The sequence below is a fragment of the Emys orbicularis genome, chromosome 7 (genome assembly GCF_028017835.1).
Source record: "Emys orbicularis isolate rEmyOrb1 chromosome 7, rEmyOrb1.hap1, whole genome shotgun sequence".
Classification (NCBI taxonomy): domain Eukaryota; kingdom Metazoa; phylum Chordata; order Testudines; family Emydidae; genus Emys; species Emys orbicularis.
The window spans coordinates 52,402,985-52,547,163 of NC_088689.1; the positions used below are offsets into that span (position 1 = coordinate 52,402,985).

The 144,179-nt window shown below is 40.3% G+C and overlaps 1 protein-coding gene across 4 annotated transcripts; it reads left to right on the forward strand.

Moving 5' to 3' along the window:
* The first annotated feature begins 8,019 nt into the window (after positions 1-8,019).
* CCSER2 (coiled-coil serine rich protein 2) lies at positions 8,020-118,727 on the forward strand. 4 transcript variants are annotated; one of them, XM_065408289.1, is made up of 10 exons: positions 8,020-9,460; positions 13,730-13,935; positions 53,545-53,635; positions 63,569-63,728; positions 64,465-64,660; positions 80,106-80,189; positions 82,738-82,824; positions 86,654-86,752; positions 101,894-101,978; positions 117,900-117,994. In XM_065408289.1, exons 1-10 carry the CDS (start codon positions 8,020-8,022, stop codon positions 117,992-117,994), a joined length of 2,544 nt encoding a protein of 847 aa, XP_065264361.1. The 4 variants fall into 4 exon arrangements, with proteins under 4 accessions (XP_065264361.1, XP_065264362.1, XP_065264359.1 ...); XM_065408290.1 differs by having other exon boundaries at positions 13,736-13,935; XM_065408287.1 differs by lacking the exon at positions 101,894-101,978 and having other exon boundaries at positions 117,900-118,727.
* Positions 118,728-144,179: the final 25,452 nt, after the last annotated feature.

Consider the following 144,179-nt stretch of genomic DNA (forward strand, 5'->3'; position numbering starts at 1 on the left):
AAAATCCCTACTGCGTTATAGGTGAAATGCCGTTATATCGGGATAGGGGTGGCAGGGCTCCAGTGGTGATTTAAAGAGCCCCCAGGCCCTTTAAATCGCCGGCGAGCCCCGCTGTCGCAGCCCCGGGGTAGCAGCGGCAGGGCTCCAGCGGTGATTTAAAGAGCTCCGGGCTCCGGCCGCTGCGGGGAGCCCGGGCCCTTTAAATCACTGGCGAGCCCCGCTGTTGCAGCCCTGGAGTAGTGACGGCAGGGCTCTGGTGGTGATTTAAAGGGCCTGGGGCTCCCCGCAGGAGCCGGAGCCCTGGACCCTTTAAAGTGCCGCCGTAGCCCCGCTTCTACCGCGCTATATGCGAACCTGTGTTATATCTGGTCGCGTTATAGCGGAGTAGAGGTGTATTGGTTATTTCTTGTTCACACACAGTTTTCCCATTCCACACGTTTTTCTCTCTGCTATGGCAGGCTAGAAGGGAGGACCACACTTGTAAGTCAGGACAAATACTTGGTTTTACCCCCTTCTTCTGTGAGAACAGAGTTTAGTTCTGCCTCTGCTGGTCTGCAAATTTCCTGCTATCTCAGTGAGCACAGAAATACTTTAAACTTATGTTACTTTTGGCTCTCTCCCCTGTCTTAAGAAATTTTGTCCACTGGTCCAGTGGGAAGTTATACATTTTTATAATTTCCTATTGTGTACAACCAGTTAGGACTTGGAGAGGTCTCTGCTATCTGTGAGGAGTAAGTCAACATTGCGAGAGTCTCCCAAAATGGTGGACTTCTCCATTTTGTATAGAGACATGACAGATTGACTGGTCACAGCAATATTTGTATTCTCACAGTTCTTCTTTTAAAAATGCAAAATGGAGACTTATCTTGGCAGTCATACTTTGCCTAATATGTTTGTGACATGAAATTAATTCTGGAAGTGCAATCTTTGGCAGCAGTCCATTCATTTATGACCACCCTGATGATACTTCAGATTACATAAACCTATTTGTCTCTTGGGATGACTCTGGCTTAAGTCAGATCCGCTGGTGAGGACTTAATTCTTGGGGTGTGATTTTTGGTAACGTAAGGCTGGCTATGGTTGTACAAGATTTCCCTTTACTTGCATAAATATGGAACAAAGCTTACCTGTAAATAGCCAGCCCATGCAAGGCGTCTATTAACGAGTGTATGTATAGGTCTCGCATTATGAAGGAACTCCACAGATCCTCCCTTGGCTTACTTATGCATCATTCCTAGTGATCAATTTTGATCACAGAAGTTAATGCTCAGAAGAAATTCCCTGCACATGCAGGAAACTAACCCCATACCTGTTAATTTCAGGTTTGATATCCATTTTCAATGGACTGTCTTGCCAAAAGCTCTTGCTATCCTTATACCTGGCACATTCAGTGATTAAACTTGTTGGATTAGCATTCATTGGTTTATGTCTCATGACACATGGTTGTGGTCACACATCTGTATGCTACTTCACTAAGAATAATGTTCAGTTAGCTTATTGAATCTTAATGAAGCCCAACTATTGACTGATCCTAGAATCCTCATCTGGAACAGACTTCATCTGTAGGAACATCCTAACTTTGTCTATTTAGATATGGTTGATTCTCTTTCAGAATTCTTCCATAATAACAAGGTGTTATACTTACCTACCATAATCATTAGGTTGCTTACCTGCTCAAAATATAGTGACATAGGAGTAATCTGAAGTTTAATTAAAGCATTATTATGTGGATTCATGTATCCAATACCATCCTTAGATTTTTAGTTAATGTTCTCACTGAGACCAGACTCTCTCCTATTACAACTTGGTTAAAAAGCAGTTCTAGACTGAAAGGTGACTATGGATCTTAAAACACTTTGAGATCCATGATCAATCTCATTAGAGCCATATCAGTGTGCCCACTTTTCAATTAAAATGTTATTTCCAACTGTCCTCTTTGCATACATAACATGGATTTTGAAGCAAGCTGATCTTGTTTTGTGCATGTCCATCATTAATAAAGATTTTGCTGGCTGAACTTGGCTATCAGTGATCCCTGAGCAATCTTGTTGACTTCAGTGGGCTTGTAGAAGTATAACTGACTTTAATTTAGAAAACAATTTTGGTGATATAAAGTAGCGATGGCATTGCAGCATGAACACGAATACAGCAGTAAACTTGTAAGCTTGCTTAATCTCACAGGTGGCACTGAATACACATTAGAAGTAGAGCTATTGAGCTTTTATTATAGTTTAAGGATGGTGTGATACCTTCATAACAAGTAGGCCTTCCATGGACTAGCTTCTAGCAATATGAACACTGATTAAGTCCATTATTTTGTTGTTAGAAACCTGTGCTCAATAGTTATTTTATTGTGATCCTTGTAGAGCTTATTGTTAGGAATTTCCCCAGAATCTTGAAGAGTAGGAATGTATTAATAATAGATCTCGAGGAAAAGAAACAACATGATATTTCTCCTTATTCTTTTTTGAGGTATGAAATTTTAATATTCTCACTCATGCATTCACCTTTCTTGTAGAGTAGGATTCATGCTGACTCTTGTAAATGTTTTTCCTGCTCTCAAAAGTAGTGGCAGTGAAAGGGACTGTTATATTTGGTCTTGTGTTTGGAGGTGGAATGTATAAGAGGAACATCTTTGAAAACTTCATTGCTTTGGGAGCCCCCATTTGAGTCTTGTGCTTGTTAGGACAAGATCCAGACATGTGAGTCTAATACTTTTTTGTGCAAATTATTGCGGGTATTTTTTCTTAGTGATGGCCGGAATAGTCGGTAGGAAAGACTTAGGGTGGAGTATGGTATCTTTATTTAAACAAACAGAAACAAAAATCAACAAATGGAGATATTTAGGATTTGTTACAGAAGTCTTCCAACTTCTTGGAGATCTTATAAATATATTTCTGTTTAACATTTCCAGACTCTTGGTTGTGTTCCCTACTAATAAACATATTATTTCTCAACGTTAATATTTTAAAACCTGGGCTCCATTTGCTGATATCAAAATATGTTGCATTCTGCAAATCAACAGATAAAATAGGTGAACAGAAACACTATTCTGAATGTTTCCTTGATTTTTTTTTTAAACGAAAAAAAAATATTTGAAGCAAACATAACCAGTCTTCAATAAAAGTTTATCTTTAATGAGAATAGGCAATGTCATTCCTTTATCTGGCAGAGGAGAGTCAGAGATGAATGTACAAAGTTCATGTCGTTCAGTCTCAAATTACCATCTTCATGTTAGTGCTGCACAGTGAACTCCAAAACTGTTTTGTACAGGCTTTGTTTCTTTCTCTTAGCTGTGAAACATATTACTATATGCTGACTTCTGCTGAAAATTTCAATCCCATTCACTTCTTGAATGCATCATTTGTAATCCTGTGTTGGAAAGGAGGCTTGTTGGATGCAGCGTCATACCTAAATTCCCTAGTCTTATACAGTTCAATTTTTTATGCATATATAAAAAGCAATGTGGCTCTGAGAACATAATGCTGCTGTATCAGTCCTGAATAGAGAGGAGAATAGGAAGAGTCAAAAGAAAGATGTGCTATTCCCCTTTCCCCACACACACTTGTTCCAGCAATAACCTGAGATAATCTTTTCAGAACCTGTTTGTTTCGAAGACCAAAATCCATGATCAATTTTGACCTTAGTTTCTTGCATATTCCTGCCATTACCTCCAGATTCTCTCTCCCTCCCTCACCTCCCCCCCCCCCCCTGCATTTAGAAAAAAATCTATATATTCTGGCAGCATCTTTAGGCTGATTATTAAATTGCTGATTAAGCTTATGCACAGCTGCTGAGCCAGGGACCCTTTAGTTTATGAAGTATTAAAAATACTGTTTCACTTAAAATATCACTTACAAAAATGAACTCGGTAGCCTTTTCCCTGATTGTTAATGAATGCATAGTATGTATGGTAAGACACTTAAAGCTTGAGTACGTTAAAATTACAGAATTGATTTACTTTTAATGTGACGTACATTTTGTTATCTGGGACACGGTAACTGGAAACTACAGTAAATGACATGGCTGGAGATTAATTTGACTGTTTGTCCTTCATTTCCATGATGGAGGCGGCAGAAATAGTAACAGGACACCTACTCTGACCATCAGTATTCCATATCTATTATTTATTGTTCATAATGCTAATTTGGACAGTTAATGGCAATCCTGTCTACCTACCCCATCTATTCTTTAAATACAAGATGAAGATGACGTGTACCCCAGACTTTGACATGTCATTGTGAGGGTCTTAATTTGTTAATAAGTAACTTTAAATAAGCTTTTCATTGTTGTACTGTTCCTGTTCCCTACATTTACATCTTGTCACAATCTTTTAAACAAACGTAACTTCAGGTCTGTGATGGTTCTCAGGACTGTGAGTCACCCTGTTACCCCCTGCCTCCCATGAGAGGGAGTCTCTCTTGTGGTAGCTGGGTATCAGCTTATTGACAGCTGTCAGCCCTTCAGCCAGTCAGGCATTCTCCTCCAATCCCCAAATCTCTTTGATCATTCCCTTGGGATGTCCATCCCCTGACACTGGCTACTCACAGAATTTCCAGATCCTCTGCACCCAAAGGTGCTGTGTACCCTAATTTACCAGTTTTACTTTAAACCACTGCTCCTGTAAACCACGCTGCACTTGTGAGCCCTTAAATACACCTTCTTTTGTTTCATTATGTGAAAGAATAAAGATTTAACTAGAAACCAGAGAGTGGTGGAAACGTGGTTACAAAACAAAATCATAAAGCATGAATTTGTCTCTACATTTATCAATAGTTAACTTTATCTAATAAAGTAGATTTTTCCCCTCCAAATTCAGTCTGTTTAGAAGCTGGCTGGTTTATCAATAACTAGGATACAAATGTTCATGAAAGCATCCCCTTCCATCAGGGGTTTCCCTCAGTGAATGGATTTAGATTCTTTCTTTACACTGTTATACTGAAAAGTCTTTCGTGTCTATTCACAGGCGGGATGAAACTCTGCCTTGTTGTAGAGTTTCTTTTCTATATTTAAGAGGTTTTGATTGTTTGTTTGTTGTTGTTTCTCATGGTTTTTCATTGACTGACTGTTCTGGGCTGTGGAAAGGGTAGACAATAGAATCTTGCATTATTTCACCAGCTGACTAGGGAGGCATGACTTGAATGAGCCATCATTCAGACACATCTCCTGGTCACCAATTTCTACTCCAGACCCATAAAGCATATTTTTCAGTATAAATACATTATTCCTTAAATGTAACGCGCACATACATCTTGCAATGATTGATACTTGACAAGTTATGAGCTTTCTGAAGATACCTTTGCGTGATACTCATTATGGAAAAATAACCTGTAAGATGTGTTTGGTGTAGTGAGTTTGTCAGGTCTGAGATGAACGTTTGCAAGGACCAGAGGACCCTTTGCCAAGGGGTGTCTGTGGGTATGTCAACACAGCAAAAAAACCCCAAACCCATGGCTAGCCTGTGCCACCTGACTTGGGCTTGCGGGGTTCAGTCTGGAGACTGTTTTCATTGCTTTCAGGCTCAGGCTGGAGCCTGAACTCTGGAAGCCTCACACCCCACAGAATCATAGAGCCTGGGCTCTGGCACCCTCCCACCACCAGGGTCCTAGAGCCTGGGCTCCAGATGTGTAGGCACACCCTGAGTCACACGGTCATACAAACAAGCTGTTTTATAGGTAAAATGGGGTAAAAAGGATTGAAGAATTTTCTAGGTGTTTTTGACTGTTTAACACATTTTCCCTCTGTCCCATGTTGTTAAAATTGTCTGGGAGGGGGAAGGGAAGAATGTCTGGCACAGAGCGTATGAGAAACTGAAGCTGAAAAGAACTTGTTTTGGTTTTGGGCTGGGGATGGGTAAGGAGTTGAGTAAGAGGAGTCCAGTTACTCTGTAGAATGGAAAATAGTCCGTCTTACAGGTGATTTGCAAATGATTCTTAAAATAATAGGGTGGTTGTTTTAGCTTTGCTTCCTTATCGTGAATAAAGGAGGCCTGTAATTTCTTCTCTCCAAAAAATATAAAAAAATCTTAGCTTTTAACCTTAGAAGTATCAAGGATTTTAACTCTGGACTTTCCTGCTTTTGCTGAAGACATTTGTGGGTGAGGGATTTACCTTGGATCTGATGTATATTATGAATCCTGCTTAGTTTAGTGGGCAGAGGTTGTTGAATCTTTAACAAACAGAAGCTTCTACATTTTCATTGGACATTGGCATTAAATAAATTTAAATAGATATTAAAAATTTTGCACTAAATATTTTTCCTCTGTTTCTTAAATTTTGGCATCTTGTGATGTTTTGGCCATGCTCTAGAACAGAATTTCTAATGATGTCATGGAACTGAATTTCTAATATTAAAGGAGGGTATGGGGAACCTGTCTTCTGTTTGTTTAAAAAAATAATAAATAAAATCTTATGCACAATGAGAAAGCAAGAATGGGCACAAGTCTTAGTTTTTGACTTTGCAGTCAACTCATCCACAAGTATTAACATCACACTCCGCCAATCTTAATGTTAAACCCTGTGGAATGCTATTAAAAAAAGTTGCACATTTCCCGAATAAAAATTAAGTAATATCAGAGATCAATAGCCAAAGAATTTTCAGTGATCTCTCCAAAACTACTAACATGCCAAAAAATTCTATATAATAGGTGGCATTTGCAATGCATAGCATATGCCATCTGCTATCATTTACAAAGTCACAGTATACAAGCATTACTTATCAAAAGCAATCGAAAAGTCCCAAAAGATAGAGTACACTACAGAATTAAAATAACTTGTTGGTCGGGTTTGTGAGCGCAATACCTGTACTTCAGCATATTGTCCTTTCTCTTTGACTCTCTTGTCCTCAATTCTGGTGCAATTTTGTCATAAACATATTCACAATTTTAAACTTTGCCTTTCACTTAGTTTTATTCATTACCCTTTAGCCAAATGTGTACAGGGTTGCCATGATTTGTGATATTACAAGTGCTGCAATTTTGGGTGGCTGCTCAAAGCTCTGAAATACTGAATGAGGTGCTTGGAGTTCTTGTTACTGAACCATAGGGACCTTTGTTCAGCTTCTTGAGTGGACAACTACCTGTAGGTCCTATATACTCTCAGAGGTTGATAGGGAAGCCATGCATATGGAACAAGAACGGAGAACTCAGAAAGTGTCCCTCCTTCACCAAGCCAGGCAGCGATGGCTTTGTTTCCAGTACGGTACAAATGGCTTGTGTTTGTGTTAATTCAGATAGAAGTCCAGAGACTAGGTGGATCAGGAAGAGTCAGGGGTATTTAATTTCCAATTGGAGAGCACAATAGTTTTCCATGTAGTCTGGAGTCTATCAGAGAGCTAGAGCTGGGGCTGGTGGGTGAGGCAGAAGGAAGATTTTGAAAACTAATTCCTGTCAGAATCTATACTGCAGTTCTCACAAGTCAGTGTTGCCAGTTCATGTGACTTATTCATGAGTCTTGGGATATTTTAAATTTTTTTTCATAAAGCTCCAGATGCTGAAATCAAGTGATTGCATGAGAAATTCAGCTTTCATTTTAAAATAATAGTTTTTAGCCTGCCTTCATGGAGAGAAAAGCTTGAAATGTTAAAATAAGTGTATCTTAAAGGCTTAGAAACCAGAGGGCAAATTAAAAACATGCAACACTTATTTTTAAATCAATCATGTTTTTTTGTGTGGCCTGACACTGAGTTTTAACACTTGATGTTGGCAGTACTGCAAATGATCCCACCCTTTTAGTAAGATGGCTACCATTAGCAAACTGTTTCCAGTTGTAGTTGAAACATTTTGTTTGCTCTATGTTGCACAATTGACTAATGGTGGTTAGAACATCTCTAGAAACTCTTGAAATATGTATAGGTAAACAGTATTTTTCTGGTATAATTAGGCATCCATGTGTCACATGATCATTTATAATTTTTAGCTGTGTTGTGTTCTGAGTTGTTAATTCAAGTGTAATATTTTTTTTTTCTTTTGCATTTCCACAGATTCAAGAAACTTTCAAGGACCAATGAACCCAATAGCTCATGGAAGAAAAAAATCATATCCGAACATCCTTGGTTTCCAAGTTACCGAAGTATGGAACAAAATCTTTAGGGAGCACCCTACAGCCAATGTCAAATAGGACAACTGTTCCCTTGTCAGGGAATTCTCATAGCAGCAGTGGCAAAAATTGCAGCAAGCACAATGGCACTGTTCATATGTCTTCCTTTGCTTTTAGCTGGCAAAAATCAAATAAATATCAACTTGGTGATCAAAGTGGTGGTGAGTCTAACTCTGCCCAGAATTCCAATGAAAAACTAATTGATTCTGAGAAGTATTCTCCCTCTCAAGGAGGATTTGGTAAAGATGTGCTCAGGGTGGGCTTGAACAGCACTTCTTCAGTAGCATCAAAAACAGCAAAGCAAGTCAACATGTTTGTGTCCTCTACCGAAGAATTAAACCAAAAGTCTTTGCCTGGACTGTCTAGTTCAGCGAAATTCACCAAAGGTACGTTATTTGGCAGGACTTCATATTCTGGACTCAGTGCTCCAAAATCACATTTAAATGGATTTTATGGAAATAGGCCATCTGTAGACTTGCAGAGGTGTAGAATTAACTCCAATGCCACCAGGACCAGTTCAGGAGAGAGTTTGGCACAATCCACAGACAATGCTAAATCTTTGTCCTGTGAAAAAATGGTTAGATCACAAAGCTTTTCACATTCCATTCAGAATTCTTTCCTACCCGCTGCATCCTTAACCAGATCACATTCCTTTAATAAAGCTGTAGATCTTACAAGGCCTTATCAAAAACAACATCTGGCTATTCGAGCATCTCAGAGGTCGACTCTGTTGTCAAGAAATGCCCAACAGTTGGATGCACCCAGTGGAAATGAACCTTTAAGATATGGATTTACCAGGCCATACACTGCTATATCAACCTCTGGTTTAAGAAAGCCACCGCTCTCAAATGGATCCGGAGTATCACCCTCTTTGGGGTATGGAATGAGTCGTCCTTCTTTACTGAAACCTACCAGACAGCAGTTTACTGGAAAGATCATTGTGGATAACAGCAAAAGTACAAGTACTGACATGTGCATAGTGAAGGTCTCTGAGATTACGGTAAATGTCAATGGAGCCATTGAGAAAAAAGACCTAGAAAATGACAGTCAAAGAACAGAATGTGGTGAAGCCCTTCATGACAGTCTGGGGAAGCATGGCTCTAAAGTCATATGCATGAATGACGATGTGGATGAAATATCCATATCTTCCTTGTCCTCTTCTGAGAAGAATGACCTGAGTGAAGACTTTAGCGATGACTTTATAGATCTAGAAGATTCAAATAGAACAATACAAGTGAAGCAAGAAGTCCCTATTGAAGAGTTAGGGCATGGAGGTGCAACACCAGTAGATCCAGTCACTTCTCTCAAGGAAAGTGAAAGTCCTCATTGTAACACCGATGAATGGCTAGATATAGATGTTTCTGGTAAATATTTTGTTGTACTCTATTTTTTAACTTTCTCTTATTACTCCTGAGGGCATTCTGTGCCAAAATTAAAAAGCTCAAAAGAATTAAAAATTGTGCACACAACATTTTAAAATGATGCAAAATTCTGCAAGTTTTATTTGTCAATAAATAAATGCAGAGGCTCTAGCATGGCAGTAGGGAGCACAGGCCACTAGTTGTACGAAGGTGGGAGATCACCCTGCAGCCTCCCTGTTCCCCCTTCCCTGGGACATGGACTCAGCAGTGAGGCTGCACCTGACTCTGACATAGCACAAGGCCTGGGCCTGCCACAGAAACAGCCTGTCTGCGCCAGGGGCACCAGGTGTGGGGCAGGCAGACTCAACCAGGCAGGATCCAGGTGTGTGTGGGGGATCCAGGTGTGGAGTGAGAGGGTTCTGTGTGGGACAATCTGGGTGCAGGCAGCGTAATGGGGTGTCTAGGTGTGGGAGGATCTGGATGCATAGAGGCTCATTGGTGGGGTTCCTGGTGCAGGGGCAATGGGACTCTGCAGACGCTTCCAGGTGAAAGTTGTTGGGGCTCAGCAGTGTTGGCTTGATGGGGTGGGGGTCTGGGTGCAGCTAGTTGGGGGTCAGTGGCATGGGGTCCATGTGGGGGCTCAGGTGGTGCACAGGGGGTGGGGCTCATCAGGTTCAGGGTTTGAGAGCAGGGAGCTCAGTAGGGAATGGTCTGGGTTCAGGGGTGGGGGTTCGGAAGCAGGGGGTCTGGGTGCAGGGGTTGAGGTTCAGTGGGGTGGGATTTGGGTATGGAGGGTTAGGGGGGTTCTGGGTGTACGGAGTGGGGCTTTGGTGGTGGTGTTTGGGTATGGGAGGTCCAGATGCATGGGGGTTGGGCAGATAGGGGAGCAGCTCCCATACAGTGACCTGGCCCCCCGCAGCTGAGGAGCGATGGGGAGCAGGAAGTAGGGGAGGATGCTGAGCTTCCTGCAGCTGGGGGAGGTTTCTGGGGGTGGGTCTGACAAGTCCCGTCCTCTCCTACCTCCAGCCCAGCCGGGACTAGCTGCTGATCCCAGCTCAGGTAGGAGCCACTGGCTATGGTGTTCCCAGCCCTGTGGTGATTTACCTCTCGGTTGGCTGCTCTGGGTGTGTGAAACGATGTACTTACGCAGCTAGGGAGTGGTGCGTGACTGCTCTTGCAGCTTCCCTTTGCTTCCCTGTCAGAAAGTCATTTTTCTGCAAGGAAGCAAAGAAATCTGCGTGAGACATGAATTCTGCACACACGCAGTGGCGCAAAATTCCCTCAGGAGTATCTTATGTAGAGAAATAAGTTTCTGTTTGAAATACTAACTTGTTTGTAAGTATTCCTAATGTATTTAAATCATGGTAAAGTAAAACTAGTTTTTCTATATTCCCAAATTAGTTGTATTGAGTGCCATATTGATAAATGATCCTTGGCCTTGGATACTAGATTTTCCAGTCTTCTGTACAAACATTGAATACTACTAATATAAGATGTTAAACTGAGTTGTCCTCCAAAGGAAAACTGTTATTCTGTTTTAGATATTTTTAGAAAGGAAAAACTGATGACAATGGCAATTCATGTTTTAAATTTTTTTTAAATGTAATGAACTTACGTTTCAGTTGATGGTTCTCAAGAGTGAATTATGCTTATCTTTAACATTTATTTCAATGCAGTATTAGTAAATGTCAATTATCATATGATGCTGAAATACAAGATAGGAATCCAGTGAAATACTGACCCATTAGGTGTTGCTGAAACTTAATGAAAACTCCTTATGGTAAAAACTGACACTTCTCACTAAAAAGCTGCACTATTAGCCTTGCTCTTGTTGTTTTATCCATTATTTTTGCAGTGGTATTACTTCATTTATTTTGCTTTTTGCAGCTGTTGCAATATACTAGGAAATACCTTTCTTCAGAGCTAATATTGCATCACACTTTGGGTCTGTGTGCATGATGGGTGCCTCTTATACCCTGCATGAGACTGAGAATCATTTACTGCTTTGTCCTGATCTAAGAAAGAGGGCAGAACTGTGGGTTCTAAACGTGTCTAATATAATAGCCTAAACATCATCAGAGCACTTTTAACAGATAAATGTGCTATACACGGGGTGCTGGAACAATTTGTATAGTGGGGATGCTGAGAGCCATTGAACCAAACTGTAAATCGTGTATATGAGGGAAACCACTTCAAGACAGGGAATGCAGCAGCACCCCTAGTTCCAGGATCTATGGCTATACATGCTTATAAATTTATGGCAGAGCTATTTGCCATGGGAGCCATAACCTCAAATTCCTAAGGATAACTTTGTATTGTTATGTTTAGGAATTTGCACAAGTTAAGAATTTTATGTTATGGCTCCAGTGGCAAACAACTTCACCACATTGTACATGCTTTTATAAATCCCCAATCTTCAAAAGAGCTCCCCAGTCCCTCTTCACATAGCAGTAACTTAGATGTATATAGCACCTACAGAAGGGGAAGGTGTTCCACCTGCTGGCATCTGCCAGGGGAAATCAACATGCCATGGAGGTGGCATACCCCTTCCCCCAGGTAGATTTGCACAAGTGCTTTTATGCACACAAGCAAAAGAGATATACTATTCTAATGGCACAGACTATGATTTCTAAAACAAACTTGTTTAAATCAGAGGCACTGGTTCACACTGAGGAATAAATTCATGGCAATTTTAGTTTCTCAGAACTTTTGAGGTTGGGGCAGAGGCGGCTCTATGTATTTTGCTGCCCCAAGCACGGCAGTGAGGCAGCCTTCGGCGACGTGCCTGCGGGAGGTCCGCTGGTAATGCGGATTTGGCGGCGTGCCTGCGGGAGGTCCGCCAGTCCTGTGCCTTCGGCGTACCCGCTGTCGAATTGCCGCCGAAGCCGCAGCACCGGCGGATCTCCCGCAGGCACGCCACCGAAGGCAGCCTGACTGCCACCCTTACAGCAACCGGCAGGCCGCCCCCCGTGGCTTGCCACCCCAGGCACGCGCTTGGTGCGCTGGTGTCTGGAGCCGCCCCTGGGTTGGGGTGGGTGAATGCCCCACTTAGAGGGGCTGGGGATGGAGGGGGACACAAGCCCAGTTTCCTCTCCTATTCCTGGTGGGAGTTTAAAGGCTACTTGGAGGGGAGAACAAATGGTCCTTCAGGTTCTCCACAGATGGCCGTGGGAGGAACATCGAGCACAGCTCAGGGCTAGTATCACTAAAACAGGCTCTGAACTCTTTGTAGTGTTCTGTTGTACACATGCCTCTTTTCCCGTCCCCAACTTCCTGACCCCTCTCTCTCTTTTGGGATGAGAGGAAGTGATATTTCTCTCCTTTTTTACCAAACTCTTGGTGGGGTACATGTTACTCCTTTTTCTCTCTGCTCCCCCATGGGTCTCTTTGGGGTGCTGGTCTTCGAAAAATTACCAGCAAGCCGTTTTCTCTGCAGCAGAAGCTGCATAGTTGGCCCTGTACCTTGCTGATGTATGAAGCTGCCAGAATGCAGGGTTCCTGCAAACAGTAAGAAAAAAGGGAGAGATCATGTTAAAATAACTAGTTGCCAATTGTGATTTTTTTTAAAGAAATTATTTCTGAACCTTGCTATTTAAGGAAGGTTTAAAAAAAAAAATTAACTCAGCCACATTTAAATGCCTGTATACATGGGCTTATAATGTCAGTTCAATCATAGCATTGTTACTAAAAATGTATAGTAGATATGTAACTTAGCCTAATATAATCAATGTCAGTAAAGGTTTTGTTTTTTTTTTGTAGAGGAAGGTTGCTGTAGCTCTTGGAAAACAACTTTTGTTAAGTTCTTTTGCATAAAGAGAAATTGTTTGGCACAGTTATTGAGTTTTTAAATACCCTATATTCTTCCGCTAATTAATGGGCATTTCATTGCACAAGTTTTCCTTTTTCTTGAGAGGTATTACTATTCTGCCCTGTCTGTCTGGGCTCAGCGTACTTGAGTAATTCACAATTTTTTAAGTCACTTGTTCTTTTTAAGAAATACTCTCACTCTGTTAGAATTGTTACAGGGCTGGAAGAGGAAAAAAATTGGAGGTTGGTAGAAGGTACTTGTGGGTATATTGAGTTTATAACATCCTGAGACTGGGGGAGGAAAAGTTGTTGTTTTCCTAAGCTTAGCCTTGATGACTTTACAGAATGTTTTAATATCCATTGCCACCACTTCCATTCAGATCCTTTTACATGCTAATTACACAAAACATAAGTGCTAATTTTAATCTAAATTATTTGGATTGACTGTTTTTGTTTTTATTTAAGCAGTAGATGCCAAGAATGAAAGCACAAAGCATACTATTGGGAACAACTTGATTTCTCCGGACATGGACTACAGAGCTGGCTCCTCTTTTGAACTTTCTCCATCTGATAGTTCCGATGGAACATATATGTGGGACGAAGAAGGGTTGGAGCCCATTGGGAGTGTCCATCCATGTGGAAGCTATGAGTCTTCAGAAATGAACAGCATAGTATGTATATGTTCTTACAGCTCTTTGAGATTTTTTTTTTAGCTTAATATATTGCAGAAAGTGTTAATTTTCACAGAATTTTTACATTTCCTCATTACTCCTTAGTTTATCTTTGTAAAATATATCCTAATCTAGAAATTCTGAGCCCACCTAATGATGGACCTACAATAAGAATAACCTTTAACTCCAGTTATCTGAATTCCCTTTATCTGAAAATCCTAGCTATCCAAATCCACAGTGTATCCTTCATGTAGCACTATGTTAGTTAATAGCACTTCTGTTTATCTGAATACCTGGTTTTCCAAAAGTTTTGGATGCCCCCTGAATGTAGATAAATGGGAGTGTATTATAGCTAATGTGCATTTTAAAAAGTAATTAGTAGTGAAATATTTAACATTTTCTTACTGCTGATATTGTGGACTGAGCTCGGTTAGAGTACCACCTTCCTCCTCCAATGTGGTGCTAAAAGAACACAACAACGGGCTTATTTTCCTCAAATTGGCATGTTCAATATTTCCTCTCAGCCTAGGAGCGTAGAGGATGAGGAGTTGATCTCAGCCCCTTTAGCCTGAGGTAAAGCTTGTTCTTGGGAACAGGAATAACGGGTTCCTCCGGCCTGCCAATCTGTTAAATAAATCCCCTTTGAACCTATATTTCATCTCACTGTCAGCAAGCTTTCTAGATCATAGGACACCTGTTTTGGAGACTGCAACTCTAGCTCCTCACTAGGACAGGGCTTTAATGTCTAGAGTTTGTGTATGAGTTGAACACCTACAGTGATTGGCGGCTTAATATGTAGTAGGAAAGATCATCTGAGACTCCATTTCCAGAGCAGGTGCAGGTGGCATGCTTGGTAGTATGGCTCTTACCTGTGTCTGTCTAGAACTGAAATGTTGTTCAGAATCAGTGGGAAAGTTGAGCACCACTACTGACTTTCCACCTACGTTCAGGCACCAGCCTCAGATTTCCTAGTGGGCTAAAGAGGCACTTCAAAAGTGTTACATTGATTTAAAGAAATGTTTGTGTTCACGGCACACACAGTGTCTTGCTCATCCTTTGCTTCACGGTTTCATATCTGTGGAACAAGAGTGACATGTCACTCGACTGAGAAGACCTGACTTACTGATCCCTTCCAGAAGAAGAGTCACATTTGTCTATAGGGCCGTAAGTAGGAATAGGTAACGTGCACTAATTTTCCTCCATGTTGGAGAGTATGTGGACAAATGTGGTTAGTATCCACTGGCAAATAAAAATGAAAAACAAAATCTAGTGTATTTTTGTTGTGATATCACCAATATGATTACACTTTTTAATATGTTAAGACAAATACAGAAACTGCAACCAGATCATCATCTTTGACTGACTTAGTCATACTTCAAAAAATAAGCAGGATCAGTCTTGATCAGTGCTGGGATGAGAGTCATCCAGGGAAGACTTGTGTGTTGAAGTGGTGTCGGTGATAACCAACTAGTGATTCTGCATAGTCAGTGCTCTATTCTGGTTCTGTGGACCACAGTGCAAGTGGAAGATAACATCTTATGAGACGTGACACTGTGGTCCTAGTCAAATTCCGCTGAAAAGTTTCAGCTACCTATGATGGTATTCACTATGTGTCTTTAACCTATTGTGTAATGTTTCTGGGCTCTCTTAAACAGCTGCCAATTTCCTGTGGTGAATTGCACAATCACTATATCTATATCTATATATTTTGAAAGCACTTTCAAATTCTGTGGATGAAAGAGGCTGTGTAACCGTTAATATTAAAAATTTATCAAAAAAATAAGACAGTCCAAAAGATGTCCTGAGTGAAGTAGTGTCCCTTCAAAAATCTTAGTTGTGTGTGAGTAAGTGGTAGGAAGTAAATGGTATCCTGATGATACATCCTGTGCTCTGTACATCTTGATGTAGTAAATATTGAATATACTTATTTATTATATACATTTTATGAGAAACTTAACATAGTCTAGTAGATATTTTCTGAAGTTAAGAATTCTGCTTCCCTAGGTTTTTGATCTGTTTGGCTAATCTCTTGATGTATACGTGTAACTTGGATCACTGCCAGTGGGAGTTGTACACAGTTTTGAACAGAAAATATACCCTGAAGTATTCGTTCAATAGAAGCATGTTTACACACACTTTCAATGGAAACAATGAAAGAGAAGTAGTGAATGGCATTAGTAAGATGGTTTACTAATTTATAAAAATTCCTTGTGATGAGCGTCTTGAGTGCTGTGGCATTAATGTAATGAGATTTTTTTTTTTGTCTCTTCTTTCCTGTATCTACTGTAAGTGGATTGCTGCTGCTTAGGGCTTGATGGCTATTACAAGGCTTTTCCCCCTGCACAGGGTTCATCACTGAATTTAGATATTCATGTCATTTTTCATATTCTTTATTTCTGAGTTTGACCTCTTTTTAAAATGAGTTCTTTATCACAATTTTAGTGCTTAATGTACTTTGAAGTTTCAGCCTTAAAGGGGGAAATAGCAATAATGCTGCTTTTATTCTTGCAGTGCATAGACATTTTCAGCCATGTTCTTAGAATTTGTGGGGGAAGTTGTAACTCTCAATGCCTTTTGAATTTCCTTTTAGTGGTCATTGTTTGCCAGCTGTGGTTGCAGTTACTGTATACAGCACTAAATTTTATCTCTATTACTTCAGGATAAACCACTAATTTATTTTTAGCTTGAAAATGCAGAAGTAACCATGATAATTTGAAGAAAAATCTTGTTTTCTGTTCTGCAGAACTGTGCTCTTGAGTGAGAATGTATGTGAGCCATCCAGAAAGCAGTGATTCTAGGGGCTGTCTGTGTGTATGCCCTCTTCTGGATCAGGATGTTAGGTGCAAGGCTGTGTAAGTTTGACACAACCACTTTTGGTTTCCTTGTTTATATGCAGCAGGTGTTAAGATAGTTGCAGTATTGGTCTTCCATCTTCTCTGTGTTCCCTTAGTTAATGTTGCATTAGTTCTTTTTTAAAAAAAGGAATAAGTGCATTTAGTGCTCCTAGATATGCACCTATGTGGTTCCAAGCTGGTGGTTGTCGATGCCATTGCAGGACTTTGAAACACTTCTCAGTTCTGCTGATCTTTGTCATGACAGAGGCAGATGAAAAATCCAAGTTTAAACAGCATGCACCATGTGGGAATAAAATGTCTGACTGACCAGAACATCACGTGTTCTTGATTCTTGGGAGAACATTCAGTTTAGTGGCATTAGTTCTCTAGAATGTGACAGATGTGCTGCTTGTAGTTAGTATAGGCTCTCCATTTTATGTGAGATGGGAGAAATGTTGTAATACTTTAATATTACAAGAAGCAGTGTGAGGTTTTCTAAAATTGTCCTGCAGACTAATATGAATGTTCATAAAGTCTTTGATCTCCTTGGATACTTTGCTAACTAAACGCAAAGTATCTGAAGATAAATTACATTTTTATGAGCTAAATTCCTCTTGTTTCCACACTATAGTTCATGATACTGAAATGCTAACGCTAACATATGATTTACACAAATTAAATCCTTTGTATCACACAATTCCCTCACTGTCTGGACAATCACCAGGCTGTGTGCTTTTTAAGCCTCCTGAGTGTGAACAGAGTCCAGACACAGCCTCTGGCTGGGGTCTCTCACTCTCGGCATGAAGATCCTATACCTAGCATTCTGTGCTCAGACCCGGCCGTCCAGTTGCCTAATTCCTGGGACCAATGTTAACTCCTCAGCCTTTCTATAGTTTAAGCACATCCTTTCCCATAATTCCTGCTGTGTGGGTACTCTGGGCTTACAGTTTAGCATTCAGAGGCATGCAATAATGAAGGCAGATAGAATGACTTACTTCATGCAGGATTCTAAACATCATTACTCTTAACTTAGCAGGAGAGAGAGAGATATCTAAACAAAATAATAAGTACACCTATATGCATTTCTCTGCCTCCGTTTCCTCACCACTCTGGAGAGGTATTTTTGGGCTTGGACAGAGTCCTCTGGGATCCTTCTCATGCAGCTTTTCTTCAGAATCATGGAGACTCTCTTGGTCGGGTTGATTTCTCTGACCTCGGCTGGCCCTACAGTTAAACAGGACACCTTTATTATGAAAGCATGCCCCTCTCTCCAGTCTAAGGCTTTTTGTGAGACTGAGTTCCTTGAGTTTATATGTCCCCACCTGGTTTCTTTGTTCTGTTGCTGAGGATTTTCCACTCCCTCCTTGCAGAGAAATTGGAGGGACTAGTTTCTTCCAGTTTCAGCCAACTAGCTATCTCAAGGTGTTACCACCTGAATAGGTGGCCATTAAGGTGTAACAACTGACTGTTGTCCCTGCTCTGGCAGAGATGTGGTAAAGCCACTGTCAGCAAATGGGCGATTGCACATCCACATAGAGATTTTCTATGATACCACAATTTCATAACTTCATAACAGCCACTATAATTCATAAGTTGTACATAGATTTTTCCCCAACTAGTCACATTTAGACTAAAAATCAGCCCACATGGACCATTTACATATTTAGTTCAATGGATTACATGGATTTCTCAACAAATCCCTCTTTAAAACAACTAAAAGTGGTTTTTACCATCTCTTTTACTTTCAACAGCTGCTGATCCTCCCTGCCGTGATAGCACCAATGTGCTGATGCTGTCCCTTTTTTTTATTCACTTTATTTCAGTGAGAGAAAATTGATGCCTCAAAGGCCAATTCTGGTGGCAATATCACAGACAGTATTAAAAACTGTGTAATATCACAAATTGAACTGTGCAACTTGCTAACATAAGGTATTTTACATTTATTTAAATACCCCTCAGTTGCTGTTTTGATGGGAGATGGGATCCTGCCTAATGTGTTGACTACTAAAAGAACTGTGGGGTATGAGTTAAGGTTCTTGCCTGTTGTGGGCTTTCACGTATGTCCTGTCACCAGCAGGCTTGGAAATAGGGACCAAGATATGCTTATAGTCAACGAGCCTCCTGATCCCAATGTCACTGGACAAGTAATTGTAATAAAAATCTGGCTTGTAATTAAAAAAAGAAATTGGAAATTTTTAAAGGGTGTGATTACAAAAATAGACGTAAAAGCTTAAATGTGGTTCTAAACTATTACATCTCTGTAAACTTGACAAGACAAGATTTCCAATTTATAGAACTAAGCACAAATGTATGCCTGAGTGCTTATTACTCTAACAGGTTCATTGTACCCAGTTTTTCCTGCTAACATATTTTATTGCAGATTTGCTTATTATGCTTATTCAGGTATCAGCTGCCAAGAATTAGCTTCTCCCCAGTAAGAATGTGGTATTCACATGTAACTGAGGGTTAACTGTCTGACAGATTCCACAGTGACCTTTGTAATAGCTATTGAGGGTGAAATCATGTAATTTCACAGGAGCACAGTAAACAAAACCTCTCATTATCTCCTCCTTTGAAATATGACTTTGGACTGAACTGTCAATAGTTTTCCCCCAAATAAGTTTAGTCTTGTATAATGCATACAAAAATTGAATTAACATAGCCTGAAATACACAACGTAAATGGACATTCTCCCTGACCTCTTCCACTTAAACAAAAACAGCATAGTTGTTAGTGTTAAAAGGTTTCTCAAACCATCACCCCCGCTCCTCCCCCCCATCCTCCCAGACCACCCTTAATATTATTTTGTCCTTTCTACCTTGGCGAGCTTGAGATAATTAATAGTCTTACTTTGTGTTCTGAATATCTTGAAAATAAAGATTAAATTTTTGATGACTAAAATGGTTTCTCCACACTGGAAGATGACATTGTGTGAGAAAATGTTAACATGTTTGTAGATAAGGACTGTGTTTAACGTTGTCAGCTGATTGTCAATCAGGAGCAGCAGACACAATATTAAATGCCAGTTTTTATCTACACTGAGTGCTAAGTTGTGTTTAATATTGTGGGTTTTTAAATAAAATATCATTTTCCAGTGCAAAGGAGCCCAAGAGGAGTACATTCAAGTTGAAGATCTTGTACTGGCTCAGGTTAAGGGTATCTCTGGAATCTTCTGATACTTAGATTTTCTCAGTGACTAAATCTCTGTTGGAAAGGGAGCTTCTGGATTAGTGTCTATTAGATGAAACAAACCCCTTTTCAGGTTAAACATTACCCACTTTTTTAAAGGTTTAAATAATCAGGCTGAAATATGATGAAGGAAGTTACTTTTTGCTTGAAACTTTTCCCCTCAATTAAAAAAAAAAAAAAAGGAACTTGCTAAAATGAATATTGTGTAAGGTTAATTAGCCATGGTACTCTTTACATTTCCATTACTGTAACTTAATTACTTACAAATCATTTAGTATCAATTAGCTTGTCTTAGATTTTTAAAGTATTTCACTTCTGCTGTAAGATCCTTCTGGGAAGCAAACTCTCAATTTTTAGTTTGACATTTCAAATTGATACTGTCATAAATCTAAATAAGAGCTGTTTAATGTAACACTTTTTTGTGCAATTTGTGTTCAATCCAAATTTTTCTATATCCTAGCTTAATTTAAACCATGGGGAAGAGAAAGAGAGGTACATCGAACTGCAGGCAAGAATCAAGTAACATGGTGTTGTTTGGTCAAATGTATGTAGGGTTTTAAAATGTTTACTTTTAATATCCAAAGCAGAAAAAGTAAAATTGTCTAGGGACTCCCTTTCCACTTACTTTTTTCTGTTGCAGCTAATACTTTCAAGTAAATTATATACATTAAAATTATAGCTTAATATGAAGAACTCAATGGTTGAAATGAAACTAGAACTGTTTAAAACAGTCTCTAATAGAAAAGGACAAACTGAAATACTTAGTGCACCATATTCATCCATTATGAGAACAGTTGACCAAGTGTTTGGTTTATATTTGTTTAAAAAAGGGGTTTTGGTGACTTGCATTTGGATGTTTCACTTCATGGAATGCTATGACAAGACACCTTATCATATGAACTCTTATATACGGAAATCAAAAGGAGAATGTAGCCTCTTTACTGAACCTGTCCTGTTTAAAGGGACTACAGAACTAAAGTTTCATAGGCATGACATTAGTGAAGCCCTTTCATATGAGAAAAGGGCTGCAAGTAATGGGGTATTCTGGCCCTTGAAGAGTAGAGAGGGCCAAAAGACCATGTTCTAGAGAACAGGTATGAACAAGGAAATGGCCTTGTAGTGGAAGAGAGGAAAAGGTCCTGGGGAATTAGGAGTTGGAGTGGGGGAAACCCCAGGATGCCCAGGATCAGGAACCTTGCAGTGTAGCGTGGGGAAGGGCTATCCTCTTTTCCAGCCACTTGGGAGGAGCTCTGTGGAAGAAGAAGTCTGTGTAGACTGCCTTCTCCCTCAGAACAGGTAAAATACTGGCAAGAGAAGGAGGCTAGAGCCAGAAGGCTAAACTCCAGCGAGAGAGAGCTATGAGACAGCTAAGCGACCCTGTGAAGAGCAGGCTGTGGCAGGGGAAGAAATCCGTGTGGATGACCGAAGAGTCAAAAATAAGTATGTACATTATTGGCGGGACTGTTTGGAACTATTTGGAGGTATTAAACCAGCCTAAAGTGGAGTGCTATAGGACTTATAGATATGCCCCATAGCCTTTCTTATAAGGGGTCCTGAAGAGGGAGAACAGAGGGAGGCTGCTGCAAAGGGACCTCTGGGCATGAGGGACTGTACAGGAAGTGGGAGGCCTTGTTATGCTGCAGTTTTACTAAGTGCTGAACAGGTGAACAAGTGAGGCATGTGCACATGCAACCCCTCCCCAAAACCATGCAGAGCTTTGAGCACTTTGTGTTCCTAGCCTCTGTAGCCCTCCTTCTCCAGCCTCCCTGTTAACTAGCATAGCATTTAGAAATCCTAGCTTACATTTCTGCATGCTATGATAGTAGCTGGGCATCAGGAGAGATGTGATCGCTGGGAATGCATAGAGTTTCTCAGCACGCAATACCGCTACTGGTTTTTTGTTTGCTTTTTTTTTTTTGGCGGCATAATGAGGAGGTTTCCTTCTTCATCTGCTTAGGTCAGGAGGCAAGTTCTTTGGGCTGTTACCAATGTTTCTCTGCTGGTGACTCTGTAGTACTGTGTGTGTGTGTGTGTGTGTGTGCGAGCGCGCATAAACCTCAGTTTTTATAGGTCAGTATTCTTGTGGGGATATTTCCTTTGGATTAGGTTTGGGGTATTAGTTTATATGCAAGTTAAAGTATACATTGCCATTCTTTCATGGAATTACCATCAGATGACCATTTTCAACCAATAAATATGAGGGCTCTGAGCCATGGGTGCTGTTTTTAAAAGGGGTTGCCCACCCTATGAGAACAGAAATTTGGTTAATCTTTGTTTACTTAGTAAATCATCACTTCTGGTCTCATGAGAAGCCAGGCCATTGTTCTAGAACAGAAAGTAAAGGCTATGGTCCTGAAGTAGCTGGGGCCACAACATATTTAAGAACAATATTTTAACAGAGAGGTTAATGATCTTCAAAGAAAAAAATTCTAATTTTTCTCATATAGGGTGACATCTAGGTTTAAAAACATTTCTCAAGGTTTTTGTCTCAAGAGTAAGCAAGCTGTACTTAAAAAGTTAGGAGCTGGAGAGCATGAGATAGCAGCGAGATGGGTTAGAGGAAGAAGTCATCTGAATCTTTCCTCATCCTCCAATCTTTTCCTGTACTCGGGACCATCTCTAGGCTGGAGTAAGAGAATCCTCAGCTCAGCAGTTGGTGTAGGGTGGAGGGATTCATTGGCCCCTTCTCTTTACCCTCCCTATCAGCAGCTGATTGTAGGCCAACCAGAAAGACCCTGACAGGTCTTTTAGTCAGTGATCAGAGGAGGGGGAAACAGAGCACTCATGAATGGGGTCAGAAACTGGTCCACTAGACTCTCTGCAGCACTTCATGCTCAACTAAGTTGCAGTAATCTATGGTTAGGATACGAGCCTGTGATTTAAGAGATCCAGGTTCAATACCTGTTCCACCACAGACGACTTGTGTGATCTTGGGCAGTCACTTATTCTATGCCTCGGTTGCCCATCTGTGAAATGGGGATAGTCCTGTGATTAAATTGTGGAAAGATCCTCATAGTATGCAAGTGAGAACCCTTCCTTCCACTGTTGTCATCAAAGACTGCTGGTGGGTGCCTCCAATGTAGGGCTGGCAGCCCTCATAGGCGATATTCAACCCTGAAGCCTCTGGACTTCACAGGAAGCCAGATTACATATAAATGTCCTAGATCTAAGGGCTGTTTGTAAAATTTGCACAGCATTCCTCCCAGTTCTGAAAGGATTAATTGTTGAGATTCACAGACTTCAAGGCCAGAAGGGACCATTGTGACAATCGAGACTGACCTGTTTCGTAAAACAGACCACAGGACTTCCCTGTGTTGATTTCTGGTTCAAGTCCAATAGCTATGCTTGAACTAGAGCATTTATTTTAGAAAAAAAAAATCATTCTTGATTTAAAATTTGCCAGTGATTGGAGAATTCATCACAACCCTTGGTAAGTTTTTATCCAGTGATTGATAACGACTACAACTTTTTTTTTAAAGAGGTGCCTTATTTCTAGACTGAATTTGTCTAACTTCAACTTCTAGCAATTGGATCTTGTTATACCTTTGTTTGCTGAATTGAAGAGCCCACTGCTTTCGTGCAGATCCTTAGAGACTGTGTGCAAATCTCTTGTAACCTTCTCTTAGATAAGCTAAGTAGATTGAGCTTCTTGAGTCTTTCACTGTAAGGCATGTTGTTCAATCCTCTGAACATACTTTTGGCCAGGGTGGATTTGATTTAAATCATGATTTAAATCACTAGTCAGGAAGACTTGATTTAATCATGAATTTCTACATACAAGTGCATTCTTGTTGGTTGTCATAACCTTAATACATATTCTTCACAACTCAGAGATAGATGTAGGTTTCATTTTTAGAAGGTACACACTACATTTTTAAAGTGATTTATTTTGAAAACTTTTCAGATTAGTTTTACAGCTATGTTAGAAAATGAATGATTGTTTGGTTATTTCATTTACCAAAGGTAATTGAAGCAGATATTTATGAAGTCATTGGGAGGTGAACTATCTCCAATTCAACAGGTTAATCATTAATATTTGGAGGATTTTCTTGCCATGCTGTTTTAGGAGGAGAACATCACCAGACAGACATTTAAATTGTTTTATTTAACTAAAACAACAACGTTATGTATTCTGGATTTTTTTCTTCAACAGCAAACATAATATTTTAACAAAACAAGCATATGAATTTTTGAATTTAGTTAAGCATTCAAGTTTTTTAAATTCAGGTTTGTTTTTGTTAAAATTGTTTTTAACTAAAATAGTTAAATGAAATATTATTTTAAAAAAATCGACTGTCAGCTAGGTCAACATGAGACACTTAAAATATTGGCTTCTGCAGCTAACAGTCATCTTCACCTTCATTTTCCTGGTGGTTCATAATCTGGAAAAGAAAAACAAGCTTTCCTGCTTTTTTCAGGACCCAAACAATTTCTCAATTTGGAATGAATTAGTCCAAAGGAAGAAAATATTCTTTCTACACCGTCAGAAGAAGCTACTGCTTATGCTCCAATACTTCTGTTAGTTTATAAGGTGCCACAGGACTCTTTGTTGCTTTTTACAGATCCAGACTAACACGGCTACCCCTCTGATACAGTTCATTGGTGTGACTTTCTTTAAAACATCATCAGCAAACATGTATTTCTTGAATGGTTCACCCTTAGCTCTGAAGTTTATTATAGTTGGCATTGTGGAGGGATGATTGCTGGATGTCTATGTCATAGCCAACTCCTCTTCTTCAGCAGTTATGGTTTGACCCTGGTACCGAGTATTGAGATATTTGCAAGAAAATGAGCAGGAGATAGTGCTTGTCTCATTCGTTTTTTTTAATGCTTGTAATTTAACTCTGTCATTGCATATTTCTCTTTTTAAGATCTCACTCAGTTTCTTTCAAATTTCAACAGCGTCAACAATAAAACAACTATTTCCCTGCATTTTGTTCAAGGCTACAGAAATAGGCTTCAGGGTACTCAGCATGTGTTCAGCATTTCTCTTAAGCCCCATGTTGAGAACTTGGCTGTGACAGTGCCATCTATTTTTTCATAATTTTGTTCACAAACTGTCATCAGATTAGGCCAGTTCTTGATATAGTGCTCAAAACGGTCCACAACTGTGTTCCATCGCACGTCTTGTGGGAGAGTTAGCTTGGTTCCTCCCACTTTTTTCAGAGCAGCTGCTTCAAAGTGGTTGTTATGGAAGTATTTTGCAATTTCAACAACATTAGCCTTTATTTCTGGAACACTGAAGTCTTTGGCTAGGAGGTGCATCAAATGAGCACTGCAGCCGTGTTATTAGCTTGGGACTGTCTTCTAAATAATTTCTTCTCATTTGGATACGTTTGCAGCATTGTCTGTGACCAAACTGCATACTAGACATTTGAGGGTTTTTTTCCAGTTTGTTATAGCTTTTACTGCTACTTCTTCTAAGTATTCTGCTGTGTGCATTTCCTGATGTATCAATTGCTTCTGTAATGAAGACATTCCCTTCTTCTGTTGTCACACAAGCACGCAGCCTGGGGAGGGGCGCCTATCCCACGGCCCCAGTCCTGGACCTGCCACAGCAGGGAGACGCGCCTTCTCCCCCCTTCCCACCCACCCCCCCAGCCCAGGTGCTGTTATGGGGGGAGAGAACTGGGGAGAGTCCTCTCTCTCCCCACCATAGCCCCTGAGCACCCTCCTGCATCCCAAATCCTTCATCCCCAGCCCCACCCCAAAGCCCACACCCCCAGCCGGAGCCCTCACCCCCTGCACCCAACCCTCTGCCCCAGCCCTGAGCCCCTCATCCCAGAGGCCGTGCCCCCAGCAGGAGCCCTCACACCCCTGTACCCCAACCCTGAGCTCCCTCCCACACTCCGAACCCCTCAGCCCCACACCCACCACATGAATTTTGTTATGTGCACCAATATGGCGGTGATGTGTCCCACATCACCTCCATATTGGTGGACATATCAAAATTCATTCCCCACATGTGTGGGAAAAATTAGAGGGAACACTGGTGTGAACAATAAAAAAAAAAAAAAAAAAAAAAACTGAATTTGTTCTGTTTGAAATGTAGATCCTTTACCAGAACATTAAGTAAACAGGTTAAGGGCTTTCTAGGAAGCCAATATTTTGTCATAAATGAAATTCTTTAATTTCCACCAGAAACTAATTGCTGGACACATCCACCACAGGTGTAAGCTGTTCCTCTTTCCCCACACCTCTCGAACAGAGTTCCTCCCTAGTAGCAAAAAATAAATAAATAAATAAATGCTGGAACTTAACTAGAGTAAAAAGCCATCTATAGAGTAATTTATTAAAATGTTATTAACAGTTAAATAAATATATGTACACACACGTACATTCTTGCCGACATAGAAACCCATTCATCTGATCAATTTTTGGCCAAATCCCTCTCCCATCTTTTCATTTGGATGTCTTCTAATCAACATATTTTTCAGTCAAAATGGTATATATCTTAAAAACTAAACCTCTCCTTTCAGCTTGCTCTTGAGTCCACTCCTCAAATGTGGTTAAAGGTCTAAATAGAGCCACCTCATATCCAGATTTCGCAATAAAAGTTTGACTTGTAAATACTGAAAATATGGGATCTTTTTATTATATACATTATTACAAACTGCTTGGTATGACTTCAGATCAGGACCCAGGAATAGCTGTCCAAATTGTCATCTCAGCTCTTACCCTCAACAAATTGTCATTTTGTTATTGCTTAGGGATACATACCTGATTATTAATGGAAGTAGCTAAGGGAGAGGACCTTGGTAACAGGAATTTAGAAAATTTGTCCAAAGCTGCTAATGTGGTATGGATGAATGGGTGATTTTATTTTTGGTTTCATAAGTTTCTTTTTAACCCAACAATTATAGCTATTCATAGTATTTGGTGGCTCCAGTCTTGTTTGAGTTTTACCTAGTATTTGGATGGTCTGTTAACCCAGCATATTACATCTTCCTTAACTCTCCAGTAGATTTGTCTACCTTCCAAAACAAAGATTTTAACCAAATGCTCTTCTTCAAAAGCTCTATCTTTTTGGGGTGTGATGTTTTATTTGTAAGGATCCCCCTCATCACCACCTTTCCAGCACCCACGAGAACACTTATCGATCCCTTCCCTATCATGTTCTTCTGTATATTTCTGAAAAAGCTTCTTCCAGCTCTTAAATTCTGAGGGAGTCATACAAACAAACACTATTCAAATGCCAGACCCCTTGTTTTTCTATTGAATCCCAGTCTCTTAATCTAATACATGTAGGGGCGTAAATCCCAGACTAGCTTTTTTGACCAAATTAGCCAAAGTCCTAGAAACAAAAATCCTATTAATCCTGGGATAAGATCCATGAGTATCAGCATAATATGTATAGTCCCTGACATCTGGATTCATTTCCCGCCAGACATCCACTGGTTCCTCATTTTCTAAGTGATGCCACAGATTTGCACTTGCTGCTTCCAAATGTTCTCTATGTACATTTGATCAATGGAAAGTGGGATTAAGCACTTTATTAAAATCCCCCTGTAGAATAATGTCCCCTTCTCTCAAGTTTCCAAAATCCCTAAAAAAAAATTGTTTTTAAAAAAAGAAGCTTGCCCTTGATTTGGAACATATACATTGGCTAAGGTGTGAAGTTTACCTTTCAAGGACCTGTTAATTAAAATATGTCTGCCTTCTATATCTATAAATTATGCTGAAATAATAAAAGGAAAGTGTTTAGCAAAGAGAATTGCTACCCCTCTTGTATTAGATTGCCTTGGAGGGACATATGGTACCTGTGTTTCAAGGAGTATTCAGTTAATTATCATATTTTTCAAGTATATTTCCTGTAAATAGATTATACTAGGAAAATACTGTTTCAGTGAGCAGACTACCTATTTCCATTTTGTTGGACTATTCATGACTCTAATAAACCCGCCCACGAGAATGGCTGTACGAAAATCATGGACTGTGATTTTTTTTTGTTGCGGAAGCCACAACTACTGTTATACACTTCAATGTTTTATAGTTGCTCACATCACTCAAATTTATGGCCAGTGTGCTAAGTCGCAATGCCACTCACTCATATTTGACCAAGGAGCTACTCCATCACTGTACCATGTCCTCCTGAGCCATCTTGTTTAGTTCAAATTGAATGTCTAAAGTAAGCTTGAGCCTTCTGCTGTTAAAAGCAGTGCATGGTTAAGAGGTGCTTCACAGGGAGCCAGCCCTACCTTATTTCTCCTGTGTCCAAAGAATTGCTTCCTGGAATACTTGAAGGGAATGGTGGGGGGAGCCTCAACCCATGGCCAGGGAAGCAGATACTTTAGACATCCATGTGCTTGCTTTAGAAACCGGATGGGGGTGGAAGTGGGAGGACCAGGTATTAAGTTTATATGCAAAGATTTTTGGGTGACGGGTAAGATGGGGCTCATGAGAACTTCCCCTACACATCAATCCTATAGCTTCTAAAGAGCGAGGTACATACAGCTAGAGGAAAGGGAGGTGGTGTATCAATATCAGCTCAATATGGAGAGATTGCACCAGTAAAACCCTAATCTGAGAGATGGAGCCAGATACTGTACCATGTCCTCCTGCCCAACCTTGATCAATCATTTCAGAAGCATTTAGAAACACATCTGCTTCATCCCCTTCCCTGAAGCGAGGAAAAAATTGGGAGTCTGTGCCACCTACCGGGAAAGGTATATGAGGTCCAAATTATTTCCTTGCTTTAGGGAAGGGGATGATGTGGATGTGTTTCCAAATACTTTTGAAATGGAATGTGAATTGAACACGGTGGGGCAGGAGGACATAGTACAGTGATGGAGGTGTGGCTGGGCCAAATTTTAGTGGTGTTGGTAACCTGGCATGCAAGAAAGTGAAGAATAGTTATGAGGTGGTATTTATATCTTTCACAACAACATTTGCATCACACGGGTCCTGCACATCCTTAACTATCAAATACTGCATTAAGAGGTTGTATGGCTACGTGACCAGGTGCAAGATTCTTGTAGTTGTGTTCCATGAAGCATGACGTTCGGTGAACAAGTTATTTTGGCAAATAACCTTTTTTCTTTGGAGTGGGAAAGCTTATGCATCTGATGCAGTAGCTTGAATTAGATCTGACAGAATAAATCTTTACTATTCAAGTTGATGTGAAAAAGACTAGCATGGCAACTCTGCTTAATAAGTTCCAGTCTTCCTTCCATTAGTCACTTCTTAAATTCGCAAAGTAGGGGAGAAAATAGCTGAAGTGGTGCTGTCAAGTGAGGTCTCAAACTAGCACAAGCAGTAATTAGTATTTCCTTTTATTTCAAAGGGTTGTAAGTGAGGTTTCTAGCATGAACTTCTAAAATTAAAAATTTCTATTTGAAAATTTTCTTTGTACTGTTGTAAGTGGTCTCTAAAATTTCTATACCAGCTTTTTAAAAAAAATTCTTTAATTTTGTACACAGTCGTCCGTATTGATGATTTTAATATTTTACTGATGATACATGACCTTCCTCAGACCCTGCATAGTAAAGGTAACAGATAAATTGAAACTGAAGAGAACAGGAAGGAGTGTACACAGAGAAAATGGTGGAGAGGCGGGTGCTAGTATGTTTGGTTGTTGCTCTCTGCCCATTCCAAACATCAACTAAGGAGCAAGAAAATCTGTTAAATCCTTTTTGAAATATGTAAAATACATCAGGACGTGCAATTAAGATCTTCTATCAGAAAACGGAATATAAATCAGTCAGTTTAAAAAACCTTCAGATCGTCAGTGTTCCTTTCAGCTATGTGTGTGTTGACAGGTTCACAAAATTACAGTGTAATGTAAAATACAGTCAAACCCCGCAATAAGGCACCCCGCCATAACGCAATCACAATTTGGCCCCCCTTAAGACACACAGTAATACAGTACTGTATGTACTGTACCAGTGGTCCCCAACGCCATGATGGCTGCTGGGACATTGATGTGCCCCCGCCAAGTGCCAGGCAGGGGAGAGAAGCTGCGGCCCCGTGCCTGCTGGGGACAGAGAGCTCCAGGGCTGCGGGTGCCGGTGCTCTCTGTCCCCAGCAGGTGCGGGGCGGCGGCTCCTCTCCGGCTTGGAGAGAAGCCTCGGCCCCAAGCCTGCCGGGGACAGAGAGCTGCAGGGGCCGGTGCTCTCTGTCCCCGGCAGGTGCAGGGCCGCAGCTTCTCTCCCCTGCTGGGCACTAGGCGGTGCACATCAATGCACCGCCTTGGGGACCACTGACGGGCTTGAAACCCCGCTATACCGTGACCCCGCATTTAGCACGATGTAATTTTTTGGACCCCAAACATTGCGGTATAGCGGGGTTTCACTGTACTTACAAAACACTAGAAAGTCACAAGAGTGTGTGTGTTTTGTACTTTGTTCTGCTGAACAGTGTTTTTATAAATCTTTACTTTTTGTAATAGTCATTTGTGTGCTCTTGATGACTGATAAAGATTTAGCCTCCATTTTGTTTTCCTCTGTACCCTCAGCTCTAAAAATTGAATGAATTTTAATTTGATTAGGTTTTTGTGAACACTCAGTGAAATCCTAGCCCTATTGAAGTCAATGGCAAAACTCCCATTGACTTCAATAGAGCCAGGTTTTCTCCCTCAGTGACGGAATCAACCAATGTGGCCAATTAGAATATCACCACATCATTTGTTCAGTGCCTTTATTGTACATAACTATCACAAGGGAGCAACATTTTCCTTTGGGTGTTCTTTGCATTTCATATTCAGTAACAGTATATAACAGCTCTCATTTTATCCTTAAGATAAACACAGTGACTGAGTATATTTGACTTTGCAAGTAATTATATCACCATCCCTTAAACGATATAGTGATAGGAAATTTTCTATAGTGGTAGCAACTTTTGCAGCACCAGGTTGGACTAAGTCATATTATTTAAAAATTTCAATCCAGGAGAAATAGATTTACTTGGTTTTATTTGGAAAAAGTGTATTGAGCAGATTAAAACTGCAAGACAGTTTGTGTAAGAACTGGGCACAATATTGTATTGAGGAAGCTGAATACAAATAGACTTGTTAACATTATTTTAGATTAACTGAGTCACAGGGCCGTGTTTCAATATGGTAAACATTTGTAGCATGAACAGGACCTAACCAGTGCCTTTGTAACTAATCTCCAAGGTTTTTTGCTTGGTTTTGTGGACATGGTTCAGTTCTAACTATTTGTTCACTGGTTGACTGATTTAGAGATGGTTATAGTGTAGGTGAGCTCTGTAATTACCAGAGTTTATTTTCAGTGCTTCATCTATTAAGTGTCTTTCAAAGTCTGGCAAGGTCCATCTCCAGAAGAAAAGATTACAGCCTCCTGCCAACTGCATTTTAAGAGAAAGCCATAGCTTCTGCTGCTACCTAGAGTGGTTAAGTTGTGTAACACAATGTGGGCAAACTGCCTAACTTAAGCAGATGATAAAAGTTCTGACAGTTTATCCAGGTTTTTAACCTCAGTCTGCCGCAGTTTCCCTCCAGGTTGAACATCAGGTAGCCAATTCTCATCCAGCTGCCAATCTGGTAGACAGTAGACGAGAGTTGATCATCAATATTGTGGGTGCTCTCTCTGGTTAAGAGTATCAAAGAAAATTGCTTATTTATTGTTAATTTAAAATATTGCTTTATTTGTAGCTAAAATGCAAACATAGCGCTGGTTTTCCTCTGGAGTAAAAAAACCTCACTTTTCCTTTGGAAAAAGTCTTATAACATTGATCAGAATTTTTATTTTCCACAGATTTATTTAGGCATAACATCTGTATTACCATGGTGTCTGGGAGCCCTAATTATGTATCAGGATGCCATTCTGCTAGGGGCTGTGGTTCTAATTAAGTTCTACATTATACTACTAAAAATGTCAACAGGTTAACAGTGAGATTTGTGTACTTCACAAAGAAGTGTTTAAAATTTTACTTGAATTCCCTATGGTGATGGTCAGGTTTTTTTATGCATCTGTTTTGCAAATTCATTAATGGAGGCTAGATGGCAGTAAAAACACTTTCTATTGCTGTAAGAGTGAACTTGAATTGCACATTAGCAAAGGAAGGTGTAACCTAAAAATTGGTGAAGGCTTGACTCAACGGGATTGCTGCTGATTTTTCTGGTATTTTTCCCTAATGCTGTTGTTTCTAATTTTTTGTTTGTTAGTTATGTATTTTAACATAAGGTAACAGTAAACCATTTTATAAAAACCACTAAGCATAGCTGACTACATGTGTTACAAAAGTAATAGCTTAACCTAATAAAATCATAATTTTCTGTCTGCATACCATACACCCAAGAAGAACACTATGGCTTTTAAAAATGTTTTCCAGAATAATAGAGATTTTAAGAGACTGTTGCTTCTGATCATTAAAAATAAAATGTCTGTCTGTTGTTGAACATGAAAGCCTTGTTGCATTTGTTGCCATGGCAACTGTCTCCTTATAGGAAATACAGTACTAGTGATGTGTGGTTTAATTGTATCCAGTGTGACTTGTGATATACTGTATTAACTCTGTTCCTATCTTCTGCACTTTATTGGTGTCCGTTAGGGCTCCATCTTTTTTTCCTTCCTCTTCTTCCTTGATACTATCTCCCTGATGCTGGGTGACTTCAACAGCACTTGTTGCTTTATTTACAGTACTGTTTCTACAATGACTTCTCTTCCTCTTTTCAGTCTTGCAGGAGGGAATATCTGTCAGTTTATTTTTTTCTGGATGCCCAGTTGCTCACTCAAACTCGATTATGAAATGGTGGGAAAAAAACCTGATTTTCTTCCTCCAGTCTCTTTGGTGTCAATGTCAAGAATTCTACCATTCTTCAGGTTCACCTTCCTGGGGTTGTATTAGATTCTCCTCCCTTTCCTGCTGTCCACATCCAGTCTGTTGTCAAATCCTGCTAGTGTTTCTTCTGTATCTTCAAAATTTGACTCTTCCTTTCTATCTCAACTGCTATAACAAAGATTCATTTTTCTGATTCTTTCCCTTAGAGAACCAATCACTCTCTCTCTCTCTGCCCTCAGATTCTCACATTGCACCCCTCACATCTATATAACATGTTGCCTCTAAAATTTTCCTCACCTACCACTCCATCCACCTCTTCCCCTCGAGTTTCTGACATGGTCCTTCTCAAACTATATATTGCATTGAAGCTCCTTGTTTTCAGTGTCTAGCACGGCTGAAGGGACATGTTAGCCCTAGTCTCCTCTCCAGTTTTATACGTAAAATTGTATGTGAAATTAGTTAATATTTCATAATGATATAGTCCACCTTCAAAACATGTTAGAATTAAGTTGCAAAGATATACATTCTTTGAGTATGGATTTTAGACTAGAAATGTAGTGTACATAGTTTTGTTATATTAAATATATCTATCACAAGTGCTATTTTCCTTTCTCAAAATGTGGCTATGTACTAAAATGTACAGATCTGTGCAAACATAGGTATTTTTTCCTCCCTCCTCTCCCCCACCAAAAAAAAATACTAATCCATACTGGAATTGATCTCGGCCTTCATCCAGCAAAATATGAAATAAAGCAATGGAGACTACCAAAGAAAGTGAATAACTTTGAATGTGTGCCACAAAATGTATTGATTAGGTATATTTTGGTCTTATAACAAACACACCAAAGCATGCCGATCCAAAATACTGATATTCTTGTCATATGTTCAAAATCACTAAAACTCTTCTGCTAATCACAGTATTGCAAAGATAAAACATACCGGTCACTTCTACAGCTATCATATAAAAGGTACCAAAGTAATATGACAAATATGAAAAAATGCAAGAGAGATGATTACTTTATGTATTTTTGTATGTTTTGATTGCATCGCTGCCATATTGGCTGAGTATTATTGATACTAACACTGCCCTGCCAGTTGCTTCAATGGAGAAAATATTCAGATATAGTTTTGTATTTAGCAGGGCTTTGGAGCGGAGCACGGAGCTGGAGCGCGGAGCAGTGGAGCTGCAGGTTTTTGCCTGGAGCTGGAGCGGAGCCGGAGCACAGCTCCAAAGCCCTGGACTATTTAGTGACAATGTAATCAGAAAAAAGCTTCAAAGTGCTCCTTCAGCCAAAAGCAAATGAGAAATGAGCTCCCTTAGAAAAACTCTTAGTGCTCCTGTCAAGCAGGATAATAATTCCTGCATATTTCACTTTACAGCAAACAGCCCTACAAACAACAAATCACCCAAACTGTGGAAGAGTTATTGTCCAAAAAAGGCCTCACCAAAGAAAAAAAAATTAATGCAAGAAAAATAAACTTAATCCATCATGATATCCTATGAGCTACTGAAGAAATAACATGTACCATTTCCAACCTAAAGAAATTCTCTCTGCCATTGCTAAAGTGGGCAGTGAGGCATCCTCTTGTCCATCAGTAATAGACAGTCTTAGGTCAAGAACAGTCTCCCTTGGCAGAAGAGTAGACTTAGGAAAAGTTTAAGCCCAAGTTGTCTAGGACCATGAAGTGCAACCCTTATTTGGTGAAAGGATGCTGTGAATATAACAAAGCATGCATGTGAAGTCTGCTATTTTGACCTAACATGTAAGGGGAGAATTTGTTTGTTTACTTAACTGTAGAAAAACCTTGAGCTCTTTTTTCCCACTGGCAGTTTTACAAATGGAATTTTCCAAACATGTTTGAGATATGAAATCATAAGTGTTCTTGAAGCTCTTGATTTTTAACCTTAAGCACAGAATTAAAACTCCTTTTTAGAGTCGTTAATGGCAACAATAGCTGTATATCTGTTTTTATTTGTGAGGATTCACACACTATAGTTTAGAGTTTACTCAAATATTGTGTTGGGACCCCAATCCTTCACCTGTACTAGGTCTCCTTGAAGTCAGTAGAACTCTACATGTGCCCAGGTCTCCATGTCTGTAGGACTGGGGCCTTGGTCATATGCACTGTAAGCCTTTCACTGTTCTACCTTTGATCCTTCTCTGTAGGCAGAATAACTAATGTGGGCTAAATTCCTGCTTTAGAGGGGACTCTGTACATCTACCGTAGAGGTAGTGGATGTATTTTTCCCCAGGTTGCTGTTTACAAATTTGTAATATATTGACACTTAATATTGAAACCTGTTCCATTTTTTATCTTGTTCCCCAGAGAATTAATCAATGCCACTCCTTTTCAGGTTTCTTACAACCTCCCCACTCTCTGACCTGCCTTTTCTGCTGTCACCTTCACCCATGAAATAGTAGGAGCTGAGCATGGTGTGTTTAGGGCTCTGTCCATCTGGCCTGGGTATTTCAGACTTCAGCAGTCTGGAACTCCAATCCCCCGAGTAGCAGCAGTACATTACATTTCCACTGGATTGCTAAACTGCCCCTTGATATTTTGTTATGAAATTCTACTTAACTTTGAAAGTAACAAGAAGGAAAGAGCACTTTCTTACTGAATAACTTTCAAACATATTTGATTACATTTGTCTTACCTTTCACTTTGTCATAGCTTGCTTTGTCGTGTTAGCCAAATATCAAAATATTCATGATTAACTTAAGAATAGTGTTGCTTACAAAAGGTGCTGGCCTATTTGTCCTGGAAAAATGTTGGGAAGACAGATCTGGAAAGTAAGGTCCTGGAATCACAAAAACAGCACAGACAATGGTACTGCAAATGCACCATTGTCGTCTCACTCATTGACCTGCCCTCATTTGGAGGATCCTCCTCTTGGGGCTAGAGGGAGGGCCAAGTGTCATGGCCACTCAGTGATTGATCTCTTTTCTGAAACTGCCAACAAGACTGTCTCTGTAGTTGTGATAGTTTGTAATGTGGACGACTCCAAGGAACTGGATTGAAACCACCAACTCATTTCACATGGATCATCAAACAGACAGTTACTCTCCTTGGCTGGCTGAGCCATGGAACTGGAGATTGTTTCCTCTCCTATTACTAATCCCCTAAATCAATGGCTTGCTTTGCAATTACTCTTTTCTTCCTACTTGATGTGATATGAAGTCATTGTGCTGAATTTGATGTATATATTTTGTAACAAAGTTCCTCCTCTATCTTGGTGGGTCCTGTGCTTATTGGCGGATTTTCTTGCCTCAGAGATTCACCGTGTGGGTTGGGGAACAGCCCAGAGACCTTCCCCTCTGGAAGAACCCACAGTCCAGGTCAATTGGGAGGTTTGGGGGGAACCCGGGCCCGCCCTCTACTCCGGGTTCCAGCCCAGGACCCTGTGGACTGCAGCTGTCTATAGTGCCTCCTGTAACAGCTGCATGACAGCTACAACTCCCTGGGCTACTTCCCCATGGCCTCCTCCAAACACCTTCCTTAGTCTCACCACAGGACCTTCCTCCTGGTGTCTGATAAAGCTTGTGCTCCTCAGTCCTCCAGCAGCACACCCTCTCACTCTCAGCTCCTTGCGCCTCTTGCTCCCAGCTCCTCACACTTGCACCACAAACTGAACTGAGCTCCTTTTTAAAAACCCAGGTGCCCTGATTAGCCTGCCTTAATTGATTCTAGCAGCTTCTTCTTAATTGGCTCCAGGTGTCCTAATTAGCCTGCCTTAAGTGGTTCTAGTAGGTTCCTGATTACTCTAGTGCAGCCCCTGCTCTGGTCACTCAGGGAACAGAAAACTACTCATCCAGTGACCAGTATATTTGCCCTCTACCAGACTCCTGTACCCCACTGCTCTGGGTCTGTCACAATTTCCATAGCAACAGACTGATAAACATGGGATTATGACTTCATTGCTATGTTAAACCAGAGGCAAAGCTTTTATTTAAATACAGGCTTCTTCAATAATCAGAAAAAGGAATACAGGTAAAAACTGGCCAATCATTTCATTTTTCTGAACTATTAAAACTAAAATTCTTTGAAAGTGGACTTTGAACAATTTATGTGCGATTGCCTTTCTGGATTGTCAGCACTTTCAGAGGCTGTACTTTGAAGACATGCATAAGAATGTTAGGAGCAAAATATTTTTCATTACTGTTTTTTAAACTTGTTTTTATCTTAAATTGCTAAATCATGTGTGTTCATTCTGCCATGGTGGTCATCTAGTTCAGTTCCCTGCACTCATGGCAGGACTAAGTATTATCTAGATCATCCCTGACAGTATTTGTCTAATGTGTCCTTAAAAATCTCCAATGTTGGAGATTCCACAACCTCTCTAGGCAATTTATTCCAGTGCTTAACCCCCCTGACCCAACCTAAACCTCCCTTGCTTCAATTTAAGCCCATTGTTTCTTGTCCTAGCCTCAGAAGTTAAGAAGAACATTTCTTCTCCCTCCTCCTTGTAACAACCTTCTATGTACTTGGAAACTGTTATGTCCCCGCTGTCTTGTCTTTTCCATACTAAGCAAAGCCAATTATTTCAATCCTCCTTCATAGGTCATGTTTTCTAGACCTTTCATCATTTTTGTTGCTCTTCTCTGGACTTTCTTCAATTTGTCCACCTCTCTCCTGAAATGTGGTGCCCAGAACTGCACACAATACTCCAGTTGAGGCCTAATCAACACAGAATAGAGCGGAAGAATCCCTCCTCGTGTCTTGCTTACAACAGTCCTGATAATGCATCCCAGAATGATGTTTGCTTTTTTTGTAATAGTGTTACATTGTTGATTCATTTAACTTGTGGTCCACTATGACCCCCAGATCCCTTTCTGCAGTACTCCTTCGTAGGCAGTCCTTTCCCATTTTGTATGCGTGCAACTGATTGTTCCTTCCTAAGTGGAGTACTTTGCATTTGTCCTTATTGAATTTCATCCTATTTACATCAGATCACTTCTCCAGTTTGTCCAGATCATTTTGAACTATAATCCTTTTCGCCAAAGCACTTGCAAACCCTCTGACCTTGGTATCGTCTGCAAATTTTATAAGTGTACTCTCTCTGCCATTATCTAAATCATTGAAGATATTGAGCAGAACCGGACCCAAACTGATCCCTGCAGGACCCCATTCGTTATACCCTTCCAGCATGACTGAACAACTGATAACTACTCTCTAGGAGCGGTTTTCCAACCAGTTATGCACCCACTTTATAGTCGCTCCATCTAGGTTGCATTTCCCTAGTTTGTTGATGAGAAGGTCATGTGAGACAGTATCAAAAGCTTTACTAAAGTTAAGATATACCACGTCTACTGCTTTCCCCCTTATCCACAAGGCTTTGGGTATCTCAGTCACAGAACCAAATATCCAGTATTGGAATAACGTTATGCAGCTGTCTTAAAACCATGGGTTTCAGAGTAGCAGCCGTGTTAGTCTTAAAACCATGGTTTGTTTGGGATTTTTGTTTTGTTTTTGTGATACACAGTTGGTCAATGTGGAGTCTAATCTAGACAAAGTAATGAGTGTTAAAATAGTAATGCTCTACTTTCAAACTCAAATTTAATATGCAATACTACTTGCACGTTTGTGATCTTGTCCTCTTTTAAACGATCTTTCTTTCCTTAAATGAGAGATAATGCTAAAGATTAATGAAAGGCTTCAGAGACTAATCTCTGCACATCTGTACTGCTGAATGTAAGTTTCTTTCCACTCCGTAAGCAGTGTATATGAGTACTGTAGAAGCTCCACTGTCATCTACTCTAAACCATTTTGAGCAAGAGCAGACAAGTATAGAAAATTAAGTTCATGCTAAGATATTAGCTACTGTTTTAAATTAACTGAATTTCAGCTAGGAATATTTAAATAGCATGAACATCTTTTCATTATAGTTGATACTGTAATTCATACATTTTTTAGAAATTTTTAAGGTTAGATTTACCCTCCTGATTGTTTGCTAAAATAACTTTGTGCCAATATTGGGAGTGTGTGTGACAAATCAAAGGGAAATGCTTAAATACAAATTGAAATGGAAAGTAGCCTATTTTTGACATATTTTTATTGATAACAAACCCACTATGTACTATTTTAGAATCTGGTGTTATGCTGTAATGCATCCATGTTTTTGCAGCTGTCTGTTCCATCATAGGAAAAGGTGCTTACATATATCTCAATAGTCAAAGAAATAGTATTTAAACTTCATTTGATGCTCTCTGTGTAAAATGCCACCTACCTGCCTAAATGGGAAGGGGAACTTGAAGGGGCCAGTAGTGAAAGGGGACAGTCTCAGCAGCGAGGGAGGGGGAGACATGCCGAATTAGGAGTGGAAATCTGGCCTGGCAAATGCTACAGGTCTAGCTGATCACCTGTTTTGGGCATCAGGAAGGAATTTTTTCATCCATGGGCCAAGCCACAATGAATTAAGTAGGGATGCACTTAGTTCCAAACTGAGGTACTTGGTGTGAGTTGTTGTTTCATCACAACTTGCAGTCAGTTTCCAGTATGGGTAAAAGGATAAAATTGAACGATTCTCAGAGGTTAAAAACTTGGAAGTTGGGCTCATGGGTAGGATGAGAACTTGTGGCATTTCCAGGCCAAGGTCAGACCTTATGGCCATTGCAGGCCAAGGTCCCCACCCTTCTGCACCCTCTGTCCCCCTAGCAGAGGGTGGGTATTAGGACTCAGAGAGAGCTGAGTCCTGGGGGGAGGTAGGCTGAGGAGAGCCTACTCCAAGTTATGGGTTATATTGTAAGGAGCCCTGTAACCACCATGCTGGAATCAATTAAATATCTGGTACAGGAGAGTGTGAGTAATGGGCAGGTGGTGCCCCTCCCCTGTGCTAAAGTTTAATAAAAGTTGCTGTCTGCTGCTTAATTCCATGCACGTGTCTGTCATTTCGCTGCTGTGTCCACATCAAGCACCTGGGATATCATTGTGTAGTTGTAGCAGGCTGATCTGTTTACAGAGGAAATGCAATTTTAAATCAGTATCTGACAAGGCAGTAAAGGATTGAGTCAGACTGCTCTAAATTTCGCAGTGGCCTGTCTGCAAGCGCACACATGCACAAACTTCCCTTGCTAGTATACAGTAAATTATTTTGTCTCCATTCAGCGTTGTCATAGTATAGGGGATGCAAGACTGTTTTACAATTTAAGGGTACATTTTCCTGGGTTTTTTTAAAACAGAAAAACAGCCTAAAGTTTGCTCTCCTCATTACAAGTCAAATTTTCATAAATAAACATGAATAATTGTTGCTGATGTACTTTTAAAAAAGTACGTCTGACTTTTCGATGAACATGCTCTTTTGAAAATCTTTGGCTACTATTTGTCCACAGGAAGTGTACATATCACACACTTCCAAACATCCCAGCAATACAATATGAATAGTTCTTATTAAAGACATGATTTACTGGTATCTCATGACTTCAAAAAAATAATGTATCATGTATAGTATGCATAACAGGAATATACTGATGAGACAACATAGAGCCAAGTGTTGGACATAAATATTGGTCATCTTTCTGTTGCATCCATGTCAATGCACTTCTAGAACCCATGTCCTAAAGCTCCAAAATCCAGACATCTTCCATTTGAGCACTAAAGGAAGATTTCCATTAGCTATAAGCTATAGAAAAGGACCCTTATCCTTGTATTCCTGTGAAATTACAACCAATCAATAGAGGATGATGTGCTCACTCATGCATATAGTATTCAATCCTGCATCCACTGGAAGTCAAAAGTACAAAATTATTAATACAGATCGAAGCAATATTCAACCCACTAACTCAACAGCAAAAATCATCAATAACTTTTCTTAATTACAGTCTTTCTTAGAGTATACCTGAGGAGTGAAGTGTTGTAAAAGACTGCATCTTATGGAAGAATCAAAGAGAGACCTTTTAGAGCAAGCAGGAGAGAAATGTTAGACATATAACAACAACAAAGCAGGATAACTTTTTAATCAGTAATCCAAACATAATTTGAATTGTCTTCAAATGTCATAGAAACATTTTTCCTTTGGCTTCGGAAGAAATCTGGCATTTTTCAGCCCAAATGAGTTTTCCCAAGCCATGGTTAATAGGGGTGCTAATATAAGGTATTCAAGTGGAAGCTCATTCAACTTGAACTGTGGAGGGGCTACTGCCATTTCAATAAAGAATTGTGAGATATTCTAGCTCTTTTTAGTGTTAGGAATTTTCAAACAATGAAGATTTTTTCCCCCCAGTTTATACTACAGTCTTAGTTGCCTCCCTAAACTTATGATACTGTCATTGGTGGAGGTGAAGTGATAAATGTTCTGGTTGGATTTAGTCCCCCCAAATACAGTGCCTCCTTCAGGGAAGAAGGGAAGTTAGCAAATGGTGTAGATGCCCAAATGCAACAGGGCTGTTTCTTTTAAGTGATATTGCTTCACATTTTGATCAATTAATCCTTGTATTTGAAAAAGATTAGCACATATATCAAGAAATGAGAGCAGAAAGGTTTTAGTTGTAGAGATCACAAAAAAATTAGGCAATCAACAAAACAGGATCTTTAGAAAAGAAGAAAGGCCCTGCCTAGGGTTTTCTTCAATTTGAGAGGAAAACAAGCTGCTACAAAGCATTGTCTCACAACCTCGACCTTTAATCTAATAGAATTTTATGTGTTGGTTTTATAGTTTTCATTACTAGTTGACACTCAAATCCTCTGCATTGTTAAAGACCTGTATGGATATGCAAATCACGATTTACAGCTGAAATTTCCATAAATATGATGCCAAGTCTGAAGCTAAATATCCCAGTTAGTGTGATAACTTTTTGGAAGTCATCACACTATCTGGCTATCCTCAACTGTGCTCAATAAATAGAGGCTATCATAAGGCAATTTTCTATATGAAAGATCTAGCATTCGCACATACAATGTGAATATAATTGCTTCAAAAATGGTTTCTTTTCTGAAGAATAACCTGCAGGATATTTTATACAATTGGTGAGGTGTATATGAAAAGTAATTTAATAGATATATGTGCTTTTTTTGTCTGAAGAAGATAGTCAAAATATTTGGTCTGACTTCTCTCTTCTTATCTAGTTAATCGTTAAGGTTTATAATAGTGAAGCCATTTTAGAAATAGAGTGCTTCTTGCTATACTGCTAAAAGTTGTCCCATATAGCATGGGATGAATACTGCTGCTTAAAGGAAATTATTTGATTTTTTTTTTTTTTTTTTTTTACATTTGAGGGGGAAAAGTTTCCTCTTTTTCAAATAAAAAAAAAAAGTTGGTTCATTTAAACTTCTTGCTTTACATATATGCCATGTTGAAAGCATTAGCAGATAATGAACAAAAGCAAACAACATTTTCACAACATTCCAAGGTTAGAAGCCTCACTGGAAACAAACCAAAAAAATTCCATCACTGCCGCCGCCGCCTCCTCCTCCTCCTCCATTAAAACTCTAAATTTTGAATCACAGCATTCATCGTAAACCCATGACTACTTGAATACAATCTCTTTTTGTCAACCATGGTCACTTATGCTGAAAAAATGCATTGCTGCTATTTCTTAGCACTAGAGCTTTGGCAAGTTCTGATACATGCAAGCTAAGATTTAAAAAAATGAATGCTTAACGTTAGGTTTCTAAGTCCATATTAGACCACTATAGGTGTCCTGATATTCAAAAATGATTAGTTTCATGGTTACAGGGCTAGCTGCACCTCTGGCCTCTTTTCTAGTCTCTCTAAGTGCACCCTCACTGGTGTTAGGCCTCATGCCTTGTGCTCTCCTGGGGCAGAATCATGCAATTCTACCCCTCTTAAACTGGTGCTGGGCTACAGTGCATTGTTGATCAACTGTGCCTTCCCCAGAAGGTCCAGCTGTGTTTGGGTAGTGACCAGTGGTAAATCAACTGATCAGACAGCTGCCTTAAACTAAAATATTGTTTTAATCTTAACAGTAAGAACCAAGTACAACATGAGCAAAAGGCTTACCATCCCCCTGGACACCTAGGAAGGTTAGCTTCTTCAGACCCGGAAGCGGCTGTTAGTTTGTTCCCCTGCAAACAGCTCCCAAACCAATGCTGCCTCTCCACAGAAACTGTCTTTTTTAAACTGGTTTTTATAGTCCTTTTGATCTGTTCAGCGATGGTAAAATGAGCTTTGTATCTGGCTGAAGCCAAGAAAGTAGATCTTAGCAGTTATTAGCAAAGGCATTGTCTTTTAGCAACATCCCACCTTTCCCCTTTTCCCCAAGTGTTTACCTGGAGGTGTTTTATCTGGAGCCTTTGTTTTGCCTTCCTGCTTGTTTCCCTACAGCTCCGTTAATTTAACTCCATATAGTCCTACAGCAAACATCTTAATAACCATGTCCTATACACTTTTCACAAATTATTACAGAACAGCTCCGTGTCCTTTATGGTTTGTACCCAACAAATTTTTAAAAAACAAATTTTAAAATCTTGGCCACAGTATTTTATAATTTCCAGTGCAAATAGCATAAAGTTAATGAAATTGAGAAGTGGAAAAGTTGATGGCCAAGCCTTATGTAAAGGTCCAACTGTTAAATTTATACTGGAGCCTATTCAGTATACTATCAAGTATCAGGGGGTAGCCGTGTTACTCTGTATCCACAAAAACAACAAGGAGTCCCGTGGCACCTGAAAGACTAACAGATTTATTTGGGCATAAGCTTTCGTGGGTAAAAAACCTCACTTCTTCAGATGCATGGAGTGAAAGTTACAGATGCAGGCATTATATAATGACACATGAAGAGAAGGGAGTACCTCACAAGTGGAGAACCAGTGTTGACAGGGCCAATTCGATCAGGGTGGATGTAGTCCACTCTCTTGGGAGGCAGGCCAGTCCTCGCTTACAGACAGTCCCCCAACCTGAAGCAAATACGCACCAGCAACTACACACCACACCGTCGAAACAGCAACCCAGGAACCAATCCTTGTAGCAAACCTCGTTGCCTACTGTCCCCATATCTACTCTAGCGACACCATCCGAGGACCCAACCACATCAGCCACACCATCAAGGGCTCATTCACCTGCACGTCTACTAATGTTATATACGCCATCATGTGCCAGCAATGCCTCTCTGCCATGTACATTGGCCAAATCAGACAGTCCCTATGTAAAAGAATAAATTAACCCAACTCGAATATCAGGAATGGTAACATACAAAAGCCAGTAGGTGAACACTTCAATCTCCCTGGACATTCTATAACAGATTTAAAAGTAACTATTGAACAAAAAAACCTTCAGAAACAGACTTCAAAGAGAAACAGCAGAACTAAAATTCATTTGCAAATTTAACACCATTAATTTGGGCTTGACTAGGGACTGGGTGTGGCTGGCTCATTACAAAAGCAGCTTTGCTTCTCCTGGAATTGACACCACCTCATCTATTATTGGGAGTGGACTACATCCACCCTGATCAAATTGGCCCTGTCAACACTGGTTCTCTACTTGTGAGGTACTCCCTTCTCTTCATGTATCGGGGGTAGCCGTGTTAGTCTGTATCCACAAAAACAACAAGGAGTCCGGTGACACCTTAAAGACTAACAGATTTATTTGGGCATAAAAAACCTCACTTCTTCAGATGCATAAGTGCATCTGAAGAAGTGAGGTTTTTTATTCACGAAAGCTTATGCCCAAATTAATGTTAGTCTTTAAGGTGCCACCGGACTCCTTGTTATTCAGTATACTGTACATTGGTATCATTAACCAGGAAAGCGGCAGCTTAGTTTCATTTCAGAAGGAATTTTCAGAAAACTCCTAATAAAAACTGATGTAGTAATTACATTAATGCATTGTGACGCAATAGTAGTGTTTTGTTTGGGGTGCCATTTATGTAAAATCCAATTCAAAGTACAACTTCCAGTAAGTTGCTGTACTAAAATAAAACCATGATTAGCTAGATACTGGCTAGCACTAAATTCTGAAGAGCAAGATTTCTAATAATGGTATACCTTCTTAGGAATTAAGGGTATGTCTACAGTATGAAATTAATTTGAAGTTTTTATTCGAATTTCCAGAATTGAGTTCATACATTCGATGTTGTGTCCCTACTAAAGCGCGTGAATTCGGCGGAGTGCGTCCACAGTACTGAGGCTAGCATTGAATGTCGGAGTGGTGCACTGTGGTAGTTATCCCATAGTTCCCGCAGTCTCTGCCGCTCATTGAAATTGTGGGTTAAGCTCCCAGTGCATGATGGGGCAAAAACATTCTCGCGGGTTTTTCTTGGTGTGTGCCGTCACTTGCTCCTCCCTCCGTGAAAGCTACGGCAGATGCCATGCTGCCAGCAGGCGGTGCAGCACGGTGCACTGCCTGTCTCCTGGTATGTTGAATCCACTTCGAATGTCCTCGGCCATCGTGAGCAGAGCCGCACAGCTTCCGCCGCTTTCTCCAGATTGCCTGTGCTGGGCTCCCGTGGAAGCTACAGAAGGCAACAATTCCCTGCTGTTTCTCACCCATCGTGAGCAGAGCCACACAGACAATCTGGAGAAAGCAGCGGAAGCTGTCCTGGGCCCCCGTGGAAGCTACAGAAGACAACCATTTACCGCCTTTTATCGGCCATCTTGAACCGAACAGCTCATTTCGTGCCCTTTTTCAAGGATTACCCGTGCAGGCGCCATTGCGCGGCAAACATGGAGCCCGCTCAGATCTCTGCTGCAGTTTTGACCATTGTAAATACCTTGCGCATTATTCAGCAGTATGTTCAGTACCTGAAAAACAGGTGAGGAAGCGACGACAGTGCGATTACTATACTGATGAGGACATGGACACAGACGTTCCTAGATGCATGGCATGTGGCGATTGGGAGATCATGGTGGCATTGGGCCAGGTTCATGCCGTGGAACACCGATTTTTGGGCCCGGGAAACAAGCACAGACTGGTGGGATTGCATAGTGTTGCAGGTCTGGAATGATTCCCAGTGGCTGCGAAACTTTCGTGTGCTTAGGGCCACTTTCATGGAACTTTGACTTGTTGTCCCCTGCCCTGAAGCGCAAAGACACCAAAATGAGAGCAGCCCTCACCGTTGAGAAGTGAGTGGCCATAGCACTGTGGAAGCTTGCAACGCCTGACAGCTACCGGTCAGTCGGGAATCAATTTGAAGTGGGCAAATCTATTGTAGGGGCTGCTGTGCTGCAAGTAGCCAACGCAATCATTGACCAGCTGCTATCAAGGGTAGTGACTTTGGGAAATGTGCAGACCACTGTGGATGGCTTCAATGCGCTGGGGTTCCCTAACTGCGGCGGGGCGATAGACGGAACACATATCCCCCATCTTGGCCCCAGCACACCATGGCGGCCAGTACGTAAACCGCAAGGGGTACTTTTCCATGGTGCTGCAAACACTGGTGGATCACAAGGGACGTTTCACCAACATCAACGTGGGATGGCTGGGAAAGGTGCATGACGCTCGCATCTTCAGGAACTCTGGTCTGTTTGAACAGCTGCAGGAAGGGACTTACTTCCCAGACCAGAAAATTACTGTTGGGGATGTTGAAATGCCTATAGTTATCATCGGGGACCCAGCCTACCCCTTAATGCCATGGCTCATGAAGCCGTACACAGGCACCTTGGACAGTAGTAAGGAGCAGTTCAACTATAGGCTAAGCAAGTGCAGAATGGTGGTGGAGTGTGCTTTTGGACGTTTGAAGGGCGCTGGCGCAGTTTACTGACTCGGTTTGATCTCCGCACAACCAATATTCCAATTGTAATTGCTGCTTGTTGTGTGCTCCACAATATCTGTGAGAGTAAGGGGGAGACTTTTATGGCGGGGTGGGAGGTTGAGGCAACTCGCCTGGCTGCCAATTTCGCACAGCCAGACAACAGGGCGATTAGAAGAGCGCAGCAGGGCGCGCTGCGCATCAGAGAAGCTTTGAAAGCCAGTTTCATGACTGGCCAGAGTACGGTGTGACAGTTGTTTGTTTCTCTTGAAGTTACCCGCATCCTATGTATATGAAAGGAAATAAAGTCAAAATTGTTTAAAAACTGTTCTTTATTTATTTGATGCACAATGCATTGAGAGAAATTAGAAGGTAGACTGGGGGGGAGGTAGGGGGGTGGAAGAGGAGGGAAGGACAAGTCCAGAAACCAAATCAAAAGTTCGCATATGCCAGCTTTCTGGTGCTTGGGCGATCCTCTGGGATTGAGTGTGTGGGTCCCCGTAGCCTCTCCCCTCGTGTTCTTGGGCGTCTGGGTGAGGAGGCTATGGAACTTGGGGAGGAGGGAGTTTGATTATACAGGGGCTGCAGCGGAAGTCTGTGGTCTTGCCGCCTTTCCTGCATTAGATCCACCATACAGCGGAGCATGTCAGTTTGCTACCCCATGAGCTTGACCATAGCGTCCTGCTTGCTCTCATCGTGCACCTCCCTTCTCTCTTCATGTTCCTGTAATGCTTTACGGGACTCGGCAATTGTTTGCCTCCATGCATTCAGCTGGGCCCTATCAGTGCGGGAGGACTGCATGAGCTCGGCGAACATGTCGTCCCAAGTTCATTTTTTCCGCCTTCTAATCTGGACCAGCCTCTGGGACGGAGTAGATAGGGGCCGCGTTGAAACATTTGCACCTGTGGAAGGAGAAAAAGGGAGGGTAGTATTTTAAAAATACGGCCAGGCAACAGAATTCATCTTGCAGGCAGCCCCTAGGGGCACGTGGGGTTCTGCTTCTTCTACATTCATTTCAATGTTTTCAAACTGCTGGGCCCCCTTTCCCACAGCAAGCAATGCCTGGTGGGTTTGCCATATAAAAGGAGGGCCTGCGGGCTCTCTGGGATGGTCACTGCACACAACAACCCTCGCCCCCCTCACCTCCCACCGCGTGGCTCCGATCAGGCTCAGAGCAGGGGTGAGCTGAGCCATTTACTCTAAACGCGAACAACCCAGCGCGGCTGGGTTCCTCCCCCACCCCGCTCCCCACCGCGTGGCTCCGATCAGGCTCTCTCTCACCAGAAGTACCTTCTCCAGGGTCATGGAAGAGGAGCCCGCCTTGGGAGTGAGGGGAGGCTATTGGATCCAGCGTTAAGATTAGTTCCTGGCTGGGGGGAAAACGGATTCCCCACTTGCTGCCTGTGCACTGTCGTCCTCCTCCTCCAATGTCTCTTCCTCCTCGCTCAGTGCAACTCTCCCCTTGCAGGTGCCCACGGACAGTGGTGGGATAGTGGTGGCATCACCCCCCATAATTGCATGGAGCTCACGGTAAAAGCGGAATGTATGGGGCTGTGACCCAGAGCACCCGTTTGCCTCCCTGGCTTTTTGGTATGCTTGCCTGAGCTCCTTGATTTTTGTACGACGCTGCTCTGTGTCCCTGGAGTAGCCTCTTTCCGTCATGGCCCTGGAGACTTTAGCGCAGGCATTTGCATTCCTTTTTTTGGAACGTAGTTCTGCCATAATAGACTCGTCTCCCCAGCATGCGATGAGATCCAGTACCTCCCGTTCGTACCATGCTGGAGCTCATCTGCGAATCCTGGACTGCGTGATCTCCTGTGATGGTAGACTCTGCATGGTCGCCTGTGATGGTGGACTGTGCTGATGGTCACCTGTGCTGCTGGTGACCAAACAGGAAATGAAATACAACAGTTCCCGGGGCTTTTACTGCCCACCTGGCTAGTGCATTGGAGTTGAGAGTGTTGACCAGAGCGGTCACAAGGGAGCATCCTGGGATAGCTCCCGGAGGCCAATAACGTAGAATTGCGTCCACAATATCTTTAACCTGGGATTGCGATCTCGATTTAAGCGTTACTCCACTTGCTGAGGTGGAGTACAGAAATTGAATTAAAGAGCCCTTTAAATCTAAAAAAAAACGTTTGGTCATGTGGATGGAATCATTTTTTTCCGAAATAACTCGGCTAATTCCGAAATAACAGGCTAGTGTAGACCAGGCCTAAGACACTAAGAATTTTAAATCCGTTATCTTCCTGCCAAGATATGATGTTTTATCTCAACTACATTGTATTGCACGACAGTATGTAATATCCTACAACTAAGATGATGTAGCAAAATAGTATTCAGTTTGCTGAATTGTGTATGTTCTGATCATACTGATGTGAATAGTCCATGCACACTTTATCTGATAACCAGACCTTTGCTGAATTTAATGCAGACTCAATTTCGTCGTAACCAAAAACATACCATGCTTTAAGAAAGAAAAAGATCTCCAATGTTGTTGAATCTACGTGAAGTCAATTGGGATTCAAATTGTCACTTTTCACACCTCAGTGCCATCTGTTTACAGATTTGTTTGCAGAAGTACAGCATTAGATACCATGATGATTGGCATATTAGAATAGAACGCACGTAGGAAATTATGTCAATAGTAGTAATGTGGAACAGTAGAACACATTTCATGAGTGCATAACTGCTAGGAAATGTGGCTCTCGTTCATAGAGAGCATGGATTTTCAATTTGGTGTTTGTGACCATGCTTCCTTTCTTTATGGCTAGATGGGGAGGGGATCTCAGAATATTTTTTTCCCTAAAGTGTGTTTATGGCATGGAAAAAGGTAGATAACCACTGCTGTAGTGAAAGATTTCAGTGACTTCCAGACTAGCTTTCTCGTGCTTACAGGACAAAAACTTAAAATAAAATTTAAAAACTTGCAGATTTCAGGAAAAGTTGATTAATTATGTTTACAGCTAATCCTTAAATGGTATCCTTAAAATTGATTTATTACTTGCATTACTAGTGTTGATAAATTGTGTAGTGAGTTGCTTGACTGCACTTAGTTTGTTATAAAATATATTCAAGAGACTAAATGGCCAATATCAGTCAAGTTTATTGCTGTAAGCCACCAATAATATAGTACAGGAAAATACCAGTCTCTGGGAACTGTCTGATGCACCATTGTTACATTTACCTTATGTAGAAGGTATGCTCCCAAAGTTACACATTTCAGCTGGTAGTATTTATAGGATGATTTTCTAAGTTACACATCTCCTTACATGTCACTAATATCCAACCCATCCATTTGTCCCAGTTCCTTAACTTGTTCTATTCCTTTTCTTATTTTTGGTTTGGATACTAGCATTCAAGTGTTCTGTGAGAAACTCCCTACCTGTTGGTCTGGTAAAATAATCATATGTCCTGGTCTTGACAGATTTACTATCTTTTTAAGCCAGAGCTTACTTCAGCTAATGCAAGGAGTTATGAGATACATAGCATAAATGAAAAGGTTTATAGTAAAGATACAGGCCAATTTAGGCTATATAACTACCTGTGTGTGTGTGTGTGTGTGTGTGTGTGTGTGTGTGTGTGAGAGAGAGAGAGAGAGAAATATGATATATGCTAGCGTAGCCCATATATATGGGTGAACACTAGTGTCATGTTATAAAATAGTGATCATAGGTTTTTGGATGCTTTTGTGAATTGTAAGTAGACTTCTGGCATATTTTGGCACTAGTCCGCAGTCTCTGCTTTGGCTGCTTCTGGTCCTACCAGGCAGAGTCTGACTGGGTTTTGCTATAATGTATGCATTGGATAAGTTGCTATGGTTGCTAAATTCTGGGCAAGTTGCAACTCATGACTGCCATGTAATTTACTTTTACAAAAAGGGCTCATTCTTGCTATTATCCAGTATACTTGGTGTTTTTAAGAAAAGAGTAAAAATGTGTGCTAATGAGAATAGTATACTGCATATGTTTTGCAAATTAGTATTTGGCTGTATTAAAGATCTATGTTGGGGATGCCTATTTAGTTGTCTAAAACCAATGTTAATAGCCCTTTGCTTTCATGAACACTAAACTGATTGTCAATAGAATAAGAGGGGAAAATAAAGAAAGTAGTCCTAGATAGCTGTTAAAATGATACAATTATTAGACAGATTTGAAGTCTCTGGCATGAAGTTAGTACAATAAGGTTTTTTGAACAACCTGCTGGAAGTCCGATAAACATCTCTTAACATCTGTAAATAGGTGTGGCTACTCAAGATGTTAAAACCCTACTGACAGCCAATTAAAAATTCAGAAACATAGTAACACTGATGTGTGTCATGTAGGTTTCATAGCTTACACCCAGTCATTCAGAAACACAGCATATTAATACATGTGTTGTAGGACATTGCTCTAGAATGTCAAAGATGTTTGTTTCCCATTACCTTTGGGAGATATTTAATCTTATATATGGTTATTCAGTATCACTTACTGTAGTGTAAGTAGTCTTATGCATGTAAAGTGTCCCATAGAAAAGCAGTAAATCTAGAAGTGTAATTAACACATTTTCCTGAAAATGTACATGTGCATTCACACTCACGTTGCAGTGGATAAAACATTGATGAAGGAGCTGCATAAAATATGTATTCAGCACCAAATTGGATCTGCCTCACAAACAAAAAACCGAATTTCCAGAACTACTTAAAGGTTCTCATATGGACTGTATTGACAGTGTGTGCTGTTGCCAAAGTTTTATGCCAAGGTTCCAGGAAGAAAACCCATTCAATAAAGAAATTATCTTGGAGATCTTCTGAACAGCAGAATCATGAATCACACTTCAGAATGGTGCTCTTGGGCACTAAGACTCTTCAAGCAAATGCAGAAACACAGTAATGTAAAATTAGTGTTGGAAAACCTTTATTAAGTCAGTTTGTTCCACTTCTTAAGATAGAGAGCCTCTTGTGAACACACAGGAGACAACTGGTGGGTGCCAATAAGTGTTTGTTTTAGGTTTTGTTGGTCAAAAAAACCTTTGGGAAACCCTAAATTCTCAGTGAAAATTTGGGACTTTCAACTTCTGATGATTTACAGACAACATATTAAAGGAGTGTAGGTGTTCACTTATTGGCATTCCAGACCTCAACTGGCTTAACAACAATAAACTTATTCATATCTGCTTCCCTTCTCTTTAAAAGTCCACATCTTGTTTTTTGCTAAAACTTAGTAGGTGCCTTGAGCAACAAAATAGAACACAAGGATTTAAATTCGCCACACCCTGCCACTTGGATTTAAAGATGCCACACCCTGGCACTCTGTTCTAAAGAGAAAAGCATAGATTAAAAGCATAGCAAACTAATGTAAAATGTTGGGGTTGGCACAGGAGAGGATCCAAAAGCCAAATCCATCAAATGGTAAAGATTTTTACCATGTCATTCCCATATATCATGGTCCTTAGAGTAAGGAGATCAAATAACAGAATCAGTAAAATAAAACTTCTAGGTTTAAAATAAAAGAAAGTGGTCACCACACAAAATATCACTTGAAGCAGTAGTCTGCAATTCAGCTCAGTGTTTAAAGTCCAGCATTACTTGCTGTAGTAGATCAACGTGATTGGCTGGCTGGTTCAGGGGGACTGGAATCTGCCTGCGGGAAGGGATAGTACTATGGCAGTGATGTCATTGACTGCTGCCCCTTGATAAGATGCCTTGGTGACTAGGCCTTGACTGGCCACATGGCCCCTTGAGAGGTGTAGCAGACACAAGGCAGGAGTCCTGCCTCTTCTCCCTGCTCTGCACCTCTGAAGCTTGTTTAAAAAAACAAACAAACAAACAAACAAAAAAACGTTGCCACCTTCTCATTCAAGGCAAGGTACAGAGTGTTACCTGCCACTAGTTCACTGTTTGGATGTTTGCATCAATGAGAGAAGGGATGGTTTAGGGCAGTGGTGGGCAACCTGCAACCCATCAGGACAAGTCTCTGATGGGGCGCCAGTCCATTTGTTTACATTTGCACCCCCCCCCAGCTCCCAGTAGCCGCGGTTCACTGTTCCTGGCCAATGGGAGCTGTGGGAAGCGACGGTCAGGCCCGTGCCGCTTCCTGCAGCTCCCATTGGCTGGGAATTGTGAACCACAGCTACTGGGAGCCGCGGGCAGCTGTGCAAATATAAACAAACGGTTTGGTGGCTTGCCCTGACGGACCGCAGGTTGCCCACCTCTGGTTTAGGGTGTTTGTTACTCTGGGTACTGTTGTTGAGTTTTCACCCTGTAAATATAAATCTCTATATTAGTATTGGTTTCATAGTTTAATATTTGCATCAGCATGTCCTATTTTAGTGTTAATTGTTGATCTTTCTGTAATCTTGTCACAGATTGTGGGTTACGGAAGGGGGAAAGTAGGACTGCTTGCCATGTGCAGGGTCCATCACTCACTTAAGTTCCAGTTGCCAATGAACCTCCTGTTTTGGCAGTGGCAAAGGAGTTTTGAGTCACCCATGGTGCAACTTCCTGCAAAATTATACTTTTACTGAAACTTTTTAGTTGACTAGTTTATAATTTAGAGCTGTCCCTTTGCCACTTGTACTTTACTGAGGCTGGGAGAGACAAATCTAATACTTGAAGTAAGATTGTGCTAGTTTTGTTTTGACTGATTATTTTTACCCATTTTTTTGTATTGACTATTGTTATGAAGTCATACAAGACTTTTCATTCTTTTGATCAATATGGAAAAAGTGGCAACATTTGTACTGTTTAACTTTATTAATAAAAATTCAGGGAGCTAACTCTTTACAAACTAGGATTTTCTAGTTAATATCAGCTCATTAAAGTGAGCAAATGAGTTGCACAAAGGTTTAAAAAAATCTAACTGGAGAAATCTTATTGAAAAGTATTAAGCCAATGAACAGAGAGACCTTTGGAGAAACCTCAAGACACCAGGTAGAAAATATGCATTTGTTAAATTTTAACTGTTTACTGAGGCATTGTTACTGTATCAGGCTGCCAGAGATGTGATAATTAGTAGCCTTACTGTAAAGCAATTGCACTGGGTAGTGTTGACTGATCTTGCAACTGGAGAAAGAGGCAATGTGTTGTCTTGAACACAAACACAGTGGAAGTATATTGTAAAATAAAAATATGCCACTTTATGGCAGGGCAGAAAGGTAACGATCATGTAAGTGAGAACATTGTTTATGCACGCAGTTCTTTCCCTTCATTCATCTTTTTTTTGTAGGATATCTTGAATAACCTTGATTCGTGTGATCTCGAAGATGATGATCTCATGCTTGATGTGGACCTACCTGAGGACACACCTTGTGACAATGGTTAGTGAAGTACTTAAGCCTGGTTGAATGTGGTCTAACAACCTAACCTAATACTCCAGATGCACAACTCAACCCAATGTTATGTATCTGTTACGGAAATTTGCAGAACAGAAGTTGGTCCAATAAAAGATATTACATCACTCACCTTGTCTTATTATGGAAGTGTCAGTCATTCTTCCAGTTAAGGTTGAGAAAAGTTTTGTACTTGAAGCAGGGTTTTAACTGCTTTGCTATGTATAAAGAATTATATCTTCCCAAAAACTATGGCACTTACAGAATGAATTTTGTGGGAATTTACAAACAAATTAGTTATTATTTTGAGTTATTTAAAAAAAAAAAAAAAGCTCCTTTGAGAAAATTAGCATCTGGTGCCAGACCATTTTTGTCCTAATTTTCTTAACAGAATAACAGTGGATTCAAACTTTCCATTTAGTTTTTTTAAACTCACTGGAATCGCATGTGTTGGCTACATTTGAAGAAACATTTTAGGATCGGTAATCAGTTTTTGCCATTTTTCCTTGCAATTGAAAGATTCTCCTTCAGCTGACAAATAACATCCTCTGCAGAGAATTCCACGAAGAACTGCCATCTTAAACATAGTTTCCATATTCTGTTTTGAATGAGACTCAAGTCACAGGAATCCTGAGTTAAGATGCCATCTTTTGAAATGGCCCCTACCTTCTATTGTTCCTATTGGGAGTGAAGCCAAACTTCCCTTAGGAAAGATGGTAGCCCCTATGCTGCCAAGGGTAGTGGGGGGATGGTGGTGGAGATAATGCAATTTTAGTTCCTTTCTGAACAGAAGCTGGGTTGTCTTCTAGTTTTCAGTAATGGGTTTTACTTCATTTTCTAACCTTTGTTAGGTCAGGAGACCCCACCACTCTTCTCCACTCTCCTCCATATTATTCCATCTCCATTCCAACTCCTTCTGGCTGGACAAACTTCCCAAATTTCCAATCCTATTGAAGAAACAAACAAAAAATTAAAATGTGATATCCAGGCACATGTATATATTAAGAAGTTCTTGCCTGCACAACATGACCTGTGCAATGGTGTTAAAGTCCAGATAGTACCCAGGCAACCTGACACAATGCAAAGAACCCTGGACCAACAGGCACATATAACACACACATTTAAACTTGACATTGCCTGTGCAGCCAGCTGCTTACAAGGGTAAGAGAAATATTTGCAGAGGCAGAGTAAGATGAAGCATTCTTCCACCCAGCACTGCTCTTTATGGCTGATTGCTACCTGTAATTGCTTTTATATAAACAAAGCTTTTAAAGATCTCATTAGTCAGTCATCTTTAATCAAGACAAACTGTATTAGAACATACTAAGCTGGTCAAGTTAAAGTTTTAGAATGTATAGATTGAGTTAGAGAAGGCGATGTAACATCGCACCCTTAAATCCTAGTCTAGACGAAGTCTTTGGGGTGCTAGAATTGACCAAAACCAGCACTTTAATAACAGAGCGCTGACATTGGACAGCAGATGCCAGGGCATTATGGAGGTGTGTATCTTGCCCTCCCAGCCCTGTCCCACAATTCAGCTTTAATTGGGATGGCCAGTACCACTTAACATAGTTATAAAAAATAAATAAATACAGTAACTCCTCACTTAGTCATCCCGGTTAACGTTGTTTCTTTGTTATGTTGCTGATCAATTAGAGAACATGCTCATTTAAAGTTGCGCAATACTCCCTTATAACGTTGTTTGGCAGCCACCTGCTTTGTCCACTGCTTGCAGGAAGAGCAGCCCATTGGAGCTAGCTGGTGGGGGCTTGGAACCAGGGTGGACCGGCAGCCCCCCATCAGCTCCCCGCTCCCCTAAGTTCCCTGTGCAGCAGCCACCCAGCAGGCTATCAATTGCCGGCAGTTCAGCTGTCCCTCCCCCCACTGCCCTGTGCTGCTCCTGCCCTCTGCTTTGCAGCTGCTCCCTGTATATCAATTATAATATACAGACAGTTATGTAAAGGACCCTGTCCTGTGTGACAATGATTTAAAAACTGTCCAACTATAACAGCTAATATCTTAATTCAAAATTACCGTTTGACTGTTCTGAAGAGCTGCTGGTGTCTAGACTTTTAGAAGAATGTTCTCTTAAGACTTCCAAAGAACTAGTGATATCCAGACTTTCTGAAGAAATGGGTCTATACCCTTCTGTAGAACTGATGATATCCAAAGTTTTGGAAGAATGGGTGCTATAGCCTTTTGAACTGGCATCTCTTATGATTATCTCCTGCATGGATCCGAATGTTAATGGACCAAAGCTTTCACAGTCAGGTGTCCTCCTCCCCCCTGCTCCTGCCCCCCGCTTACCCCATCTCTATAGAGCTGGGGGACACGACAGGGCTCAGGACAGAAGGAGCTTGCTGGCAGCAGCTGCTGTCTTAACTTGACAGGTTTCAGAGTAGCAGCCATGTTAGTCTGTATCTGCAAAAAGAACAGGAGTACTTGTGGCACCTTAGAGACTAACAAATTTATTTGAGCATAAGCTTTCATGGGCTACAGCATCCGAAGAAGTGGGCTGTAGCCCACGAAAGCTTATGCTCAAATAAATTTGTTAGTCTCTAAGGTGCCACAAGTACTCCTGTTCTTTTTGTCTCAACTTGCTGATCTACTTAAAAAGGCAATGTACTTGGAGTGGGGTCAGTGTACGTAAAGGGGCAATGTGCATCTCTCTCTCACTCACACACAGGGTGTGTGTCTGTCTCTCTCTCTGCCATGCTGTCTCCCTCCCCCCTTCATTTGTGCTGCCTTGTAGAGTGTGAGGCTACATTAACAACGTGTTAACCCTTGAAGACTCAGCCGAGTGCTAGTTCATCATTTAGGAGTAAGGCATTCCCTGGGAAATATCCCACCCTCTTCTACCCTCTGATTTCACCTCCTCAACCAAGCTTCACAATCATCATTGCTGTGTACAGTTTTAAATTGTTTGTTTAAAACTTATACTGTGTGTATGTGTGTGTGTATGTGTATGTGTGTGTGTATGTATGTGTGTGTGTGTGTGTGTGTGTGTGTGTAGAGAGAGAGAGAGAGAGAGAGAGAGAGAGAGAGAGAGAGAGAATGTCTTGTCTGGTGAAAAAAATTTCCCTGGAACCGAACCTAACCTCCCCTCCTCCCCCATTTACATTAATTCTTATGAGGAAATTGGATTCGCTTAACATCGTTTCGCTTAAAGTTGCATTTTTCAGGAACATAACTACAACATTAAGTGTGGAGTTACTGTAGAAACGTTGGCTAGACATGACTGCAATGCCCTGTCATGTGAAAGTAAACATTCAGTAAGACAAGGACTTCTGCAGAGCTCTGCCTCTTTGACTGTGCTCCCCAACTCAGTGAAGGAGAAGCGTCTGCCTCATTGAGTGCATACCTTGTTGCAGCTGAAAACGTTATGCTTGAGGTGAAAAGTTTTTTGAATGTACATGTCAGTGTTTGCTGGGGATGTGTATATTCACTGCACAGCTAAGTTAACCACAAATGCATGCAGCTGGCAGATCACTTTTAAAAAAATTACTGTGACTGTACAAAGAGCAATTTTCATAGCCTCATAACCATCACATCCAGTTTCAAAGAACAGTAAAATGAAAGATGCTTATCAGCGAGAATTATTGCCCTGCCAAATTTCAACTTGTAACCCCAGATTTTTGTGCTAGAATTGCTCCTCCCCTCCCCCCCCCCCCCCCCCAAAAGGCTGAATTTTTGTCATGAGGGGAAAAGTGTATTCTTCAAGTACTAGGTCAGTCTGTAACCAATGGTAGAGTGGACCTTTTTGCTTGCTGCTTCCCAATACTGGCTCATACAGATTATTCCTGGAGGAATTCTGTGCCACTGCGCATGCGCAGAATTGATGTCCCACGCAGATTTTTGTGTCCCTGCAGAAAAATGACTTTCTGATGGGGAAGCAAAGGGAAGCTGCAAAAGTGGTCATGTGACTCTCCCCAGCAGTATGTTTCAGGTGTCCAAGGCAGCCAGCAGATAGGTAAATAAGTGTGGGGTGGGGGCGGGCCTGGGGAAGCCACACTGGGGCTCCTACCCTGTGCCAGGCTCAGCTGATAGTCCTGTCTGGGCTGGGGAGGATGGAACTTCCTCTTCCCCCGCACAGCATCTGGGGGTGGGTCTGACCCACCCCCTGATTTCTCCCCTGGCTGTAGGAAGCTCTGCAAACTCCCCCACCCCCCACAGCGCTTCCTGTACCCATCGCTCCTCAGCTGCAGCGGGAGGGATCCCTGTACAGGGATCTGCTCCCCCATCTGTCCAACTCCCATACATCCAGACCCCCTCATACCCAGATCTTTCCACCGAGCCTCACCCCCCCTATATTCAGAACCCCCCTGACGAGCCCCACTCCCCCTGCACCTGGACCACCCTGACAAGCCACCCGCACCGCCACCCTACCGACCCCCAACCAGCTGCACGTGGATCCCAACCACGCTGAACCACACTCCCGCAGCATCTGGACTCCTGCACTGAGCCCCCCACACCCAGACCCCCATGCTGAGCTCTACCCCCTCACTCAGAGCCCCCCTGCTGAGCACCAACCACCTTCACCTGGACCCTCCTGCAGAGTCCCATTACCGTTGAACCTAGAACCCCTCAACAAGCCCCTGTGCATCCAGATCCCCCCTGAGATCCCCCACTGAGCCGCCTACACCCAGATAGCCCCACACAGAACCCTCTCAACCCACACCTGGATCCCCCCACACTAAGCCCCTCCACACTTGGATCCTGTCTTGCTGAGCCTGCCTCCCCACACTTGGTTCACCTGGCACGGAGGGGCAGGGCTCTGGGGTGTTTCTGGGGCAGGCCTGGTCCTTGCGCTGTGTCAGGGTTGGGTGCAGCCTCACCGCTGAGTCCATGTCCTGAGGGGGAGCTGCACAGTGATCTCCCACCTCTGTGCAACCAGTAGCCCGTGCTCCCCAGTGCCATGCTGGAGCCTCCACATTTATTTGACAAATAAAATTTGCAGAATTTTGCAGAATTTTAAAATATTGTCCGCAGAATTTTTAATTTTTTGGTGCAGAATGCCCTCAGGAGTAACAGATGGACCTGATTCAATCTCTGCCAGAAGTTTTCTTGCCACTTTCCAGATTCCATGCTATACCAGACCTCTAGGAGTCCCTGAAGGATCACCCTCAGACCACTGTGAGGAACTGTCTGAGGCTCTTAAGGCTCATGACAGTATGAACATGTGTCATTCCTCATGATAGGTTGCACCTCTTACAAGCATGGCTCTTTGTCACTCTATTGCCCTCAAATTCATCACCTAGATAAGCTAGTGCAAATCCCGGACAGGATGTTGTTGTCTCTGACCTGGTGGATGAGCCAAAACAACTTGTGCAGGGAAGTCCCTTTCTTTCTTCCCCCCCTCTCATTATTCTGGTAACAGTTGCTTGAGCTGTGGGGTGGCGAGTGCATCTCAGCAACCTTTGAGCTCAAAGTTTGTGGACTACACATGAGGCCAGATTGCACATGAATGTCCTAGGATTATGTGCAGTTTTCCGGGTGCTCTAGCATTTCCTCCCTTGCATTCAGGGCAAGACTGTCCATGTGCTTACCAATAACTGCTGCAGTTCTTATGTGAACAAACAAGGAAGAGTCAGATCAGACTGCAAAGAGTTAGTCAAGCTATGGAACTTGGTCCCTCTCAAAGCATATCACCTGCTCAGGGTCAAAAACACCATGGTAGATTGTCTGAGCAGATCATTCAGTTTGGACCATGAATGGTCCCTCAGCACGAACATTTTAGCCTGGTTGTTTCACATAGGGGGCTTTCTGTCCATGGACTTGTTTGTGACTTGTCAGAATAGGAAGTGTTCCTGTTTATGCTCTAGGCCGGATTGCAGCCTGGGATGAATATCAGACACCTTCCTCTTTTCTTGGAGTAAAGTGCTCCTGTATGCATACCTGCCAGGGTCCTCCTCAAGCTCAAGGAAGATCATGGCTGGATGATCCATCTTGGCCAGGCTTGGGCTATAAGGATGTGGTATTCAGATGTCTGCAAACTAACACCTCAAGAACTCTTGCTGTGACCAGTAAACAGAGACCTGCTGTCACATAACCATGTGGTGGACTTCCTGGCATGGCTCCTCCATGGCTGAATACAGAGGAGGCTCAACTGCAGTCTGGAATGTGCTCTTTAATAGCAGGAAACCATCCACGAGAGCTACTTACCTGAGTAAGTGGAAATATTTTTTTCATCTGGCCAGCCTCCCATGGTATGTCCCCTACTCAGACAAAAATTCAAATGATCCTGGATTATCTTCTGAACCTATAGGAGTCAGGGTTAGTCCTTAGGTGCATCTTGTTGTCTGTACATATGGACCCTCCCTTTGAGTTTGTTTTACACCTGTCAGTGAATGTAGCTTTCCTGGTGGCCGTCCCCTTTGTCGGGAGGATAGGTGAGCTGAATACATTGGTTACTGAGCCATCGTACACTGTTTTCTACAAGGACAAGGTGCAGCTGAGACCACACCCCAAGTTCCTTGAGAAAATTATTTCTGACTTTCACCTGAATCAGTCTGTCTGCTAGTGTTCTTCCAGAACCAAATTCATATATGGATAAGTGAAGACTCCACACCCTATACGATCATTGAGCTTTTTACTTGGATAGGACAAAGTCCTTTTGAATTTCATCCAAGTTCTTTGTCTCGTATGCAGAACATTTGAGGGATCATCCAGTCACCACCCAAAGGCTCTCGAAATGGATCATAGACTGTATTACACTCTGTAACACTGCCAGAGGGGCAACACTTTCTGACCAACTCATGGCGCACTCAGTCAATCTCAGCAGCATTTATGGTGCATGTCCCAGTTATGGACATCTGCAGAGCAGCAATGTGGTCCTCAATCCACATTTTCATCAGACATTATGCACTGTCTGCATAATTAAAAGAGGATTCAAATGTAGGAAGGTGGTCTGTAGCCTCTCTACTGATGAGACTCTGAGCCTCACAGACTACAGTAACAGCTTGGGAGTCACCTACAGTGTAATGGATATATGCAAGCACTTGAAGAAAAATGGTTACATACCTTTCTGTAACTGTTGTTCTTTAAGATAGGGAGCATATGTCCATTATGTGACCCACTCTCCTTCCCCAATGCATTGGAGTCTACTAGAGTATTCTAATATGAAGGAACTAAGGGATGAGAGGGACAACTCTGCCCTTTATACCTTCACTTTGCAGCATGAGGAACTTGGCAATTGGAGGGGCCATCTCTACAGGTATCGCTAGGGAAAACTCACTGGCACTAGTGAACAAAGTGAATGCACACCTATAATGAAATGGACATATGCAACATATCTCTAAGAACAATAGTTATAGAAAGCTAATAACCATTTTTTTTTATTGTGGCACCTGTATTGAAATCACTCAAAGGACAAAAAACTATTACCTGATGGGAGTGGTCTTCCGCTAATGGTGGCTGGGAATTTTATTGGAAAACTGATGGGAATCCCTTAATAGAATAGCATTTGGTACTAAAAATATTTTGTTTATAAAGCTCTTAAAACACAAATGCAAAAATTGAATTTCAAATACAGAGAGCAAAATGGTGCTGATGAGGAGAAATTGGAAACACCATTGCAGATGTGAATAACTGAATAAGCAAAATTCATATTTTGATAAGGTTCATACTCTTTCCTACCCCCCAACTATTTTGTACAGTTAGAGTTGCCAGGCGTCCAGTTTTCGACCAGAACGCCCGGGCAAAAAGCGACCCTGGCGACTCCCGTCAGCACTGCTGACTGGGTTGCTAAAAGTCCAGTCGGCAGCGCATCAGGGCTAAGGCAGGCTCCCTACCCAGCTCCGCGTTGCTCCCAGAAGCAGCCAGTATGTCCAACTCCTAGGCGCAGGGGCAGCCACGGGGGCTCCACACGCTGCACCTGCCCAAGCGCCATCTCTGCATCTCCCATTGGCCGGGAACCGTGGACAATGAGAGCTGCAGGGGCCACACCTGCGGGAGCGTGCAGAGCCCCTGTGGCCACCTCTGGCCTAGGTGCCGGACATGCCGCCCACTTCTGGGAGCTGCCTGAGGTAGGTTTCGCCTGGCCAGAGCCTGCACCCCTGCCCCAGTCCTGAGCCCTCTCCTGCACCCAAACTCCCTCCTGGAGCCGGCACCCTGTGCCCCCTCGTGTACCCCAAACCCCTTATACCTGGCTTCACCCTGGAGCCCTCTCCATCTCCTGCACCCCAACCCCCTCCCCCAGTCCTGACCCCCTCCTGTGCCCCAAACCCCTCATTTGTGGCCTCAGCCAGAGCTGTCACCCCTTCCCGCACCCCAATCCCCTACCCCAGTCTGGAACCCCCTCCTGCACCCTGAACCCCTCATTTGTGGTCCCACCCCAGAGCCTGCACCCCCAGCCGGAGCTCTCATCCCCTCCCACACCCTAACCCCCTGTCGCAGCCCAGTGAAAGGGAGAGAGGGTGGGGGAGCATGAGCGATGGGGGGATGAAATGAGCAGGGGTGGGGCCTCTGGGCAGGGGGCGCAGCAAGGGTGCGATTAGAAAGTTGGCAACTCTATGTGGAGTCGCAATTTTGTTTGCAAAGCTGAATTATAATGAAATTACTTATAAATGTATTTGTTTATACTTTGTAATGTACTCCTCTATAATGAGCTATAGGAGGCAGCTTTTTAAAGTAATTGTTTACTATATTTTGTTTTATGTAACCATTCACTTTTTAAGAGATTTTTTTCCTCGTATCTTGATTATTTTGATTATAAAAGTAGCTGATAAAATTGAGCATAGGTACGATTAATTATTACAACAATATCTTAATTTAGGATTACTTTGAGCCTTAAATGCACTTTGCTGCCTAGTCAGTTTAGGATTATGCATAATTTAACTGATACCAACGCCCTCAGAATACTTCATAGGCATACTGAAACTTTGCTTGTTCCATTCTGGAGTCTGGGATAGTGCTTAGATGCTATATATAGAAACAGTTCTAGCTCAACAAGTATGTACGCAGTGAGTGAGGATAGTAGTTTTAAATCACAGGGTAAAACTGGGCTTGCTTCCCAACAAAACGCAGGCTGGTAACGAAGCAGGAAGGAAGGCCTGTTTATCAATGTCTTACGTACAACTATGTCTGAGTAGGCAGCTGAGTAACACAATGTTCTGTTGTGTAAAGTTCCTCTTCTAGAGACGTGCTGACAATGTGAGGAAAAACTCATTGGGTAAGTGACAGGGAAGTCTAGCAGCAGAACAGTAGTTCATAACTTTAACTTTTTTGCGGCGTCTGACTGCAGGGATTGTAGTTGAGTTTTGGCTTTGTTTCTAGTGGTTTACAAGCTGTTGCCAAATTCAGTCTTCTCAAACTGTTTGTGGACAAAAGCTGTTTAAATCTGAAGACGTTTAAAGTTTTTAAAATATTTTTAAAATTCTTAGGGATTCTTTCTGAAGCTAAAACAAATTAGGCTACAGCCAGTTTGGGATATTTTTTAAAATGAAAAATTGTTGTTCATTGCAGAACATTGTATTGGCCTCTTTCTAAAATATTGTCTTCTTATATTTTGAGTATTGTTCCTAAGTCTTAAAAGGCTAATGATACTGATAGTAAAAAGAGAGAAAACATTTTCTAATATCAAATTGGTCTTCTAAAAATGTTTTTAATCTTAAGTTTTACATTTTGTAGATTCTGCTGCAGGTTCTGATCACTTTTTATTTTAACAATATAACTTCTGAAGTTATTGCAAAAAGGATCGTGGAGATGAAAAGTGAGGCCATTACAGGTGGTCTCTTATGACAATTCTGATCCTTGTGTGTTCAGCTTAGCTCGCTTTTATGATCAGTTTGAAGAAGAATTCATGTTTCAGATTGTACTTGTGCATCTATTAGTAGTATCTGATTAACATTTACTTGTATTTTTGTGTGTAGTGAATTCCTTTAGACTATGTTATGTACATAACTTTTTTAAACATCTGTGTAGTGGAGTGTGAAAATATGAATCGTTATGATAGACAAGACAGAAATACGCGACAGCAGCAGGATGGATTCTGGAAGAGGACACCGCAGCGTTGGAGTGCACAAGACCACTATCACTTGGGCCATGCAGGCCACTTTCCACATGGTAAAAATGACCTGAGCAGGTAAGGACTGTGTTGCATCTCTTCTGAGGGAGTTGTTAGAAATTAATGTATTCTGATGTGTGGTTTCTTCTGATGAAGGAGAGGTTATAGCATTTTCAGAGAAGTGGTGTGCCCATGATTAGATTTTTTGAGAGAAGATGACACTTATAATGGTACTGGTCTAACATTCCCTTCTTTAAACTCAGATCTTTGCCAGGGGGTTGTAATTTAGATGCAAATATTTTTCCCTAGGCTGGAACTAGTTTCTGTGTGTTAAACAATATTATAAATGCACAGTCAATTTCAGCATATGTGTTCAAGGGAAAATTTTTGCTGGTTTCATTGTTCCAGTAGCTATCATGTGACATGGAAAAGTGTTTCTATTTTATTAACGAGTAAATAGTGTGGCATTTTTTGCAAGCCAGCTTGTATAGATGTTGCTTGTATGATGGTGCAGGTGTGAACTGATCCTGGATTACTGGGAACTGAATTAGTTTGTGGGACGCTGCTTGCAGATGTGTAATAACGTGCAGAATTTTATATCGGGATAACACTGGCTTTGTTTTGTGAACGTTTTTCTCCACTCGGCAATCTAAATAAGTGTAGCTATGCACTTTAGTACTCTGCAATTTTAAAAATTGCTTACAGCATTAATAATACACACAATACTAAAATGCTCTCTCATTAAAAAAACAGCTCACAGATTTTAGCTCTAGACTAAGACTGCTCTTGATTTTATCTAAAATATTTCTTTCAGAGGCTCCAGCCACTTAGAGCCTCCTATTGGTCACTTTGAAGGCTATGGAGCACCAAACATCTACCAGACTCCTAGACAGTTGGTGGGCTTACGGGAGAACACAGTGATGCTTGATGAAATGACTCTTCGGCATATGGTTCAAGACTGCACAGCTGTAAAAACTCAGTTACTAAAACTGAAAAGATTACTGCACCAGGTTAGTGTATTATAAAGAGAAGAAAAGTGAGAGAGAAGGGGTGTCTGTTTTAATATGCCACGGTTTCTCTTTTATTATATAATGAATGATAGCAATATTTAAGATTTTGTTCTAATTAATTTATACTTAAAAAGTAACTTATACCTTCCTAGTACTGTAAAAGTGTCCCAGTTAGGAGCCTTGTCTATTCGTTTCCACAAAAATAGACACAGTTATCCTGTTGGGTTTTTTTTTTTATTGAGGGAAAATTGGTAAATAAGTGATCTTCTAATTTTTGTGAATTCAAACAAAGCATGGGATTCAGTGCAGGTAAGACAGATCTCCTTACTTAATGGTGAAGTCCAAGATGGCAGCAAAGAGTAAAATCTTCCTCTTCAATTCCTTTGTCAAATGCACATCAAAGAATTCAGCTTTTTGCCCAGGGTAAAATTCTTAAGAACTCACTTGCCTGCTTGCTTTTCACCTTATCCATATGTCAGCACAATGTGCTTATCGACCGCTGGCTAATTATCAGTTCACATGCAGTGCTAAAATTTGGTCTGCTCTTTAGTACATGAAAAAAGATGAGTTGTTTAAAACTTCTTAAGAGGCTTCTTTCATGTGTCTACAAAGCTTGACAAATAAATGACAGAGTTAATAAGCTAGAAGATGATTATGCAAAAGCACGAATCTTCAGTTTCAAAGATACTCTCTTAAAAATTAGACCGGAAAGAGAAATTCAGGCAAACTTTGGAGGGGGACAAGTTTCCTCTTAAGATTTTTACTTTAGCCCCTAGCTACATTTGCCAAGCATTGTGAAACTCCAAAGAACTTGGGTACTTTAACTTTTAAAATTCTTTAAGTCCAAATGTGCAAAAATTAGTAGAAAAGGAATTGATTTATATTTACATGTCACTAATTCAGGAGAGAACTTCAATTAGCCTAATTCATTCCTTTGTGAAAGACAAATGGAAAGTTTGGATGTCATCAGGAGATTGCCGATTTAATAAAAAATAGTTTAAAGTGTAGAGTTTTTATGGGGAATTCAGTAATAGTTATCCAGTACCACATTACAGGCTCCCTCCTGCAAGGAGCCAAGCACCTCAACTCTTAGCTTTAGTAAATTTGAAATGCAGAATAACTATTGGATTGCTTATTGATTGCAACTAGGCATGGGACAGGCCCACACCGAAAATGCAAATACCCATTACTAATTTATATCTCTTGTCAGATGGTAACCATAATAAAGGAAGCAGAAGTTTGTGTGTGTGCCTGTTATGCATACATATTGATTTGTACTTAAACCCTCTTCATTGACAGTGGTGACTTAGAACATAAGAATGGCCGTACTGGATCAGACCAAAGGTCCATCTAGTCCAGTATCCTGTCTACCGACAGTGGCCAATGCCAGGTGCCTCAGAGGGACAATGATCAAGTGATCTCTCTTCTGCCATCCATCTCCACTCTCTGACAAACAGAGGCTAGGGACACCCTTCCTTACCCATCCTGGCTAATATCCATTAACGGACTTAACCTCCATGAATTTATCCAGTTCTCTTTTAAATGCTGTTATAGTCCTAGCCTTCACAACCTCCTCAGGCAAGGAGTTCCACAAGTTGTGCTGTGTGAAGAAGAACTTCCTTTTATTTGTTTTAAACCTGTTGCCCATTAATTTCATTTGATGGCCCCTAGTTCTTGTATTATGGGAACAAGTAAATAACTTTTCCTTATTTACTTTCTCTACATCACTCATGATTTTATATACCTCTATCATATCCCCCCTTAGTCTCCTCTTTTCCAAGCTGAAAAGTCCTAGCCTCTTTAATCTCTCCTCATATGAGACCCGTTCCAAACCCCTAATCATTTTAGTTGCCCTTCTCTGAACCTTTTCTAATGCCAGTATATCTTTTTTGAGATGAGGAGACCACATCTGTACGCAGTATTCAAGATGTGGGCGTACCATGGATTTATACAAGGGCAATAAGATACTCTGTCTTATTTTCTATCCCCTTTTTAATGATTCCTAACATTTTGTTTGCTTTTTTGACCACCGCTGCACACTGCATGGATGTCTTCAGAGAACTATCCACGATGACTCAAGATCTTTTTTCCTGATTCGTTGTAGCTAAATTAGCCCCCATCATATTGTATGTATAGTTGGGGTTATTTCTTCCAATGTGCATTACTTTACATTTATCCACATTAAATTTCATTTGCCATTTTGTTGCCCAATCACTTAGTTTTGTGAGATCTTTTTGAAGTTCTTCACAGTCTGCTTTGGCAATATCACTTTTAATTCTGGACAGACTTAAGAGCATAGAAGTGAGACAGTGAGGTCAGACAGGAGCAGATTACAGACTTCAGTAGGAGAGATGTTGTAAATTTCACCAAGATTGCGAGCCTAGAAGACAGAAAGGATGGGAGTCAATAATGGAGAAAGAAATTGGAGGCAAAAAAGAGGGAATAGGCAGAAAAATGAATGTTCTGCTTTGGAGAGGTCGGGTTGGGTGTCAGAAGCAGCTGAATATCCAAGACAATGTCTGAGAGGCATCTAGAGATGAGACTAGGCAGAGAGAGACTTGAAGATTCACCAACACAGAGATGGTAGTTGAAACAGTAGGAGAAGATTAGGTGTGAGTAAAGGGTAGAGTGTGTGGAAGCTTAATGGACACCAACAAATGCAGGGAAGATAAGTGAATTTGGTGAAAATAATGGCTCTAATGAAGTAATGGTCCACGGAATGGGAGGACCAATAAAACAGAGGGTCATGGAAGCTGGGAAAAGAGGGTGATCCATATCTAAAGCAGTAGGGAGATATAGAAGATGAGGATAGAGAAGCGTCCCTTAGATGTACTTGGAGTCCTTGACTGATTTCACTGAGGTCAGTGTTTTTGGAGGATGGAATCCAATTTGGGGGTGGATCAAGAAGAGAATTGGAAGAGGAAGTAAAGGCAATGAGAATGAATAGCATGCTGCAGGATTTTGGAGCTAAAGAGGAGAAGGGAAATAGGACAGTAATTAGAAAGGAAAGTTGTATTCAAGTGGAAACAAAACGTGATGGAAAGCAGTGGAAAATTGGCCAGAAGCAGTGCGATGAAGGATAAAGGAAAGGGAAGGAATTAGGTGAAATCAAGGAAACAAGGAAATGAAGGGTTCATAGATTTCAAGGCCAGAAGGGACCATTGTGATCATCTAGTCTGACCTGCTGGATAGCAGGCCATAGAACTTCTAAAATATATGCTCTAGGAATTATTTTGAAGAACATTCCAGTTTTGATTTTAAAAATTATCAGTGATGAAGAATCTCCCATGATCCTTGGTAAATTGTTCCAATGGTTAATTACTGTCACCAATAAAAATGTACATCTTACTTCCAGTCTGATTTGTCTAGCTTCAACTTCCACCTATTTGACCGTGTTGTATCTTTCTCTGTTAGGTCAAAGAGCTCATTATTAAATATTTGTTCCCCATGTAGATACTTATAGACTTATAGATACTTTAGTCAGCCCTCAGCCTTCTTTGTTAAACTAAATAGATTGAGCTTTTTGAATCTATCACCATAAGGCATGTTTTCTATCCTTTAATCATTCTTGTGGCTCTTCTCTGAACCGTCCATAATTTATCAACATCCTTCTTGAATTGTGGGCACTAGAACTGAACACAGTATTCTAAGAGTGATCACACCAGTGCCAAACATAGAGGTAAAACAACCTCACTACTCCTACTTGAGATTGCACTGTTTATCCATCTCAGGATCACATTAGCTCTTTTGGCCACAGCATCACACTGGGAGCTCATGTTCAATTAATTATACACAATGACCTCCAAATCTTTTTCAGAGTCACTGCTTCCCAAGATAGAGGCCCCTATCCTGCAAGTATGGCTTACATTCTTAGTCCCTAGATATATACATTTACATTTAACTGTATTAAAACATATTTATGTGAGCTCAATTTACCCCTTGGTGTAAAAGGGACAGGTTGAATGGTAAGAGCAGATAGTAAGGTTTGGAGGCTGTCAAACAGTAGGTTGGAAAAATGGGAATTAAGGCTTTTTATCTGATCAATAACAATATGACTTTCTGCTGAGTTACTACAGAACATATGGTATGCAAATTCACAACTAGTTAGTCGCATGTAATACTTTAGCACCAACGCCATTTTTAAATTGGATAGAAATCCAGATGATAAATTCTTGCCAAGGTGAAGATTTCAACATAGTGCAGGTTAAACTCCTTGTACCTTGAAGTAGTATTGCATCAGCTCTAAAAATGAATTGTGTGTGTGCGTCGCCGAATTGGATGTTAAAAGTTGCAGCAGAAGGTGTTGGTAAGATTATTTCATTTAAAGACACTTGATTGATTATTTACAAAGAACTATTTGAACTACTATATCACACATTCACAATATTCCAATTAGATTTTAAAATGCATTGTAAAGGAAGCTGTTGAAGACTCACATTTGTAGTTGACTTTGTCAGAAAATTTTAGTTTTTGCTGTCCTATCTAACCTAGTTTCAGACCCAAGAGTAAACAGAAGTTTTATATATAACATTAGCAACAAAATTTTTCTATTACTTCCCTCCTCACCCTGAACTAACTCTTTAACCCTGATGTACCATTGAACTGGTGTGTTAGAACAGCTATGTAAACAAAGGATTGCGGCATGTGTCATACTAGAACCCATTGATTTACACCAACGTTGCCCACCACCTCCAACAGCTCCCTTGACTGGCTGCTGTGCCTCCCATGCCCACATTTCTCATCCTACTCCAGCTCCCATTAATTATTCGGCAAAGTTTTAGGAACAGATCTTGTGAAGAGATTAGCAGAACTGGGAGATCTGCCAGAAACTTTTCTGAAATGTAGGAAAATATCACTTTATTAGCCTAAATACTGTCACTTTTCTTAATTTACTTTTCCATTTAGTTTTAATATTTGAAAGTTTGTCTTAATTTTAGACATAGGTAAAGCTCACAGTAAACTGTCAGATATGGCTGTGTCTACAGATCTAAGAAGTGTCCTCTCAAAATGTTTTCTTGGGCAAAATTTGCAAAAGTGCCCATTGGCTTTCACTGTGGGGACTTAGGGTCCTAAGTCACTTAGGTGTGTGTGTGGAAAATTTTGCCCCTTTAAGTGTCCTCATTATACCTTGTGAGTGGTGTGGCAAATCTCTCTAGGCTCTTCAAAGCCATATAAAAGAATACAAAGCTTTCTGTTCTCTATGGACTAAGCTGTGTGAATTGTGAACAAGGCTGTAGCTTTCATTTTTGCTATGACTCAGTTTATAGGAGATGATTTGCTCCCTGGCTAGGCTTGCATATTGCATAGCAGTTCAACAACAGTATATTTGACTTTAGACTTAGGTAACACCCCCTCTTTTGAAAGTTATTTCCCGTATTTCCTGGGAAGTCTACTTTTATTGTAAGAGTAATAACCTCCAACGTGGCTTTTGCGTGACTACAGCTGATCACATTTAATTATCACTCTAAACCTGGGCTTGTAGGACAGGCTCCACTAATTGTTTCACATACACTGTTGTACCAAAGGCTAATCATTTGGTTATTGCAAATATAAAATTAAAATACATACACATGTAAATTTGTGAAAGAGTTAAGAAAATGTGATATGCTGTCTAAAATGTTGCATTCCTTGACTCTTAAAAGCTTTTAAAATAGTTTTAATGATGCCTGGATTTTCAAGAGATTGCTAATGGGTTACAGAAACTTTTATCTCTAAAAGCATTGCTTCAGATTTGGCACCGGTAGGTAGGAATCAATAGTCTAAGGCTATGTCTGCACTAACACTTTTGTGGGTAAAACTTTTGTTGGTCGGGGTATGGAAAAAAACAACCCCTGACCAACATAAGTTGCACTGACAGAAGCACCGGTGTGGACAGCACTTTCCTGCTGACATAGCTACAGCTGCTCGTTGGGGTGGTTTAATTATGCTGATGGGAGAGCTCTCTCCTGTTGGCAGAGTGGCTACACAGGATACGCTGTAAAGTCTGTAATGTAGACATAGCCTAATTGTTCTTTGGCAGTTGTGAAGTGAATTTATGGCCTCAGTTCAGTTCCTAGTTGGCACATAATCTTGTTGCAAAAAACCTGGTGCACACTTCATTGAAACACCCCAACAAAAAAGTGAAGCCATAGCATCTACAAAACCCTTCTGGATTAATTTATTATCCTTTGGGTTGTCAAAAGTTTGAAAAACTGTGTAATATATTAAGAAAGATTTATGTGAAATGTTGGCTAAAATGGGATTTGCTAGTTGTGACTTTAGGGTATACAAGGATTTTAGGTAGAGTGGGGGCTGTTGTCCCAGTCTTTGGCGGTAGCTAAAAGTTTTTATTTTGGGTTGTTGGTGTTGAATGTCTTCCTATTTGTTCCTGACAACTTGACCTTCAGCACCTATTGCTGAAATAAACAGAACTGCCACTTGCTTTCTGCTCACCTTTAGATACTGGTAACATGAACAAGTGTTAAACTTTCTTTGAGAGTATATTGTACTCGAAACTTTTCTTACTATCATTCTATGATTTTACTTAAACCTAATTAAGGAAGCATTGTTAGGTAAGTAAACTGAGTTCTCTATTAGATTAGCTGGCCCCCTGCAGAATTCTGAAAAAACCCACCAAAACCAAAAACCATTCAATTCCTATGTATTAGCCCCTCTCCTCCCCCCCTTTTTTTTGAGACTGGTTCTCTGAGAAAATCATCAGAAAACAAGCAAGAGAAAATATGTGGGACTCATACTAAAAAGAGGCTAGGACTTTTCAGCTTGGAAAAGAGGAGACTAAGGGTGGAGATGCGTGTTTTCATTATCTTCTCTTGTATTTGTGGAGCATGTGAAGTAGAGAATAATGGGCATAATATTCAGTATACTCACAGGAGGTATTATATTTAAAACTAGACTGAAAATACTAAACTTTAGGAAGTGAAATTTGAAAAAAATCAAGAAGCCAGTTAAAAAGACCTTAAAGTCAGAAGTGACTAAACTTAAAATGTTTAGTCTCAGCTACTTAACTTCTGTCTGAATTATGGGAGTCTTAAGATATACCCTTAAACTAAAATAGTACTAGGGGAGAGAGGGAGAACACTGTGGTTAAATGGTAACATTCAAAACATAATTGGAGCCAAACAGAAAATGGAAATCCAGCTGAAGTTCAACCAATAGGAAGGACCATAAACTATGGCAGGTGAAATGGAAGATGGAAACTAACATGGCTAAGACAGAATATGAAAAGCATATAGCCAAAGGGGGGGGGGGGAGGGAAAGAGTAAAATTAAGTATGTCAGAAATAGGAAGTCTTTTGAGAGAATCAGTGGGTTTGCTGGACTACCAGAGAGGAAAGGGAGCAATTAAGGAAGATAGAACACTGTAGAGAAACTAAATGACTTTTTCATCAGTCTTCATCACAGGTGGGGAGAGCACTGCCTCCAGACTACTCTTTTCAAGTAATAAAGTTGAGGTATTGTCAGAAAAAGGAGCAAATTGATAAAGCAAAGAGCAATAAGTAAACTTTGCTGCCCACATGGGTTCTGAAGGAACTTCAAAATGAAATAGCTGGACTGTTAATATCAATAGGTAATCTTTTTTTAAAAAAGTTATTCTATTGTACAAGGGCACTGGAGGATGGCAAGTATCTATTTTTAGAAAGGTGCTGAATTGATCTTGGGAATTGCAGTCTAGTGAACCTTATCTCAGTAAAAGGGAAATTGATTAAAACAATTAAAAATAGGATTCTAACATGAAAGAATTCAAACTAGATAAACACAGTATGGTAGGAACAAACCAGCACAATTTCTGTAAAAGTAAACTGCCTCTCATCTACTGGAATTGTTTTAAATGTTAACTAAACAGTGGGTAAAACAACTTACTATTTTAATATGTCTGGACTTTCAAAAAGCCTTTGACACAGTTCCTCATAAGAAGCTATTAAGGAAGAAAAGTACTATTCTTTTGACCTGTGGAACTTATTGCTGCAAGTTATTGTTGCGGTCACAATAGAGTATTAAAAATAATTAAACATTTTATATTGATAATGAGAACATACAGGCAGGCTATTAAAATAAATTAGGGATATAATCAGTCATGCTTCAGAGCATAAGGAAATCACTATCCTACGGGGGATAGGAAAAACATGCAGTATGAGCAAGTTATTCCATAACTGTCAACTCTGGATCTGCTTGCACCTTCCTACAAAAGATCTGGTATTGCCTACTGTCAGAAACAGAATACAGGACTAGAGGGACCACAGAAATTGCCATACTAGATCAGACCAATATTCTTATAAGTTGGCTAAATAGGAAAAAAGACAAATTCAGCAATGCAGTTTGACCTGCTAAGGTTTGCTCACTTAAATTTAACTGAGTTACTAAGTTCATAGAGAACTTTGCACAAGTTTTGACACCAAGACAATGTAACACACTAAATATGGACTTTTCTGTTCTTTTAACAACTGCAAATCACTGGGACAGGGATTTTTAAATCTATTATAGCTTCTGAAATGAAAGTATGGTGTGAAAAACCTACTCATGCTCCCAAAAGAAGAAAAAGGTATGTCCTATTGTCACAGGAACATCTACTTTATGCTGGAGCGCCTCCTCCTGGCTGTGTTTTGGGATTAGCTTTTTTAGTCTGACACCTTCTTTTTACGGTTTCTTGGCCCCTTGTCTCATACTCTCGGTCTGCAGCCCTCGCTTGCTTTTCAGGAGCTGCATGTGTTCTCGCCACTGAAGAAGTGGCCCAGCCAAGGCTCAGCCCTCTGGCCAAGTCACAAGAGTCTTTCCCTTCCAGAATACTATCCATGTCTTCCTTACAGTCCCGGGCAGTCCTTAAATCAGCAGCCTTGGCTGGGCCACTTCTTCAGTGGCGAGAACACATGGTCTCAAACAGCCTCTAAATTAATTGCCCAAATTGTACCACTCACTCAATGGCTGGTAGGGGAACCCAGGCCTGCCCTCTACTCTGAGTTACAGTCCAGGGCCCCATCTCCAGAAGCAAGGGTCCGGGCAACCACAAACCTTCCTGCTGCTCCCCTCAGCTACTTCCTACTTGCCTATCCCAGGCTCGTATTCTCCACCCTTCTAGCTAAACCCCTTTCCTCTGGATCTGCTAGACAAACTCCTCCGTTTGGGTCCAAATCCCCCTCTCTCCCTTGTCCGAGGGAAAGTGACTACAGCCCTTTTCCCTGCAGCCCCCTTTCTACTACCAGCTCCCTGGCCTTATAGAAGCCCTGCCTGTTCCTGCAAAGGGGAGCTCCCCCGGATTAGGGCTTTCCTCTCAGCCTAAATGTCCTGTTTGCAGCCTAACAGGTTAATTGGCCCATCTGGCCTACATTAACCCCTTCTGGGCGAGTGTGGGAAGCATACACCATCACATCTATGTATATACATTAGATCATAACAGACTAGTAGCAGCAGCTAATTTCATCTTAAATATAGTATTGTATTAATTTAATGCCTTGGTTTCTTCTCTAACAACCAATTGTGGTCTAGCCAAATACCCTTATTTTAAAACAAGTTTAAGTATTTTAATTATAAAAATAAAATTCCATAAAGAAACATTGGTGTACTCTGCTAAGGATACACCTCTGGATTCAGAACTTCCAATTTTTAAAATCCTCATTTCAACAAGAAGTTTTTAAAGTCACTTTTCTGGGATACCAGTACTAATTACCCCACAGCATTTCACCCAGTGTGAGTTAGTCTGTGACCTCACAGATGCTGATTGAACAATGTGGGATAACACTGCACTGTGTAAAATGAAATTCTGACTTGCCAAAAGAGTCATGTCTTTTTCAGCTTCACTGGAAAACATACGAAGAATTCAATATAGGCCATATGGACAAAGGATGGAATTGGTAAGGGGGACTTGAGCCCATCACCGTGACAGGTCAAAGAGAGACCCACATACGGAGATGTACCTAGGCCCCTTTATTGTCTTAATTCAGCCCTATCTCTAGTCATGCCGTTATCCGTATCGTGAACCCACAAAATGTGCTTTCCTTAGATACGACTTCTATATTTTCACTTACATGGAAGTCCTTGCTGCTCTTCATTTTTTCCAATGACTTTTTTGAACTTTTGCTTGTAATACTGTTTATAACACTTCCTTATTAAATCTCTTGTCTTATGAAAATATTCATGTTTAGTTTTTTCACAATCTAGGCATTCACAAGTAAGTGGTATGGCAGTTTTAAAGCAGGATGATAGATCAGAGCAGAAGAAAAGTTGGGTGGTTTTTTTGGTTTGAAATGACAGCATAGTCATGATTTGTGTGTCTTTGGAAAAATTTCTTCAGAGACAAAGGAATCTTTTAGATAAATTATTCAATTGAGAAGTTGGGAAGATTGCAAAGTAGGAGCATGCTGTTGATTTACAAGTCAGTGATAGAAGCACAAAGGTTTAGTGTTTGTGTCAATCTGCATTTCTAGTCTAGAATGTTTTGCTGTAGTTAGTGTGAGATTCAAATATCTAGGAAGATCAAAATTAACGGAACTCTGTTTCTCTCTGGAGGTTTTTTTGATCTGTATGTTGATTTCTCTTCACCGCATGATGAGAGCCTTGAACATTCTAAGCAATGGCAGTATGAAACTGAAACTGGTTTCTACAGCTTATGCACTGGAAAATAGAATGGGGGTTGGTGAGGATCCATAGGGGAGACCAGGCATGTCTTGTGGAGCTACCATATCCTTCACAAGAGGAGTAGGAGGAAAGGCTCTTGTTCCAATGCAGAAATGCTGCACTTTTTTTTTTTTTTTTTCTGTTCATGAGATGCCCAAAGCTCCTTTGTGATGCTGCTCAATTCTGGCAAAGATAATTATTTCTGTTCTGAGTTTGGGTTTTTTTAACTGACACATGTTTATTTTCTAAAGGTTAATTTTATTTCAGGATTGGGGTGAATGTAGTTAAGGATTGCTGTATTTGTAATGGCTGTTTTTGTCTCTCCTGCAGACTGTGGCAAGAGACTTTTCTTTCCCCACTCCAGGGGGGGAGGGGGAAGCTAGCTTCAGCGTTTTTGAATGGGCCTTTGTTTTCTTCTGTTCCAACATAATTGATGCCTATCCATCGTCTACACCAGAGTTTCTCAAACTGGGGTCCGCAGATGGTACTCCAGGGGGTCCGCAGGCCCCACTGATCAACTCCTCCCCTTCCCTCCCAGCACCTCCTGCACGCCGGGGAACAGCTGTTCAGTGGTATGCAGGAGGTGTTGCTGGGAGGGAGGGGGAAGACGGAGGAAGTGGTGCACTCAGGGCAGGGGGTAGAAAAAGGCAGGGGAGGGGTGGGATGGGGCGGGAAGAGGTGGGGTGGGGCGGGGCCTTAGGGGAAGGAGTGGAGAGGGGGCGGGGTCTGGGGCTGAGTTGGGGGCTTGAAGGTCTGCGAAAAATTGTAAATCAAAATGGGGGTCCTCGGGTTGCTAAAGTTTGAGAACTACTGATATACACCATTACACGTGGGACTGGGCTAGGCTTCAGATTTTTCAGGTGGATATGTTGGGGCAATTCCAAATTTAAGACTATCAAAAATGTGAAAATGTTAAGAAATCTTCAGGTAAACACAGCTGTAGAAGTGCAAACATTTAGAGTTTTACAAGGGATAAATGTTCAAATAAACGAGAGGACTGGGAGCTATAAGCCCCCAGCCACTGGAGGATTTTGTAGTACTTTGTATACGATAACTAATTGGCAGAACAACAGTAATTAATTGGGAAAACATGTAGCAAATTATTAATCATGACACCCCTTCAAGGTAAGTAATTATCCCCATTTTATGGATGGAGGAAACTAAGAAAGGTTTGGATTGGATTAAAAGTGATTGGATTAAAGCTACAGAGCCAGGGTTAGAATGGCTAAATTCCTTGCGCTATGTGTATGAAAGTAAAATGGTCTTGTGGATTACTTGTTATCAAGCTGCCCTCCTTTGTAGCCGGGCACTGTGCTGATTGGTCAGTTCTAGAGCCAGTATGGCTGCAGGTGGCTTGCTGGAAAGGAGCTTGCAGCAAGCTCATAGCCTTCAGCAGCAAACCTGAGCAACACTCCTCACAGCTGTGAATTTGTCTGGGTTGCTCTCAAATTAAGGGAACGGTAGTTAAGTTTTTCATGGACCTCGAAGTAGATAGTCTAGTGGTAATGAAAAATGAGGCAAACCATCAACTCCAATAGTTGACTTATTTTCAAGGCTGTCTTCACAAGGAAAACTGAGATTAACTAATATTTTTGGCCCACCACAGACTTCACAGAACCTCAGAGGCTGGCTCTCTAGATAAAACCTACTGTATGTTGTTTTAGTTAAACTAGTAAATTGGGTAAGGAGAGGTATTCTTGATGTTAGTTTTTAAAACCATAGGATACTTCAGAATTTGTTAGAAAATAGCACCATGGAAATCAGTAATTGAAACTTGTATACTACATTCACTTTTCATGTTAGTGAGTCCAATATTTTTTGATAATTCTCTCCCATGTTAAATAATTGCTACTTTGGGTAGTATCAGAGCATATCAACTTCATTGCTGATTGCACACAACATAACTTCTGTTTTCTGCTATTTGAAGGCAATATTTTATAATTGGACTGTGTTAGAAATTACAGTTTATATTGGACCGTCCATATACTGTATACTGAAAAGACTTAAAATAAGCAAACAAATAACTTTAGAAAATTAGCTGTTGTATAAGATGCAAAAGGGAAAATGGGTTTGAGCCCTATTTTTAGTACTTTATGCTGTATAAAGGAGATCTGAAATTTATTTTAAAAGAATCTATCAGAAATAACAGTAATATGAAATCTTGCTTTTATTCAGAAGTATTGCTTTTTTATTGTTGCATGTCAGCAACAGACTTAAAACCCCCTAGTTTGAGCTATGAAGCCTACTCCTAACAAATGTAAGAGTGTGGTACTTTGGACTAGTTAGATCCACAAAATGCTACTGGCTATTCCACTTCTCTCTTAACTGTTGGATATGAGAATTCAGGTGTGCTGTTAGTGGTAGGTTGTTTGTATGGAAACTTAGAGGGTTGTTATGAGAAAATATGCAACCCGGGAGTGGCGCAGAGATTTTTACCTTCATTCACTGGTTAATATGCATGAAAGATCACAGTACAGATAGCATTAATAACAAAGGAAGCCAAAAGACTAAAACAATTGTTTTAAAATATTTTATTCTCAAATACATTATGAAACATTTTTCATGAAAGCGTTCTATATAAACAGTATAAGTATCTTTATTCAGTTCTGCTTGACCTTTGGTGTTGTGAGAAACATATAGATGTGGGTTTTGTTGGTGTGTTTTTACTGTTAGCTTTTAAGGTGTTAATGGATGAGGTTGTTATTTGGGTTAGGGATTCTCATTAGTGGTGACTCATCCAATATGCCCATATGAGCATATTGCACATGTTACTGGCAAGCTGCGCAGAAGGAACAAGCAGCAGCTGGTGAAGTGAATGGCACTCTATATGCCTTGTGATGCTTAAGCTAAATTACAGTCTCCACCAAGTGGTCAAAAGCCTTCAGTAGGAAAAGCTGAAATGAAATTTGACCCTGTTGAGAATCAATAGTCAGATGGTAAAAAGAGCAGAAGATTGGGCATTGTAAGGAGCAGGGTTGTATCTTGCGAGTGTAAATTCAGTTTAAACTTTATTATAGCAAAACCATTTTTTACAAAAAATATGTGGTAATTTCTACACCGTTTTTAAGGATGCTGAGGGTTGTGATGTATGGCTGTTGCTGCCAGTGGATACTGGCAAATGGAGAAGCAAACATGTAAAGGGGAATCTCATTAAAATACTTTACCAGTTCAAACTACATTGCAATTTCTTCCATATAACTTTTTTGATATTTTTTATAAAAAGCATCTGCAGATCTCTTCATTCAGTGGCAAGAGCTCTGTGTAATTTAATTGTAAAATTCTATGGGAAGTAATTCACATGGATTAGGGGGCAAAACATGCATATCCATAGTAATTATTTTAGTAAGATCCATTAGGTTTTTTAATCAGTCTGTGGCTATAGAGGCACATTTGCACTCATGGAATCTAGTAGTGTGACTAGAACTCTTTGTTTTGCCTGGTTACAAGCAGATTGAAGGATAACCTGGCAAATTACAGTTTTCCAAATGCTACCTGAGGCACGTGGGGAGCACTGAGCAAATCTTGAGAAACAAACAGGATCACTCTTCATCCTTCCAAGTGACCGGGATAGCAACTACAAATAATCCCCTTCCCTTTCCGAAGCTAGTGAGCTAGGCAGAAAGAGAACCCTTTATCTCCATAGCACGGGAGCAGGAGTGAAGCCTTGAAGAACCTTAAAATAATGTATTGCATTGTAACATTTGTGTTGTGGTGGTGCGTAGTGATTTGAGGCAACATGTGAAACATTGTAACACAAATGTGGTAACGTGACATGAGAATCTCTCTCCAATGATTTTGTCTGATTTATTCTTTGACATAACTGGCTTTTCAAGACTGAGTATCACTGGTACAGAGCATTTCACATTATCAGATGTTTGTCATGGCTGTTTAAATGTTTTGCAGTTGTACTGGCTGTGCTTAATTTCAGAATGCAGTGCTAAAAATGTGCTCTTTCACACATTTTTAAAAAAAAATAAGGTCTGATAGTTGTGGATTCATTCTCTATTAGTCAATCTATTAAGAAGCAAAAATATTTTTGAGTTTAAGAAATAATCCCTAGTTGAGGTAAGAACTGTTTTAGTATAATTTAGGGGTGAGTCACATTTTAATATTGGTCAGACATGTTATATTTTTTCCTAATTATTGCAACTCTTAAATGGAGACAGATGCATAGGATTCTGAAAAGTGAAACATTGCAAATGTAGCCTCGTTTTCAATAACGACGTACACTAGTTCAGGGCTCTTTGGTCTACCACTCCACTGTGTCCCTCTCACTAATTATTTTTCTGGACAGGTATTTGGAACCGTTGGGGGACAGGTTTCTTGTTCTGAGTTATAACACATGTATGTGGTTCGCTGTTAATATTAAGGGAGATGTTTTGACAAACCATTCTTCTATAAGGCACAGATTGTAAGTGAAGAAATGGTACCAGCTAAACATTACAATAGTAAATATAAGTACAGTGTCACAGCATTAAAAATACATTTTGTTCCAGAACTGCATAATTGCAATTTATTTGGCTTTGTAAGAATCGTGGAAATGCAATGCAAATAGTGGTACAAGAAGAGCAAGGAAGAATGTCATGAAAATGTGATCTAAAAAAGCATGTTAGGGGTTTCACTGATTTTTATAAAGCTTGTTTTAGTTTTGAAATGTTGTTCTTGATTCTTATTCATTGCAGACTTCCTAAGTGGTATTGAAAAAGTTAATCTCAACTCTTTTAATATAATAGCAAAGCTCACAATTTTTATACTTTGGTGTCTGAAACTGACTTTAGGAAATAGCTATTCAACCAACAAACGGAATGGGCCTTCATTCCTTTCCTTTTCTCTGGCAGAATGATGAGAATGTCTGTCTTCAGGACATCCCACTCTCAATACCATCAAGCCCAGAACCACAGGATGTTGAGCCTATATATAAGGTAAATTGACATTGATTGTATTGCAGAATAGCATAACTTTGTTTTTATCAGTATTGCACATAATTGTAAAGTTAGCACTTCCAGATCAAATAAGCCAGTATAAAGCTGAGGTGAGAAACATTTCTTATATTTACAATGGTCCTATCAGTTCAGTGAAATAATACATTCTTTGACATTGTAATAAATTACCCCTTTTTAGTTTTTTAATGCCTAAGCCACAAATGGACAAATTATAATCTAACATATGGCAATATATCTTGAAAATAATGTACACAGTATATTTTTTTTAGCATTTCTTGTGTAGTATTTTGTTTTGTTGTTCCTACATTTCAAAACAAACAAACCCCAAAAGCTGCTGACCTGTTTTTATACCATCTAAAGTTTGTTCAAGTAAAATGGCCTGTTTGAATCTTTAAAACAGTGTGCAAATTGACACACAAGTTAATTATTGAAAAAAATATGCCTTTTCATATTTGCAGTGGACATGTTACAATAATGGCATGTGAAGTTCTTGGTTTTAATTTTATAGATGTTCTTTATCCTAAATATTTGCTGATCTATATGTCCCATAATTTTCACAGAAAGGAGCCAGTCCTTAGAACCTATGACAATTTACACCACCAGAGGATCTTCCCCAAATATGGCCCTCTCTCTACTTCTCCACAAGCATTTTAATGAGTGCTAAATTGTAGTCTCATTGCTAAGCTTTCATTACTTCTGTAAAATAGTGTTCTATTTTATTTTGAAGTATGACCACAGTGTAATTAAAGTATTTATCTATGAATTTTATGTTTACAATTCTTTTTTGTTCACTTATCCACCAATTTGCAAAGTTCTAGAACTTGCAGTGGGGTCTTCCAGTCATAAGTGTAGGTGTTTCTGCAGGAAGAACTTTGGAAACACAATAAAATTAAGGATGTGAGTTGATTGCAATAGATATTTAAAAGGAACACTGACAAAGTTGAGTGGCCCAAAAGAGAACTGGTTTTCCTTTTCCATTTGGGTTGATCTGGTATGTGTTTTGGGTGCTGCTTTATAAAAGAATATTTTATACTGTTGTCCATCTCTGTAGTATGAGAGTATGTTTCACTTAAAATTGATATAAGATCCATCAGTGTCTACAGGCAGCAGCTGCAAGAAACTGATAGTATAGGATTTAAAAAAAAAATGGACCAGAAATAAGAAACAAATAAAATTAGAGGACTATTTCTTAGATTTGGCTATCTACTGGAAAGGACCTGCATTTTAGAAACTAGTCCTGTAGCTGGCTGCACAGATGGACTCTTGCTCCTTTGTGGAGTTCTATTTTAGTCAGTAGGGATCCACATGGATGCAAGGAGACACCTACACAAGCCACCAGCAAGACTGGGACCTAAGATACTTATGTTTCAGGCACTCTGTGCAATATAATTGTATTTCTGCTGCTTGTACTGTGGTCATCTTTTGAGCTAGTTACGCTGCTTGTACTATCTCAGGTCTTTCAGAAATGTAGTCTTGAAACATGAATAATTTCTTTTTCTAGGAATTATTGCCTTCTGTTTTCAAAACCAAACCAGATTTAATTGACATTCAGTTCTTGTGATTTTTAAATAATCTTCTTTTAATGGGTAGCTGTGTGTTGTTTGCATTACCATAAGATATCTTTGAGTCTAAGTGTTTCATCCTAACACAGCAGATAAAAGCAGTCTTTACTAAACTGAAATCATATTCAAATATTAACTGAAAATATGGCCCCACAATGCCTTGTGTAGCTGAACAGCGTGATTAATTCACTGATAAATACTTAAAAATACCACAGAAAGGAAAAGATGTTAAGAAAACTCAATAATTTCATAGCTGTCAAGGTTAAAAATCCTTGAAAACTTTGCATAAACATTTTTCTCTTTAAGTCTTATGTCTCCTGTTTGATCTATGTTAAAATTCAGCTCAACAGGACTTTCTGCCCAGTGCAAGAAATAGTTATCCTTGTTTGTTAATTTTTTTATAAAATGTGATTTATTTTGTTGTTTTCATTCTGTTCTATTAGTCTACTTTCATGTGATAATTTTCAAATTGCAATTCACACAAATTATAGTATTGCTACTTATTGTTAGATAAACAGGGTTATAAATATGCAGTAATTCTCAGTGTTGAGTTTTTTTCTCAATAGCATATGTAATTTTGAAAGATCCTAAAGCCATTGTGAATAAAAAGGAGCTTAAAATACTTTTATTGGAACTAGCGTACATTAAAAATTTAACAGGAGACAGTGTGTTTGCTCAACCCTGTGTCTTGGAATAAAGACGTTCAGTTCAGACAAGTTTCCCCACTGTTTTTAGCTGTATGTTCAGCTTATGTACATATACCCTATGTCAGCATGTGGACAATGAGATAAAAGCAGAGCCTAACATATTTTAGGAGGAATTCATCGTGATTAATGCATATTTTCCTGCTGGTGCTTCAGCAGCATTTGATTTACTATATCCTGGGGAGATGTTAAATTAGATAGTTGTCTACCCCCCTGTAGAAAACTTCATGTTGCCTATTTTTCTATTACTTCATATGTCAGACTGAAGATCTGCTAAATGAGATCAGGCAGCTTAAAGAAGATCTGAAGAAAAAAGATGAAACAATCAAACGATTAGAGCACCAGCTTGTAAGTATAACTATGCATTTTGCTAATTAAAACATTTTAATAATAGACATGTATGCATTGCAGAGCATATATTTGTATAGTAATTCTCCTGAAGACTTTTCAGTGGGCTAGATTTTTGACTTCAACATTTATACTTTCAGGATCACAAAGATGTTGTTTATTAAGGCTGTGAGTCGGTCACGGAGGTCACGGAAGTAACAGATTCTGTGACTTTCCATGACTTCTGCAGTGGCTGGTGCTGGCTCAGGGGCTGCCCGAGCCGGGCAACCCCTGGGCCAGCAGCAGAGGTTTGAGTATGTGGGAAGGGGGCTCAGGGCTAGGGGCAGAGAGTTGGCGCTTACCTCGGGGCGGGGGGCCCCCCTGCTCCTGCTGGCATGGCCCCCCTGCAGCTCCTAGGTGGCGGAGAGGTGGGAGGTCTCCGTGCTGTCTGCGCCAGCAGGCCCTGCCCCTGCAGCTCTCATTGGCTGAGGCAGCTGGCGCTTGTGGCGGGAGCATTGGAGCCGCTGACCCTGGCCCCTGCCTCCGCTGACCCTTGCCCCTGCCTCCGCCACCTAGGAGCTGCAGGGATGCAGAGCTGGGTAGGAAGCCCCTGCTAGCCCTGCCAATCCCTCCTCCCCCAGCACCAGCGGGGGTCCCTAGCCACGTGCCGCAGCCCGGCTCCCACCTCCCCGAGCACCAGCGAGGGTCTCGGGCCCCAGCATTCACGATGCCCCCGGACTGTCCCCCGAGCACCTGTGGCCCTCCGCCCAAGTTTTAGTCAGGGTGGGTATTTTTAGTAAAAGTCATGGACAGGTCATGGGCCTGTGAATTTTTGTTTATGGCCTGTGATCTGTCCATGACTTTTACTAATAATACCAGTGACTAAAACGTAGCCTTATTTATTATTTATGGCTTGGTGCAGGTGGAGGATAAACAGGATGGTAATGGATGATAACCCTGATTAATAACACACAGCTTAAATAAAGAAATGATTGGCCAAGTAATTGTTAAATAATTTTTCAACTAATATTGGAATTGAAAAGTGCCTCACTAAACTAACAAGAGTATTTGTTATATGCATGATTGAAGTTACAGAAAGTGAATATAGCTGTAACTGTTCTCTGAGGCTTTTTTAAAGCAATGAACAGGTGTAACAGTAAAATGAAAAATTATGTTCTTTCCCCACATAGATTTACTAAAGTGCATATTAAGACAACCACTAATTTTTAATCTTAGGCTATCAGTGCAGTTAATGGCTCCTAAGTAGGCAGTAAATACAGCCTTGTTCATGATTTTAAAAAAATCCCAGCTCCCTAGTAAAAGTTCAGTACATCTATTTTTTTTTCTTTTACTGCTGTTCTGGGGTAAATCTGGCCTTGCCTGTCACTGCAGCACAGATTGCCAGGTTATAGCAATTATCTTGTTTTACACAGCTCTGATTGTTGGGCGGTGAGGGGGGATCCCTATAGGTTTGGATGCTATTTGCTTAAATAATTAGGTAAATAATCAGCTGTTTGATCCCCTGATGAGCCTGGTTGATTTGACGTTTTTGACCAGTGCAGCTATACTTTAATAAGGGGTGGGAAGTCTTTCAAGAGAGGATGGAAGCTTGGCTTGTTGAGAACTTTTTTTTGAAGAGACTTCTGTGATGTGAGTAAAAAGTGAGTGAACCTCTGTCCACTCTTCAAATCCTCCATGTTCACGCAATCAAAACACTTGCCTTGACTGAGTATAATGAGGAAGATTTTATATTAATCATCACTTTCAGCTATTGTTTTCGTAAGAGAAAATTAATTCTCATTAACAGTGATCGTTCAGATCATGGATGCGTTAAGGTTGACATTGGATGTCAAATTAAAAGTTTATTTAGGGCTTCATAATTTTCCGTACAAATTGCACAGCAGAAAGCTCTGTAATCTGGCTTTATTTTTTCTATCATGGGTGGAGATGTATAAGCATTTGTCTTGTCAACCAGTGGAAGATTTTTAGCATCCCTCCCCCGTGTAAAAAACAAAAAAAAATCTAGCTAGGCACTGATCCACCTACCACACCCTTATAAAAAAAAGATTAACAGAATTTAATATGGGGAAACAAAGTTTTTTAGAGATGTTTTTATAGAACCCTATAGAATTTGATGGAGAATAACATCCTTTATATTTTTAACTATCATATAAATGCAATTCCCTGTTGAGATAAAGTTAAAGTAAGGAGCGTGTGTGTGTTTACCACAGCATCATGTATTTCATATGTGTAAAGTATGAGTTTTTCCAAGCAAGTACTGATAAAATTTATACTACACTATCGCATATTCTGTACGTTCCTTATATTTCAGAGGAACTTTTTTAGATATGTTGGAGGCTTTTAAAATTGTATCAGACTATTTGTCTTATTCCTTCACCTGCAAAATCAGGCCCCTTAGTTACAATAAGAACAAAACTTCAGGCCGCCGAGGGAGAAAAATGACTAATAACATTACAGAAACCTAACACATACTGTAGCGTTTCTGAATATATAAATATTACAACTTTGAGGTTTGATATCATGAAACTTCACAGGGCTACATAGAAATACTTTACTTTCAGATGGTATAAAGCTCCCATTTCTAGCCACTAAGGATTTCAAGGTATTTGATCTTAAACTTGTCACCAGCCTTGTCCTCGAAGATGAGATATTAAGAACATGTCATTTTGGAGAAGGATTCTCCTTTTGAAGAGAAGGAAGAAATAATTCTATAGCAGGTTAATTGGAGGGAGGCAAGAAATTATGGCTGTTTAAAGACTTTCACAGGTTTATAACGTTAGACTAAGTCCCAAGGGGGGAGATTGGTGGGCTGAGGGAAAAGGAAGTGGTCAAAGGTGCATGATGCATTGATTTATCATATGGCTCTGCAATTTTTCACATGGATACTATCTCCATCTCTGTTTGCAAATATGTGTGTGTACCTAAACACATTGAAACTGGCCTGGCCTGTATACGTGGAATGTATTCACTTTCTTTCTCTGAAAGGGAAATGAAAAGTTAATTTTTTATTTTTATTTTTTCACTTTAAATCATAGAATTCCAGGTAATACTATAACAAAGAAACAAATTAATAAAATTAAAAAAAAAAAAATCAGTCTTACTTACAGTTGGTAGACCTTCAAATTGTATCTACCTTCTTGCTGAGTTGTATACCTAGTTGTTACAGCAACTGACAAACTTTGGAATGTAGAAAGGAACTGTATTCTAAAGAAGAACAGCACTTGTGATCATAATTATTTGAAGATGCACTGAATATAGTAATGTAGGGCTTATCTTCATGGGGAAGTTAGTACGGAGTAAGCTAGGGTGTGAATTTTAAAGTGCACTAACTATTCCACACTAACACTCCATGTAGACTATAAAAGTACCTTTGTGCAGTTTTGCTTAGTACAATAGCAACTGAGCTAGTAGAAGCTTGTACTAAGCTGTACCACACCCAGGCACTTTCAGTGCTCTGTAAGACTGTCTACACAACGTGTTAATGCGGAATAGTTAGTGTACTTTAAATTCACAGTCTAGCTTACTCTGTATTAACTCCCCTGTGTAGACAGGCCTTTAGAAATTTAAGTGAACATAACCCACTCCCCCACCTAAAACCTGAACATCAATTCTAAATTATTTAAAAGCATTCTTTGGGAAAAGATTCAGTCGTGTAGGACTTTAAATACAAGTTCCCCAGCTAAAATCATTACATCACTTGGCAATATACCACATAATGGTTGAACATTAAACTTGCGTCTTATTACCAAAATACCATTCACATTTTGTGTTTCATTGTAAAAAATGTGTAATACATTCATTGTTTTCTTTTCTTTGATGGGGGGCTAAGGCCACTAGGTGTAACTGTCACAAAGATGGCCAAAAACCTAAAGGGACGATGTGCACATATGCTGACAAATTCACACAAACCTCCTGCAGGAGAAGTTCTGTGAGTAACACTTACCATTCTCCCTCTCAAGTAAGATTTTGTGTGTTTCATTCTCTGATTCATTCTTATTTTATACCGCTCCATCATGTGACTCTGGTCTGCTCTAAAGATTTCCCATGCTGTGTAAGACTGATTATTGCATTTTTATATCCTTGTAATTCTGCAGAAGGTATTTGACATTCTTTTCAGAGTTCAGTCTCCAATCATGTTTTTTCTTTCTTTCTCCTTATTTGGGCCTTATTTTAGAGCATGTGTTTACTAATGAATAAATAAAATGAGGCAATAATAGAAAATACGTCTTTTTAATTTTAATCACAATTTAATTCTGTTGGGCCAAGGCTGTATCTCTGATCACTCATTAAAACACTTTTTAAAACAGAATGTTTATAGTACAAGATACTCTCATTTGATCGAGTTTCTTTGTGGTAAATTTCAGTGTCTCTGTGCTCACTTGTCCTGACAAAAAGTAGCAATGTGTTGACCTGAACTTAATTCATGAATGTAACAGAAGTTGTCCTCTTTCTCATTTATTCCACTAGAGCAGTGGTTCCCAAACTTTAACAACCTGTGAACCCCTTTCACTAAAATGTCAGGTCTCATGAACCCCCTCCTAAAAATGAATATTTCCAGGAATTTTCTCCTTTATCTGAGTATAAATTATAAAAGCATTGATCTTGGAAATATAAAAATTGTTTTTATGATGCTTATTACACATTATTTATTATTTATCATTACAATATTTTTATTACATTACGAAAATGGTAACACTCTTCCAAGATCTCACTTTCGTATCTTGTATCACTTTGAATAAGCCTGTTATAAGACAAGGCTCCTATGTTTCATCAAGGAGTATCAGATGTGAAACAGCATGAAGGTATTTAAGAAGCCAACTCAGAGTTCCTCCTACACAAGCATTCAGGTCTTGAGCAGTCCAGGCAAACAACGCATGCTAAAACAAAGCTTAAACTTGTTCTTCTTAATAATTTTAAAAACAATACTAGCCGCCTATTTAATTTTAAAAACGGCAAAAAATATCCACCTTCCTTGTCATTGCTTATAAGGAGTCTTGAAGTTTTAATCTCCTCAGTGTGATAGATATGCTTGCTTTGATCTGCTTAGCTCTTGGAAGTTCAGGGGCTCCGTGCTGCTGGCCCCGTGCTGCCCAGGGTCCCCCTGTAACATTTTTGTGAACCCCCAGGGGTTCACGAACCCCAGTTTGGGAACCACTGCACTAGAGAGTTTAGCATCATGGGTTTTCAAATATTTAAAGGGTGGAGGTTATGGTACTAGAGAGACAATCTTCCCTCCCATGTGCAATTGCATGGATGAACCTTCTCTCACATTTCCAACTGCATTATATTTTTGAGGCAGCTATACCAATAATTTTAGGAGTGTACTTAATGTTGTATTCTGCCATCTTAACACCCAGAAATGAGGAGCTAGCAGCACTATGTGACCAGCTAGCGCTGTAAGCTGCCAGCAAATGACCCAAGGACAGGTTTGTCAATCACTGCTCTAGATAGTTCTAGTAATTTTCTTAAATGGCTCAATAACCATTACTCCGCTTTCATTCTGACACCAGTGTATACAGCTTAGACACGAATCACTTTTACGTTTGTAAAAGTTGTTGGGAGAATTTGATGTAAGATTACCAAAAAAAAAAAAGTTTCTAGTTTTGAGAATTGCCAATTTAGTTTCCCACTACTGGGACAGAAACAACACCAATGTGCAAGCTGAGAAGCCTCTAGCAAGCAGTGTCTGGGGCTACGTTCACCATCCCTCTTCTTCCTTGCTTTAAGTACTGAGGATAGAAAAGAGAGTGTAACCTTTCACTTCCTTCTGACTTTTTCACTACTTGAAGCATCAATAACCTTGATGTTCCACTTACTGGGTGTGTCATATTTCTGTCCCTTTGGGAATTTGTTTTTTGGAAATGTCTAGTTTGTATTTAGGTTGGAGTACAGCCCTCTTGTATGGCTTCATTTTTCCATGTTTCAATTTTGTTAGGTTGATTACTTTTATCTTGTGTGTTTTCATTGTCTGTGGCCATTGGCATGGATAAAGTACCTAAGAGAGGCTGGCTTCAAGCCTTGCACTTCTTGCAGTGACACAATTTCCATTACAAATGTCCATGTTTGAGGCATTTATTTGACACATTAGGAAAAATCAAAAATTCTCAGGCCACCTATGAATCTCCTGACCTCTTCACTCCTTTGGTCAGGATGAAATCCACTCCTTTACAGTGCCAGAGCACAGCTGCCATAGCAGCCAGGGGAAACATACTCTTGTATCGCAGACTTGAGTATGTGGGATTTTTCCTACTGTCGTAGTGCCTTGTGGCTTCATGCACCTCTGTGACACCATTTTTCAGAGTATGTCTGAGTCCTATGCAGTGTTGACTAAAGAAGGTGTACTGTGCCCATCGTGATAGTATGGATACCTTAGCATGTCCTCATAGAGACAATCAAAGTTAGTGATTTATATTCCTGATGGTTGTTCCTTTCTATAACTATGCTTTCTCAGGTCACTTTGAGATTTTCAGGTGTGGCAGATGAAGGATGACCATCCCTTAGAAGTAGTTCCCTTCTCACTTATTTTCCTATCTGAAGTAATGTTCAGTGAGGCCTCAGGACTGGTCTGAGGTCTTCACGGAGACAATCCAATTATTCAGGATTGTGGATTCTATAGGATTAGTTTCTGTCTTGCAGGGCTATTTTCCCTCTGATTTGATCCAATCACTTTGATGATAGTTACCCGAGCCATTATGATGGTGCCCAACCTTGCTAGCTCACTCAGGTAGTAATCTAGTGTGGGTTCAACCCAGTGTCACTGACAGATGATTATCTCTTGGACTGGGATCAAAAGTTCACCTACATGTTCTCTCCAATTCTGGTGCTCCCAAAAGATATTGGTAATTCAGGCAGATTGAAAGTAAGATTCTGTTGCTAGCTGTGGCCTGAGTTCAGCACTTGTGGTTCCAGCATTACTTCCTGAGAGTTAGAGAACCAAATGTCCCAATTCCTAGTATACTGGATCTCTTGATCCCATTGTGGTCATTTTGAGCAGGCCACTACACTTGGAACAGTCAAAGCTGTCTTTGAGTTTTGTCAGGCTCTACTTGGGTGTCATGTCTGCCCATCTTTGCATCAGACTGTGGAAAGCAATCTTCATTCACCCTATGATAACTAAGTTTTCTGAAAGGGTAGCTCCATGATATTTCCTCTGATGCATACAGTACTTCTCATATGGGATCTGAATCTGAACTTTGTCAGACTGTTTTCTTGATGACCGTATTCCTCATGCTCCTATCACAACCACAAGTTAGTGATTTATAGTCCTCATGGTTGTTCCTTTCTATACCATGTCCATAAAAATTTTAGTCCTGAGTGCTCACTCCTAATTCCTTTCTAAAGTAGTCTGTGATCGCACTCCCATAATTAGCCTGCTTGTAAATTGTGCCAAGTCTAGTTCACTTGAAGGGAGATCAAGCTCTAGTACTGAATCTATGCATAAGTTCTCTAGACATTTTTATGATCTCTCTGCTCAAGGGTGTCCAAATGTATTGGTTTATATTTATATGGTTGTTGGTACCTGGTGGGCATTCAGTCACCTGGAGGTATCTGAGCACACTCGGCTAAGTCTGAGGCAGCTTCTACAATATGCATGTGCACTGTGTCCATCACTGAAATATGCAATGGGCTATGTACACACTTTTGCAACGCTATACTCTTGCTTTGGGCTGTACATTAGATACCCAATTCAGAGGAGCAATCTTGCAGTAACTTTTAATTAATACTTTTCAGACCTTCCTCTTGGCAGTTCATAACTTCTTGTTAATCTCCAAAAAAGGAGAAACTGTATGGGTAATTCACAAAAAAAGAAAGTTACTTGCTATGTGGCTGTTGATCATCTATAAGGATCAACAATTCCATGCTATGTCAGGGTCTCTCCTATGAAAATTTCTGAATCAGTGGAAGAAACTGCAGGAGGACCATGCTCCTTAAAAATTTGGACCCAGGGGAGAGGGTGGAGGGTGAGTGGTCCAGTGGACACTGTTATCTAGAAGGATCCAAGCTCTTGCACCAGAAGCTCATTTATTCCAAGAGTGGGGATCCATATTGACAATCATTTCAAAGAGCCCCACTCCTATAGGAAATAACCATTTTCAATGGTCCTACAAATCAGATGTCTTAATATAATCTTGCAGGTAAAGAATCTATAATCTAATGATTTTGAAAAACAAATAAAAATGAGTTATGTATACTTTTTGTTTGATTTGATGCATGTTTAGTAGGAACATTGATGAGACTTTAATAGCACAGACAAATCAGTGAAATAGTATCAGAGTTGGCTCAGACACTGTATATATATGTCCTTAATCAATATGAATGAATGCATATTAGGGTGAAATGCAATGGTTTCTCCTTTATAACAACATCTCCACAATTAACTGCTGGGCCTAGAACTGCATTTATAGTCTAATTTTCACCTATTGCCTAAATTAAACTCTAAAGGTAATATTAGTGTTCAGGATCTGAGGAGTGAGCCCAGAAGCCAAGGGAAATGTTGTGTAATACTCTGTGTTTTAAAGACAGGCTGTCAACTTGAACTTCTTGGAATTTTTTTTAAAATTCAAGTTTTAATCAAATATGAATTAAATAGGATGTCCTATCTTTTAAAGAATATTTCTCTCTAGACATAAAATAATAAAAAATAGTATAAGTTTGAGCTCCCCTCTTGATATTTATAAGGATCTTAACAGGAAGAGGAAAAACTGACCAAGGGAAAAAATGAAAATGACTATTCACAAAGTGTTGTCAAATATTCAAAGTAAAGCAGAAAAAGTTTTCTTGCTAACTTTCAGTGTTTGTAATCTTGCTGTTACTTGTAACTATTGGGTAGAAAACTTTTAGACAGAAATGTGTTTTTTCCCCCCACAACATCGTATCCCTCTGATGTACACAATTATACGTTTTGATGATGACACTGCCTGTCTTTCTCTATAATGAGACAGAATCGGCACAATGATTATACGGTGGACTATGGCACTTCTGATAAGAGAGGTGTTAACCTTGGTGTCCTGGCCAAATTCCAGTTTGGGTAATTACGTTCTGTCTACCTATATTCTCTGAAATTTCAGTTGATGGGGTTCGTCACTTTGTCTTGATGTATTGCTTAACAACACACAACAGCACTACATAGGATACATTCTACAGTCTGTCATGGAGAATTTTGCATTTCAGTTGTGGGTGAAGTGGTTCCTATGAATGACTTTTCCTTCTGAAGGAAAGGCTCTTTAAAACTGAAAGATATTAACCAAGTGGAACTCTGTGTTGTCAAAGAGGGCGTGAAGAAAGATGTGACTAGATCTTGGCAATAATGGGCTGATGTGGCTGCCCCTGGGGCCAGCTGCTCAGGTGCCTTGCAGCCAGCTGCACAGGCTGCTGCAGCTGCAGAGGTCACGGAAAGTCACAGAATCCGTGTCTTCCGCGACTTCGGTGACAGAATCGCAGCCTTAATTACAGCAATTGGAAGTGAAGAGAGCAAGTACCTTGTGGTCCTTGGTGAGATGGATGGTCTCCAGCAAAAGTTTCACAGATGATTCATGATTCTTGGGCCACATTATGGGTGCCACTCTGTTAAAATATTAACTAGCAATAGCACAGCACCCTGTGGCTTTTGGTTTGTAATTGGAAAACACTGAACAAATTTTGCCTTTTAGTTTAATTTTCTGATGTATATAATGAATGAAAAGGCGAAGCAGGAAAAAAAACCCTGATTTAACTAATACTAAATACTTTTTGTACTAAATTTGTCTACATATATTGATGGCCTGGTTATCAGTCCAAAACTAAGTAATTTGATATCCTCTGGTTGATGAATACCTTGTTACGGTTATCCTGTATAGCTTTGATTTTCAAGGGAGCCTAGGGGAGTTAAGCACCATTTGGTTATTGTGAAAATCAGCCTATGGTCCTTATGCACCATTCACATGTATTTTCCACTTTACCTGTAATTTTCTTGTTTTTGTGACTCAAATTCTAATTCCTAACAAAGTTGGTTTTTAAATTTAGGTTTTTTGGGAATCTATGTAGGCCTATCTTAGCTTAGCAATAAAATGTTCTTTACCTTCTATGTTTGTCCTTGGAACCAAGTAGGAGACAGATAAGCTGTACAAATAGACATGGCCACAGTAAGCACTAGGGCACTATTTCATTGAAATTTAATTTGTTTTTTTGACCCCTCATTTTAGATAAGTCAGTTCAAAATAAATGTTCTCAATCCATTTCCTCCTCCTCCCCTCATATTGTAACCCAAGTACAAAACCCATATTTTTAAAGCTTGTGTTTTATTGCATTGGAATGATTTGCTAAACAGTGACTGTATCGAGCTACAATGCAAAACTTTTTTAGCTTGATTTCACGGTGACAGCAATTTTATAATCCCTCTGTTAATATGAATATGTTTGTGTACTCTCTTGCATGGCTTAGTAGAATTATAAATAAAGAAGTATTGGTATGAAATCACAATTGAGCTGGAACCAAATTATATAAAATATCACTTGCAAAAGAAAGAGACAATAAGCTGTATTTTCATGATGGAGGGATACAATAAAAGGAAATGGCATTAGAGACCATAATAAAATATCTTTTCTCACCACAAAACAGTGTAGTTTTTTAATAACTTCTTTTGCTTTATTAACTTTCATATTCAGCCTTAAATAATAGCCTTAAATACATGATTCTTGCTTCCTGGAATTCAAATTCAGTACTGCTAAACCTGGTATTAATTGTGAAATGTGAATATTTACCAAATCCCGTTTTTTCAAATGGACTGTATTTTGCAGAACAGAGTGAAATTTGAATATCCTGTAGCAAAAGCATAATTCTACTGGACACTTTAATTCTCAGCTCCTTAATGTTGTCAAATACGAAGGTCAGAGAGCTCCTTCTGCCAGTGTACGTTGATTTTTAGAATTGTAATACTGATTTATAAATCCTGGCAACTCTGGTAGTCGTGTTACAACAGCTCCTATAGAGTAAGTATTAATCTGAAATCATAACCACAGTCCCTAGCAATATTTTAGGAAATAGAACTTAAATATCAAACACTTAATTAATGTAGAGGTTCTCAAAGTGTAGGTGTAAGAATGAAATAATAAAAGGGATAAATAAAAGAATAAACTATACTAGCAGTGGTGGTGATGCTGCAGTTCCCTGTTTTAAAGTATAACAGAATTCTGATTTAGCAGTTCCTTGTTAAATAACTTTGTTTTACATTGTCTTCGGTAACTACGTTAAGATGGTTTATACTTCAGTGCACTCCATCCTTCTGCTTTTTTGTTGTTTTGTTTTGTTTTGTTTTTGTAAGTGGATGTGTGCTCTGATTAAACAAACTCCTTTTAAAAAAGTGGTGACCATTACCATGGCCATTTCACTGTAGCATATCTGTTTCCATTAGCATGTTAGGGATCATCACTGTTTGTGCCAGGCTTATTCACTCAAGATCTCTGCTAAAAGACACTTTCCGAAAGCAAATTTAGTTCTTCTGTTTTCTAAGCCAAGTGCACAAACAATTTCAAGCTTTGTAGTTTTAGATTTATTATTTTCACCTCTAACTCATTCATAAGGCATAGAGACTTGGAATAATTTTTTCTTTAAAGTAGTTAAGGTAGTTTAAAAAGCAGTTAGCGTGCCTGCCTGGTCACTTTCATGATTTTTATTACACATACTTTGCATTCATGGTATATAGGGTACTGATTATATAGCATATTATATTATGAATGTAGGCCCCCATTGGCGCAGTAGACCATAATTGCTTAGAGAGAACCATTACTATCTGTATTATATCGATAATCCATGAATAAAGCCTTCCACATCTTCACTGATGCAGTAGATCATGATAGCTCCATAAGGAGTCACTATGATCTACTGTATCTTATCCACTTGTTCCATTAATCTTTATCTTTTAAAGCTATCATTTAAGTAGTAAAACAAAACCCCTAGATAAACTACTACCGTATATACTCGATCATAAGCCGGTTCATTTATAAGCTGATCCCTCCAAGATGGATAAGTAAAAATTGAAAATTTTTATGTCCTGTTCATAAACCGACCCTATAATTCAGGGGTCAGCAAACTTTGGCTCCCGGGCCATGAGGATAAGCCGCTGGTGGGCCGAGATGGTTTGTTTACCTCAAGCGTCCACAGGCACGGAGGTAAACCTAAGTAAACAAAGTGTCCCGGCGTGCCAGCTGCTTACCCTGGTGGGCCGGGACAGTAACTTGGGGGGGGGGGGGAGAAGCTGGGGGTCAGGGGAGTAACCCTTGTGACCACCCCCCACATGACCCCACCCCTAGCCCAGGACCCCCACACTCTCCCCATCCCATCCCTTCCCACCTTATCTGGAGAGGATGTCTCCGGCCTGGCTGGAGCTGCTCTGGCAGGCTGGGCAGCGCGGCCACAGCCTGCTCCGGCGGACCAGACCGGGTGGCGTAGCCGTAGCTTGTTCCAGCAGGTTGGGCCGCAGCGTGCTCCGGCACCCGGGCGGTGCGGCCACAGCCTGCTCTGGGGGGCAGGGCAAAGTGGCACGGCTGCAGCCTGCCAGCCCCGGAGCTGCAGCTGCTTCGGAGGCGGTGGGGGGGAGAGCAGCGTGTCCAGAAGCGGAGAGACTCTGGCCCCGCCTCTTCCCTTCTGTCTCTGCTGGCTGTGCTGCCTCTCCTTGCTCCCTCTGTTGGGGGAGGGGCAGTGTCCCACCTCTCCTTCTCTATACCTGTTCATAAGCCGACCCCCTTCTCTGGTGCTTCCCTTTTTTTACTAAAAAAATTTGGCTTATGAACAAGTATATATGGTAATTCATAGGAAGTTGTTTAATATTAAGGGCTTGATGTTAATGCACAAGATAGCAGAAGCCTAGCTTCCAATATATTTCTGTCTTCAAATTGCTGCAACATGCCTAGATCTTGCAGCAGATGTGATATATAATGTAAGATCACTGGCTGTTATGAATCTCGGCGCATCTAGGCACAACAAAGGAAAGTTATATTTTTAGTCTTGTGTATGTTTGAAGACTTTTATTTTTGATGTTAGCTACCACAATTAAAAACTGTGATTGGGGTAATGGCCAATAACTTCAATGTAGTTTGATCTCTGGTTATTGAAGATACATGGGCTGCTCCCTGCCCTGGTATAATTTCAGGATAGTTCATAACTTCAAAAAACTATCAGGGGAGGTTACCACTGGAGGTATGAAATCTCCTTACCTACCATTTATTTTACAACAATAATGAAAAAAATATATATTTTACATGCCTTAGGGAAGTGGGCAAGTAGAATTTTGCAAGGCTGGTTTATAATGAACTTCGTGCTTGGGAGTCAGGGCAAGGTAACTCTCTGTTGAAAGTAGCAATAGGTATTCAGTCCCTCAGAACAAATATAAAATTTAATTTTACAGTTTGTTTACCTTTTTAAAAAAGTGTTCAACACTTGACTTATGAAAGTTCAAACTTGCTAGAAATACTTTGATTAAATATATTGGTCTTTAACCATTGCATGCATTGATTCAAGACACTGGGCTTACTGTCTTTAATATTAAACAGATACAGAATTTGTAAAGCCTATTCTTTGTCATTTTTAAAATCTGTTGATGACAAAATTTTTGACTTGTATTTATGAGGACAGTTGTAAGTACTTCCTAAGAAACAGAAAAATTAAATTGGCTAATGATACAATCTGTGCACGATTATCACTCCTGGGTCTCAGCTCCTTGGCATAAGACTGATGGAAGGAACTCTTCTAGCTCTCAAGTATTTTTTTTCTATCCTGAAGCAGTAAATGGGGAAGAATAGAAGCTACTTCCCCAACTTGCAGCCATGTGCCTCCCTCTTCCAAGAATAAATTCACCCTTCTAAACTTTTCCATCAGTTCCTTGTTGATTCTTGCTGGCAAATAAAGTCTTGATAGGAACAAGCACAACATTGGCTATTGCTCCAATTCTCCTCTAGATCCTAGCTGAGGTATCCTATCCTTTATCTGTTCCAACTTTGCCTTCTAGTCAGGTCTGGTTCAGATTTCTACATCTCCTGAAGTCTTTGAATTAGTTTTCTCAGCATATCTCTGCAATATCTTGGTGCCTGCTGTTTGGGTTGGCATCTGGATCTTTTCAGGAGGGACACTTTGGTATAATTTAAGGTAGCCTTAAAGCTGAGTGTATTGGTACTTGCTCTGCTGCTTTGGCACTGAAGTTCTGTTTTGTAGCTCAGCATATGTCTTAATTCAGTGCTTATCTTTATGCTCAACATTGGTTTCTCTGGTTGTCTGGTATTTCCCTTGTTCATCACTTCCTTGTACTTTTATTAGTTATGCTGTCCAAAGAAGATTGATGACTACTCAGCAGTTTCAAATCTTGTTCGTGAATCAGAACAATGTTTATAACAGAATCATGTATGTTGCGTGTCTGCCTCTGATTCAGTTGCAATGTGCAGGAGTGCCCAGTGCATGTGCAGATGTCATCCCCAGCACTTCAAAAATGTGGAGAGTCCTTCAAGCCCTCCTTAGGCAATTCATGGAGCCCACTGTAACTGTAGTCCAAGGCCATCCTGGAGTGCTTTGAAGGATAAACTCTCAAAGCTAAAGGCCACCCAGCACCATGATGTAATGCCAGTGCTACCTGTATCAGTGCAGGCTCTGCCTCCTTGCTAAGCTAAGAAGGGAGGCTGCCCCCTGAAGCATCCTGCATTTCCACCAAGCAGGTGCTCCTGGATGTTTGGCACTGATTATTATATGAGGTAGGAGACACATAGGGGTCAGTTGGTCCCTGTTATTCTTGAAGGCCCTGATTCCAGGCAGTCCCATATTGGTACATCTGTATTTCCCCTCCTGTATTCATGTGCTTGAAACAGAGATGGGGATATGGATATTGCTATATCCTTGGAAATTAGAGTCAATAACTCCTGGTCCTTTGTGAGATTACCACACAATAGAAGTTCCTAAGTATTCTTCTTGCCCTGTATTAGCAGGCGTATGTTCTCTTGGAGCACTCAAGTACTTTTTTTGCTCTGAGGCTCATTACTGAGACTTGGCACTCCTGTGCAGGAAGTTCTGCCCTTGACATCTTTACACCGACACCTCTTGCTCAAGAGGCTCTGACACAGCCAGTATCCATGCTGCATAAAGCTTCCTTAAGACGCTCTGGTCCTCATCCCTACCCCATCAGCTATTCCGGCCCCTTGAGTGAGGAAAGGCTAAGCATCAGGGTGGTGACTAAAATTTGAGTGTGCATGAGCTCCAGGACTCTGCAGACGCCAAGTGAATGTTCACGTGGAAGAGTCACAGAAGTGACTCTGCAAGAGAGGATCCTAACTTTCCCTGGCTCTTTGCCAAAAACAGCTAACTTTCAGTTAATATTGGTCCAGAAGTGGACAAGGGGCATGATTGAGAATTACATGGCCCAAGAATTGCCATTCAAGAGTGTTGCCTTGCCCTTACACCCTGTTTTTGACTTGTGAGGATGTGGCAAATCCCTTACAGCTTACCCGATCTCGTAAGTGGTCAAGATCAAGCTCTTATGTGAAAAGTAGGGGATGAAGCTAGCAGCATCTTTGGGGACGACTTCCACTGGCCCACTCCCTTCAACTTAGAGTGTGTAGGTTACTTTGTTTCATACCTTTTGCTTTTTTCTGAGGCTTATCTTTTATCTTACGATGATTAGGCTGAATTGCCTTTTCTTTCTGGATGTTTCTGCTCCCATGCAATCAATGAACGTATCTGGGGCGTTTGGAGAACAGCATTTTACTCAGCAGGGAGAGGCACATGACAGCCCATAGGGCACTTGGTTTATACTCTCTCTGCTATGACTGCCCTGAAACCTTGAGCTACAGTAGCTTAAGTTTCACCAGTCTCTCACACAAAGGCTCTGTGATCCAGGAAAATCCATAAAACACGTTTAAAGAAGCTAAAGTAAGTGATGTTTCCATTTTTCTTTTTCAGGGTGGCCTGCTTGTTTTAAGAAGTTTATAATGAGGTAATCCTGCTTGGGCTAAACCCTAGGACATGGATTGTCAGCCTGTATGTGATTTTTTCCCGTATTTAATGGGGCACTGCCAGGCTGTCTAAATTATTATTTTGCAAAATCTGCTGTAATCCAAATAGAAATGTTTATCAGCAGCTTTTTTGATCTTTTCTGCTCCCTGTTTTATGCTGCCTGGGGCATTGTCTTCTCAGCAGATGTTCTTTGTTTCTGTTGTTTTTTTCCCCACCTTCCAGTGAATCATTATGTAGATAGTATGGCTAAGTAGTTGTCTGCTGAAACATCTTAGTTGTAAACGCTATTGTTAAAAAGCAAAATTCCTCTCCCATTAGCTATTGAAATACTCACTTCACAACTTCTGTCTTGACAATGTCCCCTTAAAATATCTTCTTTGCTATTTTCCATCTTTATTTAAAATTGGACGATTGGTGTATACAATATAATGTATAAACCCATTAAAACTACATTAGAAAACAGCAAGATATATTTACTTACACTAAAATAAATGTTGTGACATTTGGAGTTAGTAGACTGTCCCGTCTCATGAGATTAAGCACATTTTACCCAAAAATAAACCTTTAGCATAACAACACCCAGCGGGCTCTTTCCCAGAGCAAGATTAATATCCTGTTTGGCACACTAAGAAGATGCTTTAAATAACCACTTCCAGCAGTTGACCAAAAATGTTTAGGTAAATAACTCAAAACAGGAAATCTTTATAGTAGAGGTCCAGATCTAAAATAGACTAGCTGTAACTCCGACTGTTATGCCTTAGTCAAATCATTTAACCTTTCTTCTTTAGTTTTTCCATTTGTAAAATAGGGATTAATAATAATTACCTGCCCTACAAAATTGAGCAATTCATTTTTATAAAGTATTACGTAAGTGCTAAAAATCACCCACTGTAGAAAAATTCCTACAGAGGCTCAGTTCACTTTTAAATCTGTTAACCACACACGAACCAAATACAAACAGCTGAGCTTAATTTCTCCTGGAGAAATTGGGGGCCCAAAATCTTCCCAACTCTATATTAAATGAGTTACATCCAAATTTAACTAACTTGAAAGAAACATCTCACCTTCCTTCACCAAAATCAAAGATCCTCATAAGGCCAGCCCTGTCAACAGTGTTAAGATTATAGTAACCGTGGACAGGAGTCCGTGAAAATTTGTTTCATGGGCCTACCTATGTGAAGCAGCTAGGGTGAGCTCTGAACTGTGTATTTAGATGGCCTTTTTCCTACTGATTGTAGAAAATGTTTCATTCTTTTGCATGCAGCTGATGAACATCATGTGTCTTAACATTTTAATAATTTTTCTGTCACTGATTGTACCTTGTTTATGGGAATATTTTTCTCATTCCGACATCAGTGGATACGGTCCATATTGTGCTGATAACATTGCTGGACCTCCAGCAAGCAGAATTTGCCATCATATAAGAGTCTACTCCTTGGCCAAAACCTGTGTGGGCCTTAACAACCACTGATGGAAGGCTCCATAAGTGTTTACATATTCAGTGTGTCTAGCTATGGCCTTGTAAGTTAAAAAGTGTTTGATATGATCAGCTCTTAGATACTTTTATCTCATCAGTTTCTGAATACTCAGGCAGCACCTCTTGAAAAATAATCTTTTACAGTCTGATGTCAGACCCCAAAGGTGCGGTTGTTGGCAAATTCTAAATATTGATCAAACACATGTGGTGATATCACAATACTTTTCAACCTGCAGCTTTCTGACATTCTTATAATGAAATTTGAATAGCAATAAGTGAAATTAATGAGATTCTCAAAGTGTTTTTTGACCTTTTGATCATCATCTTCATAATTAGACTATCACTGGACTAAATAAAGAAGAGTATTTTTGTAGAAATATCTTGAAAGGGAAGCCTGGTACTGCAACAGTTCAAAAATTGGAGAGATTTTCAGGGGAAAAATCATCTGTGTCTTGAGAAATTCTGGAAATCACTTTTCTTCTTTCTGGTATACAAATTTTATTTCCAGTTTCATAATCATGTATCCATTGTCTGTTAGTAAAAGCTGCCAGTTCATAGTGGTGAGTCTTCTCGAAGTCTTAACACTAATGTCTCCATACTACATAATCTGTGAAAACAAAAGTTTTGAGTTTTAATTTTAGAAATAGTTGATGGAAAATTACCTTGGATTGTGGGTTGAGGTAGGAAGCCTGGATTATTTCATGACTTGAGAGAGAGAAATTCCAGTTTGGATGGATTTCTTTTAAAGGTAAGGTTATGGAGAAAATGCTGGGCTTCATAAAAAAAAAAAAAGTTTGTTGTCATAGGAGACTGTCACCAGCATATCATCTAGGTCCACAAAGAACTTGTATGGAAATGCAGCTGTAAGTGTTGTTGATGTATGCCAAATAAATAACCATCTAGGGATATGGCAGAACAAATCTTGCATTTTCAGAGAGCATTTAAAGATAGCTTTATATATTATTTTGTGACATTACGATCCAATAATGAAGGGTTCAGGCTACCTACAGCAAGGCATAAAGACCCTGGCAAACTTCACTCATGCCCTTACGCATTCATACCGAGATCTGAAGGATGCGGACTAAAGCCCACAGTTAAGCGTGTCAGAAAACCTTCTCTCCATTAGTACATTTCTTGCAATATGAATTGCTCATATGTCTTTACAATATTATAAAATGGTTGAACAGGCTTATTCTGACTTACATCAAGGTGCTTTGAAATAGAACTTTTTGTCTATAAATGTTATATGAAAAAACTATTCTTTCCTTGTCTTGTCTGAGTTGGGGCTATTTTCAGCATAAAAAATTAACTACTAAAACCACATTAGGCAAAAGGTATGCCTATATATATATTTTAAATAGAGATTTTTCTAAACCACGGGATCACTGATACTTTCCCCCTGTATGACAGCGTAAGGGATCTGCCTAGTCTAATGAGGGAATCAGAACTTGTCTAGGTTTGCTAATGGTTTTAGTAATTTGTCGTGTTAAGATTAGCAAAAGAGAAGAATTGTAAATGGCAATAATATTGTATTAGAAAAAGGACCAGTGTGGCTTTTTGGTGTCTTATTTTCCCCTGTTCTCTTTTTTTTATTATACCTTTTCCCCCTCTCTTTCTGCACAGGGTGGGTATTCTGCTCCCTCCTTCTCTCCCTGGCAGGGCTCATTCCAGGGCATCCCTCGGACTGTTCCACCGCACCGCAGACAGAGTGAGTCTGTACCTCTCACTCATTTCCCTCACTGTGTTCCAGTAGAAACTTTCCCTTTGCACGCACTGTTGATCATGTAGTGTCCTTCTTTCCCAGCAGAAATTTACAGGCATATACGGCAGTCTGTGGCCTAACCTAAGTGCTTCCTGCAGTCACTAGCAGCTACAAGTTAAAGCTTTATAGAAGTTATTCAAAGCTGATTTAATATATTTGTTCTTAAGACCAACCTGAATAAGCCCTTCTTTCAAATCTAGTCTAACATATATCTTGCTTCCTGTATTTCCCTTCCTTTCTATGGTTGTATCACACTGTCCTGTTTGTGTGTGGTCTTTCACTCATAAACTCTGCATGTGTCCATACTCAGATGTATACATATATGCAATGTGTACCTTAGTAAAATCTTGGTGAGAAAAATAGGGTCATTCTCACAGCAACCCAAGAAAGAGGGCTTTTTATATTTTTTTAGGATGGCTTTTTTTAAACTAATATTTCTTTTTCTAAAATATTTGTTGTGTAAAGACATCTGACGGGCTGTGAATGGCTGTTCCAAAGCATGCATGATTTACTAATGATGCTTTTGTGCTAGCTACTGCTTGAACTAAAGTATGAGCTAAAATTGTTCTATTGCCTTGAATCTGGAATACAAAAAAGAAAACTGATGATTTTCAACTGTGTGCTTACATAGATAATAGAAAAATGGTAAGTCTTTTTTTTTTGAGCTTCAGTATTTTGAATGATCTTCTGGATATGGCAAAAGAAATATAACCAGTTACTAAAGATTACACTTTATTCATACAAATTTACTATAATTTGCAAATTACAGTGAGTTTGCTGATGCTCAGCTATACCCAAGAGTGTGTTTGGATCCGAAATACAGTAAACAAATAAATATAGTTATTAATGCAAACTAATGTTTAAATTTCTGTGAAACTTAAAAGTAAATTACATCCTGGAAAACTATTAAATCTAAATTAAACATCTACTGAAATAATTGTAAAAAAAAAAAGTTCACAAGGAAAATCTTATGACATTTAATATATTTTAAAGAAATGTAAAATGCTATTTTGACATTTTTGTGAAAAATACTCATTTAAACAATTCAGCATGAATAAAGGTTAAGTTCTTCATAACAGATCTTTTCCAGCTGCTAGTCAGACCTGTTTTCTCATATTTTTCTTGTGTAATTTAGTGTTCACAAAAGGTGTCAAGTTTGCTAATGGTAGTAGACTGAAATGTTCTATTCACAGGTATAGCACAAGCAGTAGCAGTGCACAATTCTTGTACTGCCCCACCAATGTGTCAGCCAGAGTCTGCAAGGATCACTTGTAGAAGTGAGGGGATGGATCAGACTCCATGTATTCAGTTCACAGTGCTTCTGAGCATACCAACAAGGAAGTCAAGTTCTGTGAATGGTGACTTCTGAAGTGCCAGGCACTCATGCATTAGGAACTGGACTAAGACTATCAGCTACTCACACTGATCATTTAACTAGTGAGGAAAAGCTCTGTATTCCATTACCTGTTCTCTGTGCAATTCAGCCCCATATCTTTTCTCCTTTAACATTAGCACAGGTGTTTTTTTTTTTAAATCAGTAGTTCTGTATAAAGCTGGCCTAAAAGAATCAATTTTATAGGTGCTTTGATCTTAGGCTACATGCTCTATCATTACATGTGAATATATTGCTGCTTGCTTTCTGCAAAGACAACAGATGAAAGTCAGTAATAGACTAATTAGAATGAAGTGTAATAGGCATATTATTCAGAAGGATAAATCTGTTTTCTATAATTGTCAGGGTGCTCCTGGCTTTGTTGCTGCAAGTCTTACTGTTAGGCTTGATCAGGAAGGTATATACCCGAACTAGAAGTGTGGAGATAATAAATAATCATGTTTCTGTGTATATCTTAAAGCATACAATTTTTGCCAGCACACTTGCCAAACCAGAGCTCTCTGTCATAATTTTTGAAAGCATTCCCTCCAGAAGACATTACCAGGGATAACATTTGTAGCCCTATCTAATCACTATTTGTAGCACAGTAATGTTATTTCCAGAAAATAGCATCTGCCAGGGTGTAATTCCAAAAGTAGTAGTATAAGGCTGGGTATGGGACTTGGTGTCACCAGTAGATAGAGCCTAGATTGCAGTTAATGTCACTGTTTTATTGCATAAATTGTGGGGGGAAATGATGTACGCTTGGTTTAACTCAGCTATATTTCTGTTTGGAGATATTTGATTCCCATAGTTCTCTTCAAACAATTTCTTTTAGTAACTATTTATTCTGGAGGCTAACTTAGAAGTATCATCTGCAATCTACTGCCAGTGGTGGATGTTGCAAAATTTTACCAACCTTCAGAACTTCACAATATACCCTCTGATAATGACAGCAGTCTGTTTGCAGATGCATAGAATTTAGACTATCAAATATATAAAGCTATGAACTAGTCTGTTATTTACACAGTTCCACTGTATTGCTACTTTATAGAACAAATAAGATTCTGCTACAAAAATCTTACAATCCAATTATGTTTACAATCCAACCAGATGGTTAGCGCTAACAATCAAGCTAACAGACTTTAGTGCTTAACTTGCCAAATGTACCGTCCTTAATATTGCACAATGTTAGTGAACATATTGTTGGGTGTATGTTTTTTGAGTTTTACTGAAAGTTAACACTAAAGTGAAAGTAAATATTTCAGAATCATTAACTCCGAATATCATTTCCACATCCTGTGATAGAATTTAGTGTTTTAGACTGTGTAATCATTTGTCCAATAAAAGATTATTTGTTTATATGCCATTTCCAGGGACAAAATTGGATATAATCTTATTATATTCCTATAGCTCCCAATACTGTGTGTCATGAGTGCTCAAATCTTACATGTTCCCTACAGTGTTTTTCTCTTGGAAATGATATAGAATCCGTTGCTACTACTGTGGGGTGGTTTTTGTGAACTCTCTCCCCAATCCAGTTTAAAAACGTTGTATCAAAATTTGGGGATTCCAGAGAAGCATACCATTAATGGCAGAAACACTGGAGATTTAGTTTTTAGGATTAAAACAGAGTAATAATTAATAGAGCATTTTGAAACCCAAGCATATTGTTGTAATTTCGCTAGGCAACTGGTTTAAGTACTCATTGCAACAGGAGCACACTTAACTGAAAAGCCAGAGGTTTTTTTGTGTGTGGGGGGGGGGGCGGGGTTGGTTACACAGATAACATTGTACTGATGCAGGGCACAAGTTCTCAGGACATCTTTAGTTACTAGACACTTGTCAGAGTTTTTTCTAGCCTCTATATGAATTGTAGGTGAAAGAAAGCTAAGCAATGCTGGCTTTATTCTATCAACAAGAATAAGCTGTTGTGTGCATTTTGATTATAAATTATTTCAGTAGTATTTCGCCATGATAAGGTTTGATTTTTTTCCCCATACTTTTAAAAAACAAATGGACACTAACCTCATGAGATGTTCCACAAGAAACAGTAAATTTCTTTGCCAGGTTAAAAGTATTAATCCTCACTGGCCATTTAGGATGCTTTGCAGTTCTGAAAGCTACACAAGCTGACACTCTTAGCAAAATGAGACTGCTTCAGAAAACTGCTGAACCCTGGATGCTATCTGCTTGGTGTGGTGAGGGAATGATTTAAATATTGTAAATATTCTGTGACAGTTATACTACAGTGCATTTGGGTGTGTGCTGTTTATACCTTGATTTCAGTATTGTGAAGTTAACTTTTTAAAACATTAATTTTAAGGGAAAATGTGGTGGTGTAGGTATTTTTTAAAGAAAAGTGTCAAACTTGAAGATCTAGAGACCTGGAAGCATTTAAAATGTGATTATACTTGTTCGTAACATATTTACAAACAAAGATTTAATCAAACCCTTTATATGTGTACACACACATCTGCCCAAATACACAAAATACATGCTGTGACGTGGTAAAGTTTTATTGCTATGCATTGGGGTGGTGGTATTGCTCACAGGTGAAGAAACAATGGAATTTACAGAAATCATCCCAAACGAGTTCCAAGCAACCTTTGTTACACCGTACTATTAAGTATTCTGCATATGCTACACATCTGACAGATTTCTAATATAATTTTTCTGGTAAGGTTTAAAGAAATTGGGAGTGTTTTATATATGTCTGTAAAGTGAGGCTCCCTTATAGCCTTGAGTACTATGGTACACAGTATAGCTAATTAAAAAAACAAACTCTAAAAATTTTCCAGGCATAAAAATGTCCTGATTTTAAGATCTGATATTGTGGTTCTTTCCATGGGTAGAAGCAGGTGTTGTCACACTGGGGAGCTGTAAATGACCGCTTTCTGATGGTGTAAAATTATTTCTTCACATGAAAGGCTGCAAAATATTGGATATTTATCCTCCCAAGAGAATATATTTCACATCTGGCCCAGGATAACAGGAAGGAAGGAAATTCCACATTTGGGCAGAAACATTTTTGTGGCAATTTGATTTTAGATAACCAAAATAAAATAGGGGTTGGTTAAATCTGCTCAAAGGAGTTGAATGTTACAAGGGAGGCCCCGGGAAGATAGATTAATAGGCAGTGAAAGTAACAGTCAAAATTACATGATAAATAGAGTTTATTGTATGGGTCTGCAATTTATCACATGATGTACTTGATCACTTTGTGTGTGATGTGCATGTGTATGTATAAATTTATAAGCATGCACATTCACTATAACAAATTACATTAAATACTGTCAGTACTGTGTCACCATAAGAGGTTAAATGTATGAAAGCCCTAAAGTTCAAGGAGTAAGGACTTTTTTTGGTAAATGTCTTACTATAGGTATTACATGTAGAGCAGTCTCTTAAACCACACTACTGTCTTTGTTGGAAGCTGGGGACATACAAATGAAGGGGAAAGAAGTTACAATTCAGTCATGGCAAGTGCTCATTGTTGCGTCTTGGTCCTCTGACATCATTGTCCTTGTCTTTTTTTCTTGTCTCTGCTTTCCCATTTTGCCATTGGCAAGGAGTTGAGAAGTTAGTCCATTACTTCTGTGATAAAGCGTGGTACAGTACAACTTCAGATTTCTTCCCATCTCCTCCTCGCACATCTCTGTTTTCACTCCCAGCATGATGCATGCCTATCAAAGCCATGCATGCAGTCAAGTTATTTATTGCACCATTTTCCCCACTTCAAAATATTAATGAGAAAAACGCTGCTTTATTTGTTCCATAAAAACATTCTATCTAGAATTGAGATCAGAGATACAGCTATGTCTTTTAAATATAATAAGATTATTAGCACAATGAACCTTAAAGTAATAGTGCTTTATTTGTGTCTTTTTCATGCCCACGTTGTCTTAAATATTTTGTATTCATAAATGACACTAAGCTTATTTGCAAATTGTCTCAGTGCTGGAATATCATTGTGACTCAGTTAATACAAATGTTTTAGTGGAGATCCTTTTCATTGAATAAATTAAATATTTCTTTCTGGCTGTGACACCATCCAGATTTCTTCTGGAAGAGTTAAGAGTAATTGTGCTTTATATGTTTCTGCTACTGTGGCAGGGATTGCATTTAATCATTTGTAATTGGTGAACCTAACAACGCACTGATTAGTGCAAAATTCTAGACACTCTTGCCATTACAGAAATAAGACTTTCGCTTGCGTTGTTATAAGTGGAATGTGTGCACAAATCTTATTACATACTGTACTTGAAGTTTTGAGGACTGACTTTCTTCAGTTACATAGTAATTTTACATTATTTTAGGCTCCTATGAATGTAGTAATAATTAAATATCTATGCGCTTGGCCCCTCTACATCAAACAAATATAAAGCCTATTAGTATAATCCTCTATACTTGGTCATGATAAATTACTACCTGAAATAGACTCCAGTATTTGCGATCATATAGAGCAATGAAAAGCTTCTGAATGTGTTCCATGCAGTAAAACACTATTATTGCTAATGGACAGGATGTGGGATTTTTTTTCTTGTTCATATTTCATTGGGAGACTGGTACTAGACTTCTCGTAGCTAATCACTTAATCACAGTCTATTACTAATTTCATATAAACAGAGGGGAAATATGCGTATACTACAAAGGAACAAAATGCAAATATAAAAAAATAGGTTTGCACTGACAAACATGTTGTGAACGTTACTTAACTCCTTTCAAAAGTAGTCCCCCCCCCCATTTATATATAAATAGTGTGTAAGAAAACAATCTTGAATGTTAACACACTTTGATCTGAGTAAGTGACATCCAGTTATAATTCCGTCAGTTACCAGTAAAATAAATGCATAAATAGAACCCATCATCTGTTGTTTACAATGGTTGCTGAATTTTAGATGAAGCCTAAGGTATACTCTTTTTAATTTGGCACAAAAGAAGCAATTCTGGACTGGAAAAGTGTAGTTGCTGTTGGAACCAGATAGATTACAAAGTGATGTGTAAATATTTTGGCTGCCCCATAGCCTCACTTTCAATTACCCTAATGTTAATTCAAACTGGTATCTCTTTCCTTTCCTCTGGCCTAACTGGTCATTGCACTACAAGTACCTGTATTAGATGATTAAATGTGATGCTCACTTTTTAACTAGATACGTCAATCTGCTGCGTAAAGTTAAGCATTACTATTTGTGGTACTGGATATATATTAACTTTAAGTACACACACACTTGCATTCATATGTTTGAATTTTCCCTGACTGAAAATTCTCAGTTAAGTCGTCATTCTTCTTTGAATGATAATCCCTATTGTATTCCACTGAGGATTACTTGAATGAACCTGGAGTAATAGAGTCCATTGGTCCATGCATGCGTCCTTGCATTGCCTTGTGGTTTCGCCCGAAGCACTAAAGGGTGTGGCGGACTGACTGCATCTTCATTTTCTTCTCACCACCACAAGGTCCGAGTCTGCGCTTCCTGCCCTCGCTTGTTTTCGCTCAGCAACGAGCACCAATACTGTCTGTACTGCTTGGGGGGAAGCTCACATTGTGTCCAGGTGCAGTATCTGCCTCTCCTTCCCTGCCCATACCCAGGAGGGCAGGGTCCTAGACACCTAATAGAGGTCGCCATGGGATGGCAGTTTGATCCTAGCCGGTGAACTCCCCTCCCCCATAAATTGGCCTGCACAATCCAGGAGTGCACCTCCTACCACCGAGTTCCAGTCCAGATCCGACGGGACCAGCATTATGGACCCCACGCTGGGGCCTAAACATGAAACACGGAAACATGCACATAAGCATGGCAGTAAGTCTTCCTCCAGATCCAAGAAAGAGACTGCACTGTCCACCAGTTCTGGCCACGAAGGAGTGGCATGTTCCAAGGCTCACAAGAGCGAGAAGTAAATAGTCACATTGTTCACTAGATTGAACAGCCCTGGTTCCCGAATTCTGCATCTCTCCTGCATCGGCTCCATTGGCGCAGGATGAATCGTAGATAGCGAGGCAGGCCCCTTTCCCTGCCCCAGTTCCCTCTGTGGAGAATCTGATGTGCTCCTGGTCCTCATGAACTGTTTGCCCTAGATCAGATGAGGTCTCCACAAGTTCCAGTCCATTTACCTGCTAAGAGGGCCTTCTCTCCTACATCGGATCTGCCGCCCTCTGGTCTTGTTCCTACAGCACACTCTGTTCCATCGGTCCTGTCGGCACCCCATTTGTACAGGACTCTGGTTCCTCTGAGTCTGAAGTTTTGGACACTACTCATGGTCCGCTGCTTCCATTCTGAAGGCATGCTTATTGGAGAGTTCCAATAGCACCATGACTGTACCCTTCTTTGCCTCGGCACAGGAGCCACTGGTACCTGGCTTCATGGGCATCGCCGCAGCAACAGCAGGACCAACTAGGTTGGCCATATTGGAGCTTGTGGCCTTCAGAACCATCTTGTTCAACCCGGGAAGAATCCCATGTCTCACCACCCTCTCCTTCATAGAGTAGATGTTCGGAACTGGGGCTGGATGATACGCCAGTCAGCCCAGCTCAGATGGTACTGACAGATCTGGAGAGGTTCCCCTAGTCGTCCCCAGATTCGGCTCTGTCATCAACGCCCTCCTCTTCCCCAAACAACTACTGTTAGTTTCAGGAGCTACTCAAGAGAATGACCAGCACTCTTCAGATCCCACTGGAGGAGGTGCAGGACAATCTGCACCAACTACTAGACATCTTGCATGCATCAGAACCGCCCAGAGTGGCCCTACTGATCAACGCTATTCTCCAAATGGCACACCATGGACACATGCATCCCCACCCTGAAGGGGGCAGAAAAGGGGTCTGAGTTTGTTCTCCCACCCTCTGCCTAATTCCTTGGTGATCAAGGCTGCTTCGGAGCAGGCCAGACAACAGCATCCATGCTCCACCCCCTCTGACAAGGAGGGCAAGAGGCTATATCTTATGGGTAAAAAGGTCTTTTACCCAGCCAGCTTTCAGTTCTGTATCTTGAACTACCTAGCACTGATGGCCAAATATGACTTTTTGAACTATGGGCAGATGGCAGATTTTACAGATAAACTACTTCAATAGGATCATGCACATTTCTAGGCTATTTTGGAGGAGGGCAAGTTGGTCTCCAGGACTATACTTCAGGTTGCGGTTGATTCTGCGAACATGTCTTCACGTACAATGGTGATTGGAATAGTCATGAGGAGAGAATCCTGGCTACATACCTCAGGCTTCCCTAGAAAGATACAGAGCACAATTGAGGACCTCCCTTTGAAGAGGACCTCTTCAACTAGAAGATGAATGATTCCTTACACTCCCTGAAAGACTCTGTAGAGCCACACCACAATCCCTAGGCATTTATACACCAGCACCAAAATGAAAATTGTACTGCCCACCACCTACACTATGCTATAGAACTCTCCATTTCTGCCACCAAAAAGCCTACAAACCTCCATAGACGCGCCCGAAGGTTCACAGGTCTCGTCCACCTGGTCCGCTGGTGCAGCCCTCTATGCAGCACACCCAGTCCTTGCATAAGAGATATTTCTGAGTGCATTTAGAGCAGTGGTTCTCAATCTATTTATCATCATGGGCTGCATTCAATACTACCCGCATGGCCCTGAGGATATCACATGGGCCGCAGCTCTGTGCTGATTGGGCGGCAAGTGGCCCATGGGCCGCAGGTTGAGAACCACTGCTCTACAGAGCCGTCACCCACTTTGAATCACAACGCTTTTGCCAACCACTGCCTTTTGGGGGCTGTTTCAAACTCTTTCTACCAACATGGAGTGCGATAACGGACAAGTGAGTCCTGGATGTTATTCAACACGGCTATACAATTGAGTTTACAATGCTACTTTCTCCATGGCCCCTGCCCCAAGCCTGTTTCAGGGATCACTCTCACGACAGTATTCTTACCCTAGAGGTGGACTCCCGCCTGCAGAAAGGAGCAGTGGAACCAGTCCCTGCAGCCTTTCAGGGCACAGGGTTCTATTCCAGATATTTCCTGGTGCCCAAGAAAAAAGGAGGATGGAGACCTATCTTGGATCTCCAACACATCAACCGTTCCATTCGCAAACTGAAGTTCCATGGGGTCATGCTCACGGCCATTGTTTTACAGCTCTTGATATACAGGATGCTTACTTCCACATCAACATCCACTCAACCCACAGATGGTTCCTACACGGTGGGTCTGCGACACTTCTAATACATGGCCCTCCCGTTCGGACTCACCACTGGTCCACAAGTCTTCACAAAGTTTTCTTCATGGTAGCGGCTCACCTCCAATGGCAAGGAATCCTTGTCTTCCCTTACCTGAATGACTGGCTACTGGAAGCGCGATCCAGAAAGAAAGTTGGGGAATCGATCTCCCAGCTCTAAGGGTGAGTTTGAATATCAAAAAAATCAACTTTTCACCCTACACAATCCCTGGAGTTCATTGGAGCATGCATTGATGTGGCCTCCACATGCACTTACCTGCCGAAAGACAGGTTCCAAAGTCTACTGGACCTGATCGCTTCAGTGACATCCAACCCCTCTGTCTCAGCCAGAACTTGCCTTTCCCTCCTCTGCCACATGGTAGCATGCACATATGTCATGGCTTTTGCTCACCTGCGCTTCCGCGGTCTACAACTATGGCTGCAAGGCGCCTACTCCCCCATGCACCAACCCATGGACATCATTCTCACCATTCCTCCAGAGGTCACCTCCCTCTCCAAGTCTGCTCCGGAATGCCCTTCCTTCCATCCTCACTGAGTGTGACTGCCATAACAGACGCTTCACTCGATGTACTGGGGAGCACACATGGGAGATCGCATGACACAAGGAACTTGGACTGCTCGAGAAACCAGGATGCACATCAGCATCCTGGAACTTCGGGCAGTACGCAAGGCATGCCACACATTTTTACCATCCATCCACTCTCGTCATGTTGTATAACACCACTACATAAACAAGCAAGGAGGCACAAGGTCCCCAGTGCTGTGCGCAGAAGCAGTGCACCTCTGGAAATGGCACACTGCACACTGTATCCTGTTGTCAGTGGCTTACGTACCAGGGACCCAGAAGCTGATTGCTGATGCTCTCAGCAGGAACTTTGCAACCGACCATGAATGGGAACTGCACAACACGGTCATCATGGACATTTTTGGTCAATGGGGAACTTCAATCAGGAACCTCTTTGAATCTCACACCAACATCAAGTGCATTCAGTACTGTTGATGCGCTGGTCATCAACTAGTCGAACCAGGTGAACTATGCCTTCCCTCCTCTACCACTCATGCTACAAATCCTTCACAAACTCTGAGGGAGAGGGTGACCGTAATCCTGATCACTCCATTCTGGCCTCGCCAGTTCTGGTTTCCTCTGCTTTTCTGCATATCGAAACATCCTCCACTCCTGCTCCTAACATTCTGGAAGTGCTTACACAACGCAACGACAGACTCAGACACCCCGATCCACAGACACTTCACCTGACAGCCTGGTTTTTTGGATGGACACCTCCGCTGGCACAAGAATGTTCATTGGCAGTACGTGAGGTCCTCTCCAATAGCAGGAAGGACTACAGAAGATGATCCTACTGAGCTAAGTATCAGAGGGGGTAGCCATGTTAGTCTGGATCTGTAAAAAGCAACAGAGAGTCCTGTGGCACCTTTAAGACTAACCGATGTATTGGAGCATAAGCTTTCGTGGGTGAATACCCACTTTGTTAGACGCATGCGTATTCACCCACTAAAGCTTATGCTCCAATACATCGGTTAGTCTTAAAGGTGCCACAGGACTCTGTTGCTTTCTACTGAGCTAAGTGGGCACACTTCATCTCCTGCCCAACAGAAAGGTATTGTCCATGAGGCTATTGGCATCCCAATGCTCTTGGACTGTTTCCTCTATCTGAAGGGGTCGGGACTTGCTCTCAACTCCAGCAGGGTGCATGCAGTGGTTAATAGCGCTTTCCACCCTCTGGTGGAGGGTCATTCCATTTTAACCCACCCTTTGACTTCCTGGTTCTGGAAGGACCTGGTATCTAAAAGCCTCCCAATCCAGCCTATTGCTCCACAGAAGTACTTCAACCTAGTCCTTACGCCATTAATGAACTCTCCCTTTGAACCCCTAGCCTCCTGCCTCCTTTCTCTTCTTTCCATAATGGTCACTTCCCTAGTCTGCAAGGAGGGCTGGCGAACCGGGAGCCGTGATGGCAAACCTCCTCTTTCACCGTGTTTTATAAGGATAAAGTTTTGCTGTGGTTGCATCCCAAATTTCTACCAAAAGTGGTTTCCTGCTTCCACCTCAACCAACCCAAACATTTGCCAACCTCCTTTCCCAAATCACATGCCTCAAATGAGGAACAGCAGCTTCACTTCCTCAGTGTCTGTAGGGCCCTGGTCTTTTACCTACAGCGGATGAAGCCCTTCTGGATGTCTCCTAGGATATTCGTGGCCATAGAGAGACTTAGGCAGGCCATCTCCACCCAGAGAATCTCAAAGTGGGTTTCAGGGTGCGTTACTCTCCTGTCAACTATCAGGACTGTCTCCACCAGATGGGATACAGGCCCATTCTACAAGAGTGCAGGCATCAACTACTGTCACACTCTATGATGTGCCCATTGTGGACATACGTAAGGCAGCCATGTGGAGTTCAGTACACACCTTTTTTCTCATTATGCTCTAGTGCGTGATTCTGCAACGGACGCCTCATTTGGCGAAGCGGTTCTCCGTTCCACAGTTCTGTCATGTTCCTCACACTCTTCTCCTAGCTAGGTACTGCTTGTTAATCACACTCAGTGGAATACAATAGGGACCATCACTTGAAGAATGAGAGGTTACTGACCTGTAACTGGAGGTTCTTTGAGATATGTGGTCCCTATCTGTATTCCAGACTCGCCCTCCTTCTGTGCTGCGGATCTCGTAGACCTGCAGTGGAGAAGGAACTGGAGACGCTGGTAGTCCACTCCGCCCTTCATCACCTCGGGTGAAACAACTAGGTAATGCAAGGGTGCATGCCCGTATCAACAGACACTACTACTTTGAAAAGCTCTGGCTCCAGGCGCATGGTGCAGGCGCATAACCCTCAGTGGAATACAGATAGGGACCACACATCTCGAAGAATCTCCAGCTACAGGTAAGTAATCTCCCCTTCTGTGATGAACTATTTATTGCTGATTTCAATCTTCTTCTGATCTTCCAGTGGTATAAATCAGGAGTAACTACTGAAGTCATATTTGTGAGATCAGTGTTAGGCTCCTTGTGATTCATTTTAAACAGAGGGCCATATTTTTAGTACTTGGAAATTTACTGGAATATGTCAAAGCCATCTGTGCTAAAGCTATGTCATAAGATTCATAGTTTGCTGAGATCTAATGCTGCTTTCCACTTTTGGGTCAACTGTTGGCATCCTTTGGTTATGAAAGATGTCTTAGGTATGTATGTCTTTATGCATTTGGCTAATACCTTCCATGCAATTTCTGTAATACCAAATGCAAGTGCTTACCACGCCATTACTCAATTTAAGCAATATTTTTTTGTTATTTTATAAAACGGCAGCCCAGATACAGTATAAATAAAAGGTCAGTTTCTAACTAGTATTTCAGATATGCTTACACACATTCACGGCCGGCTTCAGACACCAGCCGAGCAAGCTCGTGCTTGGGGCGGCAGATTGTACGAGGCGGCATTCCGCCCAATCTTAGGGCGGCACGGACGCTTTTTTTTTTTTTTTGGTTCCGCTCCAGCCGCCCTGTAGGGGGCGGCAGCGTGGAGGAGGGGAGCGCCCTGCAGCAAGCCCAGCAGGGCAGCCTGCGTCCTTTCCTCCCAGCCGACCGGAGCGGCGCGGAGCCCTCCCGGCAGGCGGCGCAGCAGTTGGGGCCGCATGGCAGCGCCCCGCTGAAGCCCTGGCCGGCCCCCTTCTCTCTCTCCCCCCCGCTTCCTCCCCCTCCCCCCCGCTAGCCAGGGCACATCTGCAGCGCAGGGAGTCCCCCTGCACCCTGGCTCCGGCCACGCTGCAGGGTTTTTTTTTTTTTTTTTTTGCCGTTTTTTGCTGCCCCTATTTTTTTTTTTTTTTTTTTTTTTTGGTGGCTTGGGGTGGCAAAAAAGCCAGAGCCGGCCCTGCACACAGTGTAAGAATGTAAGTTTAAGTGGGGGATGAAGGTTGTCCCTTTCACTGTTACATTTCATAGACTACACTTTTTGATTAACATTTGACAATTATTTTTGGGGTAGTTTAGCACATAGCTATGTATGTAATTTAATGTTCATACATAACATATTTGGTTTTATTTCCTTTATTACTAAAAATGGGGGGGGGGATTTGAACAGCTGTTTGTGTATGATAAACATTGACCAAATACTTTGTGCCATAAATAATCATTTTGTTTTTTCTCTAAATTGGATTAGAAAATCTTAATTTTGTTCAAGTATTTTGGTTCTTTATTCAGCATACATGCATTGTGAATGGTTCTATTCTGACTACTTGTGTCTGTGCTCAAGAATTTTCTCAACAGTTTTTTAGAATTTATAAATGGGTTCTCAAAACAGTGAATTATTTGGGCTAACATCATCCCCTCTTCGTTGTGCAAGTCTTCTCTGGAATAACAGGTTTTAGTTTGAGGTACAGGTACTATCCATACCCATTACATTAAGTTTGAAAAATTGACAGATTTGCCGGGATTTATTCTTTAAACTTTAATTTGTGTATTTAAAAATTGCTAATAGCTTATGAAACGTCCTTTTTGTATGTGTAGTAGAATTGCTTGATAGGAAAGAAAATACCGAAGTTTACTACACTCCTCTGAAATTTGGTGATGTTAATCAGTGGAGGGAAAAATAATTTACTATCTCTCTCCAATTTATCACACTTTTCTTCTTTATAAAAGTACCAGTTTTCACTGTGTTCAGTGTGTCTGCACTTATCTCTTTGTCAGTCGTTGTCACTGGTCCAGTCTCTAGCTTAACCTTGGTTAAAGGTGGAGTTCGTGAATCCAAAGGAAAAATCTCCAGTAAATCAGAATTAGATTAGTAAATTCTCCTGATCTATTTTCCCCCTTAAATTTGCTCTTTATGGAGAATTCTAGTGGAGGTGCTCTGCACCCCATGGAAGAGTGAGCCTACCAGGTACATGTCAGAAAGCCGATGAAAGCTGAGGTGCTTGTTAATCTGGGTAGCAATCTGAACTGCTCTTTGCAATGTGTTTACTTGGTTTGAGCAAGTATTAAAAATAAAGGCAAAAAAACCCAAATAATCCTCATCTTCAGTGTAATAATGAAAAAGTTCAGTCAAGGTAGCATAATGAGAAATGTTGCTCCTGCTTTATTGATTTATTGTAATAGTGCATGACACTATTACTACATGTTATGTACATAGAATCAGACAAAAACAAGTGTGTTTTGGAAGAATGATTTTCTGCTTCTCTGTCTAAGCCATCTTCAAAATGAGATTTGACTGTAGTTCATCTTTTAAAAAGGAAAAATAGAAAATTATCCAAATCAGATGTTGAATTTTAATAGCTAAAGTGCAGTATGGTAGGTTTTGTTAGGGAAAAAAATGCTATGAATTACAGAATCTTGAGCAATTCTTTTAAAAATCAGTGTACAAGGTTGACGAGGTTTTTGTTGATTTCCATACAGAAGAGTTTAGTTTAAAAAGCAAAATGCCACATTAACCTTTGAAGTCTTTTTACAGGGAAGAGCAAAGGAAAAATAGAAATGACCCAGAAGAGGTACTGGCAATACTTTTGTTTATAATACTAGACTCTCCCTTCAGATAAAATGTAGAGTCTTCATTAAACCATGCTTATCTGGTGATGAATGCAATACATTCAACAAAAAGATATTACATGGTGTATCTCCATCAGTTCATTTGAATGGCCTTTAGGATGAAACAGCTATATAAATCTAGTCAATAACCTAATTAGGACAAGCTTTATATCAAGTCTTCTGTCCTCAGCTCACCAAGAAAATTAAATCTTTAGAAGTGGTGTCTTTAGAATGCACTTCAAACACAAATATGTCCAGTAAAGTCCTTACCTACTCTTAAAAATCTTTAAAATTGATGAAAGGCTTGGGATAGCTAATTGGAATGTGCACTGGGCAGAAGATAAGATAGATGTAATCTAACAAATTTTATTAGCTATTAAAGGCACTTGCATCTGAATTTACCAGTACTCAGACATGGCTCTGTTACTGCAGTGCAATACAATTAAAGAACAAAACATAAAATTGTTAGTTGACAAAATCTTTTTCATATTCTTTGCTTTAAATCAATCAAAGTTTCTCTCCTTGTCTTTCATTTTGTTTTGAGATGTATAATTTAGTGCTGGCATAATTCTTTTGTGCATAATTTACCAGTCCCACTTGTATGTATCCCATGGATCTCCCTGGTTTGACGAAGTTAACTTCTTAACACAAAAACTGAATATGTAAGCGTCAAGCACCAGATCAGCACATCTTGAGTTTAAAATGTTAACTATATACATTTCCCATGTCTAATACGTTAATGTATTTTCTTTTTAACAGCCTCAAGTACTACAGCCTTCCAGCAGCCTTCCCAGTTCCACAGACCTCGCCCAGGGAAAATTAATAAAAACACCACATATCGAGGCCCCCAGTGAATACCCTAAACAGGGCCTGCATGAAAACGATGATCATCACAATCAAAATGCTGCAAATGGCTCTCACACAAATAGCCTGAATGAGTTGAACATTTTACTGAGTAAACGTTTAAATATAAAGGACCTGAATGAGAACGAACCTTTTGAGGAGAATTTGAAGGTTAAAAAGAGTGCTAAAGAACCTGGAGAGCTGGCTAGTAATGAAGATAGTACACTACAGTCTCTTCCCTCTTCTTGTCAGACACCCACCCAAATGGATGCTAGAGATGTGCAGACTAAGTTAGCTGCGAAAAGTCAACCTTCATCCCCAAACCAGGCTTCTCAGCCAAAGACTTTAAGAGCTTCAGAGCCCCCAAACCAGAATGCTTTAGTGCCTCCTACAGTAGCCAATACTGCATCATCCCCGAACTGCTCCACTGCTTCCAAGGCTGAGCTACCACCAAGTAGTGCAACACAGCTACAACCAACATCTAGTCAGACACACCTAAAGAGTAAACCGAGTCAGAGGATTTCTAAACTTCGCCCACCAACTATTTCCTTTGTTAAATCTAAACAAATAAGCAGCCCAATGCTTATATCTCCAGAACCTCAGAATTCCCATTCCAAGACTAACATCCCAAGGCCGCTGGCACAAAGAAAGGAAAACGTGCAAAATCAGAATACCAGTTTGCGTTCTGGGGATAGTTTGGTCTCTAATCGGCATTCCCGCCTCCCTAAACCAAAGACACATTAAAAACATGACATCCATATGCACGTCTCATTGGAATGAATCTGACATCACTTGCTTATCACATATTGACTGCTTTAGTTATGGCTTTGTTATCCAAATCCTGAATGAAGATTAAAAGTGAAATCTGTCATTAATATTTGCCTATTCCAATCTGACCTGTTTGGAAGTTGATACTATCAAAAAAACTGCAGCTTCTCTTAAGAGAACATAATGGTTTATACTTAATTACACCTGTGGCCTGCATTAGCAACTGGATTATATTACCCTTCTCTCTCTCTCTTAATACTTAACAAATGCTGAAGCCTGTGATGACCACTAACCACTCTTCCAGGGTGCTTCACCAAGCATTTGAGGAGGGCAGGTTGCTTGCAGAAATCATTTCTTGATTTTATTAATGTGGACTATCAGACAGGGAAATCACTATTTAATCTAATCTTTCGGTTCTGACTACCAGTTGGGTTTATAGCAATGGAAAATAATATAGAGACCTAATCTATTAGCATATCTTTTCCTGGCCATAATTTGACTCTGTATTCCAGAGGCCTATGCAAAATCTTCGTATTTATCAAATTATCCCATGACTCTAGTGACATATATTTAATGTTGTTTTAATCTAGATTTGTTTTCCTACAGGTATCAGAATGTTGCTCTATTTGCTTTTGAGCTCATCTTCATCATTCACAGATGGCAAGCAGATCTCACAGGGTGAAATGGCTCTTATTGCACAGAAATATCAATCCATCCATCCATTGTAGTGAAAGTGTAGTATGCTTTTGTGTTATTTAATAGCCATTATTGGGTAAATTTTTGAAACAGAGTGCTAAGGATACTTGTGCAAAAACCTGCTAATGCAGGTGCTTTTGAGATGGTGCGTAATGAGTCTTGGAGATACCGGGTCCATGACACCTATGCTGAGAGTTTCACAACATACATTTTAATTAAGAACTTTTAACTTTATTGTAGTATTTTTGTATTTATTGACTTCCTGTTTACTATTGGAAGACTCTGAAGTATCCGACTTGAAATGTTTGCACAGAACTTGGCTGTATACGTAGGGATTTGAAATTATTTTACATAAAACTTTTTTTTTAACGACTTTTTACTAAAACCCACAACTTTGCTTTGAGCAATCCTATGATGTCCTAATCAGAGCTGGTACTCTGAGTATTTCAGAGAAGGGTACTTTATTATTTTTTTTTCCTGGGAAGGAACTCGGTGGGTAAATAAAATAAGGAAAGATATTTCTGCTCTCTCTGGGTAGGTATACTCTCTGAAGGTGGTCTTCAAATATTTGTCTGTCAGGTGGCAGCCGTGGGGGCATAAAGTTTGTAAATGCACACACTATAGATTAAGTGCATATCCAGCAAAGTGTTCCAAAAATTTACCCTTGTATCCCACAAAATCATAGCATCTTGTTTTCCTCAGTTTTTATGTATCTGAGACTCAAGCAGCAGAACACTGTCAGAATTAGTATTTTCAAAAACTTACTCTCCAGTGTGTAACAAAACAGAGAAACAACACACAGTAACACTGGGTTTTAGGCCTTTGCTGAAGGAAGATGTATTACAGTACACTTTTCCAGGGAATACATTGTGTATGTATACATCCACAGGAATCTTCAATAATAAACTTTGGCCCTTCTTAAGCTAAGATTGGCTATTCCCAGTGAAAAAATAAGTGACCTAAACTTTTGAATAGATGGCACATGAACAACGCAAGCAAAATGCTCACATTGTTCTCTTTTAATCAGCAGTGAGGTGAAAGAAATCCATAAGTACACTTCGTTTAATCTGTTCATTTCACATCTGGTTATACAGTTCTGAAATAAAACTGAACCATGTTTTTTGTTAATTCATATTAAAAAAAAATCTACTTAGCATTAATATTGCAGTAGTTACATAGATTGATCAAAATAAGTCTCACAACACTACTGTTATAATGATTAAGTTTTTTTATTTTTTCTAGAAAGGCCCTGAGTATCCTGTTTGCTGTCCAGAAGCAGAGTAGGCCTTAATATGAGGAGTAAATAAAACTGATTTTGTGTGTGTATGTATGTGTGTATATATAAACTCCTGACAGTCGACTATGTTTCTCCAGAGTTTGAAAACTGCTGATGAAAGTCAGGTTCTTGGTTCATTTTCAGGTCTGTATAGATTTTTATGGAAATTTTGAAAGCTGACTTTCCTTAAAGGAAAGGGATTTTATTTTTAATTGTATACAGTTTGTCTATGGAGAGACTATTTTCATTTAAAGGAATGCTGTTGGTGTAGAGAGATTTCAGAGTGGGTTCTCTCACTCCCCTTTTCTTCCTCCCTTCCCCCAATCTGATTTACTTTTAAAGAAATAGTAAAATAAATAATTTGATTTTTTTAAATCGGCACCTTCACTGATTAAGTTACAAAGAAAAGAGCCCATCAAGGTTTTCATAGAAATACAAAATGGTTTAAGAAAATTTGTTGTGGTTCTTGCTGTTTCTATAGAAACTTTAGTAACATATATTCTTTGATGTGAAAAAAATATATACACACACACACACCCTTTTTTATCCTAACAGATTAGTAAATAAGAAATGGAGCCATGGGTAGCAGAGTTGCTACATGTAAAAGACCATGATGCTAATCTAAATTGTAGTTGTGTTGAGTTGAAATTCTGCTAAACATTCATTCACCTAAACATAAGTACATATTTCTGCTACTATCATGACTTTACCAAGGATGGTTCCAGTGTATGTACAGAAAGTCTAGAGTATGAGGTAAAGCTTGTTAGTTGATGAACAACTGGAAGAGAGGTAATGAGGTGAAACTGAAGTCTCACTCCTAGGAAAGAAAAAAAATGCTGGTGCTGTATGGAACTCTTCAGGTCTGAAATGGAAGAAGCTACTTTATTTAAAGATGGAGATGTTTCATCAGTAGTGGTGTAGATGATTCTAAATGAATAAAATTAAGGGTTAGATGTATCTGAACTTTTTTTTAGGTTTCTAAAATTGGTTATTGCTGACTTTTTCATCTGTTTCAGGTCTCAGACATTCTTTTGTGCACTACTCACAAAAGTATTAAACTACTGTTCAGTATGTGTGTATAAAGAAGAAAAGACAAATTGCATATTTTAACAAGTGAAAACACAAAAGGAGAAGAAAAAAATAAATTGCACTTTAAATGAGCTTTATTGCTTGGAGTTGTGCCTAAAATAATCTAAATGCCTCCAGTTGTGTGTGGCTTTTTTGTTTGAACCTAATTTTCCTGCAAGTGTTGCTGTTTCCAAGATATCTTTATATCACCTAACAGAATTAATATACACTCTAGCATGTAAGAATATCCATATACTGTAGCACGTTTTCATGGTGTATTGATTTTATTTTTTTAATCATGGAATTTTAACACCAATGCAACTCAAAAGACCCCTTCTCTCCCCCCCCCCCCCAAGCTGATACTTCCTTAATCCCATTTGAAGTCAATGGCAAAACTTTCATGGGACTAATATTTAGCCCTTGGAGAATAATGTTCCTAGAGTATATTGTGGAGATGTTAATGAAGAACCATGTGCAATACTAACCTAGGGGGTTGGTGAAAATAACCATTTACCGTAGCCACTGAAAGTCTTTTCACACAGTTCATATAAAAATGGTTCTAGAATTCAAAATCAGACTACAACGAGGTTCAACTAGACTGCATCAGTAAAAGGCAGTCTATTTCTGGTCTTAACTGCTGACTTATTGTAAAGAAGCTAGAAGACTTGAATACCATTTGAGTGGTTTATTTATTTGCATGTCATTACCATAAGACATCCATATACTGGTTTATTGCATGTGTGGGGTGGGGACAGTTTCAGTTTTTGCACAGCACATAATATTCTTAATATGGACATTCTCATACCATTAAAATGGAAATCCACTCTTGAATTGGGCTTCCAGGGCTATTCTTTTTCATCTCATCATAGTGGCTGGCACGAAGGAGAGTGGAATTTAATAGATGATCATGTTGGTAGGCATGAGTTTTATAATCTACAACCAGGCCATCCAGGAAATTCAAGAGTACTTCAATCACTGTTGTGGTAAAGCTGCTCACTGCCTACTTAAAGGACCACAATAAAAACAATGTTCACTCCAGTGTTGGTATTTAAAGTCTTAAATTCAGTATTAGCTACAAAAATTTCCTTAATATCTACAGTGTTGGTTTTCTTAGTTTTATTTTTTAAAACCAATTAAGAGAAAATACTGTATATTGGAATTTGCTTGTAAAGTTGAGTTAAAAACCTGTATGTAAAGATTCTTTCCTTTGTGTTGCACTAGTGAATACAAATAAAATTAATAATTCTAAGTATCCAGTTCTCTCAACATTCACTTTGCCTCTTTCCTTTATTCCACTGTAAATCATCCCTGTGAAAAGTTGCAATGCTGAAGAAAGGAAGCTGTGCTGTTGCTTAATCTCCACAATTGTGCTTCTACAGCTTTGTGTTACTATTAGGCCTGGTCTACACTACGACTTTAATTCGGATTTAGCTGCTTTAATTCGAATTAACGCTTGACCCGTCCACACAACGAAGCCATTTAATTCGAATTAAAGAGCCCTTTAATTCGATTTCTGTACTCCTCCTCGACGAGAGGAGTAGCGTCAAAATCGGTATTGTTAATCCGAATTAAGGTTAGTGTGGCCGCAATTCGAAGTTATTGGCAATTCAATGTTATTGGCTACCCACAATGCAACGCTCTGGAAATCGATGCTACTACGGTAGCTTGGACGCACACCACCGAATTAATGGTGCCTAGTGTGGCCGAATACATTCGAATTTATAAAATCGGTTTCCTAAATTCGAATGATATAAATTCGGATTAATCCTGTAGTGTAGACATACCCTTAGATGTATCTCCCCTCAGACAAGAGTCATCCTTTTTATAACTAAGACATTTGGAATTTTCTTCCTCGGTGATGTTCAAAATAAGAAAATCTTAAAACGAGAGAAAAAATTGAAAGCTAAATTTTAATTTGTGTCCTCTGATAGAATCTGGTATTAATCTAGATATGAGAAGCAGAATGGGATAATTTGATGTAGTGACAATTTAAAAAGTGCTTTGTTTTGACTGTAGCTCAAGATTGGGCGGGGGGGAAGTGGTGAGAAATGCATAAAAGGTTTTCCTATGGAATTCTCTTTTAATATAAAAAGTGTCAGACAATTTTATTGTCCACAGATTAACCTAGGGTGTGTATGCCTATAAGTCTCGGTGTATACAGTGCATATTCATGTATGTGTGCATACATGACATTCTGAGGTGTCTTTTTAAAGACTGACATTCAAAAGTTGGGCCTACTTTCAACTTTCTTGTAACATGCCAGTAATACATTTGTTTCTTCACTTTCTCAGTTTTATAGCAGGAGATATCTGGTTCACTTAACATCTCACCAGTTTCAATGGATGAAACTTGAAGAAAAGAATATCAATAAAAATAAAGTGGCAAAGAGGTGTGCAATGGCTTGCAGAGAAAGAAAATAAAAAAAAAGCAGAAAGGAACTGACTACTAAGAAATAGTCACGAGCAATGTTCCCTCTAATTTTTTTCATCCATGTGCGGAATAAATTGTTATGTGCACTGAGGGATGTGCGCCATCAGTAGAAAAAAAGAAACCTAAATATAATATATATTTTTTTTAAAGTTACCATAGGGATAATCACTCCAGCCAGGACAGGTTAGGCATTTTAGAACTCTCTACTCAAAGAATTAAATTTAAGTGTAAGAGAAATAAAAATTATGAAATGTATAGACCAGTCAAGACACTAAAATAACACACTTTGAAAGAATAAAGTTAGAGACTGTGTGCATTGCTTTACAGGAAGTACCAAGAAGTAACAACAATATAAGTATGTGTTGGGAGATGAGTGTGTGAGACCCAGAGAGAGTGAGTGTGTGTGAGAGAGAGCGAGCGGACTGCTGGGGAAGTCTCAGACCATGCACTGTCTCTTTAAGAAAGGCACTGCCCGGAGGCTCAAGTCATTCAGACCTCAGACTGCAGCAGCTCCGGGTCCTGAGCCAGGCTTTCCCCTCTCCCCTGCTCTGCAGAGATGGAGTACAGAGGCAGGGGGACACCCTGACATCAGCACCCCTACTCCACCCTGCACTCGGCCCACCCATCAGGAGGGTCCTGGGAGCAGCTGCAGGAGCAATGTGGCTGCAAAGCAGCGGTGGGAGGGGCACCTGACCACACACTGCTGGATGTGCACGCTCTGCTAATCAACTGCGCAGCACTTGAATCTCTCCTAGGTGGCCGCCCACCACACAGCTTAGAGGGAACACAGGTCATGAGTACTAATGACTGGCTTAAAGTGAGACACTGCAGAAGAATTTAAGAAACTTTCAGATGAAATCTATTCAAAATTTTAAAGATTTCTTATCTAGAGGAAGGATTTTATAGTTTGCTTCCAAAAGACTATAAAGTTAAAAATAACTGTTGTTCCTATTCAGGAAAGTACTTACGTGCATAAAGTTCCAGTGGAACTTTAGCACATGCTTAAGTGGTTTCATGAATTGGGGCCTAAAGCAGTAGTTACCCACATTTTCTCAGTGGCTGAAAGCATTTAGCCTTTGCACTTGTGCCTTGCAGTTCTCCTGATACTTGTGGAGGTTTGGTGTAAGTGCACACTTTGTTCCTATATTTACTGTTGGATCCTATGTCTGTATAGTGTCCCTTATTTAACCTATCTCACAGAATCTAAATTGTTTTTGCCCCAAATCAGGATTAAAAAAACCCTGACATTTTAAAATTTTTCACTTAACAGAAATGGAAAAAAAAAAAAAAGTTAGGAAGTGTCAGAACAAAATATTTAGACATTCCTGAAGTTAAGATGTTTCATTTGACCCAAAATGCTTTGTTGAGAGTCATTTCAACATTAAACGGTATTTTCCTATTTTGGTGTCGAATGTAGTTCAGAAGCCTGATGTGCCTATTCTCTCTTAGGTGCCAGGCTCCCAATGGAGCTGGACGGTATCCCCCATAATGTGCCATGCAGAGCTTCGTCAGGGGGAAATCCACATTCCATGATCAAAGATGTAGTCCTCCAGGGAGCTTGGCCCAGTGGAGAGAATGTAGTCCTGAAATGCAACTCCCATAAGACAATGCACTGATATGGAAAGGCAGTTTAATGTTTTGTTGAACCAATTCAAAACAAAAGGCTTTTGTGCAGTTTAACAAAACAAAATATTCTGACTCAGGTTGAGCTGATCCTAAATGAAATATTTGGTTTAGATTTTCCTAATGGAAAATCATTTTACAAACTTGAGATGTTTGTGAGATTTTCTGGAAACTGCATTTTCCACTGGAAATTTCCCTACCAGCTCTAACTATAATCAGCTTGCAAATCCATCCAGCAACATTACATAAGTTAATTGTTGTCTATATAGCACTGCGCATGCACTGGCCTAAGTAACCTTCTCTTCAGATCTCTGCTGCCCTGATTCTGCTCGGGTTATTTTGTTATTTCCCCAATTTGAAGGCCAGAAGTAACCATTAGATCTTTTAGTCCGACCTCCTTTATAACCCAGGCTATAGAACTTCATTCCATTACTCCTGTATTGAGCCCAATAACTTTATTAATAGTATTTTTTGGGACACATGAAAAAGGAAACAACAATGGCAAATGTTGAGTTTAAGCAATTATTGCAAAAAGTGAGGAGAAAAACTGTTCACTGGGGTGGGGGAAACAAAACTAAATTTGTACTCTGTTAGTGTCCAGATCAGAGTTTGAATCATGAGCATGGATGAGATGGGAGTCATATTAATGACACTTGCAAGCATTGCATCACTCAAATACCCCTGCTTCTTTCCCCTTGCCTCTGTCCACTCCAAATAAAAACAAGTTCTTGTGGCAGCAGTCAATTTCAGGGGGAGAGCCTCATCTGTTCTACTTTAAGCAGAATGAAGATATTGTGGTGGGACATAAGATTGCTATGGGGGAAAGGAGAGAACACAGATTAAAAAGAGTGTCAGAAATCCTCATGTTTTCCAACCCGGAATTAACATACTTGCCGTTTTCTCTCTAAAGGAATTTTTTTTCTTTTAAGGGCATGTTTAGATACAGCTGAACCACAGTAAAGATTAGCACTTAAGAGTGAAGTCTGCACAAAATTAATCAGGTTCATATGATATTTCATTCACTAGATTATGAAAATTATCAGCTATAATTGGACAGAGTTGGATCTTGAATAGGATCAACAAATATCAATGAAACTAAATAATTTGCAGCTCAAGTAAAAGTGGTGAACTATTCAAGTATTTAATGCTAACTTACTGGGAATTGCTTTCTTCCCCCCATCTGTTTCTGTGGTGCTGTTACCAGAATGGAATTAGGTTTTTTTAAATTCTATTATATATCGGCTAAAGTCTGGCTTTGGATGTTCCCTCTAGGTGTAAGAGGAGGTGGAACGCCCTAGAATTCCCCATCCCTCACCCACCCCCTGCAGTCCCACTCTCCTTCATTTACCTCTGTACTTCCCCAGTGGCTACACTAAGGGGGAGTTCTCTCGGGTCATCGCTCCCTGGAGGAAGGCTGGTTCTTCTTCCTCCCTTCCCCGGCAAGAGAGGAGAGTCTGGCTGGAACATGGGCCAGCCTCTCAGACAGCCCCTGCATAGGGCTTTATGGGCTCAGTCTCTGAACATCTATTGTCCCTTCACAGGGTTTACCTCCTACCCCTCTTCCTGGGGCACATTGCTTGGCTATCAGCTGCGGCAGCTCTGGAAGCAATGTGTTCTGGGGCTGTCTCCTCCTCGACAGGCTTGCCTCTGTAAATAGCAGTCTCTATGTGGAGCAGCCTTCTTCTGGGTCACCACCCCTTCCTATGGTAAGCTTTCCCTTTTAAGCCCCTCCATGAGGAACAAGCTATGCAGGTGTGCCTCGTTAGCGCAGCACAGCCTCAGAAGAGCTTGTTAGCCTCCTCCCAGCCAGTGGGAGGATGTGTTCCTTCACACTAAGTTTCTATTGAATTTTGTGGGAGTCATCAATGCACATATGAAGGCAGAATTTGACCCTATAAAGCCAAACTGCAGTGGATGGAAGCTCAGTCTTTAAAGACTTTGAGATTTTAAAAGTCTCTTTGTTCTAAATCATAAACAAATTGCAAAATTCTCCAAAGGAAAATTGTGTAAATTTTATTTTGGGTTGACAAATGTCTAATTTTGATTTAGACTTTTTAATCTTGTATTATATAATACACAATATAACAAATCAAAATGAAAAGTTTGAAATAAAAAAAAAAAATTGAAATGTTTCATTCCAACAACTTAAACTTCTTCCTTCACTTTCCTTCCACAACAAAGTATTGGCGAAATCAACCCAGTTTTGCAAAGCATTTAGATTTTCATGGAACTGCATATTTTGACAGAATATGATTCCGAAGTTTGTCTTACCAGCTCTACTAAAGAGAACTATTTTTCAATTTGTAGATATTTGTTTAGGTCAATTTGTTTAGGTATTTTGGGCACTGCAACTAAGAGGAGAGTAGAGCCATGAAAGCTAATGTTTTAATATCGCCCTTAGATTTATCACTGTTAATTTCCTAATGATGTGCAATGGAAAACATTAATGTTTATCTCCAGAGATTGACGTACAATTCTGATTAGGTGGTAAATATTGCCCATATAAGTTGTTGTATGTTAAGTAATGCAAGTATCCCTCAACTGTGGCCCAAGGATTAAATACAATCCAAGAAAATCCCTTGTATTCTATATTATAGGTGGAGTGGTAGAGCTGCCTATAGTTAACACTTCCCAACAGTTCTAATTATAGGATCTTATTTTCAAAGAATACCTAGACTATCCCAGACAGATGTTGTCTAACCTGTTCTTAAAAACCTCCAATGACAGGGATTCCACAACCTCCTTTGATAACCTATTCCATTTCTTAACTATCCTTATATTTAGAAGGTTTTTACTAATGTCTAACCTAAATCTTCCTTGCTACTGACTATCCTTATATTTAGAAGGTTTTTACTAATGTCTAACCTAAATCTTCCTTGCTACTGATTAAATCCATTACTACTTGTTTTAGCTTTAGTGGACATGGAAAACAATTGATAAGTCTTCAAATATGTTAAGGGCTGTGATTAGGTCCCCCCTCAGTTGTCTTTTTTTAAAAGACAAAAAAACCTAGTTATATTTAAAAACCTTTCCTCCTAGGTCAGATTTTCTAACCTTTTATCATTTTTGTTGCTCTCCTCTGAACTCTCTACAGTTTGTCCACCTCTTGCTTAAAGTGTGGAACCCAGAACTGGTCAAACAATGCAGCTGAGGCTTCACCGTTGCCAAGTACAGCAGAATTACCTTCCATGTCTTATATGCAATAGTTCTATTACTACATTTCAGAATGTTATTAGTCCTTTTTGCAACAGCACTGTTAGTATATAGGCTTGTTTGCCAGCCTGAGAGAGAATTTTGGGTTTGACGTTTTGATACTCATATCTTATACTAATATGTGTGAAGAACAATGAACAAAAAGACTGTGTTGCATTTCCCACAACCAGATGGGACTTTTAGTACAATGGGAAAAGATAAGGGATACAGCTAAAGTGTTACTGGGCATGGTGAGAATGTAATATATGAGCACACACTTGAAGACTGTCTCAACTCCTTACCTCAAGACAAGGTCAAGCAACCAGTTAGGAGGGGCAAAGGGGGTGGGGGGGGGAAGCATAAGAAACACTAAAAGCCAAAGAAAGGCCTGGCCTTGGCCAGAACACAACCTCACTCTTTACCCCTGCCATGGGTACAAAAGGGGTGGGACGAAGACCCCAACTCACGACCCTCGAAAACAGAACAGGACCATAAGTTGTAAGTGGTGTGACTAGGGGTGAGCACTGCAGGTATATTTGGGCCTGCTAAGGAGGAGGTGGGAATAGGGACACCGGTAAGGCTCTGCAGCATCAGAGCTGGGAAGGGGAACAGAGAGTAAACACACTGCAGCATCAGAGCTGGGACCGGAACACGGGGAAACAGACTCTGACGGCGTGTAGAGCTATGAATATGCTTGCTTGGAACTAACCCCAATAAACATCTAATTGCCTGCACTTCAGACTTCTGGTCTTCTGCTTTCTGTCTGTGTGACAAGAACCAGGGGGAGAGGATGAAGGGAAAGCCCTCTAACAAGCACCACACAGTTTGCTCATATTCAGCTTGCGAGAAACTATAAACTCCAGATCCTTTTCTGCAGTCCTACTATCTAACCAGTTAGTCTCCATTTTGCATTTGTAGAGTTGATTTTTTCCTTCCTAAATGTAGTACTCTGCACTTGTCTTTAATGAATTTCATCTTGTTGAGCCCAGACCAGTTCTACAATTTGTCAAGGTCATTTTGAATTCTAATTCTTTCTTCCAAAGTGCTCACAACCCCACCCAGATTGGTGTCTTTTGCAAATTGTATATGCATACACTCTACTCCATTATCCAAAATTAAAGAAAATATTGAATATTACTGGCCCTAGGATAGACTCTATGGGATCCCACTAGATACATCCTCTCTGTTTGAGTGACCCATTGATGATAACTCAGAGTATGTTTTTTTTCAACCAGTTGTGCATCTACCTTATACTAACTTCATCTAGACCAAACTTCTCTAGTTTTGCTTATGAGAATGTCATGTGGAACAGTGTCAAAAGCCTTACTAAAAATCAAGTTCAATCACTTCTACTTTGTCCTCCTTATCCACTAGGCCAACAACCTTTCAACGAAGGAAAATAATTTGGTTTTGCATTATTTGGGCTTGACAAATCCATATTGGATATTACTTCTAACCCTATTATCCCCTAGGTGCTTACAGGTGATATTTAATAACTTGTCCCAGTATCTTTCCAAGTATCAAAGTTAGCCTGACTGGGTCCTCTTTGTTCCCTTTTTAAAGATAGGTACTATGTGTACCCTTCTTCAGTCCTCTGGAACCTCACCTGTCCTCTGGGTTCTCAAAGATAATCACTAATGGTTCTGGGATTGCTTCAGCTAGCTCCTTAAGTACCTTAAAGGTCAAATAATCAAGTCTGCATGACTTGATTTAAAAAAAAACAAAAAACAAAAAAAAACTTATCTAAATATTCTTTCACTTGTTCTTTCCCTGTTTTGGCTTGGGTTCTTCTCCTTTAACATTAGTTGTCTTAAGCATCTGATCACAATCTTTTAAATGAAGACTGAAGCAAAATAATTTTTAAACACATCAGTCTTCTTGGTGTCATCTGTTATTAGCTCCCCTTCCTTGTAGTCCTAGGCTTTCCTTGCTCCTACTGTATTTAAACAACCTCTTCTTATTGCCTTTTATGTCAGTTGCTAGGTGGGATTTTATGCCTTAGCCTTTCCGATTTTCTCCCTACGTGGTTAAACTACACTTTTGTACTCCTCCTTAGCAATTTGTCATTGTTTCTACTATTTTTAGGAAATCCTTTTTGATTTTCAGGTCCATGAAGAGCTCCTGATGCAGCTATGTTGGCCTCTATTTTTTGTATCTTTCCTTTGTAATAGGATGGTATTAAAAGCACAGCAGCAAACTATCTCCCTGAGAAACTGTCAATTCTCCTAAACACCACTTTCAGGGGCTTTGCTTAACTTAAAACTGTATGCCCTAAAATTTTCCACCCCAGCTGTCTGCCTCAGACTGAATTTTTTGAAAGATTATGGGATTGGTGGAAGGTGAGGGTATCTAGCTGGGGAGGGAGCAATAGGAGCAGAAAGGAACAAGAAAAAGTTTGGGGGCACAGGGGCCTAAGCTCTTGAGAACAATCCCCTATATAACCTGAAATTGATCCAAGGAGTCCTGAATAACATTTTTAATGTTTAGCAAATATCTGTAAAGACACTGGCAGAGTGTGTTTTATGCCCTTCTAGTGGTAGGGATACATAGACTATAACAGTCTACTCCTGCTACCAGTTACTCTATTAGCTCAACTGGTAGAGCAACTTCAGTTTGGATATAAAGATACCATCTCTACTGACTATGCTGATAATCAAACATGCATAGTCTACTAAGACCTGTTGCACCAGCCAGTATGACCATGGTTAATGGTGTTGCAGCAGGCACCATGTAGTGAAGTCTGCAGATCTGGCTCAATCCTGCGAATCTATGAATCTCTGGGGTGGCAACAGATAGGATCAGGGCACCCCTTTGTGCATGGATGGAAAGTTTGAGAGTATTGTGTGCTGAGGTGTGTTTGTCCATCCTGGCAACATGATTGAAGAGCATGTAATGTCAGTTTTGAATATAAGGAGTGATTGAAGAAAAGCCAGATCTCTGTCAAACCATTTTATGCTCAGAATTTGGTGCTGACAGTGCATATAGAATGCCTCTAGTGATCCAAGTCTGCCGGTGAGAAGGCCCAGGTTTCTGATCCATATAGCAATGCAGGTAGTACATAGGTCTGAGAGATCCTGAACTTTGTCTCAGCACAAAAATGTTTTTGCATACATAACGGAGACAGACTTCATGCAGGAAGTGGTTTTTTAACCCAAAGCTCTTGGTAACTTTTACTTTGTGCGAGGTGGTGTTAGGAAATAAATCAAGGAAGACACGGCTGTCTGACCGATAGATGGCTGGCACAAACAGGATAACACAAGAGTGCTTTTACTTAAAGCTAAACTTTACTTAGTTTTAAGCACTTACACACATTTGCAACAAGTTAGTAAAACATCCCCAACCCTTGATAATTACCAAAGCTGAGTGTGGCTTCTGAGTGACACAGCGGCAGGCTTCCGGTGGCCAAATATTCTGTTTGCTGGTGAGGACTGCAAGATGTATTCAGAGGGAGAGTCCAAAAGAGTCCCCAAAGGAGTCCAACTACCTTAAACTTTTCCCCCTTATTTATACATTAGTAATAGAATGACATGTTCCTTAAAGAAAACTTGGTAAGTAAGCAGTTTTAATGGTCAAGCAAGAGGTTTTTTCTGATTATTGATTAACCAGATGTGGGTTTTTCCAGCGTTTGCAGCCTTGAGACCCCAATAGACATTCCTGGGGCACATTCTGCTCTTTTAAAATGCATGTATCAGCAACTTCAACACAATTCTTATTAGGAGGGATGCGGGGTTAAGCTGCCCTTTCTGTGGCACCCCAAGCCCCCCTCTCATCCTGCCTTGGTCAAGTTAAGACTGCTAAATAGGCTGCTTTTAACAATAAGCCATAGTGGTTTCAGGCACTTTACTGGTTTGCCAAAATTTTCCCATACAGAAGGTGGCAAGATCTTTTTGTTGAAGAACATCCCATTCAGTGTGATGTAGGTCATCTGCCATGTGACATTCAAACCCATAGTGAGAGTAGAGACTTGGAGACCTTGGAGGGCAGGGATGAAATTATCTGACTTCTCCATAAGTAAAGCAGTGTCATTGGCATAATCTTGGTCAGTAACATTTGTTGACCAACTTGATTCTGATGTGTGGAACAGCAAGCCCTTATAGCTTGGCACACTTGTGCCAAGGCAAGAATACATATCTGCTGCACCATGAAGTTTTATAGAAATGCAGTGAAAGCCATGAACCGATGCACATTCTTGTGCCAGTACTGGTGTGAAAATTGCACACCAAATTGAGCAGAACACCTGGACCACCACCTCCATTCATTGAGACTGTCAAGGGGCCAGCAGCTGTGGTGGCAGTAGCCTAGTAGCAATAGTCCAAGGAGCTGGTAGCCCCACACAATGGCCACTTTCCCTGGCGGCAGTCCTACACAATGGCTAAAGGTATGTAAATTGAAATGAAAAGCAGAGTCAGTCCTCCTGGGACTTGACCCTGGGTTGTTGATGGATAGGTATCTTAAATATAACCACCCTTTCTTGCGTAAAGGCATGTTTCGCATTGGGTCAGTAGCCTTCTTATTCCAGGCACTGTACTGGTTTACTTGTGTGTTGTAATGCCATAACCTAAAGCTGGCACATGGAGCGGTCCTTTCCCAAAAGGTGAATGTACTAAACAGCAGTGGGATTGTATTCAGAATAATTTCCAGATGTTTTATATATCACCGTGAAAATATTAATAAAGCCCAGTAACTAATGAATTTTAATCTACATCCTTTTCAAGTGGAAATAAAATTAGTCTGGACTATAAAATCATTTCACTAGTCTTGGACGCATTAGAGGTATAATGGAAATAGTGCATTTTTTCTGAATCTTGAGCAAACTCTCAGTATATAGAATAAGAAGAAGTGGAAAACCTCCGATTCCATTTTTCTGCAAAGGCAGATAGGTCCTCACTTTGTGAAGGTCGGTGGAAACTATCACCTACATGACTGATGCTACCATTGAGCTAAGTTGAAAGGACAAGCTTCTAAAATGCAAGAACAAGTGCCAAAAAGGTTTAGAACTATGCTTCCCCCCCCCCTCCATGGTTTTCAATAGTGCAGGCCTCTGGGATTGTAGTATCAGTAACAAGTGTCCTGAAGCAGTAGTGGGTTTAGGACTTTGCAATGGAGAGAGAACTTAGTCATTGTTTTAAAACCAAAAAAGAGACTTGTCTAAAACCAACCAAATTGTCCATGCATAAGCCTTATTGAAAAACAATTTCTCTTGTACAATAAAAAGCATGCTGGCAAATTACAAGTTTACCTTAAAAATTTCCACAAACACAGAAAAGGTACAAACATACAAAATCTTTTCAGGCCTGTTCTTTTGAGTGTGTTTTTGGTGCCTGCTATTCAGATGAGTAGTTAGGATAAGGGTTGACTCTTCACACCCACCACATCAATTTCTAACCTCCAGACTATTCCTTTACAAACTTCTCTTGTCATGCTTGATGCTATCACTGTGTCAGCAAAAAACATTCACAGGTAAAAACAACAAATGATCTATGTTGGCATTTCACAGATCTTGCATCAGCTGTCATTACAGATGACATCTATTCACAGCTCAAGTGAAAATATTTAGTAAGAGAAACTAGTCCTGTCCATATATTAGAGACAAACTTATTTCAAAAAGAGTAACTATGTTCCTCCTTAGTTTGAGCTGTCCCTATCTCAGAAATCCTCCTTTCTCAGCATCTACTTAGGCTGGTTGTATGGCACTTACCTTTGTTTCCTCAACTATAAGCAATTTAGTTATAAAAACTGAAAAATCAGGATTGTGAACACACCGATTTTTAAACTTTTCACGCATAAATGAGGCTTCTTTGGGGCTAATGTAATGCTTTGGAGGTCTAGCTGCTTCAGTTCAAATAGTCACCAAAAGAAACAGAGCTTGGTAGTCTTGGTTTTGTGGATGTTTCTCATCAGATAATTTAGAATGACTGGCACCCTCTCAAGAGATCCAGGATTGGGAAAGCAAGATAGTTGAAACTCAGGCATGAGGTGAATTGGCAGTGTGCTGTAAAGGAAACTGGCACAACAAGTGGCCCATAGCATTGAATAAAAGCCATTTTATACTGTCCCTTCTTTTCTTAAGCATCGTAATTACCCTTCCTTTTCTTTGCAGTCTGTTTACCTACTAAAAGCTAACAGCCTGAGGAACGTACAAAACTGAAAAGTTTTTAAAAAGCAAAGAACCTCCTTTCAGGAAGTAACTCTGCTTGCTAGACAGGTTTCACAGATTTTGTGGTCTATTTTTCCCCACCACCAGTGCCAATGAATTTAAATCTTATTAGGGTCCAGAGCAGCAAGACTCCCCCAAACATAAATGGGAGAAAATATTACTTGCTGTATCATTAATTAAATGCAGTGAAGGTAGGCAAATTCTCCAGTGACCCAAAAAATGTTCTCCCTAAAGGGAGAGCACGTCAGAGTATGTTACCTTGTGCTGTATATAGAGGATAACATCTAGTGCTACTAATGGAGCCCTGTCTTTCTGAAAGATCCCAAAGTGCTTTGTAAGTAATATGCATTCAGAAATTGCTTTAGAAATGCAGTCACTTCTGGGGCAAACGGCAGCGTTGAGGTGAGCAACCTGCTCCATGCTCATCTGAAGTGGGAGGGAAAATTAGTGGCCAATGACCTACTGGAGTAATCACCTACTCTCTAATTTATAAAAGGTGCTAGGGGATCTTTAATATTTGCCCATACTGAGATTTTCAAAGCCATTTAGGGTAACTTGGACACACAAGTGTTATTAAAATTAATGGAAACTGCATCCAAATTACACAAGTTAGCTTTGAAAATCTCAGCCTCCTTTCATAAAGTCTCCCCAAGATCCACAAATAGTAGTCAATATGGAATTCTATTATTCCTTATATTACAGTAATGCATATGGGCCCCAATCAAGGATCAACACCCTTTGTGCCAGATACTGTACAAACATGTAGTTACAAGACAGTCCAAGGCCAACCTGATCCTGTCAGGATTTGAACTTATGTTTCCAGAAAGTCTGATTTTCTAACCTTATGCTTATGAGACATTTGTATTTGGTATTACTATATAGGAGAACTTAATGATACACAAACTTTTCACTAATAATACACTTGTGCACTATCGATGGCTCTTCAGCTTCTTACTTCAAAAGCATCAGTAAATGCCTGCCTCTGTGTGTGACTGTTACATTAATTGCTACCTGTATTCTGATGCTTTCACTTCATCGCTTGAGCTTTGCTGACATGGTTCATTTTGTCATCTCATTCCCTTTGACAGATTTATTGTTTTGTAATTTACAGTTCTCTGTGATTTTATATATAATTTTTTTGCTCAAAAGAGACAAAGGAGAGTACAGGCTACAGTCTTGTAATGCACTTTATTATAGTCAGAGAGCCATGGCATGTAGATTTTATATATTTACAGTGTGTTTTCCAGACCTAATTCTGAACCTAGTTAAGCAGTTTAGCGACTAATTACTCAGTCCAGAAAGCTTAGGAGGATAAGAAGGCTGCCTGTTGGTCACCAATGTGAATGGTACCTATGGATTTCTTTGGAGCATCCGGTAAGAGCTACAGTAAGAACATATCTCAGAAACTCAGTGTTAACGTTGCTGTGAACCGGACTGCAGAGTTGCATGGCCCACGAGAAACATAACTTAATCAACAAAGCTGTAGGGGGGGAAAAAGGCATGTTTTATAAATCCACCTAAAGCACCTGTGTAACAGCAAACAAAACTAAATGCTCTGGGAACTCTCATGGAAAATTATACACATTCACCTCCTCACCCTCTTTTGGGTTAGGTCAAATAAGAACCTATGTTTGATCCAGGTCAGATACTACAGACCTCTGTCACTGCCCCTCCTCCACTCATTTTAAGGACTGCTGGCTTGGATCTGTGCTTAAACATGCAGCAGAGGGCAGTGTAATGCAAGCTGCAGAAAGTCTGTGAAATCTAAAAGTGTAATTTCTGCATATGTCAAAACAGCTTCCAGCACATAGGATGGGGACAGAATCTTTGACTAACATACACAAAACGCAGCACCCCTGTATTGTTTGCGGTGACAGGCAATACACATTAAGCACCTAACTCTATGCTGAGTTTTACACATTTGACAATGAGCAGCAGCAAATTAACTCAACCAACATCAACTAATCCTGTTTGGGTTGGAAATCAGCAAGGGAAATTGGGATAGAGACTAAATGTGTAGAGAGTATATGTCTCTCAAGCTTATAGCACTTGCATGAGCTGGGCCTTTTTCCACTAGTGGGGAGACTCGTACAGAAATCTTCCTCTGTTCTATTCAGTGCACACAAATATTCTGAAACCCCACTCATCAATGTAACGGGTTGTCTTTATCAGAGCCCAATAATATTGTATGTTATCACGTCAAAGGTCTCCGAATTAGTCATTTTTTAAAAAAAATTGGGATTGTTTTTTTTAAAGAGTTCACTACTTATCTCTCCCCCCCCCCCCCCCCCCCATCTCCAACCTCTCCCTACCCCTCTACTGATGGGCCTAAATTTTCAGCCATGATTACTGATTTTGGATACCCAATGTGAGACACCTTTTAAAGGGGTCTTATTTCCAGAGAATTCCTCTGGAACATCTGCAAGTTGGGCACCCAAACTTTAAGGCATCCGCAATCTCCTGTTACTTCTCAAAAATGTAGGCATTAATTTTATTGTAAGCAAAATGACATGCAGTTTTGCAAAGTGCACTAGTATATAAGTTCATCAGATTTAATATTCCTTGTTGACCTACGTCAGAACTTGAACTCTGCTCTTCAGAGCTATAAGGTTATTGCAATAGCCCACTGAGCGAGCCTGCTGTAGGACAAATTTTGATCTTGCTGCATCGGAAATAACTTTGCAAAGATGTTCATAAGTGTTGATACTTGCCTGCAATTCAATATGAATTGAATTGTGATGAGAATACTTTAATGTAGAATTAACTCATTGACAATACTGAATTCTATGAATCATTTATTTTTCTACAGTAATAGAAGGCCCATTGCAACAGTATTTTTTTCTAGCGTCTAACATTTCTACTGCTCAAATTAAAATTAGCACAACTGCCAACATGAATTAATATCAGATAAAATTATGAAATATATAAGTTACTGCATTGAATTACAATAGACATAAGCAAACAATTTCTCAGGGAATTAAATTAGGCTGATTTATTAGACCTAAGCCTTTTAGTTTTTAGTCATTTATTTCACTGATTGTTTCTGGGAGGAAATATTGGGCCTAATCCTTTTATAGAGGTAATGATCCAAGGCACATTGAAATCAGAGACTCCTATTGACTTCAGTGGGCTTTGGATCAGGTCCACAACATTTAACCATTTTTGAAAACTTTCCTTTGAATATTCAAGTAACATTGGACCGTTAGTTTAATCAGGCATAAAATTCTTATAATCTGATGGGGTATGTCTGGCTTTGACCGCCTTTGTAAAGCTCTGAGATCTGAAGGTGAAAAGCACTACATAAAAGCTAGGTATTATGATGTAGGGCCTACTCAGAACATTATTTCTTGGCTCTCATTCCTGAAAATCTGCCTAATCAGTTGATTTAAAAAAAAAAAAAAAAAATCTTAAATGTGGCTTCCCATTAAGCTTTAACATAACACAAAACCAGAGTGCTCTAACCTACACAGGCTAAAGGTTAATTCCTTCTGAAGATAAAGTACAGTGTTCTACAGAAGTACTCTTGTACAGTAATACTGGAGCAGTAGTATTAAGATGCCAGCGCTTTGCACCATTACTGAAGAACACTATTTTATAAGTGATCCAAATCTGGGAATTGTGTTTTTACTATTTTTTTTTTTTTAAGACCTGGTCCTGCAGTGATACGGCAATAAAAGATATTGTTGATGCATGTGATATGCCTTTTTAGAATGACAGAAGTACAAAGCAATTCTGAAAATTTCTGACCCCCCTAAAGATACTGCAGACAAGAAATGAGTTGCATTAGTAGAGCAGTTTAGGCACCCAGAACAGCAGCAGCAAGGAGTGCTTTTTTCCAGAAGGGTCCCAAGGTATTTTTATGGTCTACAGATATACAGCGGAATCACTTCATCCCGTACGGAAATGGAAAGCATGATAACTATTAACAGAGCAGACACAAGAGGGCAGACTGTGATAGAAACCCTCTATAGTTGAAATGGTGGGGGAAATTAATTTGAGCAGAATGTAATTAACCATGTTGAAATTTTGGCAGTACATTGAGGTTGACACCTCTACTCTGGGGTTTTTTAAAAAGAAAAAAAGCAACCGTGGTATTTTCATGCTCATGGTTATAGGGTTCTGCAAAAAAATAAAAATGACTTGCCAGTTGCACAACCCCCCCCCCCCCCCCCAGCATGGTGCCAAAGCATTGCAGGTCATGATACAGAGTGCCATCTACTGACTCACTGACACCACTTCCTGCAGCATCTAGCTTTTCCCTGGTGGTCTCCCATTCAAGTACAGTACTGATCAGGCTTGCTCTTACTTAGCTTGTGAAGCTGGTCTCATAGCTTGAGATGCTTTGATTGCACGGACAAAACAGTGGGGTATTTTGTTTGTTTCCTTTTTCATGGATTGTTTTTAAGCAGCTAGATTAAAATCTGAGCTGTTTTGCAGCACCAGAACACCTCCCTGGCAACCTGTGTTTGCATCTTTTTATTTGTAATCAATCACTTTTTTGATATTCATCTAGCTCTTGTTAATTGAAAATGTTTTGATTTCGCTCTCTTTTTAAAGCTAATTTGAGATAAATTACGTAACTCCTTCCCTCCCACATCCTCCCCAGCAACTCCTGATCTCCTCGTCAGCTCCCCAGGCTCACACATCAGTCCCAGATTACATTTTATCATTTGTTGGTTACTGGTAAATTACCCCCCTTACATGGTCACACTTAAGTATTGTGAACATCACTGAGTTTGCTTTTTCTTCATCACCACTCTGGCTGACACTAGTCTTTCATCAGCACTGGTTAGATTGACACTGAATTAACCTTTTACCAGTGGAACCATGGAAATCACTTTTCAGTCTTAAGCCTATTCCTTAGAGATGTTTCCTTGATGTCTGAAGTCATATCATCAGCCTCCATTCTACCAAAGGGATGGTAATTTTTCTCTGCTTTGGGCTTTGAGTTATTTCTCAGACAAAAAGCACAAACACTGTCAGAATGTATTTTGTTACTTTTCTAATCTCTTCAGCTCTGCTGCTTTGATAAAAGGATCTTATCTTCCCTGTTTCTCTTTAATTGAGTTCAATAAAATGTGAATTATCCCTCATTGCACTTTTTGGAGCCTGACTGCAGCCAGTGGGGATACAGAAGAGACTGCTGCAGTCATGCATTCTCTGGACAATGCTTCACATTCATAGGAAATAGCACATCCCTAAAATTCCTGAAGAAGAGGCAATTTGTGTTGATAATAGGTGGAAAAGATAGGGAAGGCCTTGCCTCGGGGTGAGGGCTTGCTTTGGCTTCTGCTCTTTGCTTGAATGTTGACAGACCCAAATAACCTGTTTTCCAAACTATCCAGTTACACTTTCCAGGAGGTAGCAAAGAGAGTCTGTCTATTTTTTAGGTTTGTGTTAATGTGAGTCAGCAGGATGAATGCAAGATGATGCTTGCAAATTTTGAAGGACTCAGGTGCAGCTGAGTTTTCAGCCCTTAGAGCTCATGGGGCAATGGTGCTTGGACATGGTATAATAGCATCTAGACTGATTTTATCACCCCAAGTTGCTTTCTTCCAACTCTAAACAAGGAAGTCTGTTACAGTAAGAAACGTATTCTCCCTAAAGATACTCCCTGTCTATTTCATTTTAGAGTTTCTGACAAGAATTTTCTCTGTCCTGCCTGGCTTCTGCTTACACATTTGAAGAACCAGTACACATCTTTACAGAAACTTTTGGGCAAGAGTGAAAGAGTACTAGTGGCTAGCTTAGTTTTTGAGCAGTGTTTGCTGCGATTTGAGTCACTTAAGAGGCCCTAATAGACTCCTAACTGCATTTCCAACAGCTATTTAATCAGTCATGTTTTTATGAATTAAGATTATTTAATGTTGTTGAGGATGTGAAAAGCAAATTTCCAAGGCATTCCATAAATACACACTTTTAAAAATGCATCATGAATTTAGCTGCAATGAGTGGGCACAGTAAAGGGGAGAGGTGGGTTTTCCTGCCTATGATGGGGTTAGGGCTGCTGACTTTCTAATTGCTGAAAACCAGACACTGCTGCCTTCCCTCTTCCTGCTGAAGCCCAGCTCTTGCACCACCTCTTCCCCCAAGGCCTTGCTCCCCCCACTTACTGCTCTCCCCCCCTTATTGCTCACTGCCCCCTCCACCAGTACATACCTGCTGCTTGCAGAGTTGGCACAATGGGGTAGAGGCAATCTGGGCACAGGCTGAGCAGGGGTAAGGGTGGGCAGATAGGATCCCCCCGAGTGGTGATGGTACTTATCTCTCTGCCAGAGGCTGGAGCGGTGGGTCCAGAAGCCAGTTCTCTCCAACAGCAGCTTCTCTAGGCAGCAACTGCTGCTTTTCCCCTCTCTCTCAGCAGGGAGGCCGATTGTGGTTACCTCAGTGCCTGGACTTTTAGTACCCGGTCAGCAGTACTGACTAGACACTGCCAGGTCCCCTTTTCAACCAGACTTTCTAGTCAAAAACTGGACACCTAGCAACCCTAGATTAGGTGTAATCTTGACACTAGCCCTGCAAAAGTTGAATTAGGCCAGGTGGGTACAATCAGCTAATTAGACTGCAAGCAGGGGAGATTTAGGCTGCAGGCAACTAATTAAGGAGAGGTTCACCTATGCAGGAACATGCAGGGCCTGTATAAAGGCAGGTAGTTGGCTACAGGGAGGGGGACTGCTGCTGGAAAAGGCTGTAGGGGGGGGGAAAAGCTGTAGTTGCTCACTGAGTGGAGGAAGTTAGAGACTGGCAAACCCGGGGGAGCTGTATATATAGGAAAAAGCCCAGGGAAAACAGCAGTAAGAGATAGGATTGTACAGGGATTATAGCTGTTTGTCATAGGGTCCCTGGACTGGAACCCAGTGTAGAAGGCAGGCCTGGGTTTCTCCTACCAGCTATAGGGGAGTGGTTAGGGCATTGGAGGTGCCAGCTAGATAACAGGTTGGGAAAGACTGCGAATTCCCTAGAATGGGAGGACTTTAGTGATCTGGCCAGATGGTCAAATCATGAAGCGGAAGTTGCGGACCTGGGATCGAGCAGGGCAGCAGAGCAAGACAAAACAGAAGACAATGCTGGAGGGAGAGTGTAACTTGGCAGAGCTAAAATCCCCAGGATAGCTAGCAGGAGGTGCTACTCCCACTGAGTGGAACCCAGGACACCACCAAAAAGGGACTGTTCTGGGACTGGAGTTAGTGTCTCCAATGAGGCACCAAATGGAACTCTGTCTGAAGGAGATGGTTTTATAACAAGGGCAGTGTGAAGTAGTTTCACTGCTGCAGTCAGTGTATGGCTCCTATAATGATGCTAAGTATGATGCAGGAAAACTAAAGACTTGCCCAGTGCCAGCTTTAATCAACTGGAGCTGAAGAGCCTCCCCAGTCAGTAAGGGTGAGCCATCCCTGCAGCATTTGCAGGTCCAGCTGATCTCCTATGGTGTACCTACTTCTTAAGAAAAGCTGATGAACTACACTCTAGAAACACAAATAGCCCCCAAAGTGCAGCAAGAGAGAGAGCCAGTGAAGGAAGCACCAAGGACAATGCATACAATCCAGGTTCGCTACACTGTCAGTGGATAGAAGGCACTGAAGGATGGCTGGAGGCCACTTCCCTTTGTATGCCCTTGGAACCCTCTGGGGGAGGGAGTGGTGAGTGGCCCTAATGACCATTGCTCACCAGAAGATTCTGGAAGCTCATGGTGCAGCTGCCTTGACCCCACAAGAGCTCTGGTTACTGGTAAGAAACCTTCTATTTATCATTCATTTCCAGGATGTATTTGCACAAACGCCATCCAACTGACAGGACTGTCTCTACAAAATCAACTCTAACTACAATTCATTTATAGCACAGGACAGATATTCTAGGGGGAATAGTAGGAACCACTCTAGTTAAAGTCCATGGGCATTTCCATTCTAATCCTCTGTTATCAGCTGTTCATAGCTTTTTGAAATACAGTACTTGCACTTTAGGCTGCAATTTTACACACTTGTTTCTGCTATATGGTGAGATGGGTTCTTTTTTTGGAAAGATTAAGCAAAATCAGTTCAACCACTTCTGAAAATGTCTGTGTGTGGGTGGGGGGGGGGGAGAATACTTCCCCCATTACTTAGTCACACTTTTTTAAATTTCAATTTTAATTTTTCAGTGGTCATGTAGCTGTGTTGGCCCAGGATATGAGACAACCAAGGTTGGTGAGGTAATATCTTTTATTGGATCAAGTTCTGTTGAAAGGGACAAGCTTTCAAGCTTCACAGTGCTCTTCTGGGAAAGGTAACCACTTTTTAAAAACAACTCTGCAAGGGAAGTGCACAGTGGGTGGACAGCTGAAATTTGGCATGTTGGTGGCCCCCTCTGAAAGTGTTCTCGTTTGATCTGATGGTTATAACCACTTTGAAACTCGCACATGCTATGCACTTTGCTTGGGATTTTTAAGCTAAACTCATAAGGTTTACAGCTAAGAAATGCTGTGATGTGTACACAGAACTGGCTAAAGCAGCTGTATAGTTGAAAAGCGCCAAAGATGCACACTTTGTAAGTGCATATGGATTTGACTCTTGCAGAATTTGAAAGATGCAAATGGCTCTTTGATGGTTGTAAGAGCCCTTTTCTGGTGCACCATAAATGATGAGCTGCTCTTAAGTTGTATAGGAGATGGGTCCTTTCTGCAGGCCTGCTAAGGGATGATGGACAGGGCATTCAGTCTAGATAAACTGTGCCGATTATGGAATTGGCAACAGCACGTCTGTAAATCTTTTGCAAGCTGTCAGAGTTTAGAAATCCTGAAGAATGGCATTCCACTTAGTCATCCTTTTTTCTTTTTTTAAAAAAGGAAAAGATGATTATTTAAGTCTCTTTCCAGTTTTGAAAATTAATGTTATGTGGCCTTATAGTATCCTTATTGGTGGATAAGCACAGCCATGCAGAGTCCCCAGAATGACAGACCCACAAGCTCAGTATGAGAAGAACATCTTTGTTACTGGAAGAAGGTGGTGCA

What these genes read in the sequence shown, in the direction of transcription:
- CCSER2 (XM_065408287.1), top strand. Translation starts at nt 8,020, where the DNA reads ATGGAAGAAAAAAATCATATCCGAACATCCTTGGTTTCCAAGTTACCG. An exon ending in GGTAAAAATGACCTGAGCAG is followed by an intron (nt 63,729 to 64,464) that starts GTAAGGACTGTG and finishes TATTTCTTTCAG; the next exon opens with AGGCTCCAGCCACTTAGAGC. An exon ending in ATGTTGAGCCTATATATAAG is followed by an intron (nt 80,190 to 82,737) that starts GTAAATTGACAT and finishes TTCATATGTCAG; the next exon opens with ACTGAAGATCTGCTAAATGA.